At 38.1% G+C, this 121,896-nt stretch overlaps 1 pseudogene; it reads right to left on the reverse strand.

Moving 5' to 3' along the window:
- Window positions 1-21,529: 21,529 nt before the first annotated feature.
- On the reverse strand, window positions 21,530-121,626 carry LOC130034390 (ADP-ribosylation factor-like protein 1; annotated as a pseudogene).
- Between the last annotated feature and the right edge of the window lie 270 nt (window positions 121,627-121,896).

Here is a 121,896-nt window from a genome sequence, read left to right on the forward strand (position 1 = left end):
CTGGTGAAATTTATTTGATGTGATTTACGTCATGATCACAATCTGAAAAACAATTTCTGGAACTCTCATGATGAACGGGTTTAGGTAAGCTTGATTATTATAAATAAAGTCAAGATTTTTCTGAGGAGTCATCTCTGAGAAAGCATTAGCCATAAACTTGGGTATTCTTGAGCCCATATAAGTGAGTGATTTTGAATTTAAATTCACTATGCTCCCAAACCTCTTGCATTTGATATTGTAGATGGTACAAGTAAAAAAAATATATTAGAATGGAAAAATTCAGAGAAAATCTCAGTAGTTCCATGACCAACGCAAATGTTCTTCAGGTATGAATTTATGAATCTTAACCATTCTGTAGAGATACTATTATGAAACTTTTCTCCATGCAGAACACAGGTTCAGAACTTATATCAGGCCTTTTTTCTCATGTGTAAAGAATGTCTGCCTTCCGGCCGCATGGGAGCCTTGTGGACAGCAGGTATGAGCCGGGAATGTGGGGGCGACTAAAACCTCATGGGAAGGGGGGCGTTTCGGTCCGCCCTTCACGCCCTACCGAGGACACCAGTTGCCCCCCACTAGCGGCTCTCCAGCACGGCCACGACTCCAGAGCACAGAAACCAATTTCTTAACTATCTGACTTTCAGTAGAAATACTTCCAGGGTCAATAAGTAAAATAGCAGAAATCCAAAACCAACATATAATTCTTGAACCCAGCTGTAGAAAGCAAATCACTTCACAATGCTTTGTCAGCATGTCTGATTTGGGGGTGGGGGGGTAAACTCTAAATAATAGTGGTGAATCTTTTATTGAAACAATGAATCTAATCAAAGCAGATAGAGTGTTAACTAGAATTCATCTGCCCCACAGGGACTGGGAGGGGTGGGGGGTGGGGTTTTATTGGGGTTCTTCATGGTAAAAAATAAGTTTTGGTAAAGGGAAATGTGCTTGATATTTGCATGATTGAGACCTAAACCTGAAAGCTTTGTAACCTTTCCCATGGTGATTCAATAAATAAATAAATTAATTAAAAAAATTAAAAAAAATAAATAAAATTATAAAAAATGAAAAAAAATCATAGCATTCATAAAGGAAACGCTAAAGAAAACTGACTCACTACGCAATTGGCAGATATTATAATCAGCCCAAAAGGGAAACCAAAGGACAAATATTCACTATGGATTATAAATATTTATATGTGAATTAAGGCCAAATTTGTTTTATTCTAATGTGAGGGGAGACAAATGGACCTCTATTAGACAAGCCATTTAATAATGGGATCAGTGATCAACAACTTAGAACTTATAAGATCCAAAGACACCTCAAGCAAAACTAGAATCAGATAATGTGGGGCTATATCCTAAAGATAGGACAATATTTCCACTAAAACACATTTCTTTTAGTTAGACTATTAAAGTAGAGAGTTTGTATTCCTGGAAAGGTCCTTTGTCAGGGAAACAGGCATTTCCAGGCCATCTCCAGGCCTGCGTAGGCCCAGCAGAGAGCAATGGCATCACAAAGCCTGACATGTCACAAAGGCAGTGCATGGCTAATGAGGACAGGGGACATAATATCTTGAGAGCCTCAGTAGGACAGCTGAGCCCTGTTATAGGGCTTAAACCCAGGGACCATCATGTCTGGGAAAAAAGGATACCTATTTTCACATAAACCTAGGAGACGAGCCATTTCCCGTTCTGCAAGAGCCCAGCTTCAGTTTCCAGTGAGCCGTGTGGATCGTCTACTTCGAGAGAGTCAAAATGTGAATCGCCTAAGTTCATCCACACCCGTTTTTCTTGCTGGTGTCCTTGAGTACCTGACAGCCAACATTCTAGAGCTGGCGGGCCAAGAGGCCGAAAAGGATAGTCGATCACGCATCACCCCAGAACACTTGTGTGCTGCCGTGAAGAAGAGTCTGAGGGTTGACCACTGCCTGGAAGATGGTACCCAGGATCAGGCTGAGATGCCCCAACCATCAGCAGGTGCCAGGAGAATCGCACACAGCCGGCCCCACAACCGCTGCCATCAGGAACCCAGCTGTTGTCTGAGGTGCCATCACAAGAAGAACTGAATACCTGGGGTCTCAGTCCTCAAAGACTTCATTAACATCCTCATCCCATGCCTCAAATGGCCTAGTGGTGAGAGAAGCCAAGTTTTCTGCCGTACCCACATAAAAAAAAAAGTTTGGAAAAAAATAAAGTAATAAAATCAAAGGCGGAGTGTGACTAAAGTTCTACTCTGAGCTCTCCAGGCTGAAGCAAGTGTGGGGGGTGGGGGAGGGTCTACAGAGCCAAACCTCAAGCGGCCCTTCTTTTGGAAAACGACTCTCACTGCACAGCCTGAGAAGGCAGCACCTTCTTACATCCCGAGTCCATGTCCTGCTTTGGTGGAATCAAGTGACATGACTTGGTAAGGCCTCTCAATACCAATCCTTATCACCCTAAAATGCTCTCCCAGTCATACCCAATGTAAGCTTTGTCATGTTCATAGTATTAAAACCTACTATAGTAAAAAAAAAAAAAAAAGAATGTCTGCCTTCAATATTGACCATTCTTTACTTCTAGTCATGATGCTGTGAAATTCAGTTAACATATTGCCCTATATCATTCAGATAAATGTTTCTTTAGTGTTCTTAGATATCATTTCTTGGCCTCACAGAATAAATAAGAATACTGACTGCTTTTAAAAATAACACAAATATTATATGAAGAGTAAGATAACTATATTAATTTGTGAAATTTTAAGCATTTTTCTGTGCCAGAATAAATGAGAAATTAGTTTGAATAATAAATGAGAAAATAGTTTAAAAATACATTAGTTAAAATGCTTATGCCAACAAATAGTAAAATAATGATAAGAAATAGGGAATTTATCTTTTCACTTGAATTTTGAAAGCTAAGCAGCTTTAGAACTGATACCGTGATTAATCAGATTTTAAAGGCCTAAAACCTATTATCCATTTCACTGTTACAACCTCATTTCACTTTGTGAAATCTTAAAGTTTTGTTGAAACAGCACAGTGCATATTAAATGTGTATAATAATGCTTACATGAACCTCAAAAAACTAAGGTGGTTTTTCTTGATTTATCTTCTTTATGAAACATTTGCTGCAATCTCCTAAGGATTTTTGTTTCTAATTCTGTTATCCAGAATGAGTATATCATTCTCTGTTCTGAGGAATCTTTGTAGTGGGGAAAAGACCCTACTATCCTATAAGTCAGTGGTGAATTGGACTGAAATTCACATAATTATTGAAGAGCAATATATAATTACCACAAAGGAGAAGACTTCTCCTAAGTACAAAGACAGGTGAATTGTTGCTCCCAGACTTGTAACTTAGTTTATATATATGTACATATATACATATATATATTTATGCACACATACATATATATGTATGTGTATATATGTATGTATACTGATCAATTCTTGCAAGTCTCCTGAAGCATTATTTTACTTAGCTGTGATACTAACCATGTGAAATCTATATTATTGCTGTCTCCTTATGCAAATAAAGTTAAATCACCAAAATAATCCATTTAAGGTTTTCCTTGCCATTAGAGCATAGAGTTTTGGAACTCCCTGACAAGACATAGTAATGAAATAGTATTCCTATTTGTTTATTACTATTATAAACAATTACGACAGATGAGAACCACTGGAAATTAAATAAAATACCAAATTTTATGTATTTATTATTTGCCTATTTTGGATTATGGCTAAAATTTAAGTGAAACAAAACAAAACAAGTCAGGCCATGACCAATCCTTGTAGCCTTATTAAACACAGCCTTTTTTGGAATTAAAAAATGAAATTTAAAAGAGAAATAAAAATCAGAGAGAAGGTCATATCATGCTGAAGGCAGAGCCTGGAGTTATGCTGCCAACATGTCAACTACTATGTGAGCCCCAGGAGTTAGTTGTCAGAAGAAAGGAAGGATCCTTACTTCTGTTCTAGAGCCTTTATAAGGAATTTGGCTTCACCAGCACCTTAATTTTGAAACTTCATTCTCTGAATTTGTGAGAGCATGAATTCTATTTTTCATTTTCCCTTATTTATTGTTTTTGTGTTCACACAAGGCCACACAGGGGGCCCCCAGGTGTCAAACGCCGTTAGTTTTGTACACCCACATTCTGGTGGAAGTGCTTGTCAGATTTTTTGTTTTTGTTTTTGTTTTTTTTGTTTTTGGTGGAGCTCACACTTAGATGTTCCACTTCCTGACTACGGAACTCATACAGCTTTTTAGTCTTTTAGTTGTGTTACTCATTGAGGTACTAGCCCCTTCAGTTGTGGTGCTTATACTCAGTTAGCTCTTGTACAACTGTCACCCACAAGTTTAGCTCCTATAGTAGCTCTGTGACTAACAATCATGTTCCTCTGAGCTTTGTCCCATGTCTTAGTTTCTGTTGTTCTTGAGCTAAGAAAGAAGCAAGATGCTAAAGCAGCCCCAGAAATAAGAATTAGGTTCAAATGTTACCTAGTAAGAGAAGGGTAGCATAAAAGTATAGGACACATTTGAAAAAAATATACATTAAGGTGGCCAAATGTAGGATTTAGCTTTCTTGACCTTTTAAGTGTTATAAGGCTGTGGAAGTAAACGATTATTCCAGTAGTTATAGATGGACACACATGTGCTAACATAGAGTACTATTGTAAAGAATAAGTATGTTAATATCTGTCTAAAAAACAGACAATTAAATGTTAAGTTATTACCAAAGTTAAAAAGAATCATGGTTACTACTATGATTAACATTTTATCTGATGTTCAAGGTAACGTTTTTGATTTGGTATAGCAGTTTATTAATATTTCTGAGAAAACTTGCAAAAAAAAATTCAGAAGGATCAATTAAATTAAGAACAAGTTGTTCTTTATTGCTGGGAACTACAATTCTCTTTTTCCATTCCATTTTTTTTCCACCATGACTGAATAGCTCCCATTATGGCCTTGGCCAAGTAAGTTATGGAAGAATTGTTCCTTTCTACAGCAATAAACCTCTATGGAAGTTTTATATATAAACTGGTAATGTAATGACTGAGTAGCCTGATTCTTTTCTTGGTGTTAAGTCATCAAGAAATTTATTCTAAAACAGTTTTTGCCTTGTGCACAGCCAGACCGGCCGAGCTGGATTCGATTCCTCCACCCCTCTCGGAGGGCCCGGCAAGCTACCGAGAGTATCTCGCCTGTATGGCAAAACCTGGCAAGCTCCCCGTGATGTATTGAATATGCCAAACACAGTAACAACAAGTCTCATGATGGAGACGTTACTGGGCCCGCTCGAGCAAATCGATGAACAACGGGAGGACCATGTAAATATGAAAGCAAATTTCCATACTAACTTGCTGGTTGTGCTGGCTTTATATGTTTATTTATTGAAAGCATCATATTTATTGCTCGAGCTCGAGCGGGCCCAGTAACGTCTCCATTGGAGACTTTGTTGTTACTGTGTCTGGCAAATATTTATAACACTGTTCATGATGGAATTTTATGTACACAACATTCTGGTACTACAGACCCCATTACAGTGTCCACTTCCTTGTGGAAGGTCACCTCCTAAATACTCTTGACCCCCTGTTCTTGGTAAGCTTAGTTCTGTAGACCAGTTCTCAGATTCTGTTGTTTTTGTTCATTTACCATTCCTTGTTTCATTATATACCCTATGCAAGAGAGTCTGTTCTGTATCTGTCTCCTTCCCTCTGAATGATTTTCCTCAGCATGGCATCCTCCAGTTCAACCCCCACACTAGCAAAGTGCATTATTTTATTTTTTTCTTATAGCTGAGTAGTATCCCACTGTTTATACATACCACCATCCTTGGACACTCAGGTTGCTTCTAGATTGTGGTTATTGTGAATAGTGCTGCAATGAATCTAGTATCTTTTCAAAACAGTGTTTGTATCTTTTCAAAACAGTGTTTGTATCTTTTCAAAATAGTGTTTCAAAGTAATGCAAATATCTTTTCAAAATAGTGTTTTGGGTCTCTTGGGATGGATGCAAAAAAGTGAAATTTCTGGGTTATATGAAAGTTTAACTTTTAGATTTATTTACAAGTGTTCTATGTTGATTTTCAGAGATTGAGCCGGTCACTGATCGAACCAATCAAGTTTCATTACGTTACTTTCTTCTTATTTATCTATGAAAACTCTTCCATCTCCTGGTATGACAATCACCTTGATTCCTGCCTGACAATCTAACCTCTTATATCTCAATTTTTATTTTCACTTATTTGACTCATTGCTTTGATTCAACATCTTGAACTACTTTTAATTGTGTTTCATTGTGTTTTTATCTACAGCTTTTGCTGAGCATTGCTTTTTGGTTGTCTTGCAAGTTCTAATAAGTAATTATTTTTCACTCCTCAAATCATTCAATTGGGTTATACTTATCTATCAATTTTTATGTGCTTTTAAGCTTGCATCTTTTGCTGTAAGCAGCACTTTCTTTTCAAAGACTTTAATTTAAAGATACCTGAATAAGGTCTTGGTAATAGTACAACAAGTAGGGAGGAAGGTTGTCTTCCACACAGTTAACCTACATTTGATGCTGGCATCACACATGGTCTCTAGAGCCTTGCAGGAGTCATCTCTGAGCACAGAACCAGGAGTAATCCCTGAGTAAAACAAATAAAAACAAAACATTTTTTAAAAAAAAAACTCTAAATATAAAATTAAAAATGTTATTTTGTTTGAACATGTAGGCCAGATGAGTTAGTCCTCAGCTTCTTGCTTAGGGTAGTCCTGAGTGAAACAATAGTAGAGCCTATGACACAGTTTATAACTAGGATAACTCTTGTTGTAGACTTATTCCTGCACCTGGTATTATATTAGCTCCATAAAAATTTAACCTACTTATGAAATACAGTTATTCCCATCATTGTTACTGGAATTCAGGATTCTAGTCACGTCCTCTAGGATAAGAATAGATTTACATCTGATACAGGGTCAGAGCAGCACTTTATTTAAATCAATATTACTAAAATTCTGGTAACATGATTATAATAGTGTTAGTGTTAGGCTGGAGTTTAGTAGCTCTTGCCAGCCAAGTTCAATGCTTGGCACCTTAGATCCCCCAAGAAATGACAGGAGTGATTCCCTGAGTGTAGATATAGGAGTAAGCTATGAGCACAGACAGATGTGACCCTAAAATCAAAGAAAAACAATGCTATTGTTTGTGGTATTTTGTGCAAAGTTACTTCACCTATTACCACCAAAGTGCTTATGATGTTCTACCACTGTCCCTATGTCTCCTCTAATCCACCTCTTCAAGCCCTAGTTCCCCTTGGCACTAGTGGTAATCTGAGTTTTGCTATCCAAGGACAAGAATTGTCACCCTTCATTTTTTTTTTTTTTTGCTTTTTGGGTCACACCTGGCAATGCACAGGGGTTACTCTTGGCTCTGCACGCAGGAGTTACTCCTGGCGGTGCTCAGGGGACCACATGGGATACTGGGAATCGAACCCAGATCGACCGCGTGCAAGGCAAACGCCCTACCTGCTGTGCTATCTCTCCAGCCCCCACCCTTCATTATTCTTTCCTTGTTTTTCTAGAAATTATTATTGATGATTTAGGTCATATAGCCTCTGTTAGAACTGCCCATTTCTCTATTGGAGGCTACATAGATACTACCCACTTAAAAGAGTGAGAATGTATACTGGTTAAACTTGATGTAGACGAAGCAATGGATCATATTGGCAATGGCCCAGGAGTTCTAATTTGCTGACTCTTGCTTTAAAGGCACTGTTCTGCAAGTGTTTAATAATGGATGAGTGAAGCAGAAACTTCAGTCCAGACCTTCAATAAGTTAAACTGAAATAGCAGGATCTGGACTTAGAGACAATGGGACAGCATTTCTATATGTATGTGTTGTTAATTTAACTTCATGTGAGCTATGGATTTCTACCCTGCATAAATAAACATGTTTGATTAGAATTATTAGCCCATTAAAAAGATTCAGTAAACAGATAGAACTTTTAGTTTTGAATTGAAGAAACAATAAGTTCTCTCATCTTTCAGTGGCTAATTTTTGTCTCTCAATACCATCAAGGCAATTTTTGTATGACCTGATTGTTTTACTAACGCTAAAAAAACATGCTATCAAAATACATTCTCCTAATTATTTAAAATGTATATTTCTTCAAAGCATTTTCAGGATCACTTCCTCTTATGATTAAATTAATAGATAATGCAACATGTTTTAATGCATTAATCAAATCCCCAACAAAGATAGCAATTGAAGGCAGCATACTAATACCTTCTTTCAACTGAAGCCTCTGTGCTTGATTGGAAACATACATCTCAAATAATCTTTTAGAAGGTATTGATATCATAGTCACCTTATTTATTTATTTATTTATTTATTATTTTTTTGCTTTTTGGGTCATACCCGGCAATGCACAGGGGTTATTCTTGGCTCTGCACTCAGGAATTACTCCTGGCGGCACTCAGGGAACCATATGGGATGCTGGGAATTGAACTCAGGTCCACCGCGTGCAAGGCAAACACCCTACCTGCTGTGCTATTGCTCCAGCCCCAGTCACCTCTTTCAGAGACCACAAATTAATAGTTAAATTAATTTATACAGTTAGTTTGACTACTTAACAGAAAAGTAGTGCTCTGAGAATAATGATGTATAGGGGATTTGTTGAAATCCATCAGTCTTACAGTAGGTAATCTTAAAGAATATTTTCTTTTTTTCATTTTTTGGGCAAAACCAAATGGTGCTCAGGGCCTGAACCACTCTCTACTTTCAGAAAGGCTCGGGGCATAAAATAGAGTTCTGGGGACTAAACCTGGGCTGACTAAATGCAGGAACTTGCCTTACCGTCCATTCATCTCTCCAGCCCCCAATATTTTTATTTGTTTTTGTTTTGTGCCATACCTGGCAATGCTGAGGGGTTAATCCTGGCTCTGCACTCAGAAATTATTCCTGGTGGTACCCAGGGGACCATATGGGATTCCACAGATCAAACCTGGTTTGACTGCATGCAAGGAAAATACCTGACCCTCTGAACTATTACTCTGGCCCTCTCCTCAATACTTTTTAACCTTAATAATGTACAACAGTTGCAAGCGGCCAACATGGCCAACCCGGGTTTGATTCCTCCGCCCCTCTCGGAGAGCCCGGCAAGCTACTGAGAGTATCTCGCCCACACAGCAAAGCCTGGCAAGCTACGTGTGACGTATTCGATATGCCAAACACAGTAACAACAAAGTCTCATGATGGAGACGTTACTGGGCCTGCTCGAGCAAATCGATGAACAACAGGAGGACAGTGACAATGTTCAACAGAAATTGGATGACTCATTCTTATATAAAAACAAAAGTTTCCTATATCATACTTATTTCCATGTGTGAACTAAAGAAGTCAAGTGTAGTAGTGGCTATTTTACAGTTCCTTTCTAATAAAATGTAAAAAAGAAACACAAGTATAACGATGTTATTTGGAGGCCTTGATGGTGATAGAACAGGCTTGGCTTTAGTCTGTGATCCAGATCCATAATGCGAGGAACCCCTGTGTATCAGGTGCAGCCTAAAAGGGCCCAAAGACCCAGATAAAATCTTTAGTTTCTCCCCAGCAATCCACTAACTTTCTCGGTGTTAAGAGTGGTAGAAAGGAGAGGGGAGCTTTTCAGTGAACTGCCCGGTCACCCCCAAAGCAGGAGGACTCAGACAGCACATGAGAAGTGGGCCTGTACAGAGAAACTGGGGAGTGAGTTTGTGACTGGGGGGGTCCCCAGATGGAGGAGTCTTAGAATTTCTATCAGCCCTCAATTTTGAGGATTTTTTTTAAGTTTTAAATTTTATTTTTATAAGGTTGTTCACATTCATCGATAACAATGTTTCAACAGCAATCCCACCACCATTACACCTTCCCATTATCATTATTTCGAATTTTCCTACCACCATTCTAGACTGCCTGCCACAGGCAGATGCTAGATAATTTATAATTTATTTTCTATTGTTCATTATGAATATCATGAGATGTCACGCAACAGCAAAGGCCACGCTCCTTAAGTTCTAAAATTGTAAATAACTGAGGTCCAGAGACATCTCTGTAAGTAGCTAACCTATTTTGAGATTCATCTGTGAGTCTCTGGATCTCTGATGTGCATAAAAATCGCCCAGAAGCAGTTCGTGGGTGTGAGAGAATCCCTAGGGGGCAGGGAGACCGGAAAGAATGGCCTGTCCCCACCACCGCCATGTGGCCTGGAGTCTTCAGTTCCTGGTCACGCATTCCTGGGTTTTTATTCTCAAAGTTTGTGGCCACTGAGTGTTCATCTGGAGTGGGCAAAGAGAAGACACCTGATACATCTGAGATGCCCTGGTGAAATTGGCTTGGCATGGGGTTCAGAGAAATCTCCAAGCTGCTGTCTTCTGAGATTCACTGCTGAGTCTCCTAAATTTTAAGGAATTTTTGAGTTTGTTAAATACCCTCATAATAGAAAATTCAACTATGTTTAACTAAGTACTTTAGATTAAAAGTAAAATAGAATTTAATCAAAACGTACTGCTCACAATGATTTCCTACATTTTTCAATGATATGTGTTTTTGAGATTTTTATGAATATTCTATGTACTATATGAATATGGTGTTGCTTCTTATTCATTCATAAGCTGTTCAGTGAGATCTCAGGATCATTTGAAATTGGTAATAATGGAAATATTTATACCACTGACTTAAGTTGGAAAATGATACACATGAGGATTCCTTTGTATCTGAGTATTGTTTACAGAGAATCAAGTCCCATAAATCTTCCCAGGCTAAAGGTTAATTTAAAAAGCTTGAAGTGGGGTCCAGAGCTATATTACATGGGTAGGGTATTTGTTGACAAGGACTCAATCCCTGGCATCCCATATGGTCCCCAAGCAAAACAAAAAAAAATATTTTTAAAAACGTTTTGAGAGATAACAGGAGATAGAGAAAAAAGATAAAGAGAGAAGACAAAAAGAGGTATAATTTAGCCAGAACAGGAGATGCTGGATATCTCTTTTATGCCACTCACACGTTTATTTCATATTTATATTTACTTAATCTGTTAGAGAGGTTACTACTATAACTTCATGAAAAATGTAGAAGTTCTAAAGGTCGTATCTTAGGTTGCCAAATAATATGTTTTAGTTTCATATAAGACCCTTAGAGTTTAACTCTACCCAAAGTACATACAGTCTTAGTAATGTAGCTCACCCTTATAGCGTTAAAATGAATACATAAAGTATTCTGAGTTTATTAATTTATAATATATCTTTATGATATGTCTTCCATTTTCCTGCTAACAAGTAATTTTTCAAATTTTCTTTAGGTCTTCAAGCAGTAGAGTAAGTTATTAATTTAATATTTTATATTATGCATAAAATGCATTGGAAGAAAGACTCAACTGTTCTGAGGTTAACATTGTAACAATCAGAATATGTACAAGTACAAAAATAATGTGATTGGTATGAATAGAAAATAGCAACACATTGGAATAAGAACTGGTTTCAAATATTGGTTCTACTACCAATAGATAAATTAGATAAACATACTGAATCTTTTTTGGTATTTGTAAATTGGAAAAATGATACCTGGGTTCTAGTGTGGCTATGAAGATGAAATGTGAAGTTCTGGGGCAATAACACACACAATGGTAGAGCTCCTTTCCTTTGTATCTCTGGCCCATCTTATCTCTGCCTTTATCTTACCTTTTGTCCAAGACTTTGGGTTTATTTAAAAATTGTCTCCAATTGGAATTAGCATTTGCTTAAAATTACTTATTTCATGAAGTATGTTTAATAGTTACACAACCTAAGACAAGTAAAGACCATTTCCCCCAATCATTTAGAGTCTACCTGAAGATAATCTCCTTGATAAAATTTTGTAAGGTAAAATTACAGGCAGAAGCCATGATGAAATATGCTTTTATCTAGATTACTTACACTGGTTGACCTTTAAAACTATATAAAGGTTATGTCTGTGATCTGCTTTACTTACTCCAAAAAGTGCAGATCACAGGATATTTTCATTTTATATTTCAGGATACAGTTCTCCGAGAGTCATCTTTCACGTCTTATTATGTGACATCCCATTGTGAGAATTGCCTATGAATTATGGAGATTTGAATGAGCATGGAAGCTATGTGTTATCTAGGAAAATGGGGGAAGTGGAGTTTGGATGTAGCACGTATCATTTTTACTCAAATTATTACAAACACACTTGAAAAGGTAACTTAGAAATGGATTCAGGAAAAAAGGGAAGTAGATTTAGAATTTATTGAACTGACAGTAACATGAGCAGGAAAAACAAATTGTTAGAATGATATCTGTTAAAGTTGAAAGTATGTTTTCCATTTTAAAAAGGTCAGAGGTGGAAACTTGTTTATTACATGAGTTACACTAGCATACATTTCACACCACCAGTATCCCATTTCCTTTCTGCCATGCTATGCCACCCCTGCCTGCCTCTCTCTCTCTCTCTCTCTCTCTCTCTCTCTCTCTCTTTCTCTGTGTGTCCAGATAATTGAAATGTGGTCTTCGATTGTTAATTTGAGCTTTTTCTTCTTTCTTTTATTTTTCAACCTTTGTAGATAACGTGGTGTGTTTTTTATTTATTTATTCATTTATTTATTTTTATTTTTTGGTTTCAATTATACAATGTTCAAATACCCATCTCTCTACCAGTGCTCATTTCCCACCACTACGGATCCCAGTATCCCTCTCACCCCCCATCCCCCCATCCCACCCTACCTCTGTAGCAGAGCATTCCCTTTAGTTCTCTCTCTCGTACTGGATGTTGTGGTTTGCAAAAGAAGCAGTGGGTGACAATCATGTTTGGTCTATAGTCTACTTTAAGCATGCTTCACCCATCCTGGGAGGTTCCTCCCAACACCCTTTATTTGGTGTTCCCTTCTCTATTTGAGCTCCCTTTTCCCCTAGCATGTGTGGCTGGCCTCCAAGCCATGGAGTAAAATTCCTGGTACTAATCTCAGCCATTTTTGGGTGTTAGTCTCCTATTTTGTTACTTTATGTTCCCCAGATGAAAGCAATCTTTCTGTGCCTATCCCTTTCTTTCTGAGTCATTTCGCTTAACATGATACTTTCCATGTAGTACCACTTGTATGTAAATTTCATGACTTCATCTTTTCTAACAGCTACATAGTACTCCATTGTGTAAATGTACCAAAGTTTCTTTAACCAGTCATCTATTTTCGGGCACTCAGGTTTTTTCCAGATTCAGAGATAGACAAATGGGACTATCTTAAACTAAGAAGCTTCTGCATCTCAAAAGAAACAGTGACCAAAATACAAAGACAGTCTATAGAATGGGAAAGGACATTCGCCAAATACACATCCGACAAGGGGTTGATATCAAGGATATACAAAAGTACTGTTTTTTCTTCTTTCTTAATGTAGGTCTACATTGCTCTGAATTTTTCCCTTAGTACAACTTTTTCTGTATGCCATAGATATTAGTAGTATTCATTAATTTCAATATTTTTTGTTTCTCTCTGAATTTACTTCCTGATCCAATTATTTAGCATTGTTTTTTGTTCAGCTACCAAGTATTGAAGTTTTCCCCATCTTCTTTCAGTGGTTAATTTCTACTCATGACATGGTGGTCTGAGAAGGTAGTTTGTAAAATTTCTATATTTGTAAATTTATATACGTTTGAGTTGTGCCTTAATATGTGATCTATCTTGGAGAATGCTTCGTGAGCATTAGAGAAGAATGTATGTTTTTGTTTTGGAAAATGCAGAGCCCTGTATAACAATCCCAGTTCTTTCAGTTGCTTACTTAGGGCTCTTGTCTCTTTACTGATACTGTCTAGTTGATTTGTCTGGTGGGGAATTTAGCATGCTGAAATCTCCCATTCTTGTTGTGTTCCTGTCAATGTATTTCTTTAGATTTGTGAGCAGAAGTTTTATGAACCTTGATGAACCTTCATTTGATGCAAAAATGTTGACAATATTTTTTGATCTATTATTCCCTTGGCCAATAAGTTATATCCGTCATTGTCTGTAATTACTTTGTATTGAAAGGCATTTTTGGTCTGATATAAGTACAGCTGCCTAGCATTTTTGTTTTCTGAGCTTCTATGATTGTTTTTCATCCTTTCACTCTAAGTCTGCATTTATCCTCTGAGTTTAGATATGTTTCCTGCAGTCAACAAACAGATGGATTTTATTTCCTGATCCATCCAGCTACTCTATGACAGTCAGTTTTTCTTTTTTTTTTGCTTTTTTTGTGTCACACCCGGTGATGCACAGGGGTTACTCCTGGCTCTGCACTCAGGACTTACTCCTAGCATTGCTCAGGGGTCCATATGGGATGCTGGGAATCAAACCTAGGTCAGCCACATGCAAGGCAAATGCCCTACCCGCTGTGCTATCACTCCCGCTGTGCTATCACTCCAGTCCCTACTCTATGGCTTTTTATAGGGAAATTTAGTCCACTATTTGTATTCATCAAGATAATTGACATAAGGGGCTGTGTTGCTGTGTGTGCGTGTGTGTTCCAGTTTTTTTTCAAATCTCTCTCTCTCTCTCTCTCTCTCTCTCTCTCGGATGAATGCTTTAATACCTTGGCCATTTCTCTCTCTCTTTAATAAGCAACCTTTCAGTAATCTTTGCAGGATTGGTTTAGCTGTCACAAATGCTACCAGCTTTTATTTGTCTAAAACAGTTGTTATTCCTCCCTCAAGTCTAAAAGATAGCTTTGTAGGGTAGTGGACTCTAGGTTGGAAGGTTTTTTCGCAATCAGTACTTTGAACATGTGACTCCACTATTGTCTGGCTTGTAAGATGTCATATGAAAAGTTGTTGCGGTTCTTATGTTGTTTACCTTATATTTGAAGGTTTTCTTCTCTTTTGATGCTTCAAGTAGTCTGTCTTTTTCTTTCAATTTTACCATTCGATTACTATGTATCTTTCCATTCTTTTGTTTGAGACTCTTTTCTTTGGTAACCTTTAAGCTTCCTGAATCTGTGCAGGAGCCTTTCTCCAGATATCAGGAAAGTTCTAAGTTATTATTTCTTTGATTAGTATTCCTCCCCTTTACCTTTTTTTTTCTCTCCTTCTAGTATTTCTGTGGTTCAAAAGTTTATTTCTCTTGCTATTTTCTACTAAGAGTCTTACATTTTTTTATTCATCTACTTTTATTTCCTTTTAAAAACTTCATTATTGGTGATTAGCTAGTATTTTGTCTTTAGCATCAGTGATATGATCCTTTGCAAATTAAATTTTTTTGCCATGCCTTGCTATTGTATTTTTTAACTCCTTCAGTTCCATTTGTATGGACTCTTTGTTAGCCTGGATCTTTATCTTTAAGTTGGTTGAATTTTTCTTCCACTGAATGCTTTAATACTATGGCCATTATATAGAGCATTGATTTGAGTTCCTCATTGATGAGACTTGAGGGTTTGTTTGCAGGCAATGATTTGCCAAGACTTCTGTTCTTGTCTGTAATCCTTTGTGTTACCATTGTTCCTAAAGATTTTTGGGTTCTATGATTTTCATATTGCCCAATACCTGAGATCTGATGTAATTTGTTATTTTTCAGCAAGCAGTACTCTTTATAATCTATTTGTCTAACAATGTCTGTGCCCCTAGGATGTTACTTCACTGGTCATGCAGTTCAATGTCCAATATTTCCATTTGTAAACAAGGGTTAAAAAAAGACATATTTGAAGAAATAGATCCAAGGGTCCTTGGAATTGGTGGGGATAAAGGAATGGTATTGTCCTGTGTGAGCATTAGCAATCACGCTGTTTTGAGTTCGAGAGGGGTTTGAGAGGAGCTTCCCTGTTCGTGTACCCAGGAAGAGGTTGTTAACAGTGCAGGAGTCATGGAGTGATATGGGTTCTAAAACTCTTGATACACCTAGATGATAAAAGAGGCCAGTATAAGTTTTCTCGGTCCTTGGGGGCATTTCCTGGGTTCTAGAAGGAACTTCCTCTATCAGGGGGACCCAGGAAGAGGGCACAGGACCAAATATCAAACTTTCTAAAACCTCAGACCTTTCAGAATTCCACTGAAAATTAAGGATACTAGCCATATTCATATATTCATTCACAATTTTTTAAATGGCAGAGTTCTTTCTTCTCTATTCTGACAGTCTCAATTTTCCGCATATTTTGCAATAATTCCTAGTAGAATACTTAACAGATGTTGATTATAGTTCCAGACACCTAAAATTTATGTGTCACAATGTAATATAATTTCATAATTTTTTTAAAGAAAGTTAAATCTTGAACTGAAAGACTTCTCCAGATGGAATCCCAGTGACCATGAATTTCTACAAGCATGGCTCTGGCATGCAGGTACCAGGACAATTTTCCGAATGACAATGGGGCCACCCCAGTTCCCAGGCAACCTCTGATTCTGGAAGTCACACCCATAACCATCTCCCAGCGCCATCCCACAGCACACAGCAGTGAAGAAAACTGGCTGGAGGCTCCACAACTCCCAGAGAATTCTCTGGACCCCATACAGAGCTGATATCACTGGCAGGTCTGAATGTTGGGGAAAATTCCAAATAACAATGTTGGATCTTTTGCCTTAATATTGAATGTGATCAACGTAGAGAGAGAGTAAAGTGGAAATCTGCCACACAGGTGATGTGTGGGTGGGAGGGAGGTATACTGGGGTTCTTGGTGGTAGAAAATGTGCACTGGTGAAGGGACAGGTGTTTGATCATTGTCTGACTGACCGAGACTTGAACTCAAAGGCTTTGCAACTGTTCTCATGGTGATTCAAAAAGTAAATTTTAAAAAATTTAGATATTATTCTAGCCTTTTTAACTGTAAGAATTCCTGTTCATTATTATAATGTTTCTACGTTTTCTCAGAATTTTGAAAATTATTGCAGCACAGAATTGTGACTCAAAGTTATTTACAAATGTACAACATATGTATTTAATTTAAAAGTGCTTAACATATTTATATTACTTAAAAGTTAATACAACTAATACCTATATTATACCTATATTTATAAATATTGGGCTGGAATGATAACACAGTGGGTAGGGCCTTTGCCTCACACATGCGGTCGACCCGGGATGACCCAGGTTCAGTTCCTCCGCCTGTCTCGAAGCGCCCAGCAAGCTAGTGAGAGTATCCCATCTCCACGGCAAAGCCTGGCAAGCTACCCATGATGTATTCGATATGCCAAAAACAGTAACAACAATTTTCACAATGGAGACATTACTGGTGCCCGCTCAAGCAAATGGATGAACAATGGGATGACAGTGCTACAATGCATTGCTACTTATAAATATTAAAATATACATATTTGTAAACAACATACTTTTTATATAATTTTTTTATATTTTACCAACTTTTTATTAAAAGTAAATACTCAGAGGTATAAGCAATTTTTGTTATTGTATCTCAGATTTAAATTTTTTCCTTCCAATTAGTATTTGGATATTCATCACATCATATGTGGATAGTATAATAAATGCAGATGGGTTGTAGGAAGCTTATGAAATGCATATGTGTCTTTCCTATCATATGTCAAGGTCACACAACATAATTTCGTGGGTCTTACATTATCCTCAGACCAGATGTTCTCTACCCTTGCTTGATATACTGCATCATCAGTATAGAATTGTATATATGTATGTATATATGTATATACAATTTACAATAACATTTAATTTTAATGTTAATTTTAACATTATTTATTTTAATATAATTTTAATATTAATTTACAATAACATTTGTTCATTTTAGCTATAGACAAATGGTGCGTATAAAAATTCTTCCAGTTTATGTTTTTAACTCTACGACTTCTCTGGTGAGTGTTTACTAACAAGTATAACTTTAATATAGTAAATTATAGTTGGTCATCATTGGCTTTAAAAGTCTTGTGAAGATATTCCTAATATAGTGAGCACCACTCCCGCTCCCTTGGTAATTTTTTCATAGTTAACAGCAAGAACTCACTTGTCTTTTGTTTTGTGTTTTGCTTGATACTGTAGTTGCATTCCACCTTTAATGTGACTAATTTTAATAGAAAATTTGGAGTCATTTGTTATTTTCCAAATGAGAAAGGTCACCTATCTGAGGGTTAGTGAGACTGTCTTATAAGCAGTTACAAAAATTGGTATTTTTGTGTAAGCTGTAAATAAGGACAATTAAAAGGGGAAATAAATAAGTAATCCAAACAATTAGCAGTCATTCAAGAACTACAGAACTGTCATCTAACGTTGTGCTTACATGTTAAAGTACACATTAAAGCATACAGATAATGAATGACAATACTAACATAGATGCGCCTAGTTGGGGTCCTTTAGTGTCTACACTTTCAATACCAAGTTCCTCTCCAACTTCTAGCTGAAGTTTATTCTGTTAGCTTTAAAATAACAAAATCCTACATTATATGATAAATACATTGTTTACACAGCATAAATTTGCACAATTATTGTGGAAAATTTCTAGTATTAAGGTATTTTTGCTTAGCAAGCTCATTGACTTCTATGCACTATGTCAACAGAGACAGTCTTATGATTACCATGGACTGTCATAGTGAGGATCTCAGTAAATCAGTGGAATTCTGTGCTGACTTTCACATGGTTTTCTGCCCAATTTGAGGATTTTTTATTGTTTCTTTCTTGCCTGGAGATTTGTTGAGCAGAAGCAGAGTTTAAGATATCACTGACAGATGCCATTCTAAAGTGAAGTAAGCTTCCTGTGGATTTATTTAATAGGATATAGCCTTTGGCAATAGTTAAAATTTTAGCTGTTGAGTCAAAAATTAGTTCACAATGGACAGGAGTGATAGTGTAGCCGATAGGGCACTTGCCTTGCTCTTATTGGACCTGAGTAAGTCACTGGCATCCCATATGGTATACCAAGACTTTCAGGAGCCTTTCCTGAGGATAGTCAGGAATAAGCCCTGAGCAGCGCTGGGTGTGGGTCAAAATCGAAAAATAAAACCAGTTCACAGATATGAACTCTTTCATAACTACTATAGTGTATCATAAAATGATAATATCACAGAATTATGAAAAAGAATGAAAGATACTTTAGTTCTTCTCATATTTCTATAGTGAAAAAGTATGGGCCTAGATAGATAAAGTGACTTGCCAAATTAAAGCTTCATTTTATTTTTATTTTTTAGATGTTAGAATGAACAATCTCATCTGTAGAATATGCATTTAAGCTAAAAATTGTTATATGTTGGTCTTGTGAAGAGAAGTTATCCAGTGCTTTTAGCTGCAAGGATTGGGTTGTACATTAGAAAAGAAGAGATTGTAAAATGATTTGTCAGACATACATTTTTTAGTTTTTAAAAGTAGGTGTGGTAACATGAAATAATGCCTTACTTTCACTTGCTTCAATGTGAGCTTTCGAAGATAGGAAAAGGTAATGCAATAAAATTTATTCTGGAAAACTTTCTTCTAATTTTATGTGAAATGCAAATAACCCTGTCTTACTTCTATTCTCCCTTTTAATCTCTGAACATATGCCAGTTTTCTGTCACTTTAAACTTTTTGAAAGATGCAAAGGGAAAGATGAGATACATTCTAAATTATGAGCAGGGAGAGAAGAGATCTTCAGGAAGACATATGGCACTTCCATCTTGAAGTCACAGAAACTTTAAGCTCAAGTTTATTTTAAAGGGTGTGTTAAGTTGAGACTTCTGAAATACAGACACCTAGGTGAATTTAGATGTTAAAATGTATACCATAAAAGAAAAGAATGAGGAAATATAAATATTCAATATAATCTTTACACTGTGATGTATTCTGACACCTGAGAATGGGAAGAGAAAGGACAAGAAGATTTAGAACTTCAGAACAGTTTTAAATAACGTTGGTAAAACATTTGGGAAGTCCTGAGACAAAGGTGACCCTGAGGAAAGTGCTGTGTCCTGGAGTTACTTGTCTATTGTCTGAAAGCAAGAAAAGTGTGACATGGCCAGACACAAGGAGTTTAGGGAAAGACGTCAGTCTATAATGTCTGCCCAGTATGTAATGTAAAAAATAATTCTATGGTCACCATATAAGCCATATTTTATACCACACAGATCTTCGTGCACATTTCTGTAGAATTTTCTTCTTTCTCTTTGTGACTCTTAGTCCTTTGGACAAAAATTTTGAAGAAGGTTAATAAAATAGGATGAACTATAACCCTTGCCACTGTTGTTTTATAGTCATAAATGGTTTTCTACTCACCAACTGATACCTATTTTTATCACTTCAGTTGGAACTAGTGACTACCAAGTAATGATGTAATGATGAAGTATCCAAGCCATAACTTAGGGTTTCATATATTTTTCAAACATAATTAGGCAAGTACCAGTATGTACAGGTAAGTTTCTTGAGGTTACTCTTTTCTTTTAGGGCTATTTAGAACACAACACATATAGAACTTCGATACGATGTGTAGGCTAGCTTATGTAGGATGGTATTCTGTTCATTTAGAATTGTCGCTTAGCTAAGCTGTAGTGTGTCCTTAGGAACTATGAGTTTGTAGAATTTCAGTACTGTGTGAGGTCAGTTTTTTTTTTTAGCAGTGCTTTATAAAACACACCAATAATTCCTGTCTGTGAGCCCTTAGTGATTGCACTTTCGCTATCTAGTGAGTTGATCTTCTGTTTCTGTGTGTGTGTGTGTGTGTGTGTGTGTATTTAGTTGTTGTTTGTTTTACTTATATTTTAATCCTCAATTCGAGTATATTCTTTAATAGGACTGTATTTGAATAAGAATTTCATACAAATAGAATATATGCCTTAACACATGAAAGCAAGGAAGGAATATTTTATGTTACACACACTCAGTTTGTTCAATCAAGTAAGTTGCCTCCAAGCTCCTTATTCTTTTTTTATTTTAATTTATTTATTTATTGAATCACTGTGGGAAAAGTTACAAAGCTTTCAGGTTTAGGTCTCGGTCATGAAAATATCAAACACATTTCCCTTTACCAATACTTATTTTTCACCACGAAGAACCCCAATAAACCCCCACCCCAACCCCTCCCAGTGCCTGTGAGGCAGATGAATTCTAGTTAACACTCTATCTACTTTGACTAGATTCATTGTTTCGATAAAAGATGCACCATTATTATTTAGAGTTTACACCCCTAAATCAGACATGCTGAAAAGGCATTGTGAAATGATTTGCTTTCTTCAGCTGGGTTCAAGAATTAAATGACGTTGCGCGGCCGCAATAGCGGTCGTGCGGTTTTGGATTTCTGTTATTTTACTTATTAACCCTGGAAGTATTTCTGCTGAGAGTCAGATAATTAAGAGATTGGTTTCTGTACTCTGGAGACATGGCTGTGCCAGAGAGCTGCTAGTGGCCGGCAACTGGTGACCTCGGTAGGGCGTGAAGGACAAGCCAGGAATGCCCCCCTTCCCATGAGCGTTTTTTGAAAGAAAACACCCCACTACGACCAGCTCATACCTGGCTTTCCACAAAGCTTCCAAAGCTCCTTATTCTTTTATGTATTACAAACGTGGCAGTCAGTTCGGTGGAGGCCGACAGTCATACATCCTGTCCAGGTAGTAGTGCGAAGTACATGTGACTGTTGTTGCCACAGGGGTTGTGCTAATGCAGTCTTCATTGCAGAGATGTGATTGAATTTACTGTCTACTCTTCATTGTTTCCACTAACCATTGCATGGCCTCATCCACACCAGTGCCTTTGGTTGCGGAAGTTTTGAATATTTGCCATTTTCGGTCCTTCAAAGCAGGTAACCCAAGCAAATTTGCCATCTCTGAGGGAGTCATGGCCTGTTCCATGTCCTGCTTATTTGCAAACACCACTAAAATAGCTTTCCTTAGCTCTTCCTCCTCCAGCCTGGCAACGAACTCTGATTTGGAAATGCCAATGCGGTCTCGGTCACAACTGTCTACTACATATATGACAGCATCTGTGTTAGAATAGTAACATCTCCAGTAAGGCCTGATGCTTGTCTGTCCTCCTAAATCCCATACTTGGAATTTAAGATTTTTATATGTTACCGTCTCAACATTATTAAATCCAGTGGTCGGAATTGTAGTAACAACTTCTCCAACCTGCAATCTGTACAAAATTGTAGTTTTTTCTGCTCCGTCTAATCCCAAAAGTTAAGATCCTCCTTTCCCGGGTTCCAAACAGACTAGAAAAAATACTGGAGAAAAAAGCTCCCCATTTCTGTCCCCGTCGACGGTCACTCCGGCCTTCTGTGTTGCACCCCTGCGCCACCGCGGTGGGCTTGGCCTGGGCGCGGTTTCCCAGGGCACCCGGCTGCTCAGCCAGCAACCCCCACGTCGGACTTGCTGTTTGTTTTAGAATCTGTGACGGTGTATCATGAGAAATTCTTGAAAATTCTTGAAATTTCTTTTTCTTTTTCTTCTTTTTTTTGGGGGGGTGGGTGGGTAGTAATACCCAATGATTCTCAGGGCTTACTTTTGGCTCTGTGCTCAGGGATTATTCCTGCAAGCTCAGGGTATTGTTTGTGGTGTTAAGGGTCAAACTCAAGTTTGTCACATGTAAGTACCAATCTGAGCAAAAAGTAGGTTAAACTTGGGTAGTGGTGTGTTATCATGTCTTTCTTCTTCCAGGGCCACTCTGTCTTGTGCCTCTTGCATCAGTTCTGCAATGGTTTAATGGTAAGGACGAACTAATGACAACTGATCAAGTCTTTTTGATTATTTGGTTGTTCCTCTTATTATGTGCATCATATCTGATAAGTAATAAAAGAAAAAAACAAATTTCACATTTTGAGCTCATTCTCTAATTACATACTCATGCCACTCACTATACTAGATGTCCTAATAACTTATCTTTCCAGAAAGTAGCCAGAAGACCATTCATTTATTACTTCTAAGCAAGAATATATATGCGTAGGTGATGGTGTGTATTTTTGTATCCACTGATCATCTAACACTCTGTCTTTCTCCCTTAGACTACTTCTTCCGCATGAGGGAACAGTCAGGAGAACCACTTTTACCACTGAGAATATTCATTCATAAATTTATACTATCTTGCAAAACTATCCTCGAAAATGGTTATATTACAGTCACCATTCACTTTCATCTTATATCCTATGTACTGAACTAGTAAATTAAGCTTGAACTTTTCCCTGCATGTTATATTAACTGATCTTATAAGAACCTTTACTTCCAATATGACTGTAAGTACAATTCAGTAAAGGTTTGCTGATGCATTCGTGGGAGATGATTTGTGGGTATGGGATACCTGCCCTTTCATTTTTTATTGACTGGAATTTGGTGCTAATTTTTAATCTGTATCTCACAATGGGCTGTAGAAAAGGTCTGAGGAGATAGTTCAAAGGATAATGTAATTTTGCATCATGCTGACCCCAGTGTGTTCTCTGGCACCACACATGGTCAGTCTCCCAAGTACCAGCTGAGCTTATGAGTAAGGAGAAAGTCAATAATAGCCCCTGAGCAAGGCCAGGTGTGAACCAATCACTCCTACCTTTGCAATGGATTTTAAGTCCAGTCAGCTTCATGACATTCTAGACTTAATTCCTATTTCTGTAATATGCTGACCTTATAATAAAGCTACTTCTTACCCATTCTGCATACTCAACAATAATCAATGTAATTGATCAGTGTGATTTTTTTAATATCTTCTGGCAGTCTGGATATCTTATAATTATATTTTATGGAGTTTATGTCTAGTAATATATTACTGAATGCTTAACTATAAATGTTTTATTTCCTATAAATATACATTATTCTTTTTTTCTAAATGCAATGGATCCAACAAATCAATGGCCTCACACCAGAAACCTAAAGCCTTTTTAAGTGTTCTAGTAATCATACAATATCAACATGTGAACTGTTTTCAGATTTAATACTTCATTGACTATTTGTTTATTATTGTGGTGCTGCGAATCAAACACAGGGCTTTACACATTTGAGATATTTGCTTTATAACTGACCCATGGCCTTGGGCCCTTACTGATAAATTTAAAGATAATATAGTAGGCACCATCTGTACCTCATCCTTTGGTTCTTTGATGATATCACTGATTCCAGTAAATACAGGAGATGCAACACTCTTCATTAATTTTAGTCTGAGGTCAAAGGAAATTAGTTTAAGAGATTCCTTCTGTGATATTTTGCTATTCTTTTATGTTGGTAATCAAATAGAAGAACTGTTATTACTTTAACATATCTAAATTTTAACAATAAATTTCAAGATTTGTGTAATTATAACTTTGTATGTTGACACCCATTTGCTACAGTGGTAACTGGATTTTGTTTAGGACCCCTTTTAATGACTGACTCTTCATTAGGAGAGGGATAATGATACTTTGAATCTCTGAATATCACTGTCAACTCAGATTCCATATCCCATTTTCTTCAATCCCTATCTTATTTATTTGGATAGTCTTATTTCTCAATATATAGCCATCAACATAAATGACTCTAGATTTTTTTTTTTAAATGGAAAGAGTCATTCACTTAGCAAACTATTCAATTTATTATTGGACAGATTCTAATTGAGAAAATTGGCTTTGTCCAGGAAATAGGCAAATTATCAAGAATTTTTGTTGAGGCTCAGCACTCAGTCTAAAGCTCTTCTTTTCTGGTTGGAGATAGTAAGCTGGATTCTATTTGACTCTCGGTTTCTTCTTACGGATTCAGTGTGCTATTAATCATTGCCATAGCACTGTTTGGGCCAAGATGTCTTGAATGTACCTCTGGTATTCATAGTTGCTGTTTTATTTTACTTATACCTTCAATGTGACTTTTTAAACATCTAAGATTAGTTGATTAAAACTAAGATAAAAGATTAAAAATATTTGGTCTGCAGACATTATTAATAAAGAAATTATACTTGGTAGCTACACAAAACATGAGAGTAAATGACTAGTATCCTTTTATAAATCAGCAATTAATATATATGTTCCAAAGAGCACAATGTATACAAAATGATTCTTGAAATATGTGTACTTTTCCTTATAGTTTCTCTTCCTTGCTCCTTGACACAGTTTTTTGTTGTTGTTTTTGCTTTTGTTTTGTAAATCATCCCCTTACAAAATTTTGTGTCAAGAAATCAGAGGTAAAATTTGTCAGCAAGATTTTATTTTAATGAGCTAAGATAGGATAAACATCTCTCCTGCTTGTATATTTGAAAGTCATTTCTTCACAATTTCAATGTCATGATTCTGTTTTTTACCCAGCAAACAAATGATGGACATAATTTTGAAATTTGAGTTTTTCAAAAGTCATGTTATTTCTCAGAGCAACCACTAGTTTGGGATCTATCTTTATTTTGAGGTAACTTCTTATTTCAGTTACCACTCCCTTTGTAATACAGAGGCTTCTTAGTTTGACATAGCACTTTTGTTAATATTTGACATAAAAAGTAGACAAAAAAAGGGATATTAAGGATATCTATATTGGAAAACAAACTTTCACTATTTTTTTGAGAAACATGGTATTGTACTTAGAGAAACTTAAAGGTTTTACATTAAATTCTTGTATAAACTATTGACTTGTACAGTAAAGCAATAGGCTACAAAATCAGCACACAAAAATTCCTAACTTTTATAACAAAAATAATGAAATAGAAGAAAGAGAATTTTTTAAAAAAATCTAGCTTATAATTGTGCCTCAGAAAATCAAGTAGGTGGGAATCAGCTGAGCAATAGTGGCAAAAGACATACAATGAAAGCCACAAATAACTAATAAAAGAAATAAAAGAGGGGCCAGAGTGATAGTACAGTGGATAGGGTGTTTACCTTGCATGCAATCGATCAGAGTTGAATCCCCAGCATCCCATATGGTCCCCTTAGTGCTTCCAGGAGTAATCTCTGCATGCAGAGCATCGCTGGGTGTGACACAAAAAGCCAAAGGGGGAAAAAAAAAAGGGAAAAGAAAAGAAAAGAGAGCATGAGAGAATCGAAACACTTCTATTTGTAGATTGGAAAGATTAATATTGTCAAAATGACAGTCTTGCCAAAAGAATTATATAGATTAAACCCAGTCCATATAAAAACACCCATGACATTTTTTACTCTGGAGAATCTGGCAGGCTCCCAAAAGTGTCCTGCCCACACGGCAGGGTCTGGCAAACTCAAAATACCAAAAACCCGTAACAATGACGGGTCTCATTCTCCTGACCCTGAAAGAGCCTCGATGTGGCACTTTTTAAAATCTCAGGGTTAGGACGAAGGAGACGTTACTGGGGCCTGCTCGAGGCAATCGATGACCAACATGATGACAGTGATACAGTGACACAGTGACATTTTTTCAAGACACAGAACAACCACTGTTGAAATTTATGTGTAATGTTACCTGCCTCCCTCCCAAATAGCCAAATTCAAGAGAGAAAAAAAGATGGGAAGATTCTCTTTCCCCAACTTTAAACTGTACATAGTTTAAAGCCACCGACAGTATCCTGCCGGCACGGCAGAGACTGACTAGCTACCCATGACGTATTATATATGCCCCAAACAATAACAATAACAGGCCTCATTCTCCTGACCCTGAAAGAGTCTCCAATACGGCAGCATTGGGAAAGACGAGTAAGTTGAGGCTGCTAAAATCTCAGGGCTGGGACAAGTGAGAAATTACTGGTGCTCCCTTGAGTAAATTGATGAACAATGGGATGACAGTGGTACAGTGATACAGTTACCTGCCTCCCTCCCAAATAGACAAATTCTAGGGAGAAAAAATGATGGGAGGTTTCTCTTTCCCCAACTTTAAACTGTACAGAGTTTCACAGTAAGGGAATAGCAAATGGTCAAAAGTGACAGAATTGGAGAGCTGGTCCACATAACTGAGTTTGGGGTGATTTGAATGGGAGAGGCCTTTGGGACTTTGGCAGAGGGAAGTGAGTACTTTATTTTCTTGTAAACAAAGCATTATTATTAAAGATAACAAACCTAAGCAGATTAAAGAGCAGCTTAATATCCATATTGATAATTATATTTCTAATATATACCTGGGAGTTTTGAAATTTTAAATGGATTTGTATGATCTTTGGCAGCAAAGTCATATATTAAGTTCTAATATAAAACTTTATAGTGTACATCTAGTCATTGAACATATTTTAAGGGAGCAAAATATATGTTTCAATGATTGTGTGAAGTTTTACAGATGAGATCTCATCTTCCATGTATTCTTATGTATGTCTTTATTAACAGCAAAAATCTCAGGGCTAGGACAAAGGAGACGTTAAAAAGCAAAAAGCCTTTGATACCAAGTGCTTCACAAATAGAATAGCTTCACTTTGAAATAAATTATTGCATTTAGATTTCTGTGATTGATTTTCAATGTATTTGGAGCAAAATTCTACTTAAATCTGTCTGGCTCAAGTTTATTTTCTAATTAGTATAACAGAATGACAAGTCATCGTGTCATAGGACTTCAAATAGAAAAATAGCCATTGTTTGCCTCCATGGTTAGTACTAACTTCTAGGTCTCACCTTGCCTCTGTTTTTTGTGTCTCCTAAACTTGCTTAAGGTCGACAAGTGCTTATGCAACTGCCCTCTCCGAAACTTTAGTAAATATCATTGAAAGACTTTTTCTACACTGAGAAAGTATGTTGGGTGACTGCCTAGCCTGGTCTCATTATTATGCATTTGCATTGGCCTCCTGTGACAGACAGCAGACAAAATACAGAGACAGGAGATTGGGGAATTAAATTATGTGAATTTTCCTCTGGTGACAAGGTGATGAATCAAATAACCACACTGGTCTCTGAGTATCTATTTTTATTTCTCATTCCAGGAATTTCCCTAGCAGGTAGGCAAACAATCAGAATCTAAAAAATTAATTCACATTGAGGTCAGTTGACAATCTTCCACAAAGTGTATTGAAGTTAACCTTGACTTATGAATAATGATACATTTTAAAGACAACAAAGCATTTAAAGTTTTCACATTAATTTTTGTTCAACTTTGAAGCCTGATTTAAATAGATATGTAAGTAAACCTATACGTGCTTTATAGTAGGAAATAATAAAATTGTTGGAAACTAGCCCTGAAGGTTTTATTTCCCCTTACATATCTTTATTGAAAAAGATATTGATAAAAAATTTAGTCTAAGTTTGAATTTACTCTGGTGTATTTAATCCCAGTTTTGGTCTTGCCATTATTTTTTTCGAATAAATGAATATTCTATTCATGAGTTATATATTCAGGCACATTTTTTAAAATTGAATCACCATGAGATATAGTTACAGACTTATAAACTTTCATGATTATGTTTCAGTCATATAATGATCTAGCACCCATCCCTCCACCAGAATCCATTCTCTACCACCAATGTTCTCAGTATCCCTCCTGCCTAGAGTGACAGCACAGCAGTAGGGTGTTCACCTTGCGTGCAGCCGCCTGGCTGAGCTGGGTTCGATTCCTCCACCCCTCTCAGAGAATCAGGCAAGCTACTGAGAGTATTTCGCCCACACGGCAAAGCCTGGCAAGCTACCCGTGACGTATTCCATATGCCAAACACAGTATTCAATATTCCAAAATATTCAATATGCCAAACACAGTAACAACAAGTCTCACAATGGAGATGTTACTGGGCCTGCTTGAGCAAATTGATGAACAATGAGAGGACAGTGGACAGTGACAGTGATCCATCCTGCCACCCCTCACCTTCCCACCCATTGCCTCTGTGGCAGGCACATTCCCTCTTTCTCTCTCTCTGTTTGGGTGTTACGATTTGCAATACAGGTACTGAGAGGCCATCATATTTGGTCCATAGTCTACTTTCAGCACACATTTCACATCCCGAGTGATCCCTCCAACCATCATTTACGTAGTAGTCCCTTCTCTATCCCAACTGTCAGGCACATTTTCTACATATTCATTTTCCAATTATTATCTAAATTACCAGTAATATATTATTTTTTAGAGTAGAACCCATTATTCAGAAAGAAGGTAAGAATGTAACATAAAGAGAATGAAACAAAACTTCTATCTTGTCAAGACAGAGTGTCACGATCTCCATGTTCTAACTTCACTTGTAGGCCATGCTACTCTGACATCCTAATTTCACAAGAATTATTAAAAAAATGCAACGTGCTTGGCTTGAAAACTATCACCTAAAGTAGCATTTGTGGTTAAGATAATCCATTATTAACTTCTTTCATATGTATTCAGAATTAGGCATGGTCAAATTAAATATAAGATCCAGATAATTCATTTTCTTTCTGGCTATGGCTCTTCTTTATCTGCACTTTATTCTATTCTGTGTACATAGAAATTCCCTACAGCTTGTGCTTGATGAGATCTGCCCTCTTCTACTCATTATATCCAGGGTACATGTTCCCATTCTTATTCATGCCACATACTTCATTAGAATGACTGCTTTAATTTACCATATTAATTGATCTCAGTTTGCTCTATAGAGAAAAGAAATCTTATTCTATGAAATGAATTAGAACAAAATGATTACTGGTTTAATTTGTCTAGTCTTTTGGAATTTTTACCACTTTTATTTTTATTTTATTTTTATTTTTGGGTCACACCTAGTAATGCACAGTGGTTACTCCTGGCTCTGCACTCAGGAATTAGTCCTGGAAGTGCTCAGGGGACCATATGGGAAGCTGGGAATCAACCCGGGTCAGCTGTGTGCAAGGCTAACGCCCTCCCCGCTGTGCTATCACTCTAGCCCCAGTATTTACCACTTTTAAAAAAAGATGCAGTTTATGAACTTTCTCTTATTACATTTAGGTGAGAATGTTTAGATGAGACTAAGAGTTGTATTTTAGGGTACAACTCAATATATAAAATATATATCAATATATCATAAGTCTTATTACATAGGTATTTGCCAACTTGCCTTATTAACAAGTGAATCAGTGCTTCTAATTTGCCACATATTTATCATAATCCTGATACACTACATATATCCAACATTACGTTTGAATTTTATCAGTAAACATATTTCTTTGTGTTTGTTAGGAGAACCATATGATTCAGAATCCTGCAGCTAATTTATAAAACAAGAACTCCTTTGGCATTGACTGGCAAGAAAGGTCAGTAGAAATAGATAAAATACAGCTCATTATAAAGCCTATTCTTATTTAAGCACTACACAATATAATGGTGTTGAACTGAAACAGATCTGTTAATCCTACAAAATCATGGGCTCTTCTGAAAGTATTATTTCATTTTCATTTCATTTCATCATCCTGTTATTCGTCGATTGCCTCGAGCAGGCCCCAGTAACGTCTCTTTCATCCTAGCCCTGAGATTATATTCAGGGCTCTTTAGGAGAATGAGACCCATCATTGTTACTGGTATTTGGCATATTTGGTAGGCCACGGGGAGTTTGCCAGACTCTGCCCTGTGGGCAGGCTACATTCGACAGCCTGCAAGTTTGTCCAAAGTAGGAATGAGATAATAAGATGTCATAATAGGATGTCGCGGCCGCGCGGTTCCGGGATCTGGATTTTATAGTCTCTGAGTCTTGGCCGCTGATGGGATTACACGGCGCCAGGGGGCCAGGTGGTGGGTGTGACCCCCGCCTACTGGAATTTGGAGGATCTGGGTGGAAGATGCTCGACTCCAATTCGAGTAGGCTTGGAGGTCTCGGCCCCGGAACCCGCGTGGCTTTGTCCCTCTGCCAGTACCTTCAGGTGTGCGGAGAGTGGTCTCAGCATGGTGGTGGCTGGTCCTGGAGGTCTCCGGCTGCCGTAGCCCTGGCCGGGGCGGGGAGGAAAGCTCAACCCGCTCCCCTCCAAGGGACTCCAGGAAGGAACACCGAGGCGCGGGGGCAGAGACTGCACTGCTCTCGTCCGGGATCTGGATTTTATAGTCTCTGAGTCTTGGCCGCTGATGGGATTACACGGCGCCAGGGGGCCAGGTGGTGGGTGTGACCCCCGCCTACTGGAATTTGGAGGATCTGGGTGGAAGATGCTCGACTCCAATTCGAGTAGGCTTGGAGGTCTCGGCCCCGGAACCCGCGTGGCTTTGTCCCTCTGCCAGTACCTTCAGGTGTGCGGAGAGTGGTCTCAGCATGGTGGTGGCTGGTCCTGGAGGTCTCCGGCTGCCGTAGCCCTGGCCGGGGCGGGGAGGAAAGCTCAACCCGCTCCCCTCCAAGGGACTCCGGGAAGGAACACCGAGGCGCGGGGGCAGAGACTGCACTGCTCTCGTCCGGGATCTGGATTTTATAGTCTCTGAGTCTTGGCCGCTGATGGGATTACACGGCGCCAGGGGGCCAGGTGGTGGGTGTGACCCCCGCCTACTGGAATTTGGAGGATCTGGGTGGAAGATGCTCGACTCCAATTCGAGTAGGCTTGGAGGTCTCGGCCCCGGAACCCGCGTGGCTTTGTCCCTCTGCCAGTACCTTCAGGTGTGCGGAGAGTGGTCTCAGCATGGTGGTGGCTGGTCCTGGAGGTCTCCGGCTGCCGTAGCCCTGGCCGGGGCGGGGAGGAAAGCTCAACCCGCTCCCCTCCAAGGGACTCCGGGAAGGAACACCGAGGCGCGGGGGCAGAGACTGCACTGCTCTCGTCCGGGATCTGGATTTTATAGTCTCTGAGTCTTGGCCGCTGATGGGATTACACGGCGCCAGGGGGCCAGGTGGTGGGTGTGACCCCCGCCTACTGGAATTTGGAGGATCTGGGTGGAAGATGCTCGACTCCAATTCGAGTAGGCTTGGAGGTCTCGGCCCCGGAACCCGCGTGGCTTTGTCCCTCTGCCAGAAAAATCCAGATCCCGGACGAGAGCAGTGCAATCTCTGCCCCCGCGCCTCGGTGTTCCTTCCCGGAGTCCATTGGAGGGGAGCGGGTTGAGCTTTCCTCCCCGCCCCGGCCAGGGCTACGGCAGCCGGAGACCTCCAGGACCAGCCACCACCATGCTGAGACCACTCTCCGCACACCTGAAAGTATTATGAATATTAAAAATCTTTTTTTTTAGGAAATATGCAGGAAACAATGTGACAGTGTAAGAACAATTTAGATGAATCAAGGCACCTTGAAATTGAGCTTTAGATTTATAAATACTTCCTAATGTGGCATACTTTAAAATAAAATTAAGAGATATCATCACTGTGGAAAATAAAATTCTCTGTGGTCAATTTCAAAATTAGAACATGGAAACCCATTTTTTAAATTTTTATCAAAACACCAATAATTACAAAGTTGTTTATAATAGAGTTGTTTCAGGCATACATTGTTCCAACACCAATCCCACTACCAATGACCTTCACTGACACCACCACCCTCCACCCTGCCTTCCTCTTTGGCAAACAATTTTATTTCATATTACTTGTTGCAACAAAACTTAAAGGAATGGAAAATTGAATTATCATCAAATAAATCAATGAGTCAATTTGTGATGATTGCTATATGATTTAAACCTATATAAAGAAATAAATTCAATTAATACAACATAGTATGCTGCCTGTGCTGGAGCCATAGCAAAGCGGGTAGGGTGTTTGCCTTGCATGCGGCTGATCCAAGTTCGATTCCTCCACCTCTCTCAGAAAGCCCGGCAAGGTACCAAGAGTATCTCGCCCACATAGCAAACCCATGACATATTCGATATGCCAAACATAGTAACGACAAGTGTCACAATGTTAATTGGGCCCACTCAAGCAAATCTATGAACAATGGGAGAACAGTGCTACAGTGCTACAGTATACTACCTATCCTCAGTTCCATAACTAATTTTTCACATCTGGCATCTAAAATAGATTGCATTAAATTTTATTTTGCACTTGAATCTTATTGTGGTACTTATCATTTATTCTCTGTCATAAATAAAGCTTTGTTTTAGGGAACTGGAGAGATAGTACAGTAGACAGGGTGTTTTCCTTGCATGCAGCTGACCCAGTTTTCATCCCTAGCATCCCATATGCTCCCCTGAGTTCTACCAGCAGTGAGTCCCTGAGTACAAAGCCAGGAGTAACCTCTGAGCACTGTCAGATGTGGCCGCCCATAACAAAGAGCTTTGAAAAAAATGTGCTAATATATTTTAGAGTTTCCATGTAATAGAAAAAAAATCTACAAATGTAAGATTTTACTGATTGAAGATAATTCAGAAAATTTAACTGGGAAAATATGAATAGGTCTATAATAGTACATAGTACTTTATTCTAAGAAATGGAATATTGGCTGTATATCAGAAAATATTATATTAAAGATACCACTGGAATGCCTGCATAAATGCTTGCATAAATAAGTAAAAGATTGCAGTGAAAATACCTGGATGTGAAACACCTGATCAGACACTTAAATCAACATAAATGAGACATTAACTTAGTATTAATACTGTACAAAATCCTTTAGGAATCTAGGAGGAAACATATCTTTCTGAATCTGGTAGTGGGTAATCATATGACCACTAGTGAGTGCCGTACTCAATGCCACATATTGGGAAGTTTGTTCTGTCCTTTAAAAAATGTTCTTTGAGTGGTTTTACAAAGCTCTTTTCAAGGGTATGAATTCCCTAAGATGTTGCCTATCCATGAAGCTCTGTATAGTTCCTTCAATACTGAATGATAATCTAGATGGATAGAGTATTCTCGATGAGGTATTAGTTTTGTTTAGTCTCAATTCTTAAATAAATTTCAGTGGTCCTATAAGAATGTGTTATGATAAATAAATTGTAGTTTCTATAATACTTAACATCAATTAGGATTGATGATGATAATTTGCATATGTGTTGAACTGTGTCTTTGACTATGCTGCTACATTATGCTACTAAATCAGTTTTCTTTTATTTATGGAAAATGCCAATGGGTAGAGACTCACCTGAGACATAATTTGCATAATTATGACTTAAGATTTTGAATTTATATTAATAAGTATTAGTGACTCAAGCTCTGGGAACCAACAAGAAACAGCTTGATGGGTTTAGCTTATAAAGAAATAAAGTATGATTTGATGAGATAATCCTTGTTATCCTTAATTTAACTCTAAAACAAAGAAGGTATAGAGTGTTAGTGCTCTTGTTCAAGGGCAAAAAGCACATTGTGAACCAGTTTTCCTCACTCTTTAGTCACTCCTATTTGCTCTAGAAGAAGACAAATGAATTAAATTATAGCGCTCTAACCAATCATAAATTGTATATCTATATATTCACATGGGCTGGAGCGAAAGCACAGCAGGTAAGGCATTTATCTTGCAAGCAGCTGACCCAGGTTCGATTCCTCTGCCCCTCTCAGAGAGCCCGGCAAGCTATCGAGAGTATCTTGCCCACAAGGCAAAGCCTGGCAAGCTACCCATGACGTATTTGATATGCCAAAAATAATAAAAAGTCTCACAAATTATTATAAGACGTTACTGGTGCCCGCTCGAGCAAATTGATGAACAATGGGAGGACAGTGCAGTATTACATACACATATGTGTGTGTGTGTATATATATGTGTGTGTGTGTGTGTGTGTGTGTGTATCTTTATTGCTGCCAAAATTAAAATCCCTACTTGAAAAGTTTAGTTAATTCTATTTAGTTATTTGTGCAATAAGTTTGAAATTACACTGAACCAAATTTCACAAAAGGCTGATAATATATGTATCTGGTGTCTGAAACTTAAAATATTGATTTATTTGTAGAACATAGATAATTTTAGAGAAATTCCCATGATTTGGACCAAGAACCTGCGCCCTCTTCAAAAGAGGTTGCTTGAAATCTCAAAGGATAGTACCGTCAGAAAGCGCTTGCCAATCCTGGTTCAAAGCCACACTGGCCCCATGTATATATGGGCCTGTGAGCACAGCCAGGAGTGAACCTGAGCACACTGTCAGAAGCCCTGAGCACCAATTACAGGTGTGGGCTCTCTTTAAAATACAAAAATATAAAAAATAAAAGCCCCTCAAACTTATTTGAGACAATTAAAAGAGTAGATTTCAGGTACAACAGTACAGAAAGTTTCTTCTCCATATTTGTTATGCTGGAAAGTATAGCACGTCACACAACTTCACCTCTCTGACCTCACCATTACAAGTTCTAAAACAGAAAAAACAAAATAAGACATATTTGTTGATGTTATATTTTCTTAAGATTTAATCATGCAGGGATAACCAAAAAAATAGATAATTGCATACCTTGTTATTCAGTATTTTTACCCCATAAATCAATTCTGTTTTTTTGAGTGTGATATTAAATCTTTAAATTAGTCTCAATATTTTCCCTTGGAAGTTGTTCATCTCTAATTTTAGAGTACTAAAATATAAATAAATATATTTGTATATGTCCATAAAGTGTGCTGAAGCTGTCACCATTTAGAATAATATGAAAGAAATGCAATTCGTGGAACGGGAAAAAGTCACTATAGGCACAAAATGAAAAATGCATTATAAAATAATGTGTTTGCTATTTCCATCTCTATAAAATAAGAACATAAATTAAAATGCCAATACACAGCCAAATCTCTTGAAGTATATGCAACAAAAATATCAACATCAGTTTACTCTAGTTAGAAGATTAAGATTAATGTTTGAAATTTGTAACTTCTCCTGCTTGACATTGCTCAGGGCTGATGACTGACACTGTACTCAGGGGTCACTTCAGGCTTTCCTCGGGTGACCCTATGCAGTGCCAGGGATAAAACCTTGATTCGTTGCCTGGAAAATAAGCTTCACTCCACTGTACTATCTCTCCAACCACAGAATGGAGACACTCCAGCATCATGCTATGGTCTTGATTGTCACCAGAGGCTACTTTTTTTATCACAGGGGTTATGTAAGGGTCTTTCCTTACAGGAGGTGACCAGACTTCAGTCCCTTGTGACACTCATGATCCCATGAGCACTACTATGAGTGAATTCTGAGCATAAAGTAAAGAATAAGCCCTCAGTTCAGCCTAAGGACCAAAAAACACAAAATGTAAAGCATTTAGCATAATTCTGCAAGCCTTTCTGCGCAAAGTCCAGCACACTCTCCTTCCTGTTTCTGTCTGCTAAGTAAATGTTTTTATCTTATCTTTGGTGCACCTCACCATCCTAAAACTTAAAACCTATTTGTTTTCCTAGCAGCATCTAATCCCTAAGACATTCAGAATAGTATTTATGATTTTTTAGGGTTTTTATTTTTCCTGACAGTGGTAGGAGTGTTACTCTTTCTAGTTTTCTATACATTAGGAGAAACAGAATTCTGTGAAATATTTGCAGTCAAGTAGTAGTGCCTTGCATTCGATTCCTCCATCCTTCTCGGAGAGCCTGGCAAGCTACCAAGAGTATCCCACCTGCATGGCAGAGCCTGGTAAGTTCCCTGTGGCATATTCTATATGCCAAAAACAGTAACAAGTCCACAATGGAGACTTTACTGGTGCCCTGTCAAGCAAATCGATGAACAGTGGGAGGACAGTGCTACAAGTTTCACTTGAATTGTATGTTCCCCCATTCATCCATGAGCTGTGGTTTTAATTCAACATTGATGGAAATCCAAGGTGTCACTCTTATAACTAAAGATACAGATGTAAAATCCAAGGACTATTCTTTTCAAAATCTGATTAGTTTTGTTTTGTTTTTATTTTTGGTTTGCCCACATACTCCTCAGTAGGCCTAGAGGCCTCTCCTAATGATGGCCTAGTAGTTAAACATCCTCCAGGGTTGGGCCTGGTGGTATTCTGGGGTCTGGGATTGGTTTCATGCCAAGCACTTTCCTTAACCCTTGTACTTCTTTCCAGTCCCTAAAACTTACTGATTTAATTCTAACAGCTAGTCTAGTGTTAGACATATTATTCTATTTAACAAATGTTCAAATGAATAAAAGAAGGAAGGTATGAGAATGTATACATTAGAACAATCTTCAGCTTTAACATGGAAGTTATTTGGATTAAAAGATGCTAAGGAGGGGCTGGAGAGATAGCACAGTGGGTAGGGTGTTTGCCTTGCACGCGGCCGACCCGGGTTTGATTCCCAGCATCCCATATGGTCCCCTGAGCACCGCCAGGAGTAACTCCTGAGTGCAGATTCAGGAGTAACCCCTGTGCGACCCCAAAAAGCAAAAATAAATAAATAAATAGATAAATAAATAAATAAAATGAAAGAAGTTGACATTCTCCTCAAGGTCCAGTGAAATTCTTTTGTAGGTTTGTGTAAGTCAAGCCTTGGTTTCAAAAGAAGACAATCAGAAAATTTGAAACTTACTTTTTTTTTGGGGGGGGTAATCTCTAGACTACACTTATTAATTCTAGAGTGGATCTTGAGAGTTGGTAATTTATGGAATCTTCCAGATGTTTGGTTAGATTTGAAAGCAGTGAGATTGAAAATTACTGCATTTTTAAAATTTTTTTAAATTTTTTAAAATTTTTTGCTTTTTGGGTCACACCCAGTGAATGCACAAGGGTTACTCCTGGCTTTGCACTCAGGAATTATTTCTGGCAGTGCTCAGGGGACCATATGGGATGCTGGGAATCAAACCCAGGTCAGCCGTGTGCAAGGCAAATGCCCTACTTGCTGAACTATTGCTCCACCCTCTAAATCTCTACATTTCTTACAAAGTAAATAGAGCTCTAAAACCAGTGACCTTGTTATAATCAGATGTTCTTTCTTTCAACTACAGGGAGCTAATGTATTTGCCACTACACTGTATAAAACATTCATAACATAAAGCCTCCTTATTGAGTTTGTATTATAGGGGAACTTCACCCTTCACTCTGATAGACAATGCCTGACCTTTTAAGGGTCAAATTTAATTACCTCCACTATCACAGGAGAAAAAAATGTTGGCTGTTAAGTGGTGAGGATTGGTGCCATGGCTCTAAGCAAATTCTCAATTGTTCTCCTATATTCCATTTTTATAGGATAACTCTGTGCAGTACCTTGAGGAAAATGGGGACAATTTATATAGCTCACTTATCTCAGTAGAAGTGAGAAAATGACATGTGTAATTTTATATACCTAGACAGTTTTGGGGAAAAAAAAACATTGGATCCAATTTTAAGAGGAGACATGCATCCTAGTAATTTATTTCTTATAATCAGCAGAACTTGAAACAAGTCATTTATGTTGACCAGCATAGGTCCTTTCACATATACTGTCAAGGTTTGCGATTGTTTGGGATGTTTGGGATTCATTAAATTTTCTAATGGTATTAAATAACCTATAACTTTTTCTGTAGTGCAAGATGTGTCTATCTACCATTGAGAGTTAGGAAATGCTACTTCTACTATTTCCTCTAGTCTGTCTATAAGTGACAAAAAGCTAGAACCATTCAATGATGACATATTTTCTGACCATTATTTCACGACACACCGTCACTGTCACTGTCCTCCCGTTGTTCATTGATTTGCTCGAGTGGGTCCAGTAATATCTCCATTGTGACACTTGTTACTGTGTTTGATGTATCGAATACATCACAGGGAGCTTGCCAGGCTTTGAGGTCGGGGAGAGATACTCTTGGTAGCTTGCAGGGCTCTCTGAGAGGGGTGGAGGAATCGAACTTGGTTCCGCCGTGTTGGCTGCATGCAACGCAAATGCCCTACCACTGTGCTATCACTCCAACCGATTTCATGAAAATAAATGCAAAATACTATGAGCCAGCCTTTCTAGATAGATCTAAAGCAACTATGGAGGCAGATACTTTTTAATTGTCTCTTAGGAATATGTACACACTATGATGAGGGAACTCTGACACCATCCTCTGTTTGTCATAGCTCACAAAGGGCAGGAAGGGTGCTGGACCCAAAAGAATATAGCTGTAGGGTCTGCAGTCTTCACCGCTAACCGCATTGTCCTGTACCTTCTTTTTGATGGAAACAAATAAAAAGCACTGATTCGTAGCAACGTTGCCATAGTAACAGAAAATGAATCATAATAACCCTTAGGAGGATATTCCATTTAAGTTTCTCCTCTGTTTTTTAAGTATATCTGAGATGTTCTATTTTCTGATTGCTTAGATCTCTAAGCAGTATTATCTGGGCTGTGCATTATTATACATTATTAGCACCCCTCCATAGAGAGATATGGAAATTCTTTCGTTCTTGTCATACTTCAGTTCTTGGGTTATTTAAGTATTGTATTCAGCTGTCAGAATAACTTATTTACATATTCTAATGTATTGGATTTATTCACCATGTTCTGTAGCTACTTTTATCACATCACAGGAGTCCTATACCTTTCGCTTATATATGGCATACCCATAATTACATTTAATTGTTAATGTTTTCATGAGTTATTATAAATGTATCATCACTTATATGGCTTGCATTTTATTTAACATTTTTCTTAATGCTTTCAGCAGTTTTCTATATAGTAGTAAAAGAGTTTATAAGATATTAACAATTTGAATATTGAATTGTAAAATGAGATCACGCTGACCTGCATTTTAAATTTTTAATAACATATAAAATAAGGGGTTAAAAGTAATGTGTTTCTTGGACAATAAAGTAAACACAACTCTTGGACATAACCTGGAAGCTGTTGACCCTTGATATATAAAGACAAATAAGCACAGAACTGTCTCACTGTCCTCCCATTGTTCATCGATTTGCTCGAGCGGGCCCAGTAATATCTCCATTGTGAGACTTGTCGTTACTGTGTTTGGCATATTGAATATGTCACTGGTAGCTTTCCAAGCTTTGCTGTGCAGGCCAGATACTCTTGGTAGCTTACCGGCCTCTCCAAGAAGGGTAGAGGAATCAAACCCGGATCAGCTGGGCCGCGTGCAAGGCAAATGCCCCTACCTCTGTGTTATAGCTCCAACCCAAATTAGCATAATCTTACTTAAAAAACCTAAGAGACAAGTGAGAAAACTATAGAGTACATAGCACAGAGGAAAAATAGTTATTCTTTTTTCATAACTTCAAGTAACAGTCTTTTCAAATTTACAATGGCTTGAATTACTATAACAATTTATAAATTCTTGAATTACATGCTTAATGAAACCAACAAAATTTCAATAAAACAAATGATAACCCTCTTGGATAAAATCATTTTAGCAATATATTTTTAGTTACAGTCATGGAAGTAAACAATTTTGATCAGGGAAAAGTGCTAAACAATTCAAAAGATCATATTTTCAGAAAGTATTAACCTGCTAGCCATATTTTTCTCATAAAAATTTGGGTAGGGAGGTCATCATATAGTTTAACCTTTTATGACTTTTGGACAATCAAGTTAGAGATCCAAATTTCCTAAAGGTCACTTCGCCATAATAACTCCCTCTGTGTCTTATTTTAGTCACACATGAATATTTAACCTAGTGCCATAAGCCATGATAATAGGACCCTGTGAATTCTCATACAGCTCCACCAAGCTACTTATAATTTATACCAGGAAAATAAGAGAAAACACCTTCCTATTATGTTCTAGAAGTGCACAGTCAATTTAAAATGTGTTACAAGCCTAATAAAACATTGCTAAAGCTGAACTAGGATGTATTAATCAATTTTAAAAAATAAGCAAGGGAATGAAGAGATAACACAGTGGGTAGGGCACTTGCCTTGAATACAACCCACCTGAGTTTAATCCCCAGCATTCAATATGATCCCCCATGCACTCCCAAGAGTAATCCTGAATGCAGAGCCTAAAAAGTCCTGGGGGTTTTGGAACAAATGAGCAACAGAGATTATTTTAAACTCATTGGTGTGCTGCTGTTTATGAGATTTAACCAAAAAATAGCTTGTTGAATAGATACTAAGCTATTGCATAAGGGATTTATTAGATCCTAAAGTTTATGTTTAAATCTATCACAGCCATAGAAAAATTTCTATGCTCTTTTATAAAATACACAAAGAAAAGGGGAAAGTTTTGTTTTAGTGGAAGAAATTTAGAAGAATGACTCCATATATCTGGAAGATGGTTCTGTGTTGCTCAGGCCAGTGACATAGATGCTAGCATTATGAGAAAATGTAGCATGGTTTACTTTACGTTTGTGCTGCATACTTTCACTTGATCTCTGAAAATATAAAGGACTTGATAATGTATTATTGAAATTAATTCATGACTAGGGAAAGCATAGTGTTGTGTATGATTACAAAAATGTCCCACCAAGTTGTATAAGATAAATATATATTCTTTTTATATTACCTATCATGTGGAGATTATTGTGTCAGGTGGTTTGTAGAAGAACAATGAGGACAAGACTTACTTTAAATGTCTACAGTACATTTAAAAATATTATGAATACAACATGGGCTGGAGCAATAGCACAGTGGATAGGGCGTTTGCCTTGCTTACAGGTGACCAGGCCAACCCGAGTTTGATTCCTCCGCCCTCGATACCTCCGGCCCTTTTGGAGAGTCCAGCAAGATACCGAGAGTGTCTCGCTCACATGGCAAAGCCTGGCAAGCTTTCTGCGATGTATTCGATATGCCAAACACAGTAACAACAAGTCTCACAATGTTATTGGGCCCGCTAGAGCAAATTGATGAACAACAGGAGGACAGTGACAGTGATGAAGTAGAATATCACAAGTACAATGCCTATTCTCAACTCTTATTATCTTGAACAAAAGGCTCAACATGGTCACTGAGCAAGGCTGACTCTTAATTAGGCAGCGCTATTTTCAGTACCACGACCACGAATCACGACAATCCTGTTATTCGTCGATTGCCTTGAGCAGGCCCCAGTAACGTCTCCTTCATCCTAGCCCTGAAATTTTTAAGAAAGTGCTATTTTCAAGGCTCTTTAGGAGAATGAGACCCATCATTGTTACTGGTATTTGGCATATTGGGTACGCCATGGGGAGTTTGCCAGACTCTGGCATGTGGGCAGGTTACATTCAGTAGACTGCCAGTTTGTCCAAAGTAGGAATGAGATAAAAATATGTCATAATAAGCTCAACCTGCTCCCCTCCAAGAGGCCCCGGCGAGGACAGCCAGGCGCTGGGGCAGGAGACTGCAATGTTCTCTTCCGGGAGTTGGTTTTTATAGTCTCTGAGTCTTGGCCGTTGATGGGATTACTCGGCGCCAGGGGGCCAGTTGGTGGGTGTGACCTCCGCCTACTGGAATTTGGAGGATCTTGGTGGAGGATGCTCAGCCCCGATCCGAGTAGGTTTGGAGATCTCAGCCCCGGGACCCGCTTGCCTTTGTTCCTCTGCCGGTACCTTCAGGTGTGCGGAGAGTGGTCTCAGCATGGTGGTGGCTGGTCCTAGAGGTCTTCTGCTGCTGGAGCCCGGGTTGGGGCGGGGAGGAAAGCTCAACCCGCTCCCCTCCAAGAGGCCCCGGCGAGGACAGCCAGGCGCGGGGCAGGAGACTGCACTGTTCTCTTCCGGGAGTTGGTTTTTATAGTCTCTGAGTCTTGGCTGTTGAGCATCTTCCACTTTCAGTACCAGGTGCTTTCTATTAAGAATCCCATTCCATCTTTTTCCACTTGATGCCCAGCCTATACATTCATTTATCATAGCTGTATACTTCCTAACATTTTTATTTATCCTAGTCAAATACAGAAGAAATTACCTTCTTTATTTCCATCTAAAAATTTCTAAATCAAAAATTTTTCTTCATTCCTGTGTGGCATAAAAACCATGTTTGGCCTTGTTTCCAGCTCCTAATCCTGATGTCCTAAAATTCTTAAACTGATCTGGTTGATAGGAAGGAACATCTTTATATTTGGGATTTCTGGTGAATCCTAAGCTGGTTACCTGAAAATGCAAATTTTGATGAGAATCTTCCATCTTTGAGTCTCATTTGTCCACCACAAACTCAGTGGAGGGGAGAGATAACATTTGAATTAATGAATAATCATGCACATATGAGGAGATCAGCTTTAAAATATCTAAAGATAGGGTACAGAAAATGTCTTCATTGATGATATTGGTGAATACATCTACTTCTGAGGGAGGCAATAGATCCCAATTCAGTGGTTAGGAAGATCCCAATTCCATTTGGGACTTTCTGAACCTTGCTCTGTACTTCTTCATCTAGAGTATTAACAAGTATCATCAACAAACACAACACAATGTGTTTCTGAATTCTGTAGAGAATTCCAGCAAATTTTTAAGCATGTGGATGTCTGGGACCCCTAGAAGTAGGTCTGGTGAGTTAAAGGTATACATGTTCTTGAATTCGTGACTGTTATCATTAGAGGGACAATCTTGTGCTACCAAACTCTCTAACTGAACATTGACCTTAAATTTATATAGATCAGTGTTCGAACTGAATTGAATTATTCAGTACTCAAGTTGACATCCATATGATCAGAGAATTGATTCCTGGTAGTAAAAAATAAAATTTTCACAAGAATTTGCAATTTATAATGCACTGTATTCCAGAAAATTTATATTATTAAAAGGCATTTAACCTTTGAACTTTTTCTTTTACAATTTGATTTTTTTATGAAATTCTTTTAATCTTTAATTTTTTAAAAATAATTGCCTATTTTGCTGGGTAATAAATAGATAATCTATTTTAGATGTAATTTGTATGTTTTTATATCTTGCACACATATCTTTTTTTGATAAAGCAAGAACATTTTTACTGAAACTTAATTAGATATATGTGAGGGAAGGGAAAGAGAAAAAGTACACATTCAAAAGAGAGCACAAACTTCTCTAGAATTGAAAACCAGCCAAGCAAAGATACATAGAGAAAACCTAGTGGGATATGGGTTCAAGATAGAACATTGGTTGAAGACCCCACATGATATGTCTTAAATGTGCTTTTCAGTTTTGATAAGTGCATAGTAAGAACAGAACTTCCCATCAGCACAGAAAGTTTACTCATTCCTCTTTTTTTTTTTGCTTTTTGTGTCACACCTGGTGATGCACAGGGGTTACTCCTGGCTCTGCACTCAGGAATTACTCCTGGCGGTGCTCAGGGGACCATATGGGATGCTGGGAATCGAACCCGGGTCAGCCGCATGCAAGGCAAACACCCTACCCGTTGTGCGATCGCTCCAACCCCTCATTCCTCTTTTAATTAATCTACTTATCTGCTTTGAAGTCACTGCTGATTAGCTATCAGTACTGATTACTTTCGCTGAATGAATTTTTCATATTTACAATCACGTACAAAGTATCCAGCTTTTTCTACTCAAACATAATATTCTTGACATGATCTATGCCTCATGAATCAATATGTAGTTTATTCCTATTAATTACTGAGTGGCATTTCATTTTGTGAATGACATAGTTTATCTATGTTCCTGTTGATTGATATCTGTATTATTTTTAGTATTTGTCTACCATGATTAATACTTTTAACCATTTATGAAGATCTCAAACAGTTTATCAAGGGGAGTTTTTCACTTTCTCTTTACGATATCTGAAAGGTCCCATTTTTCTGTATCTTCTCAAACTTCTATTTTTAAATTTTAGCTATGCAAATGTTCTTATGGATATATCTTAAGGTTTTAATTTACATTTTTCAGATTAATCAGTGATTTTGAGCTTTCACATTCTTATTGGATCTATAAATAATTTGTCTAAGTTTTTGCTTTTAGTATATTTGATTGTTGATGGTTATAGGGTTTCTTTGTATATATATATACATATTTATGATATTTTAGATGTAAGTGTTGCTAAGATTTTTTCATCTGTCAATTGTCTGCTAATTTCATTATAGTGTTTTTGAGTGGACAAATTTCTAAAAATCTTGTTAAAACCTACTGTTAAATGAGATATATTAAGTTTCCATGATGTAAAAAAACACAGTTGAATATTTTTCTTGCACATCAATGATGAGAATTAAAAAAAAACAGAAAGAATATGCATGATCCAGTGCTTGCAAGAAATGTAGAAGTCTAGGCTAATCAAGTTCAAAAATGGACAGTATATTTGCTCCCTAGAAGTAGCACAATGTAACCTCTCATACTTCTGGGGGTTAAAGTATAAAATTGATTTTCTGATGGGGCCATGAACTATTGAAACTTACAGAGACAAATCTATTCCAATCTCTACTTTCTATTTCCTTTCCTCCGCCCCTCTCGGAGAGCCTGGCAAGCTACTGAGAGTGTCTCACCTGCACGGCAGAGCCTGGCAAGCTACCCGTGATGTATTCGATATGCCAAACACAGTAACAACAAAGTCTCACAATGGAGACGTTACTGGGCCCGCTCGAGCAAATCTATGTACAACGAGAGGATAGTGACAGTGACAGTGACTTTTTGTTTCCTTAGCTGCTGCCAATTCTTAAATTTTATTCTCTTTTGTCTGTTTTTTCATATTTACTTATAAAAACATCACCAGTCTCTCATCTGTTTCATAGTAAGTCATTTTTAACTAATTGTATCTGTAATGATTCCCTTGTAAATAAATTCACATTCTGAAGTTCTGGCAATCTTCAACAGAATTTTATTTTGGTAGGAAAGGGATACAATTCCATCTGTGACAAAAAAAAAAAAAATCCTTTCGCCCTATAAATGTTGGACTTCAAAGAAAATCTAAATCTTCTTTTTTTTTTTTAATTTATTTATTTATTGAATCACTGTGGGAAAGGTTACAAAGCTTTCAGGTTTATGTCTCAGTCATGCAAATATCAAACACATTTCCCTTTACCAATACTTATTTTTTCCCATGAAGAACCCCAATAAAATCCCACCCCCCACCCCTCCCCGTCCCTGTGAGGCAGATGAATTCTAGTTAACACTCTATCCGCTTTGATTAGATTGTTTCAATAAAAGATTCACCACTATTATTTAGAGTTTACCCCCCCCCCAAATCAGACATGCTGAAAAAGCATTGTGAAGAGATTTGCTTTCTACAGCTGGGTTCAAGAATTAAATGTTGGTTTTGGATTTCTGCTATTTTACCTATTGACCCTGGAAGTATTTCTACTGAAAGTCAGATAGTTAAGAAATTGGTTTCTGTGTTCTGGAGTCGTGGCCGTGCTGGAGAGCCGCTCGTGGGGGGCAACTGGTGGCCTCGGTAGGGCGTGAAGGGCGGAGCGAAACGCCCCCCTTCCCATGAGGTTTTAGTCGCCCCCACACCCCCGGCTCATACCTGCTGTCCACAAGACTCCCATGTGGCTGCCATCTTTCTTTCCAGAGGGAGGAGGGCGGAAGGGAGCAACACCCTTTCCCCTCTGGGCAGAAATGATTGCCTGGATTAACGCATAGTCCTTTCACTTTTCTGCTCCAAGCTGCTGGGTTCTGCATTAAGCCCTTGTGCTTCTGGGGCTGTGGCCGTGCTGGAGAGCCGCTCGTGGGGGGCAACTGGTGACCTCGGTAGGGCGTGAAGGACGGACCGGAACGCCCCCCCTTCCCATGAGGTTTTAGTTGCCCCCACACTCCCGGCTCATACCTGCTGTCCACAAGGCTCCCATGTGGCCGCCCTCTTTCTTTCCAGAGAGGAGAGGGCGAATGGGGCAACACCCTTTCCCCTCCGGCAGACTTGATGGCCTGGGTCAATGCATAGTCCGTTCACTTTTCTGCTCCAAGCTGCTGGGTTCTGCATTAAGTCCTTGTGCTTCTGGGGCCGTGGCTGTGCTGGAGAGCCGCTCGTGGGGGGCAACTGGTGACCTCGGTAGGGCGTGAAGGACGGACCGGAACGCCCCCCTTCCCATGAGGTTTTAGTCGCCCCCACACCCCCGGCTCATACCTGCTGTCCACAAGGCTCTCATGTGGCCGCCATCCTTCTTTCCAGAGAAGAGAGGGCGAATGGGGCAACACCCTTTCCCCTCCGGCAGACTTGATGGCCTGGATTAACGCATAGTCCTTTCACTTTTCTGCTCTAAGCTGCTGGGTTCTGCATTAAGTCCTTGTGTTTCTGGGGCTGTGGCCGTGCTCCAAACTTAACTCTGACTTTCAGGGAGAAAGATTGGGTGGTTTACTTCTCATTGATAACTTTGTATACAGAGAGATGTTTTGAGAAAAAGTCCTCGTTCCCGCATACTCGAGCTGTGTTTGTAGAGGCTTCTGGTCACCGGGGTTCCATCTGGGGGAGGCGGGATGCGGCACCTACTCCATCTGGAACTTGCGGGTGAACTCGGCTCTTTTTGGAACCTGTTTTTTCTTTTTTTTTCCTCCGGGATCCCGCACCCTCCATGTGTTCTTTCTCTTCAGAAAATCTAAATCTTCAAAGATTAAGATTTAAAAGATTTTTTTGTTACTGGTAGCATAGGTGAATCTGAGCAAATGTATGTTAAGAATTAACATACGTTTTTAGGTTTAAAGATTTTTAGGTTTAAAGGTTTAAAGATTGTCAAGTGTCTAGATGTCATCTTTAAAAATATGGTTAAAATATGGCTTTCCTTTCATAGACTTGAATGGGTTATATACCTAGAATGACAAAAATGCTTCCTTTAAAATTATAAGTATGTAACAATCTTGTTTCCTTCCTATGGCACCAGTGCTACCAGTTGATCTGCTAGTCTCATACTGTGGTTCCCTATTTACATAATTTTCATCCACAGTGCTCTTGGAATATCTTTGGGAGTACAGTGTGTCTTATGGCTCAAATTGAGAAAGACCGGTCTAACTGACTTTACATAGTGCATATATTGTCACTGTCACTGTCCTCCCGTTGTTCATCGATTTGCTCTAGCGGGCCCAGTAACATCTCCATTGGAGACTTTGTTGTTACTGTGTTTGGCATATTGAATACATCACGGGGAGCTTGCCAGGCTCTGCTGTGCGGGCGAGATACTCTCAGTAGCTTGCCGGGCTCTCTGAGAGGGGCGGAGGAATCGAACTCAGGTCGGCCATGTTGGCTGCATGCAAGGCCCTGCCACTGTGCTATCGCTCCAGCCCAGTGCATATATAATATTAGGAAATAACCATTAAGCCCCAGTGTCTTCAACTGCTTGTTAACTTGTTTCTATAAGTTTATTGTTTCTATAAGTTTCTATAAGTTTATTTACACAGCTTTGTTTTAGCTGTTTCATAATAGTACACACAAATTTTCTATAATCTTCCATTAGTTTACACTATTTCACAGTGGTTTTCAACTTGGCTTTATTACCTACTAGTTTGTCTCTACATGTTTCCTGTAATAGTCATTCAGGAAACATGAATGACTATTACATGAATGACTTTCTAAAAGTCATTTTCAAATAGAATTAAGACGTGTTTTTATTTATGCATAATTAATTAATATTAGATCTATATATTTGGTGACTTAGTTGGAAGTGGGAGGCCTAGAGGAATTCCTCCTCTTTCCCAAATCCTTCATTAGACTTTATACAAGAATAGATATATTTGATATCTAGATGTACTCAGTCACTTGGGTGTTTGTTTTGCTTTAAGAACTGATAAATCACCATGAGCTTGACAATCACCAATTGCCATGCATGCCTCCAAGTTTGCAAACAAACTCCTCCTCTTCCTAGTTAGGATTTAATTCTCAGGTCCCCATTTCTTTTTGTTTAATTATTCTTCAACAATTGTATCTGTATACATGCTTTCACATGCTAATGAAGGGCTAATAATCCCAAATTTATTCTCTGTAGTACAGATACTCATTAATTTCCAGACTCAAATCTCCAACTGCAAAATGGACATTTTCATCTGCATGCCCATAGTACCTCACATGTACTAATAAAGAAACTAATGAATACTGTTTTTAATATGTTTCCAAAATAGTCCTCTGTATCACATTTGGGCTAATGACTACTTTATTAGACTTTGAGATTATTATTTTTTTATGATAGAAAACAGCAAACTAATTTTTTTATTAATTTAAGCTCCAAGTGAAAGATTCCAGACAGGGAGAAGAAGGCAGTTGAGAAGAAGGGAACACTAAGTCAATGATGATTGGAGGGATTGCTTGGATGGGTGCTGAAAGTAGACTAAGGACCAAATATGATGGCCTCTCACTATCTGTATTGCAAACCATAATGCCCAGAAGTAGAGAGTAAAAGGGAAAGCACCTTTCTTAAAGGTGGGGGTGGGATGGCATGGGGATGACAGGAAGGATACTGGGGACATTGGTGGTGCGAAACGTACACTGGTGGAGGGATGGGTGCTTTGTAGGACTGAATTGTATGATGACTGAAAATCATGAAAGCTTTGTAACTATATTTCATGATGATTCAATAAAAACAAGGAATGATTCCAGATAGAACCACAAGAATTTTCTTTGGGGACAGAGGAACACCATGCTCAAACTATAAGGGTGCAGTCTATGTCAAACAGGTGGTGGAGAGGAATTGGGAGCTATTCCTATAAATTAACTCAATTAAATAAATTTGACAGATTCCAGGATTTTAACCTTGTTCCTAGTCAAGTGGAACCCTGCTCTGGGGCATTTGGGGCAGGTATATAGGGGTCCTAAATTATGAGGAAGTAATCTAAAAGAAAGTGCTTATTGGTGTAGGCTAAACCAGTTATTCAAGATGGGGAGGTATCTGCCTCTCACTGCAGAATCAATACATAAATATTTCTGAATGATATATATATATATATATATATATATTAAAGTAAAGTAAAGTAAAGGCCCTCCCATTGATCTTCGATTTGCTCGAGCGGGCCCAGTAACGTCTCCATTGGAGACTTTGTTGTTACTGTGTTTGGCATATCAAATACATCACGGGGAGCTTGCCAGGCTCTGCTGTGCGGGCGAGATACTCTCGGTAGCTTGCCGGGCTCTCCGAGAGGGGTGGAGGAATCAAACTCGGGTCGGCCATGTTGACTGCGTGCAAGGCAAATGCCCTACCGCTGTGCTATCACTCCAGCCCATATATATATATAGTAAAATGTATACATTTGTATGCTTCTCTGTACACAAAATATAGCACTGTAGCACTGTCCTTCCGTTGTTCATCTATTTGCTCGAGTGGGCCCTATAACTGTTGTTGTTAGTGTTTTTGGCATATCGAATACATCACGGGTAGTTTGCCAGGCTTTGCTGTGCGGGCGAGATACTTTCAGTAGCTTGCTGGGCTTTCCAAGAGGGGCGAAGGAATCAAACTCCGGTTGGTTGAGTTGGCCGCCTGCAAGGCAAATGCCCTACCCTCTGTGCTATCACTCCAGCCCACAAAAAAATATAAAATTTAATTATTTATATATTATTGTATGTTGAAATGGACAAAACTCAAATACAACTTTTTCCTCTATTCTTCCAATTTTTAAAAAATCTCAGATATCTATCTGGTTCAATATTTTTGATCAGATTCACTTACTTAGGGTCTAATCTGCCTGCTTAGCTTCTTCAAATACTTCTTTATATTCCTATCAAACTTTCTAGCATATAAATATGATCCTATCATTCTTCAGTTAAAAAGTACACTCTGACTCAAAAACATATTTAAAAGATAAAATCTCAGTCTCTCATGATCGTATGCAAAACCATGTCTACCACTTCAACTTTAACATAGACTCTTTTCTCACTCTACAATAAGTCTAGCACCATGTGAGGATTAGAAAAAGTGAATAGTGAGGTGGAAAAATAAACAGCATTGCATGCCGATAGCAAAATATATGGATTAATGACTTTCTAATTAGAGAACAAGCAAAGTTACACAAAAATTGTCCTTTTGGATAAGCTTTGAAGGCAGAGATAACATATAGATAGAATGAATAATAACACAATACTTTACACAACAACTATTGATGTTTCATTTCACACAGTCTATTATTTGGTCTTTCTCATGATACTTTGATGCCAGATTTTGATGTTTGGCTGCTGACAGTTTCTAAGCTTATCCCTCCCTCTTCACCTTGTTCTACAAGTTAACCTTGCAGAAGAGAAGTTCTCTCTTTTGGTGCAAAGGAGGAGTTAAACCACCAAGGCTCTGTCTGTGGGCAGGGAAATGCACTGTAGTTTCTAGTCCTTAATACAAGAACAATGCAAACCAGTCTCCCTTTGTTGTTCTCTCTAGCCATATGGAAATGCTTGATTACAACCAGCTTTGCTCAAAGATTTTAATTTTTTAAGTGAAAAAAAAAAAAAGAAAACCCTTTTGTAGATGTATGGGTACACATGGTACAAGAGTGTGTTTGCGTAGCACGAAAATTTGTAAGTCTACAACTGTACCTCATGGTGTTTCACTAATAAGTGTGTGTGTGTGTGTGTGTGTGTGTGTGTGTGTGTGTGTGTGTGTGTGTGTTGGGCATTTTGTATGGAATATGGCATGGGAACTTCTTGTTCTTGCAGAATACTGATAACTGTGTGAACTGCCAGATGTGTCAACTGTGATCAGTATGCCTAATCAGATCATTTCAGAAATGAATGATGAGTACTTGTCTGTGTCTAGAATTAGAATTTCAGGTCTCATTGTCACTTTGTGGTGAATGATGGAATTAACAAAAGTGGAAGTACAAAAAGTGTTTTTGGAATTAGAAGCCCAGCAACGCGGTCCATTAGTTGGCTATTGTGTATGACTTTGTGACAAATGATCATGGGATGCCTACGTTTCTGCTTCCATTTCTTTTAAACACCCAGAAGTAAAATTGCTGGATTGTTTGGGAGTTCTATTTTTAGGTTTTTGAGGAAATTCTATCCTAATAGCTGTACCAATTTACATTTCTAGTGAGAGCATTTGCCAGAGGCCGTTCTTTAGGGGAAAGACTGGGGTCTCAAGCAGTGGTCACTTCCTGGTACTATTTTGCTTCACTCAAGGCTCCAGTTTCTTGCACTGAAACACAATGTGTGGTGACACTGACTATCCCAGCTGCCTGAGGCCTTAGAAGAAGTAGAATGGAGTCTCAGGTGCCCGAAGCTGAAGTGATTTCTGCAGTCCCTATGTCAAACTGCATTTAGTCCAAGCTCTCAGTTCATTTCCATATGTGACCCCAGGTAATCTGCATTCTACAAACTCTTGGGTCATCTCCAGGTTACCAAACATTAAGAAGGCCCCAAGGCACAGAGATGCACTTTTATTGTTTGCTTTTGGGCCACACCCTGCAGTGTTCAGGACTTACAGCTGGCTGTGTGCTCTATCTCTAGCTCAAAGCTCTCTGACCAGGTAGAAGAAAGAGGCAATTTGGAGAGCTGGGCTTGGTTTGGTAGCTTCTGGGAACTCTTCCAGCAAGTCTGAGCTTGGTGCCTGGTGCTCCAGACTTCCCAGGTTTTTTGAACTAGGACTTCGTTGCTGATCTTTTAAACACCAAAAGTCCTTTCAGTGAGGTCAACATCTTCTGGGAGAATTCTAGCAGCAGCTTCTTAGACCTGATTGCTCTGGGTTTTTTTTTTTTGTTTTGTTTTGTTTTTGTGTTTTAAGGTTTGTTTTGAGGCCATATCTAGCACTGCTCAGTGATTCCTTTTTTTTTCAGGGGTCACTCCTGTGGAGCTTGTGGTGGCCCAGTACAGGGTGCCGGGGATTGAAGGCTGAAGGAAAGCACCTTCCTACTATACCCACTCCAGCCCTGATTCCTGCATCTTCTGAACCTTGTATGGAAACCCCCTGTTTCCAGGACATAAAACTGTTGAAAACTCTCCAGTCTTCTCTTCAGTTAATTATTTTCTTGTAATCCTGCAGTGATGTTTTTGTCTACTCACAGAACACACAGATGCTCATACTCTTTCATAGCTTAAAAAACCTTTACCGGAGAATTCTTTTTTAATCTTATCACTACAGTCTGATAGAGTTTTAAATTACAGGCTTCCATAGCCTCTGGAAATTAAAAAGTTTTTACAAGATGAAAAACACATATTACTGAACAAATTAAACTTCTTTTTATAAGAAATTGCTGTCTGGTGTGTAACTCAAATATCCATTAGAATATTTTGTTTCATATTTTATCTTCATATTAAAAAAGTCTCTGAGTGTCATGTTGAGCTTTCCTCCCCGCCCCGACCAGGACTACGGCAGCCGAAGACCTCCAGGACCAGCCACCACCATGCTGAGACCACTCTCCGCACACATGAGGGTGCTGGCGGAGGGACAGGGCCGCGCGGGTTCCGGGGCCGAGACCTCCAGGCCTGCTCGAGTTGGAGTCGAGCGTCTTCCACCCAGATCCTCCAGGTTCCAGTGGGCGGGGGTCACGCCCACCGCCTGGCCCCCTGGCGCCATGTGGTTCCATCGGCGGCCAAGACCCGGAGACTGTGAAAACCAGCTCCCGGAACCGCGCGGCCGCGACATCCTATTATGACATCTTATTATCTCATTCCTACTTTGGACAAACTTGCAGGCTATCGAATGTAGCCTGCCCACAGGGCAGAGTCTGGCAAACTCCCCGTGGCCTACCAAATATGCCAAATACCAGTAACAATGATGGGTCTCATTCTCCTAAAGAGCCGTGAATATAATCTCAGGGCTAGGATGAAAGAGACGTTACTGGGGCCTGCTCGAGGCAATCGACGATTAACAGGATGATGAAATGAAATGAAAAAATGAGTGTCATGTTAGCTGTGAATTTATTGTATATTGCCTTTGTTTTGTTGAGGTCTGTTTCATACACATTTTTAGTTTTTTTTTTTGTTGTTGTTTTGCTTTTTGGGTCACACCTGGCGATGCACAGGGGTTACTCCTGTTTCTGCACTCAGGAGTTACTCCTGGCAGTGCTCAGGGGACCATATGGGATGCTGGGAATCGAACCCGCATGCAAGGCAAACACCCCAACTGCTGTGCTTTCTCTCCAGTCCCACATTTTTAGATTTTTTAAGAAAATAAGTTATGTCATTCATCAAATGCTTAGTCTGTGTCTATTGACATAATAATCGTATGATTTTTATTTTTCACTATATTTGATCAATCTGTGCATGTCAAATTATCCTTGTATTCTCAGGATGGATTCCACTTAGTTATGACATCTTTTATACATATGCCTTCCATATGGTAATCAGTAGGTACTGGCTTTTCTTGGTACTACTCTGCCAACTAGGTGAACTCAGTGCTAAGCCCAGAGTATAGAGAGATGCTTTGGTCCAGGAGTCAGAGACTCCCAGGACCACTGCAGTGGTTCTTAAAGGACCACTAGAGTCATACCCCATGATGCTCAGGGTCTGCCAGGGCCATCCTGCAATGTGATCCCTATGTGCTGCTGTGATACTAACACCTATACTCTCTCCCCTACTAGATTTTTTTTTATTAATTCTCTTTCTCTTTACGTATCTAGTTGGTGATTTTTTATGGGACTGGAGCGATAGCACAGTGGGTAGGGCATTTGCCTTACATGCAGCCAACATAGCCAACCCAAGTTCGAATTCTCCGCCCCTCTCGGAGAGCCGGGCAAGCTACCGAGAGCATCTTGCCCTCACGGCAAAGCCTGGCAAGCTCCCCGTGATGTATTCGATATGCCAAACACAGTAACAAGTCTCACAATGTTACTGGGCCCGCTCGAGCAAATTGATGAACAACGGAGGACAGTGACAGTGACAGTGAATCTACTCAGTTGCTTTTTATAATTTTATCTTGATCTATATTTTTCTTTTGTGATTACAATAAGTTTCACAAAAGATTTCATAGATAAAAGTTGAATTTCTGCTGATAACAATTGTTTTAAAATAGTTTTTTGTTAGGGCCGGAGAGGTAGTACCGTGGGGAAGGTGTTGATTTGCCTTGAAAGTGGCCAACATAGTTTCAATCCCTGGAATCCCATATGATCCCCTGAGCAAACCAGGAATAATCCCTGAGTGCGGAGCCAGGAGTAACACCCAAACATCTCCAGATATGACCACAAAATCAAAAAAAGAAAAAAAGAAAAAAATTATTTTCTTATTGTTGGGGCTCAAAGCCGTGCTCACGAGATCTGGGGTATAGTCCTGGTGGTGGGTTAACTGTGATGGCAGTACAATGCTAGGGCACAAGTATACAGTGCTGCTCTGGTCTTTGTTATAGTGCTCGGCATTGCCAACAGTGCTCATGGGCCTCCAGGACTATCCTTTGCAGTGGTTGGGGAGTTATGAAGTGTTAGAGTTCAAACCTGATGTACAGCACACAAGTCATTCATCTTAACCCAGGTACTATCTCTCTGGCCATTTTTCTTTATTTATAATAACTTTTTTTCAATTCTTTATCTTTTGATGACACGTTTTAGATGCTATTACTTTATCCCTGAATGGAAATAGCTATTGTTATTTGAATATGCTTTTATTCATCTTAATATAAAATTAAATCTTTAATGCTCTCACAAAACTTGTTTTCTAATGGTGCTTGTTTACTTTCATATTTTTGCTTAATTCTGGAGAACTCCTTTTAACATTTCTTTAAGTCCTAACTAGTGGTGGCAAACTTCCTCAGCTTTTGTTTTTTTCCCTGGGAATATTTATTTTGGTATTATTATTATTTTGATATCTGAAGGATAAATTTGCTGCATAGATTATTATAGGCTGACAATTTTTATCTTTCAACACAAATGTCGTTCCACTAGATCCTGGTCTATAGGATTTCTGCTTAGAAATCTTAGACTAATGAAGGTTCCTTGATAGGATATGACCCATTTACCCCTTAACTGCATTTAAAATTCTATTATTGATTTTTCTTTGTTTCTGGGCCATATCCAGTGGTTCTCAGGGCTTATTCCTGACTCTGTCCTGAGGGATCAAACCTGGTGGGCTAGGGGGACCTTATGGGGTATCAGGGATCTAACCAGGTTCCACTGCATGCAAGGCAAAACTCCTACCCATTGTACTAGAACTTCAGCCGACTGTGACTTGACAGAGTCTTAATGTAATGCTTTTTTGAGAAGATCATTTTGCATTGAGATAAAAAGATTTTATATTTGCTTCATGAACTTGTCTAACTAATCATTTCCCTAGGTTTGGAAATTCTCATCTAATTTTTTTCTTTTAAAAATACCTTCTCCCTTTTTTCCCCCCTCTGGAATACCCATTAATCTTATATTGGTTCTGGCAATGGTATTTAATAGCTCTTGTAGGAAAAATATAGTTCTTGTAGGATTTATTCACTTAGAAAAATCTTCGTTCCTTTCCTTCATCTAAATTATTTCTAATTTCCTGAGAGCCGGGAGAGCTACTGAGAGTATCTCGCCCGTACGGCAAAGCCTGGCAAGCTACCCGTGACGTATTCGATATGCCAAACACAGTAACAACAAGTCTCACAATGGAGACATTACTGGGCCCGCTTGAGAAAAATCGATGAACAACAAAGGACAGAGCTACAGTGCTACAGTTTAATTATTCTCTTTTGTCTGATTTCCAATGCTTTCCCATGCATTCTTCATCTCATTCAACATGTACTTGAGCTACAAAATTTCTCTTAAGTTCTACTTATTTATTTAATATCCTTGGTAAATTACTTCTTGTCTACATTAATTTTTCCTTGAGATTATTACATTGATTAGATTTTCTTGTAGCCTATTGAATTTTTCATATTAGCTATTTATCAGATTGCAGTATTCTATGTCATTAGTTTTGGTGGTTTGAAACTGTGATACTTTCTTTATATAATACCTTATTAGTGTTGCTTTTTATTTTGTTAGGTTAAAATTTCCTCTTCCACCATGTTTGTACTAATGAACATTTTTTCTTAAATATGTCACATTTGTTTCCTTATTAGCAGTTTCATTTAGGTAATTAGGAGTTTTCTTTTCTTTCCCAGAAGGTGGTGGTAATGTGCAAGGTTTGATTGTTTTCACCAGAGGAAGGAAGGAAGGAAGGAAGGAAGGAAGGAAGGAAGGAGGGAGGGAGGGAGGGAGGGAGGGGAAGGAAAGAAGGAGGGAGGGAGGGAAGGAAGGAAGGAGGGAGGGAGGGGAGGAAGGAGGGAGGGAGGGAGGGAGGGAGGGAAGGAAGGAAGGAAGGAAGGAAGGAAGGAAGGAAGGAAGGAAGGAATTAGAGAAGGAAGAAAGAAAGAAAGAAAGAAAGGAAGGAAGGAAGAAAGGAAGGAAGGAAAGGAAGGGAAGAAGGAAGGAAGGAATTAGAGAAGGAAGAAAGGAAGGAATAAAGGAAGAAAGGAAGGAAGGAAGGAATTAGAGAAGGAAGAAAGAAAGGAAGGAAGAAAGGAAGAAAGGAAGGAAGGAAAGGAAGGAAAGAAAAGAAGGAAAGAAGGAAGGAATTAGAGAAGGAAGGAAGGAACTAGAGAAGGAATGAAGAAAGGAATTAGAGAAGGAAGGAAGGAAGGAAGGAAGGAAGGAAGGAAGGAAGGAAGGAAGGAAGGAAGGAAGGAAGGAGAGAATGAATGTATAGTACTTGAGACTTGGGATATATCTGTTGAGATTTTTCTCTTGGGCAGGGGTCCCAACACCTGGAGAGAGATATTTTGTTGGTATCCTGAAAAGATAGACATAGAGTAGGAAACTTTCTTCCCATTTTTTTCTCTTTCCAAATCTCTGTGATCAATTCTCTGCTCCTTCTCTCTGAATCTGTGCCTCGACCCCTTTTACCAACTTCACCAAAAGTTCCTGCTGCCCCATGGCTGCCTCGCACCACTTCTAGTTAGGTCCACTGTTACTTCCCTGGCTCTGAAGGCTGCTCTGAGGGCCAGTCCACCCACATATGGATGCACAGATGGTTTGATGTGCAGAGATGTGAATTTTTGGTTGTGAATTATTGATTTAAATTAAAGAAGAGAGAGAGAATAAAGAACTCATCCGATAGCAGACTGATGTTACTCCTTGTTTTATTCTTGTAAAAAAGTGACTATACTAGCAAATAAATAAACTCTTGCAAAAATTATAGTCACATGTCAATAATAAAATAAAAACCATAAGACTATTTAGAAGAAGGAGTAAAAAATAAACTACAATAGTCAAAATAAAACAAATACCAAAATACCTTTGAATTCTAGTCAAAAGATAGGTCAATGCAAATTGAATACAAATTTCAGTAGTCATTTAAAATTACATTTTTATTAACTACTTTTTCATTTGCTTTTAAACTTGGTTTTTAAGACCACAGGACTAAGGAATCTTAGTGATGCATCTGAATTTTCGTCAATGTGAGAAAGAGCAGGTGCTCTTTGATATCTGAAAACAGAGTTGCAATGTTGACTTAGGGTTCAGAATTGCATAGAAACTTGCCCAACTCTCACAGTTCAGAATCCTTAAATGTTAATTTGCTTTTCCAGGTGTTTTATCTGTGAACTCTTCATATAAATCAATGTAAATCTGGATGATTTTTCCCATCTCCATTCTTTAAAATAAACTGTAGAAATATTTCTGAAGGATTTTTTTGAAAGGAAGAATAAATTATTGCATCTGTGTACAAATGAAAATTAATTTTTTTGGATCAAGGCTATAGCTCAAAAATTGAGTTCTTGCTTGGTATGTGTGAGGCTTTGGATTCAATACATAGCACACAAAAGTAAGTAAATAAATTTGCATTTTAATTGACTACCTGTCTTTGGGCTGAAATGATAGCACAGCAGGTAGGGCGTTTGCCTTGCACATGGCCAACCTGGGTTCAATTCCCCTGTCCCTCTCGGAGAGCCCAGCAAGCTACAGAGAGTATCCCGCCTATACAGTAGAGCCTGGCAAGCTCCCAGAGGCATATTCAATATGCCAAAACAGTAAAAACAAGTCCCACAATGGAGAGGTTACTTGTGCCTGCTCAAACAAATTGATGAACAACGGGAGGACAGTGCTACAGTGCTACTTATATTCTTATTTTTATTTTACTAAGTTAGTTTTGACTTAAGTCACTTCTATGATGAACTAAAAATGACAGCTTGTCAAATCCTTTCTTTTTTTATTGAGCTTTAATGCACACTTCTGAGTACTGGCTATGACTTCTTAAGGGTCATTACTATTCCTAGTGAATATTTTTACCCCAAGTATCATGTTTTCCCAAAAAACTGAGTAAAACTTCAATAACTGAAAATATGTGGAATATTGGGAATTTCGGACAAGCCAAGTTTCCCAAATAAACATTGGTCCAGAAATTGTGTGAGGCAAAAACTGAAAAGTAACTTAATTTGGGCTGGAGTGATAGCGCAGCAGGTAGGGCCTTGCACATGGCCAAGCCAGCCGACCTGGGTTCGATTCCTCCGCCCCTCTTGAAGAGCCCTGAAAGCTACCGAGAGCATCTGTCCCGCATGGCAAAGCCTGGTAAGCTACCCATGACGTATTTGATATGCCTAACACAGTAACAGGAAGTCTCACAATAGAGATGTTACTGGGCCTGCCTGAGCAAATTGATGAACAACCACAGAACAGTGCTACAGTGCTACAGTGCTACATGATATTTCCAAAGTATGAAACTATAAAATGAGATATAAAACAAACTTCAAAGTGACTTTGTAAACGTGAGTAACATTTAACATGTAAACTTATTATAAACATTTAAAATGAAGTAAGATTAGTGCTTTCTCTCTGAAAATTATTTTATCTTATCAGACTCATTAGTTTACTTTTGCTACTTCTGAAACATACATTGTACAACAATGGAGTTATAGCAATGGAGAAAAATCTCTCTTGGCCCTTTTTATTCTCAAGCTCCATAGATGTTTAAGTCTAAAGATAGACTGTGGTGAGCTATATTATTTATGGGTCATATATTCAGGCAAAAATTTACTTTTTATACTATTAATCAATCACGTGCTATGTGTCGACCTATATGTCATTTTTTTTTTTTTTTTTGCTTTTTGGGTCATACCTGGCAATGCACAGGGGTTACTTCTGGCTCTGTTGTCAGGAGTTACTCCTGGCGGTGCTCAGGGGACCATATGGGATGCTGGGAATAGAACCCGGGTTGGCCACGTGCAAGGCAAACACCCTACCCGCAGTGCTATCTCTCCAGCCCCCTATATGTCATTTTTATGTAATGGATAATATATGTGTCTTATAACTGATGTGTTATTTCTATTTAGTACATGAAAAACACTTCTATTACATTTTTTCTGTGGAGGACGGGGAACCCACTGGTGCTCAGGGCATACTCCTTGCTCTCTGCTCAGGGATCACTCTTGACAGGGCTCAAGGGACCAGATGGGCCACTTGAAGGCAAATATTTTACCCAGCGTACAATCTCTCCAACCCCTCCAGCTATGTATTTTGTTAATGTGATATAAGTGTGTATGGTTTAATCCAAAATCCATTACTTTTCATTTTCTGAAAAATTACCATTTAGCTTTACTCAAAAATGAAGACATTTATTTCATACGGAACATATCCTTCAGCAAAGAGGAATAAAACATCTCCCCAGATGTCAATTAAGTCTATTCATTTAACTTGTCAGCAGTTCACTTGCAATTGTTGTTTCTCTTGTTGGTTCATTAGGAAGCAATTACATTTCTGGTAAGTGAAGAAAGTATGTGTCCCCACTGGTCCAGAGACTTCAGTATGTATGATCTGGGTCAATGTGTTGCCAGTGGGGACCAGTGTTTCCATGAGTTTTAGCTGCTTGGTGGAGGTTGACCATGTTGATTCTGAGAAGACACCAGAGATCTCAGAGTGGGCACTGGGGTAGCTGAAATTATTCATAGTTTGGCATCTCTGCAGAGAATATTTGTGAAGTGGTAGATCCGAGCCCTTTGCATGACTTCAGTGGTGGGGTGTGAGTGTGGCTGTTGGGACTTTGGCAGTCTGAGGTATGTGATATATTTTCTGGTTCCAAGTAAATTGGTAGGCTTATATTTTAAGTAATATTTTCAACTTCAGAATGTAATAGCTCCATAATTTAGCCTTTGTACAATTGGCAATCTGTTCAATTGTCTCTCTTTAAATTAATGAAACTGAAATATAAGTGCTTAGTGTTTTAATTCATCTTGGGACAGATGTTACAACTGGACATAGTAGTATAGCCATTTTGCTAATCACATCTTTTATAGGCATTTAATTTTTTAGATACAACTTTTCTGATGTCATCAGTCGGAAAATATCTTCATTTAAAATATTATATTATTAATAAATTCCTAAATACTTCAAAGAAATGAACATGTATATAAGCTCTTATTAAAATTCACAGGGCACATAAAAGGTTTTTTCTGAGAGTTATTTTGTTGCTGTCATTTAATGACCCAATTTGGAAGAATAAAGAAACCTACTGACAGCTTTCACAAGAAAAAAAATGAAAATAGAAAATGCTTTATATCTTTGATTTTAATAGTTTTGCTATACTTTAAAATTATCTCAACTTTCCAATGTGCCATTGTCATTTCCTGTGTGATGTTGATGTTTCGCTAACTTCCTTTAGGAAATGAGGAAAACTAATTTTCCTGACACTACATAGAGAGGAATTAATATGAGATTTAAAGATATACATTTAAATCTCAGGCCATTTCCATTTGTATTTTTATAATATATATATAATGTATTACATTTCATTGTGTATATGTATGTTTGTGTGTGTGCGTGTGTACACTTTTTCGTGGACATATGTTTTTGGGCCATACACAGTGGTGCTCACAGTTTACTCCTGGCTCTGTGCTCAGGAATCACTCCTGGTGGGGCTGGAAAACCGTAATTTGTGCTGGGAATCAACCTGAGTGAGGTCATGGAGTGTAAGCACCATGCCCACTGTACTCTCACTCCAGCCCTACATACCCACTCTTTGATAAATCACATGATTAGTATAAGCATATTTTAAAAATTTCCATAAATAGCTAAATAATTTTTATTAACCATTTAAAACTACCAAGTCAAGTTAATAGTTAGCCAATTTGACACATACTTCATTACTCCTGCATTTCTACTAGTCCTATAATTGTAGTCTATGGAAATAATCGTCGATTGCTTCGAGCAGGCCCCAGTAATGTCTCCTTCATCCTAGCCCTGAGATTTTTAAGAAGGTGCTATATTCAAGGCTCTTTAGGAGAATGAGACCCATCATTGTTACTGGTATTTGGCATATTGGGTACACCACGGGGAGTTTGCTAGACTCTGCCGTGTGGGTAGGTTACATTCAGTAGCCTGCCAGTTTGTCCAGAGTAGGAATGAAATAATAAGATATCATAATAAGATGTCATTCGCAGCCGTGTGGTTCTGGGAGCTGGTTTTTATAGTCTCTGAGTCTTGGTCATTGATGGGATTACACGGCGCCAGGGGGCCAGTTGGTAGGTGTGTCCCCGCCTACTGGAATTTGGAGGATCTGGGTGGAGGATTCTCAGCCCTGATCCGATTAGGCTTGGAGATCTCAGCCCTGGGACACACTTGCCTTTGTTCCTCTGCCGGTACCTTCAGGTGTGCAGAGAGTGGTCTCAGCATGGTGGTGGCTGGTGCTGGAGGTCTTCGGCTGCCAGAGCCCTGGTCAGGGCGGGTAGGAAAGCTCAACCTGCTCCCCTCCAAGGGAATTATTAATGGAAATAATCAAATACTCAAATTAAAAACAGAGATGAAAATCCAATGTTTTCTTACGGGCATTGTCTGTCAATATCTCAGATCTGGTTTCTATAATAAGCTTTATTAATTAGATAAAATACATAGCGTTTATTCTTCAGACACTTAAATAGTAATTGTATTTTCTCTTTGTGGCGCTTGAATTACAAACCCCTAATATTTGTTATAGTCATATGTAGTATTACTAAATCCTTCCTTTTATTTGACATAGAATATTGTGTGATAAAACATATTTAAAGCAACTTCTATACTTGATATTATATATATAAATATATATATATATATGAGTAATTAAGATACCTAAAACATTCTTGAGCCCACTAGAATTAAGACAAAAAAGGGTGCTATTTCTCCAGTAAGAATGTTGTATTATAAGAAAAGTATGTGTCTTCTACAAGAGTTGTATTTTTAACTAATGTATAACTAAAAGTAACTGTCCTTAGTTTTAGTCACTGTGAGATAGGGATAACTAAAAATGTGGTCTTTGAAAGATTAGAAAGTATGTTGGTAGATGAATATAAATGAATTAGTAGTAAACAAGCTCCCTTAAGATGGTGCCATTTAGATTGTTGGTCTTTATTTGCTGGGTGGTTGGGGAGAGGGTAAGGAGATTGGAACTACATAGTTCTTATTGCTCTGCGCTCTGGGGTATCTTCTGATACTGCTCGAGAAACCAGATTTGATAATGGGCCTGAACTCTTTTTTGGTGTTTGTAAGTCAATCACTTTCCTCTCTGAATTATCTCTCCAACTTTCATGGTGTGGATTGTTGAAGGTATATTATAATCACTATTTAATTTATTTAGTCTTGAACCACATCTGGTGAAACAAAGAACTTAGTCATGACTGTGTGCTCAGGGATCAATTTATGGCAGTGTTCCATGGAACATAAGCAGTGATGGGAATCAAATTTAGGTTATCTAAAGGGAATACCCTGCCACAGAGGCAGGGTGGGATGAGGGGGTAGGGGGTGGGAGAGATACTGGAACCCGCGGTGGTGGAAAATGGGCACTGGTGGAGGGATGGGTATTTGATCATTGTACAATTGAAACCCAAGCACAAAAATTTGTAAATCTACAACTGTACCTCATAGTGTTTCACTAACAAAAATTAAAAAAAATGTAAATGATGGAGAATGGGAACTGGTGGAGGGATGGGTACTGGATCATTGTATAACTGAAACCCAAGCACAAAAATTTGTAAATCTACAACTGTACCTCATGGTGTTTCACTAACAAAAATTTAAAAAAATGTAAATGATGGAGAATGGGAACTGGTGGAGGGATGGGTACTGGATCATTGTATAACTGAAACCCAAGGACAAAAATTTGTAAGTCTACAACTGTACCTCATGGTGTTTCACTAATAAAAATTTAAAAAAAGAAAAAAGAAGTGTAAAAAAATTTTTAAAAATTAGGTTATTCATTTCCACGGCAAGCAGATTAACTTCTATAGTACTACTGTAAAGATGTGATGGTTTTCCAATTGACTTTTCATTCTGAGACTTCTTTTTGCCTTCTACAGGATGGCAATCAGATAGCTGTTGGGAGTTCTGGCTATTTTTGGGTACTCTCTTAATGCACTAATTGAGATTTTGATCCAGATTTACAATCCATGTTTAAACTTTAATCATGGTTAACTCCTTCGTGTTATATGTGCTTTAGATTGCTTGTACTAGGTATACATTTGCCTCATGCTGGACTCTTAATCTAGTTTTTGTTCCCTCATACTCATGTCACAGCATTAAATCATAAAGGTAAAGGTAAAGGTAAAGGCCCTCCCATTGATCGTCGATTTGCTCGAGCAGGCCCAGTAACGTCTCCATTGGAGACTTTGTTGTTACTGTGTTTGGCATATCAAATACTCTCGGTAGCTTGCCGGGCTCTCCGAGAAGGGCAGAGGAATCGAACTCGGGTCGGCCATGTTGGCCACTTGTAAGGCGAACGCCCTATCGCTGTGCTATCGCTCCAGCCCATGAATATGCTTTATTCCCATCCCTGATTATGTGAAGTTTTTAATCAGTCAGGAAAACTTCCTTAAGCAATTTTACCTTCCCATGTCATGAATGAATTTCCTAACCTAGTATTCCTAACATTAATGAACTTCTGTGGCTATAGGAATCTGAATTCAAGTTATTACCTTAATCCATTTTGACTGCCCCGAGATGGTTTCAGTGTTAATAATACCACAGAAATCTCTGGACTAGATCATTATGGAAATATGTAATGGAATAGGAGATCAACCTCTGTATTGAGGTACCTATTTCTAGTTTCCCCAATACCCTCCAACCAAAGTCATGTTCACCTGAGACTAAAATACAACTTTACTTAAAATAGAATTTTTATAGATATCCTAGTTGAGGAAATCATTCTAAGTTCAGGCAGTCCCTATATCAAAGCTACAATGTACAGAAAGAAAGGTGTTTGGAAATCAAGAAGGCAGCCATGTGAAGAGAGAGGCAGTCAAAACATTAGGAAGTTTCTGGAATCTACAGCAGCTAGGAAGAGGCAAGGAAATATTCTTCCCCAGAGATCTTTGCAGGATCATGGTTCTGTTTAGGACATTGATTTCAGCTCCCAATCTCCAAAACGGTGAGGGCTAAATTCTGCTTTTGTAAGTCACCATATCTATTAAAATTTGTTGCAGTGGCCCTAACAAAGTACACAAAAAAGAGGAAGGGATTCTCTTCGGCATCCCCCCCTTGAGGTAGGAGGTTAGTACTAACCTAACTGTGAATCTAGAGAAGTGAACATGCTTTATTAAATGCCGGTTTCATACTTTAGTGTGGCTCTATTTAGTGTGGTCCATTGAATGGAAACTTCATAATGAGTGTAAACTTAGCTTGTCCTTTGGTAAACCGCTTTTAACTTCTTACACTTGTAAGTGCTGGTAGACAAGGAATCTACTGATTAGGTTCAATGTTCATTGAATCACAGGTTTTTATCTTAAAAATTCAGCCAGAGAACTAGTATAACAAACAGGTAAAGTGCTTGCTTTCCAAGCAGCTCATCTGAGCTTAATCTCCCAAACTATATATGGTCTCCTGGACACTGCAAAAAACATAAAGCCAAGAAGTAGCACTGAGCACAGTCAAGTGTACCTCTTTCTCACCCGCAATAAAAATAAGACAATACTTAAAGACCTCAGTAAAAAAACTCCAAGCTTCCCTTAAAACTGTGCTAAATAGCAGTTTAGTTCTTGAGTAGTATATATTAAGATATATGTATATATAAGGTGTGTATGTATATATATTAACACACTGTCTAATGAGATAAGCTTATTTTCTTATATGAATATCCTTAAGCATTAAAATTGGCTAATTTTATCTCAAATACCTATATATAATAACAATATAGCTCCCTTTAATTTAGCTCCCTTTAATTCTCGTATAAATTCACTTACTTGTTCGACACTCAGAAAATGAGAGCTTAATTTTTTTTTAAATTTATTTATTGAATCACTGTGGGAACAGTTACAAAGCTTTCAGTTTTAAGTCTCAGCCATACAATAATCAAACACCCATCCCTTCACCAGTGCACATTTTCCACCACCAAGAACTCCAATATACCCCCTATTCCACCCCTACCCATGCCTGTGAGGCAGATGATTTCCACTTACCTCTCTTTCTACTTTGATCACATTCATTGTTTCGACAAAAGATGCACCATTATTATTTGGAATTTTACCCCAACAATCAAACCTGCTGAAAAGGCATTGTGAAATCATTTTTTTTTCTATTGCTGGTTATGAAGACATTGTGGCCACGTGATTTAGGATTTCTGATATTTTACTAATTAAGTCTGGAGGAATTTCTGCCAAAAGCCACATAGTTCTGAGATTGGTTTGTGTGCCTCTGGAGCCATGACTGTGCCAGAGAGCTGCTCGTGGGGGGCAACTCGTGGTCTTGGCACTGCAAGAAGGAAGTGCCGGTTCTGCCCCCCATCCCGTGAGGCCGCAGTTGCCCCATCAGTACCGTCTCATACCTGGCTGTCCAATAAGCTCTGAAGCAGTGGCTACCATGCCACCAGGAGGAAAAAAAGTGGAAGAGACAGATATCCTTTCCCTCCCATGGGGGCACGGTGCCGTAGCTTAATTCATAGTCCATTCACATTTCTGCCCAAAGCTGCTGGGTTCTGAATTAGGTCCATATGCCTCTGGGGCCCTGGCCATGCCGAAGAGCTGCTCATGGGGGGCAACTCGTGGTCTCGGGTGGGGCGAGAAGGATGTGCCAGTTCACACCTCCCATCCCATTGAGAGCTTAATTTTTACACTATTAATATTTTTGTTTATTATATAAACTGGCTCCACATCTTCTAGAGCAGTGGCCTCCAGCAGCTGGTGTGTGCAACAGTGATAGTCTGCAGAAATTTCCTGCCAGTCTGTCAAAAAGCTATTATAGCTACTATATGATCCAGATGTACCATGTTAAGTAGAAACAACTTTTTTGCAGACCAACTGGCAATTTTTGCTGACTGCTGCAGGTGTGCAGACAAGCAATTAAAGCCAACATTCTAGAACAACACAGTCAAAATTTAAAGTGTTACCTCTTTTCTAACAGAGTGGAAGGCAGTGTATGATGCTTGCTCATTGCCCGACTAATACAGACTGATGCAGCATGTTCAGTTTAGGTGTAGGTGAGATAGTACACTGGGCAAGGTCCTTGCAAGCACATTGCTGATCCAGGTTCAATCCTGGGCACTCCATATGGTTTCTTGAGCACTACCAGGAAACTACTACTACTACTGTTACCTTAGCACAGAACCAGCAATAAGGCAGAACACTGCCAGATGTGGCTCAAAATCACCTAAGAAAGGAAAAGAAAAAACGTAAGTCCTAAATTAGTGGGGTTTGCTGAATCCTTGCCCTTAAAATTTTATGTAGAACTATTAAAATACAAAATATGATGCCTGGAATCCTCCATACCCATTCATTCTCCGAAACCTCTGCAGGCCCTTGTTCACACTGCAGACCTTTTGCTTGCTCCATCATTTTCCAGGTCAGCTGATACCCATAGTGCCTTTTTGGATGGAACAGGAAGTGGATTCCCTTCCCTTCAGCTGATTTTGGCAGCCCCCCAAACCCATCTGTTGTCATTTCTCCAAGGCCATATTCACATTCCAGACCCTCTGCTCATTCATTTCTCTAACTCACATCCACACTCCATATCCGTAACACTACTCACGACTGCTTGTTCCCTGAATGGCATGACAAGTTATACGGTTGCATAACAGCATTATTTAACATATCTTATCCTGTGCACACTTATACCTCCTGTCTCTTGGTAATAAAGAAACAGAGCAACACTCAGACTTGTCCCTTAGAAAGCACTCATGGGAGTAAGCTACACAGAGCACAAGCAGACATCATAGGGAAGCCCCATAGAGTCATCAAGATCAATAAGTGCAGATAGTAAATAGTACAGAAGTTTCTACCAGTCCAAAGAAACTATGTTAAAGGTAATCTCTAACTCACTGTAGGTGTGGAAAGGAGAAAACTATCATCAGAAGTGACAGAACTGAAGAGTATGGTAGGTAAAATAAAACACTCAATAGAAGACCTCAGCAACAGAGGAACAAGAGTTGAGGTAAAAATCAGTGATCTCCAATATGAGATGTAGAAGACAATATCTGGGATAAAACAGAAGATGGAGAAAACTCTGAAAAGAAACAAAAATCACATCAGAGCATTATGGGTTGAGTTCAAGAATAATCACAAAAGGATCACTGAAGTCTCAGGCAAATTTGACAAATAACCACTAATCAAAGAAAATAGACAACAGTTTCTTAGGGTTGAGAAGCGCAGACACTAATATGCAAGAGATTCTGAAAAGCCACATCAAAAAGATACCCACTGTAAACATTGTACCTCAATAAAATTTTTAAGAGACTAAGACTATTTTTATATAGCTAATAATTTTATATATAAATATTACCTCCTCCCTATTTTAGATAAATTTACTTATTTTGTCACGGTCCTCCCATTGTTCATCGATTTGTTTGAGTGGGCCCAGTAACGTCTTTATCGTGAGACTTGTTGTTACTGTGTTTGGCATATTGAATACGTCACGGGAGCTTGCCAGGCTTTGCTGTGTGGGCGAGATACTCTCCGTATCTTGCCAGGCTCTCCGAGAGGGGCGGAGGAATCAAACTCGGCTCAGCCACGCTGGCTGCGCAAGGCAAAATCCCTACCGCTGTGCTATCGCATGCAGCCAACATAGCCGACCCGAGTTTGATTCCTCCACCCCTCTCGGAGATCCTGGCAAGCTACCTGTGATGTAATCGATATGCCAAACACAGTAACAAGTCTCACGATGTTACTGGGTCTCGTGACTGTGACTGTGACTTATTTTGTAAATTAAATTATTATTTCATCTTGGTAGTAATATTAAATTTTATTTTAGAATTTTAAAATTTTAATACAAATAATACAACTATTCAGTTTTATTTTTGGTAAATTTCGAAAATCATTTGTTCTGCAGAATGAGGTAGAGCTGGATGTATTTGTGAAAATGTCTTCACCTATCCCACAGTTTACTTATTTTGATCACCTGGAAGGTACCTGGCATTTTGAATAATTAGTAAAGACTCAAAAGAATGACTATCTTTCTGAAGAAGATGTATTAGTAAATTCAAACTTCATATGCTATTTGTAGCTCCTTTTCACATTATATTTGTTCTTTGAAAAATTATTGGTGGTTTTATACTCCATAGGGAAGAAGGGTTAACCACTAAAAAAAGGTAAAGTTCTAGAATTTTAGTGAGAAAAACTGAGGTATAAAATCAGTAAGGGGTGGGGAAATGACTATTGTAAATTTAGTTTACATAAGAATGCTTAGAAATATTTAGACTTCAATATCATGGAGATCTCTGCATACATTTTCCTCTATGTACCTTATGAATTAATGTCTAATATTGAGGTCTTTAATCCACTTTAATCTGACTTTTGTGCCTGAAATTAGACAGAGGTCAGAGTTCATTTTTTTGCCGGTAGCTATACGGTTTTTCTAGCACTACTTGTTGAAGAAATTTTCCTTGTTCCATTTCACATTGCTTGCTCCTTTGTCAAAGATTAAGTGGTCATATATTTGGGGATCTGTGACAGACAATTCATCTCTGTTCCATTGGTCTGCAGGTCTGTTTCTAGCCTAATACCATGCTGTTTTAATTACTACTGCTTTGTATTATAGTTGGAAGTTGGGGAAGGTGATGCCACCAATCTTCTTTTTCCCAGAATTGCTTTAGCTATTCATGGGGGGTTTTGTTCCATATGAATTTCAGGAGTGTTTTGTCTATTTCTTTGAAAAATGCCATGGGTATCCTGAATAGGACTGCATTAAATTTGTATAGTGCTTTGGGCAGTATTGTCATTTTGATAATGTTCTTCCTCCCTATCCATGAGCAGGGAATGTGTCTCTATTTCCTGGTGTCCTCTTTTATTTCTTGAAGTAGTGTTTTGTAATTTCCCTTGTATAAGTCCTTCACCTCTTTGGTTAAGCTTATTCCAAGGTACTTGATTTTCTGAGGAACTATTGTGAACAGTATTTTTTTTAAATGTCTCTTCTCTTTCATTATTTGTATATAAGAAAGCCATGGACTTTTGGGTTTTGATTTTGTAGCCTGCCACTTTACTATATCAACGTATTGTTTCTAGGAGCTTTTCTGTAGAGTCTTTACGTTTTCTAAGTATATTATCATGTCATCTTCAAATAGTGATAGCTTGACCTCTTCCTTTCCTCTCTGTATGCCCTTAATATCTATTTCTTGCCTAACTGCTATGGCCAGGACTTCCAGTACTATGTTGAATAGGAGTGGCAAGAGTGGGCAACCTTGTCTTGTGCCCAATCTTAGAGGGAAGGCTTTTAGTTTTTCCCCATTGAGAATGATACTTGCCATGGGCTTGTGGTAGACGGCTTCGACTATATTGAGGAAAGTTCCTTCGATGCCCATTTTGCTGAGAGTTTTCATAATAAACGGGTGCTGGATCTTGTCAAATGCTTTCTCTGCATCTATTGTTATGATCATATGGTTTTTATTATTTCTTTTATTGATATGATGAACTATGTTAATTGACTTATGGATACTAAACCATCCTTGCATCCCTGGGATGAATCCTATTTGGTCATGGTGCATGATTTTTTGATGAGTCTTGTTGGATTCTATTTGCTAATATTTTGTTGAGGATCTTTGCGTCTGTGTTCATCAGGGATGAAACACCACTGGTCATGCAAGTGGAAGCAATCATAGTCAAATGGGACTACATCAAATTAAGAAGCTTCCACACTTCAAAAGAAATACAAAATACAGAAAAAGCCCACAGAATGGGAAAGAATATTTACCCAATACCCATCTGATAAGGGATTAATATCCAGGATACACAAGGCACTAGTAGAATTGTACAAGAGAAAAACCTACAGCCCCATCAAAAATGGGGAGAAGAAGAAGAAATGAACAGAGGTTTCCTCAAAAAAGAAATACAAATGGCCAAAAGGCACATGAAAAAATTCTTCTCATTGCTAGTCATCTGGGAGATGCAAATCAAAACAACAATGAGATATCATCTTGCACCATACAGACTGGCACACATTCAAAAGAATAAAAGCAATCAGTGCTGGTGTGGATGTGGGGAAAAAGGGACACTCTTTCACTGTTGGTGGGAATGCTGACTGGTCCAGCCTTTCTGGAAAACAATATGGACAGTCCTTCAAAAACTAGAAATTGAGATTTCATATGACCCTGCAATACCACTTCTGGGAATATATACCAAGGATGCAAAAAAGCACAGTAGAAATGACATCTGTACCTATATGTTCATTGCAGCACTGTTCACAATAGCCAAAATCTGGAAAAAACCCAAGTGCCTGAGAACAGATGACTGGTTAAAGAAACTTTTGTACTTCTATACAGTGGAGTACTATGCGGCTGTTAGGAGAGGTGAAGTCATGAACTTTGCTTATAAGTGAATAGAGTATCATGCTAAGTGAAATGAGTCAGAAAGAGAGGAATCGATATAGAAGAACTGCACTCATTTGTGGAGTATAAAAGAACATAACTTCAGACTGACACCGAAGGACAGTAGATACAAGTGCTGGGAGGATTGCTCCATAGCTGGAAGCCTGCCTTATGAGTGAAGGGGAGAATAAAATTAGTAATAAAAAAAAGAAAAGTTTTGACTATCTTTTTTTGGAATCCACTTTTATTCAGAAGTAGAAAACCTGCAATAGTATGTTATTGTATGTTTCGTCTCTGAAAACTGGGTATGAGTTAGAAATATTATAAAGTGTAATATAGATAATTTTTCCAAAAATATAACCTTGCTATTGTACAATAAAATGTATGTTCTTAGGAAATCTTTTCTTGGCAATCAGGGGTAATTAAAGGATTTACGAAGTAAAAATGTTTAGGAAAGAGCAACTTTAAATGGATAGGTGGAAGTGACATAGGACAATAAAATTTTACTCATATAAAATTCAAAATTCTATGAAAAGTGCATTATTTAAAAGTGCCCTTAGTAGTGTGATATACTTTGTTTCAATAATTATGTAATGATTGCTTGATCATATTGGTGGTTCTCATAAGCAAGATTGCCATGTCTCACATCTTGGTGGGTCATTTACTACATTCCAGTGAGAACTAAACATAAATATTTCTTTTTTTCATTTATCCTCCTATAGGAATCTATCATCATTGATGATCACAACGTAATTGGCAAGTATGGGAATTATATTCACTATCAATGAATACAACATAATTAGCATAGTTATCATCAAAGCAACAGTCTGAACTTAAAGGATATGATATTAGGAAATAGAGTTAATATCTGATAATACCTTAAGTCTTAAGCAAAAGAAGTCTATTTCAAATATAACAAAGTAGGGAGAGGTGAAAGTTTTCCACAGAATAGAACAACTATTCTCATTTGTGTAACTCCTTGGAATAATAATCCAAAGTCTTTTGAATTTGATAAAACTTGTTTTGAGCTTGTTCCATCAGATAGACTTTCAAGTATCAATATGCCTAAAGGAACATAACTTGTATAAGGTATAATTTGAAGAATTTAAATTAATTTTAATGATGTCTATGCAGTTTTCTGGTCTAAGATATTCTGCATAATTCAAAATTAATGCTTTAATTTTCTAAATTTTTTAAACTGTGAGGAGCTTTATTTATGTGCATATATATATTTATCTGCATAGTTTTAAGTTTGCCTATATAAAATATTCTAGTCATTTATTTTCTGTTTAAAAATTACTTGAGAAATAAAAATTGAAATTTAAGGGTGTTTTACTGCATTGAAACATTTAAATGCCTGGATTCTTTATTTTCAATCCTAGCTAAGTTTATTAATGAGGTGCAGTCAATTTTATTCATGGATGTATCTTCTCATTTGTGGATTACAAAATGATTTCATGCGGTAGCTGGATATTGGGCATTCATGACAATGACCTCAGCTTATTTATTAACTTGATTTAGTTGCAGCTGAGTTAATAAAGTTCGCTAAGCGCTTTCAGTTAATAGATGTGAAAGTCACCTCTTGAATCTATCATTAGTTAATTTCAAAAGTCAAGCAAGTCACAAGATTTATAAATATCATATGACAGAAAAGTCACTTGTTTATATGAACTTTCCTTCTATTTTAATTGGCATGCATTAATTCAGCCAATGCAAACTATTGCCATCGCTGAACTAAAAAGATACACAAGTACTTCACTTTTCTCATCTATGATACATTTTCTTTTCATACCATGCCAAAATATGTACTTTTAACTAGTCTATATTATGTAAACACCATCTTTTTCTTTTTGGGTCACACCCAGTGATGCACAGGGGTTACTCCTGGTTCTGCACTCAGGAATTAGTCCTGGCGGTGCTCAGGGGACCATATGGGATGCTGGAAATCAAACCGGGGTTGGTCACATTCAAGACAAACGCCCTACCCGCTGTGCTATTGCTCCAGCCCTGAAACACCATCTTTTCCAACAACAGGTAAGAGTTCAGATGCTTTTCTCTGAGACTGAAATATGAGTGATTCAGTTTGCTTTCAAATATAGGATACATATGAAGGTGCTTGAATTATTTATGTACCCTTTTGTGTGAGTGTGATAATTGCTTTACAATCTTATACCTGAGACTCAGCATTTATGGCTCAAGTATGGGTTTCATAGCATTAATATTTCAATGCTTTTCTTTAAGTGTTTAATCATTTTTTAGATGCAATCTTGAACTGCATGTTTTCAAACATGATATGTGCTCTAAAATTCTGCATATAAATTAAAATTTCTTTTCCTTTGCAGAAAAAAAATGAAATGGATTTTTTCACTGTTAAGTTTTTTTTTCTTTTTGGGCCACACCCGGCGATGCTCAGGGGTTACTCCTGGCGCTGCACTCCTGGCAGTGCTCAGGTGACCATATGGGATGCTGGGATTCGAACCCGGGTCAGCCGTGTGCAAGGCAAATGCCCTACCCGCTGTGCTATCGCTCCAGCCCCTCACTGTTAAGGTCTTAAGATTAGTGTTTTTAAAATAAAAGCAAATTTTTAACTCCCAGAACTTATAAGGGCTTCCTTCTCGATATCCACACCTTTGGAAGTAGTTTTTGAGCCAAAAAAGTTTTAATTCTAATTTTGTGATTTTGGTTACAGTCAACAGTGCTCAGAGATCACTCCTGGCATGCTTGAGGGACCGTATGGGGTTCTTGGGGTTGCACTCTAGTCTGTCATGTGTAATGCAGCTCCTTACTACGGAACTAACACTTTGAGTTGAATGTTATTTTTATCTTGTCTTTAGATAAAATTTCTTGTCAGAAATTTTCTATGTTTGTAGATATAATGGAATGTGCCTCACAGGACTACATCCACAAAGTTATCCCACAAATGATCACTCTGGCACCCATAAACCTGCAACCTGCTCTTTCTAAAATAGTTCTTCTCTGTTCTTTTTTTCCTGTAAAAATCTCTTCTTATGACCCTGAAGTTCAGGAGGTTCTCTAAGATGGTTCTGCATCTTGCAATATGTAGGTTTGCTATTGAGTAAAACTCTTTCTCTACCCATTTCCATGTCTCTTAATTGACCCCTTGAGACCTTTGAGATTCCACATTCAGTTTCTGAATGTGAGTTATATTCTCATGGGTATATAGATTCCCATATAATCCCCCGAGGCTGCCAGGAATGATCACTGAGTGGTGCTGAGTGTGGCCAAAACCACAAAATTGGAATTACTTTCAAGCTTTCATGATTCTAAAGCTCTATCCTTCCACCGGGCATGCATATTGAGAGCAGAACCTTCCTGAGTGTTTAGGAGTTAAAATTTTGCTTCTATTTTAGGTGAGTTATATTCTTATCCAATTTATATTCAAATTGTGTCATTGAAAAGTGTGGGGATCTGGGCTGGAGCGATAGCAGAGTGGGTAGGGCATTTGCCTTGCACGTGGCCGACCCGGGTTCGATTTCCAGCATTCCATATGGTCCCCCAAGCACCGCCAGGAGTGATTCCTGAATACAGGGCCAAAAGTAACCTCTAAGCATCATTGGGTGTGACCCAATAAGCAGTAAAAAAGAAAAGAAAAGTGTGATTTTCGGACATAGTAGTCCTTGATTCTGCTCGCCTGCTCGACCTAATTCCCTCTTCCCCAGGGAAGTTCCTGGAGGGGTTAGCACCGGTAAACGTGTATGACAGAGCACCTGCTCCTATACCACACGTGGATGTCCATCAGCCCTACCTAGGTAGCTGTCAAGCTGTGCCTGAAATCCACTTGATCTCAACAGCCTGGTAACTGATCCCTTCCACCTGAGTTCTCAGGGAGTCATCACCTCAGGCTGATGTGAGAGGTTATTCTTTTTTTTTAAATTTTATTGAATCATCGTGAGATAGTTAAAAGCTTTCATCTTTGGGTTACTATCACACAATGATCAAACACCCATCCCTCCACCAGTGCTCATTCCCCACCACCAATATCCCCAGTATACCCCCCCTTTCCCACCCTCCACCTGCCTCCATGGCAGACAATATTCCCCATACTCTCCCTCTACTTTTGGGCATTATGGTTTGCAATGCAGCTACTGAGAGGTTATCATATTTGGTCCGTTACCTACTTTCAGCTCACATCTCCCATCCTAAACGGTTCCTCAAGCCGTCATTTTCTTAGTGATTGCTTCTCTATGCCAGCTGCCTTCTCCCCTTTGCGCATGAGGCAGGCTTCCAGCTATGGAGCAATCTTCCTTCCTGTCCCATATATCTACTATCCATAACTATGTTATGTTGTTTTGTACCCCACAAATGAGTGCAGTCCTTCATAGAAAGGTTATTCTCTATAGGAAAAGGAATGTCATTCCTGACCTCCACTTGGGTTCCCCCAGATCGTTATCTACAGCATAAGATAATGGAAAAGAATTCAGAAGGAGACAAGTTGTGATGAAAATAACTTCACTGAGTAATAATGGAGATAAGGAAAGAGGAGAGAAGGAAGAGGAAAGAGACGAAAGGGAAAAGAGAGGAAAGTCACTTGCAGAAGCTACTTTCTTTGGCAAAGTTGGTTTGTAATGAGAGATGGGCCTCCCAAACAGTGCTCAGTACATTTGGGGTCCACTTCTGATGTTTCTTGGCAATCTAGGTGGTGGTTCAGATGTAGGGTCTGAGGATGCAGTGCTACACAGGATCAATTCTGATGGCGACTTCCAGATCCCACCCCAACCATTACCTCACCTTTCTATTTCCTTAAATTTTCTTTGTAACTTATCATGATAAAAATTTGAATGGAAACTGTATCATCCCAGAACACCACTTAGTCTTTTTAAATTATTTTGATTTTAATAACTTAGGTTAATAGTATACAAATAGTTTGAATGGTTCACTTAAAAATATGAATTGAGTGCTTGTTTTGAATACAGCTCTGGGTTGGTCCCTGGGATTGTTAGGGGAGACTCCCAAGTAAGAAGTCACAAGGATCGAATGAGCGCACTCTTGGGTGTAGTCCCCCAAAGACAGGAGTTAAAAATATTAAGAAAGAATATTGACAGTATATTTACTACTTACCTGTAACTATATCTCATGGTTTTTACAAAAGTACCTGCACTTGTTAAAGTAGGGTTTTTTTTGTTAAGTCTTTTTTTTTTATAGTGAGACATCATGAGGTACAGTTGCAGACTTACACATTTTCATACTTGAGTTTCAATTATACAATTATCAAATACCCATCCCTCCACCAGTGCCCATTTCCCACCACCACGAATCCCAGTATCCCTCCCACCCCTATCCCCCCATCCCACCCTGCCTCTGTGGCAGGGTATTCCCTTTTGTTCTCTCTCTCTTATTGGGTGTTGTGGTTTGCAAAAGAGGTAATGGGTGACAATCATGTTTAGTCTATAGTCTACTTTCCTCATGCTTCTCTCATCCTGGGAGGATCCTCCCAACACCTTTATTTGGTGTTCCCTTCTCTATCTGAGCTCCCTTTTCCCCTAGTATGTGTGGTTGACCTCCAAGCCATGGAGTAAAATTCCTGGTACTAATCTCGGCCATTCTTGGGTGTCAGTCTCCTATTTTGTTACTTTATATTCCCCAGATGAATGCAATCTTTCTATGTCTATCCCTCTTTTCTGACTCATTTCGCTTAGCATGATACTTTCCATGTAGTACCACTTGTATGTAAATTTCGTGACTTCGTCTTTTCTAACAGCTACATAGTACTCCATTATGTAAATGTACCAAAGTTTCTTTAACCAGTCATCTTTTCTCAGGCACTCAGATTTTTTTCAGATTCTGGCTATTGATTCTGCAATGAACAGACAATTGCAGATGTCACTTTGACTATACTTTTTTGCCTCTCTGGGATATATTCCCAGGAGTGGTATTGCTATATCAAATGGGAGCTCAATTTCTAAATTTTTGAGAATCGTCCATACCACAAGAACAAAAACTAGGGTTTTATTTTGTTTGTTTGTTTTTGTACTCAGCAGAAAGTCAGTTGAAAAAATGAATATCATCTGTTCCCAGAGACTTTGTTGTGTATTCTATGAGTTTTCTAGTTTTTCTGTAAACTTGAGATGTTTCTCTGATGTCAGGTTTACTTCATGATATTATTCTTTATTCTTAATCTCAGTTGGACTTCTCTCTACACCTAGTCATAAAACCTGACTCTTTCAAAATCCTATCTGAGCAATGTATCTGTGACAACATTATTATCAAATTTAATTATAGGGAAAAATAGCATTTTAGACACTGAACTTTTTCTTAATGCTTAGAAGCCCTTACTTTAAACACAAGCATGACAAATCAGAAATGTTAACAAAAACATTAACAAAACATTAAAGAATTCTAGAAGATACAGGGTAACATTTAATTTGTTTCTAGATAAGGAACATGAAACTGAATATTAGAATGCAGATATTTGTAGAATTGTAGAATTTGGTCTGTAAAATTATTTTTTTCCCAATAATCTGGTGAAATACTGTTGTATTTTCTATTAGGCTGTTGCCCATGGGATATCTGTCCAGGTTCTTAGTATCTGGACAGAAAATCAAGTGAGACTGTCCACTCTCCTCCTGTTGTTCATTGATTTGCTTGAGTGGGCCCAGTAACGTCTCCATTTTGAGACTTGCTGTTACTGTGTTTGGCATATTAAATACGTCACTGGTAGCTTGCCAGGCTTTGCCCTGCAGGCGAGATACTCTCGGTAGCTTGCCAGGCTCTTCGAGAGGGGTGGAGGAATCAAACCTGACTTGGCCTGGCCAGCCGCGTGCAAGGCAGACACCTTACCACTGTGCTATCACTCCAGCCCCAAGTGAGACACAGGAGGTTAAAAAGTAAAGCAAGGGAAGTTTATTTGAACATAAAAAGTGAACTCTGTAATGCATGCAAGTTGTGTGAAGGGGTGCTTAGTGGCTATTTGTTATCTCGGTTTCTTTATCTTCTTGCTGTTGACTGGATGAAGTGTCTCAGAGCATAGTGTTTGCCCCAACTACACTGGCTGATGTATTCTGGACTATTTGATGGTTTTTATTACCATTCTCCTTGTTCCTCATTTAATCTGCCTACATTAAGATCTTCTGGGGGAAGGAATGAGATAGAGAAGACATTTTATAAAAGTCAACTAGAATTTTTTCTCTGTAATGGGGATAACTAGACCAAATGAAGGGAATACAAAAAAATACTACATGCTTTTTTTGTGATCCTGTGAACACTTCATATGTCTTAACACAATTTAACTTTAACACATTAACGTCAGCAGGTACAACTGGTGACTCACACTTCGATGTGGTTTAATTAACACAAATTTCAGTGCTGGTGTCAATGTGTTAAAGAATTCTAACAGATACATGGTAACATTTAATTTGTTTCTTGATAAGGAACATGAGACTGAATATTAGTAACATATGTAAATTTATTTTATGAAAGTGTTAGGACCCTGTTTCCTGACTTGAAAGCGAATTCAAAGGAAAATATAAGTAATAGAAATAGGAAATAGGAAAGAAAATCTATCATTCATAATTTTATTCCAGTTGTGTCTGAACTGTTCAAATTGAATAATCAGTGTGATTTCAGGTGACCTATAGAAAATGCTATTGTTTTAGGCATCTTAATTAAGGCAGAAAAGATGACAGTTCTTTCTCTTTCCTTTTATTTGAATTCATTCCCTCATTCAAGTGATATATATATCACTGTCACTGTCACTGTCCTCCCATTGTTCATTGATTTGCTTGAGCAAGCCCAGTAGTGTCTCCATTGTGACAATTGTTACTGTGTCTGGCATATCAAATACATCACATGTGGATTGCCAGACTTTGCCATGTAAGTGAAATACTCTCGGTAACCTGCCGGGCTCTCTGAGAGGGGCAGAGGAATCAAACTCGGGTTGGCCATGTTGGCCGCTTGCAAGGCAAATGCCCTACCCACTGTGCTATTGCTCCTGCCCATATATATATATATATATATATATATATATATATATATATATATATACACACACACACATATATAGGCATACTTATATTTGAAAAATTGTTTGCTTTTAAATAATTTTAATTTGTTTATTCCTTTGTCGTATTCAATATGCCAAATACAGTAACAACAAGTCTCACAATGGTAGCGTTACTGGGCCCGCTCGAGCAAATTGATGAACAATGGGAGTGACAGTATTCCTTTGTAAAATGACATAAATCCTTAAAAATGTTTTTGATACTCGTTAGTATGTGTATTCTTTACATCCCAATTTTCTTTCTATTCTAATGTACTTATACCACTATAAGTACATAAGTACACTACCATGATGCTGTATGTATAAAATACTTGTGACAGAAAACAAAACCTTTTTACTTTGAGATGTGGTAGTATAGGTTTGTCTAGAACATGAACTCACATTAGATAACTGGGTTCAAAATCATGCTTCACTGCTAGATAACTCTGTGATACAATAGTATGAGTACTCTGAACAATTTTTTGTTTGTATCCTGTGCTTCAAACTGATATCTTCAGAAGTCTATCGCTGAAAACTAAATTTCATATTTTTGAATAATCAAGTTTCAGCAAAATATTGTGAACATTTTATGCATTCTAGAGTATAAATTGCATTCATTATAGTTCTGCCTTAAAGAGTAGTTGTAAGGATTAGGTAAGGTAAGGTAAAGGTAAAGGCCCTCCCGTTGATCGTCGATTTGCTCGAGCAGGCCCAGTAACGTCTCCATTGGAGACTTTGTTGTTCCTGTGTCTGGCATATCGAATATGTCACGGGGAGCTTGCCAGGCTCTGTCGTGCGGGTGAGATACTCTCGGTAGCTTGCCGGGCTAGTCAGTTTATAAAGAATATATCACAGAAAGATATGGCACCTTCATTGAATCTTTATTAAATTACATATGAAAAATATTCCATGCCTCCAAAACATTGCCTTGTATTATGTGTCACTTTTCTGGTTCTCAGAAAGCACCAAGAAAAATTTGAGCTTTGAAAATAAATATTTATTCTATTTTATTTATTGTCCTTATTTTGTTTTGGGCCACACCAGCGGTACTCAGGGCTTACTCCTGGCGCTACACTCTAGGATCACTTCTGGTTGACCATATGGGGCACTGGGGTTTGAATCCAGGGCAGTCATTTGCAAGGCAAACATGTACAATTTCTCAGGGCCTTGCACGCAGCCAACATGGCCAACCCAAGTTCGATTCCTCTGCCCCTCTCGGAGAGCCCGGCAAGCTACCGAGAGTATCTCGCCCACACGGCAGAAACTGGCAAGCTCCCCGTGACGTATTCGATATGCCAAACACAGTAACAACAAAGTCTCCAATGGAGACATTACTGGGCCCGTTTGAGTAAATTGATGAACAACGGGAGGACAGTGACAGTGATAAAATATATATTGATGGTTGTTAGATGTATTATGTTTTTAGTAATGTCTCCATTGTGAGACTTGTTGTTACTGTGTTTGGCATATCACTTCATAATGATGTATCCTGCAGCCAATCAATAAACATTATTAGTGTTCTCTTTATGTTATCAGCATTGTGTTATTATAGGGATTTAAAAGGAAAAAAATGATAATTGTTCTTTGTTTATTTATATGCGGCTGGAGTGATAGCACAGCGACAGGGTCTTTGCCTTGCATGCAGCCAACCTGGCCGACCCGAGTTCAATTCCTCTGCCCCTCTCAGAGAGCCCAGCAAGCTACCGAGAGTATCTCGCCTGCACGGCAGAGCCTGGCAAGCTCCCCATGATGTATTTGATATGCCAAACGCAGTAACAACAAGTCTCACAATGGAGACATTACCAGGCCCGCTCAAGAAAATCGATGAACAATGGGAGGACGGTGCTACAGTTTACTTATATAATTTATTTACTTATATAAGGGATAGTACCAAACAACACAAATGGAATGTGTTGAATTCTAAATTTTTTAGTACTATCCTATCAAAGGTAAGTTTGGGTTCTCAGTGTTTAAAGGCCAATTACGGGTTGGAGCAATAGCATCCCATATGGTCCCCCAAGCACCGCCAGGAGTAATTCCTGAGTGCATGAGCCAGGAGTAACCCCTGTGCATCGCCAGGTATGACCCAAAAAGCAAAAATAAATAAATAAATAAATAAATTACAAGGGACATGGTTAATAAGAAAAACAAAAACAAAATTGTTATGTAGGTGCTAGAAACCTTATAAAATGATTGCTTTCTTATCTCTAAAAATCTAACTTATTCTCAGGCTGAGAATAAGGGTTTATAGGGGAATGGTTGGGAAAGAAAGTTAGGAGAAATTTATGATTGTGGATTGAGGAAGAGAAGGGAATCCTGTCTCAAAAGTCTGCTTTATTTCAATTCCTAATGAATCCTCAGGAGTAATGGCAATTCCTTGTAAAACTTGAGATAATGTGATTAAACAGCATCCACTTCCAGGGTCTGCATGATAATATTCAAGAACCTTTCTGGAGATTTTGTATTTGCTCTTCGGGAACAACACAAATGTACAATGTATGAAGAGAAAATATACATTGCATGAGAACATCTTTGGTAATTAAAACACAGGCAAAGGCCAAAGTGGGGTAAGAGGTTATAATAAGCACCTATTCGATGAGCGAGATGAAGTTTCTAATGCTTGCTTATTTGTTCTAGATGTAAGGAACCAAGTTCAAAGAAAGAGAAACATTATGATCTAGATTACAGAGTTTTGAGAGAAAGAGATAGGGGTTCTAATTTGCTGACCTCTGAATCATTATGATGGGCTCATGCTGTCTAAACATGCATAAACTGTGTCTTATATCACAGTTCCTGATATTTTTTGTGCCTAGTAACTATTTTCTGAGTGAATCAATGAAAGGAAAAATTCCTTTTTCATGGAGAATGTAGAATTTGGTGTGACATGTATCTACTGTGACATATAATTGATTCAGAAAACCTAATTTATCAGGATAAGAGTAAAAATTAATACTAACTCACCAAATTGTATTTTTCTTTACATTTTCCCTATATATATTATCCCATATATAATATATATGTATATATATTTGGGGAAATGAAAGATTCACCTTATCTGAAGTGTTAAAGAGGAATGAATCAAAATTAAAGGTTTACAGAGTTAGAGAGAAAGAAATTTTTTGTTTCTATATTTTTTTTCTTTTTGGTTCACACCTGGCGATGCTCAGGGGTTACTCCTGGCTCTGTACTCAGGAATCTCTACTGGCGGTGCTTGGGGAACCATATGGGATGCTGGGAATCGAACCTGTGTTGGCCACGTGCAAAGCAAATGCCCTACCTGCTGTGCTATCACTCCAGCTCCTGTTTCTAAATGTTTTAAAGTACACTTTATTTTTTCTTTATAACAAGGTGAATTCTGACAACATTTTGTACAGAAAATATGATGAAAATTCATAGGAGTTTGTTCTAATTTGAAAATTATTTCATTTTCATATGTTCTTTTATATAATCTTTTCTTTAATCTGTAACAACTGGTCCATCTGCCCAAATTGCTCTATGGAATAGCAGAAAAAACTTTGTGTCTTCTGTTTGATTTCAATTCCAAATTTGACTCACAGTAGCACTGTCTGTAACACTGTCCTCCCGTTGTTCATCTATTTGCTCGAGCAGGCCCAGTAACATTGTGAGACTTGTTTCTGTGTTTGGCATATTGAATTCATCACGGATAGCTTGCCAGGCTTTGCCATGCAGGCGAGATACTCTCGGTAGCTTGACTCACAGTAGTACTTTCTAAATTATTTTTATCACTTGAATAATCAAGTTTCTGCAGAATATTGAGTTATACCTTTTAATTTGTATTATGGTTTAGTTTAACTGCTTATCATACTGTTGATGTTGAATGTTTTGATATACAATGTATTGCCTCTTCACCACCACCAAAGTGCTCATCACGCTATACCACTTATGTCACTTAATTTGCCTCTTCCCTCTCTTCATGCCTGTTGTATATTTTTTGATATGTTCACAGTAACAGTATTCGAGAAATTCTTTCCTACTCTTTATATGATGACTTCTTAAATAAGACAGGATGGGAGTAGGGAGCAGTAAATATAGTTTGGGCAGTGAGAAAAATCCTAGAATATCCTAGGATCAATATTTATTAATGTTTTCTAAAAAAATTTCTCAGTTAAAAAATTTTTGTTTCATTTTATCACTGGAGAATAGCTGTTATTCTTTACTTTTTAAAAAAAAATTTTATTGGATCACCGTGAGATAGTTACAAGCTTTCATGTTTGAGTTACAATCACACAATGATCAAACACCCATCCCTCCACCAGTGCACATTCCCCACCACCAATGTCCCTGGTACACCCCCCATCCTTTCCCACCCTCCTCTTCCCTCCATGACAGACATTATTCCCCATAATCTCACTCTACTTTTGGGCATTATGGTTTGCAATACAGACACTGAGAGGTTATCATGTTTGGTCCTTTATCTACTTTCTGCACACATCTCCCATCCCGACCGATTCCTCTAGCCATCATTTTTTTAGTGATCCCTTCTCTATTCCAGCTGCCTTCTCCCCTTTGCTCATGAGGCAGGCTTCCAGCTATGGAGCAATCTTCCTGTTCCATGTATCTACTATCCTTAGGTGTTGATAGCTGTTATTCTTGTAGAAAAATAATTGTTCTGAGGTCAATGATCCTATCATCTGTAGATTAAAATCAATGCCTCCAGAAAATCAGCCTTAGCTCTCTTTGTTTTATCTGCTTTCTTCTTCCCTTCATTAAGTTTGATTTTCCTCAAGTCTATTTTTTGTTTTTATGAGTTTTAGTTTTATTGTACAGATTTGTAAACAATGAATTATTTTCTTTACCACTGACCATGGTCAGAGCAGGAGCAATAGTATGGGTTAGGGTACTTGCACGTGACTAACCTGTTCTCAATTGCTGACATAGCATAAGGTCTTTTAAACCTGCAAGAGTGATCCCTGAGCGCAGAGCCAGGAGTAAGCCAGTTTTAGCCCAGAAAGCAAAAACCGAAACAAAACAAGATTTACCATGGCCTTACATGGAAACTGATACTTTTTTTTTAATAGTTTATTTTCTCAAAGACTGACTGAATCACAGTCCATCTCTAAACTCAAACCTCACAGCTTAATAAGTAGGACACTGAAAACTACAAAGACAGAACTAGTATTTTAGGGGTTAATGTCATCTTAACCTTCTTTTGTCAACTACAGCAAACTATTAAGTTTTAAAATTAAACTAAAAATATCCAAGGAGAGAGAGAGAGACCCCTAAAGACAGGATAGGATTTTAAGCAACAATTATCTTCTTTCCAGTTGGTCTTCTTTTACATTTTATTTTATTTATTTATTTTTCTTTTTGGGTCACCTCTAGCGATGCACAGGGGTTACTTCTGGCTTTGCACTCAGTAATTACTCCTGGGAGTGCTTGGGGAACCATATAGGATACCGGGGATTGAACTCAGGTCAGCTGCATGCAAGACAAATGCCCTACCTGCTGTACTATCGCTCTGGACCCTCCAGTTGGCCTTGTGTGTGAGTAATGTTGAACAATGATTATCTTCTGTTTTATTTATTTATTTTTTGGTGTGTGCGTGTGTGTGTGTGTGTGTGTGTGTTTGTGTGTAGCAGGGTGTAGGCCTGAGGTGCTCAGAATTTACTCCTGGCTCTATGCTCAGGGATCACTCATGGTGGCGCTAGGGGAATCAGATCATTTGCCTGGGATCAAATCCAGGTCAGAAGCACGTAATGCAAATGACATACCTGCTATATTACCTTTACAACCCCATAAAGCTAATTTTTGACTAAAGTCAATATAATTACTAAATATAACAATGTTCTTTTAAAACTTGCTGTATTAGATCATTTCCTTCTCAGATAATCATTTTCTATGACAAAATATTGGAAATATTAACAATGCCAAAGAAGTTATTAAAATAAAATATATTCTTAGATGTTTCTAGATTTTTGAATGGTAGAGGATGGATGGGATGATTGGTTCCTCCAAGCAAATTTTAATCTTCATCAAGTACATTAAATAATTTCACCTGCCAAGAAAGTGGAGCTTGTTGATTACATTAAGTCAAATGTTTCTGTCCTAGATGAGGTTTAGGACATTTTTTTCTCCATCACCAAAATTTTGAAATTAATTAAGCTTCCATATGACCCACTAATATCCCTCCTTGACATCTATCTTAAGAGTCCAAAATCATCATTCTTAAAAGACTTGTGTGCTCCTACATTTATTACATAGCACTATCCACAATTGCCAAAACATGGCAACAACCCAAGTGCCCAAGAACATATGACTAGATAAAGAAACAATAATACATTTGTGTATATACATATACATGTGTGTAAAAACAACGGAATACTAAACAGATACTAAAAATGACAAAATATGCAATTTCTCACTATGTGAATGTATCTAGAGAATGTAATGCTGATTGAACTTACTGGAAGGAGAGGGTCACATCAACTTTCTCATATATGGCACATACAAAATATAGTAAAGGAAAAATAAATAGCCAAAGAACCTGAAAACTGGTCCTCAGAACTGAGGTTACCATGGTGCGGTATGGAGGTTGGTGAGTTGATCAGGAAGGACCCCTGGGATAACGGTGAATGGAAGCAGACATCCAGCTAAGGATGTGATGCTGTAACGTTGTATGATTGACACCTTGTCATGAGCAGCATTATAAAATATGGTGTCTACTCTTTACAATAGCCAGAAACTGGAAGAAACCTGAGTGCCCAAGAACAGATGACTGGTTAAAGAAACTTTGGTACATCTACACAATGGAGTACTATGTAGCTGTTAGAAAAGATGAAGTCATGAAATTTACATACAAGTGGTACAACATGGAAAGTATCATGCTAAGCGAAATGAGTCAGAAAGAGAGGGATAGACATAGAAAGATTGCATTCATCTGGGGGATATAAAGTAACAAAATATGAGATTAATACCCAAGAGTAGCTGAGATCAGCACCAGGAGGATTACTCCATAGCTTAGAGGCCAGGCGGGCATTCTAGGGGAAAGGGCAGCTCAGATAGAGAAGGGAGCACCGAATAAAGGGTGTTTGGAAGATCCTCCCAGGACGGGAGATACATGTTGAAAGTAGACTATGGACTGAACATGCTTGCCACTCAATGCCTCTTTTGCAGCCCACAACACCCAAAAGGAGAGAGAGAACACAAGGGATTGCCCTGCCACAGAGGCAGGGTGGAATGGGGGAATGGGGGTGGGAGGGATATTATACATGGTGGTGGAAAATGGGCACTGGTGGAGGGATGGGTATTTGATCATTGCATAATCGAAACCCAAGCACAAAAAATTGTAAATCTACAACTGTACCTCATGGTGTTTCACTAATAAAAATTTTTAAAAAATGGTGTCTAATTTCTTAAAAAAAAAATTTAAGTGTAACATTTCTTTCAAACAAATATTCCAGAAGGAGAAAATAGTTACTTTTATCCCCAAGGGCTTTAGGAATAGAAAAATGTAAGGAAAATTAATAATAATATTTAAAATAGAAGATGGCTCCACCAAAGATACGTGGAGGAGGCTCAGAACAAAGCAAATATCCTCACTGGAATCTCCTTTTCCTTCTGGACAAGGGCTTCCTTGGCTGCATGTCAAATGTGGTGTTTATCAGCAGCGTTGCTCCCAGCTTTGGTCATCAATCTTGGCAAAAATGATTTCTACTTGTAAAGTGATTTCTCATTTTGAAATCCCAATGTGTTCAGCAGTCGGTGAACAAAAGGCCCCAAGGAAAAATGGACGCAAGCTTGCTGAATTTCCCTAATGGAGTCTTATTGGGTTCCAGTTCACTGTTCGTTAATCTAGTTTCCTCTCTATGTAAAAGTCAAATAACACACATTTTTCCAGACTGCCGCCTCATGGAGAAATATAAATAAGAAGATAGAGTTGGAAATGTGAGCAGTCTGGGGCTCTGATCATTACCAGAGAAAATAGGTAACATAAGCTTCCTTTTTCCACCTTTCTCTTCCAACTTCTGCCTTTAAACAGATATGAACATTCCTCACAGAGAGTCAGGGTGCCAGTCTCTACATTTCTACTTTGTGGCTTTAACTCAAGGCTGCACTGTAGCACTGTCGTCCTATTGTTCATCAGTTTGTGGAGTGGGCACCAGTAACGTCTCCATTGTGAGACTTGTTACTGTTTTTGGCATATCCAATACGCCACAGGGAGCTTGCCAGGCTCTGCCGTGTGGGAGGAATACTCTCAGTACCTTGCCAGGCTCTCCAAGAGGAACAGAGGAATAAACCCGGGTCGACCGTGTACAAGGCAAATGCCGTACCCGCTGTGCTATCGCCCCAGCCCTAACTTAAGATACCAACTATTATTATTTTTTAACTATGTTAAAAATAACTTGAGGAATTCATACCCTAGCCACTTCCTCATTATATGTGTTTTCTTTTGATATTCTCATCTCATATACACCATGACAAGAGAGATTGAAGGTTGTATGTCTGAAGTGAAAACATGCTTCTTTCCCAGATCTTACCAAAATTATTTCTAGGTCCCCAAACAACTTTGCTTATATTAAAAAATCTGCTATTTATTTTTTCAATTTATGCTCTCCATTCCCCAATCACACACGCATATTTAGACCTTCCATCTATTTTTTCTGGAATCAATGGATCAAGGAAAAAAGTCTTTTCTTCACTGATGTTGGTGTGTGGACAACGAAGATAGAAACTGCTGGCAGTGAGCCACATCTATTCAAGTGTAATCGTCAGATTTGGGTTGTTAGGCATTTGAATGAATCAATGCTTATGGCCAAGTTCTTGTTGACAAGGACACTGACACCACCGACGCCTCTCTTGCCACATATTCTGAGGAACAGTTCTTCTAAAGTGTTGAAAAGAGCGTGATGTGATTGATGCCTTCTTGTCTCAGTCAGACCAATGATGTCGTACTTGATCTTTTGCACTTGTACCATCAGGTCCTCGATGGATGCATCTGATGCCAGCATGTATGAATTGAAAGTAGAGACAGTCATTTTTGTGTTTCTTCATTTTGGTAGTCTACTTTGGCCTTGAGTTTTTATCATTTTCTCCTTTCTCATCCTTCTTAATCCTGCCATATTGGTGGCTCTTTCAGGAGAGTCATTGTAATTACTGGTTTTTGCATATCGAATACGCCATTGATAGCTTGCCAGGCTCTGCCGTGTGGGCGGGATACTTTCAGTAGCTTGCCAGGCTCTCTGAGAGGGATAGAGGCTTTTATTATAGGCCTCTACTCTCCCTTGCAGGTGTTCCCATGGATCAAACCATATTTGAACCATATCAAATATGGTGCGACAATCTGGAAGATGGATATTAAGTGAATTATGATATGTCGTGGTTCAGAAAGCATCCTGGAGTGTGGCAACGGCTGGGTAGTGGAGATAGTGGAGGTAGTGGAGGTCTGCTGGTGAGGTATTTATTGGTACCAGTAGGGTGGGTCTTCTGTGTGTAATTCCTGGGTCAAGGTTGGTGGAAGCAGACAGGGTAGGGTAAGGTGGGGCTCCTGATTTTAATCCCTTGGTCACCTGAGGTTGGTGGAAGCAGACAGAAGATCTCTGTTCCTGTGTCCATTGAGCCTGGAGTCCAAGGTTTCAGAGTTCTGCTTATCTGGTTCTGTAGGGCTTCACTCATGCGTGAATCTGTGCCCAAGAGTCCAGAAAGTGTCCTGGAGCGTGGCCGCGGCTGGGTAGTGGAGGTAGTAGAGATAGTGGAGGTCTGCTGATCATCCATGAAGAGATCATCCATGTCAAAAGAGGGGTTTGGCAGGATGATACCATTTCACTGAAACTCTTCAGTGCCACCCTCAAGAACATCATGCTATGACTGGAATGGGAAGGAATGGGAGTGAAGATAGACGGTCGGCAACTACACCACCTCTGCTTTGCTGATGACATTGTTCTAATAACACCAAACATTAGCCATGTAGCACACTGCTGGCCAACTTTGACCGTGAGTGTGCAAAGTTCGGATTATGGATGAATCTCACGAAGACAATGTTTATAAGAAACAGTCTTGTTCCTGATGCTCCATTTGCTCTCAATGGACTGAACATCTCCAAATGCAAGGGAACAAACATCTCCAAACAGTTACGTATACCTAGATCGAGAAGTCAACATGATGAATGACCTGGCACCTGAATTATGCAGGAGGAAGAGAGCGGCTTGGAATGCCTTCAAGAGTTGTCGAAGAAATAACTAAAAGGACGAAGAGACTCTGGCTCCGGGCACATGTTTTTGATTCCATTGTTCTTCCTGCATTAAAATATGCCTCATAGACCTGGGCCATAAAAAAAAAACAGGATGAGAACGCTATTTGGGTCTCCCAAAGAGGAATCAAAAGAGCTATGTTTGGTATATCATGCTTCATTCATTGAGAGAAAGAATCCGGAGTTCCAATCTCCGTTGAAGGTCAAGAATTTGGAACAGTGTCTCATTTGCCAAGGCATAGAGCTGGACATGTAATGAGATTTGGAGACAACCACTGGACTACAGCCATTACAGACTGGATTCTACCGGACATCAAAAGATTGCATGCCAAGGCATCAAAAATCAGATGGACTGGACATGTAATTCGATTTGGAGACGACTGCTGGACTAGAGCCATTGCCGACTGGATTCCATGAGACTTCAAAAGATCATGTGGCCACCCACCTATGAGATGATCAGACTTCTTCGTCAAGACCCTGAACGATCGGTTTGAGGCTGTTCGTGTTCCTAGAATGAGTAAACACCACTGGGCTACACTAGCACACAGCAGGGATGAATCGAGACGTTACTGGCATGTGCTCAAGCAAATCAATGTGTAAATGGATGTCAAGTAATCAATCATTAATGAATAAAAAAATAAATATTGGGGGTCAGAGAGATAGTACACTTTCCTTGCATGAGGCTGACCTGGGTTTGATCTCTGGGATCCCTTATGGTCTCCCAAGCACTTCCAGAGTGACTCTTTATTTTTTGTCCAAGTGGCAATATATTTACTTATTTATTTACTTATTTTTTAAATTTTTATTAGTGAAACACCATGAGGTACAGTTGTAGACTTACAAATTTTTGAGCTTGGGTTTCAGTTATACAATGATCGAGTACCCATCCCTCCACCAGTGCAGAGTGACTCATGAGTAGAGAGCCAGGAGTAACCACTGAGTATCACTGGAGATGGCCCAACACCAAAACAAACAGACAAATGTAAAAAGCATTATATTTAAATATCAAGATTTTGCCTTCTCCTTTTCTTCCTCCTCTTCCTCCTCTTCCTCTTCCCTTTTCTCCGCCTCCTCTTCATCTTCCTTTTTCTCTTCCTCCTTCTCTTCCTCCTTCTCCTCATCATCAATTATCCTCCATGGTATTTATTTATAAAGAGAAATTTGTCCTGATGAATGGAATATTCTTGCTTGGGTAGTTGTCAAATAGTTGTGTGGGTATGCATATTTGTTGAAATGTTCTGCCTAATAAAATAGAATGAAATTGCTGTTTGTGGAACCAGTGGAAAGGAGATAGAGTATGAAAAATTATTGGGAGGGCTGCTTTGTGGGTTAAAACAGAAGGAAATTAATCCTAGTGAAGTCTTCTGGCAACTAGACGATTTTTGAAACTAGGCATGCCTGTTGTATGGAGTTTGTTATGCAGTTTGTGATATGACATTTTACAAATATATTGCAATCTTTTCAGTGAAATTTGCAAAATTCACTCATGTGTTTCATTTGACTATTTTATTTCTGGGTAATGTGAAGATGCACTGCATTCTTTATAAATTGAATTAAAGTAGGAAAACGAGTACCCACACAGAGTAATATATATTTAATGTGAGGGAAAATGACAAAAATTTACAAAGCTCGTGTAATTGTTTTTTATTAAAATCACTTGTATCACTTGTCATCCCACTGATCATCGACCTGCTCGAGCGGTTTTATTAAAATAAATTTTTTTTTAAATTAGAACTATACTGGAACTACAAATTTATTCATTTAAATAAAGGCCTACTTTAGCAATATTAATAGTTATTGAGGCTCAAAGAAATTGGAGACAAAGGTTGCATAGTTCACCAGTCTCAGCCAGAATATAGAAGACAAGATAAATACTTTCTCAGGATATCTGAAGGTTGAAACTCATGGTATCTCACACCATAAACAAAAGTTAACTCCAAATTGATTAAAGATTTAGATTTTAGCTATGAAAACATGAAGTAAAGTGAAGAACATTTAGGCAAAACACTCCACGATGTTGGCTAACATATGTCTGATGTATTTGTGGATTCAAATAAAACTGTAAGGGATCACTTGACACTTGACTTCCCGTTAATCATTGATTTGCTCGAGCGGGCACCAGTAACATCTCCATTCATCCCTGTCACGTGCTAGTGTAGCACAATGGTGTCTGTTCGTTCTAGGAACACGAAGAGCCTCAAACTGATCATTCAGGGTCTTGAAGAAGAAGTCTGACCATCTGGTAGGTGGGCAGCCACGTGGTCTTTTGATGTCCCGTGGAATCCAGTCAGTAACAGCTCTAGTCCAGCGGTCGTCTCCAAATCTCATTATGTGTCCAGCCCATCTGACTTTTGACACCTTGGAAAATGAGACAGTATCCCTGATTGGGTAACATATGTCTAATGTATTTGTGGATTCAAATAAAACTGCAAGGGAAATAAATGTAAAAGTACGTAGCAAGAAAATGAGAAAGCTTTTGCACTGGGAAGAAATTAGCATTAAAACAAAAGATCTCATGCTGAATGAGATGCAGTGTTTATGCACTATACATCTGACAAAGGGCTAATTTTCAAAATATATTAGGAATTCACAAAACTGAACATCAAGAAAACAAACAGCCAACCTCTTTATAAATGGGAGATTAGCATTACTAAGTCATGCTGAGCTTTGTTGAACTAAAACTGATCTTCACTAAAGGAGCATGTGAATGTCCAACAAGCACATGCCAAAAAAGGTTCTTTATAACATATTAGGAAAGTGTGAATTTAATCAACATTGAGATAACATCCTACAATGGGACCATAGGTCACTTTAGAAATCCAGAAACAATAAGTGCTGGTTATATAGAGAAATAGGAGCCTTCAAACACTGTGGTGGGATATCAGTTGGTCCAGTTTTTATGAAAAGTGTGGAGATTTCTCAAAAATCATTATAGATCTATACAATTCAGTAATTTCACTCTTAGCTATACACCATAAGAACACAAAACACTAATTTAAAAAGATAAGTATACTTACTATAGTCATTGCAACACTAATAACATCAGCCAAGATGAAAAAGAAATTCATGATCAACAAAAATGGTTAGAGAAGATGACGCCACACACACACATGGACACACATAGATACATACACACTCACATACCTGGAGAAACAATGTAATACTTCTTAGCAATAGGAATAAATCAAATTTGTCCTTACGCAACCACATGCATGGAACTGGAGGTCTCGTGCTAAGCAAAATAAGTCAGAAGAGAAAGACGTACCCTGGGAGATCAATAGCTATACACCATAAGAACACAAAACACTAATTTGAAAAGATAAGTATACTTACTATAGTCATTGCAACACTAACATCAGCCAAGATGAAAAAGAAACTCATGATCAACAAAAATGGCTAAAGAAGATGACTTTTAAGTGACAGGAAGAAATAAAGCAAGGGAACATGAGAATAGTCAACGTCAACAAAAGTAAGTCCTTTGGCTGTGACATGTAACTGAGGTTGCCAAAGACAGAGTTGGAGGATGAAGAAGCAGTAAAAGCTAATACATTTCTAAAGAGAAGATAAAAGTGCTAAATATGTCTAATTTTCAAATCTGTGGTCAAACAGCACTTCGCTGAGAAAAATATTTGAACCAAGACTTAAAGTAGAAGTAATAAGTCACAGGTACGTCTTGGGACAAAGCATTTTTTTAACAGGAAAATACAGGTATTCAGTCCTGAGAGATTTCTGTAGTTCTGTCTATACTGGGACTTCACTTTTCAGATATTATTCCATGCATTCATATTGCTCTCCATTACTTTATATTTGGGCTGGAGCGATAGCACAGCGGGTAGGGCGTTTGCCTTGCACGCAGCCAACATGGCCATCCCGAGTTTGATTCCTCCACCCCTCTCGGAGAGCCTGGCAAGTTACCTAGTGTATCTCACCCTCATGGTAATGCCTGGCAAGCTACCCATGACATATACGATATGCCAAACACAGTAACAACAAAGTCTCACGATGGAGACGTTACTGGGCCCGCTCAAGCAAATCGATGAACAACGGGAAGACAGTGACAGTGACCTAATATTTAACTCCCCTCTCCATCCTCACTTAGAATCTCATTTCTACTTTATTGTTTCATGGCTCAAATCATGTTTTCTTGGGTAACTTCCTTGATCCTAAAGACCTATTTTATCCTATAGTCATTTACTTACTGTCCAGTTTTTAATTTTCTTCATTTTTTTCTAACCTTTTTATTTACTTCTTTTTTTTTTTATCAAGCCCAGTGATGCTCAGGGGTTACTCCTGGCTCTACACTCAGAAATTACCACTGGCAGTGCTTCATGGACCATACGGGATACCCGGGGTCAAACCTGGGTTGGTTGCCTGCAAGGAAAATGCCCTATCTGCTGCATTATTGCTATGACTCATCTCCTTTATTGCCTTACTAGACTGCTAGACGACAGTTTGTACTTATTCAACAAGTCCTCCATGTCTTCACAATTCCAAGCTCTTGGGAATTCAGTTTGGAGAAAGAGAAGAAGACTTAATGTCCTTGATAATATTCTTAAATTAGTGAATTTGATGTAAGGGAAGAAATTATGTTTGCATCTTCGGTGTTTCATTTTCAATAGGGTACAAAATGTCAATCTGTTTTGTTTTGTAGATAGAAGTAAGAAAGAGAGAGATGAACATAAGAAATGAAGAAAAAGAAAGAAGAGTAACCAAGAAAATACTTTCAAACTTTCAGAACTAACAGATATAATAGTTATTAATTTATAGTAGGGAAGAGAGTTAGCAGTTAATTTAATATTAGTAATGGTTAGGGACTCATTAACTACAGGAAACAATTTGTTCAAGATCAGCATCTGTTTACTATTTTCAGAAAGGAATTAAACATATTAATAATAAAGCTTGCTTTCTAATCAGACCAGTTCTCCAGAAGGGTGAAAGATCTACAGTTTATGATTTAGTAGCACTTCACTGTTACTGTCACTGTCCTCCCGTTGTTAATCAATTTGCTTGAGTGGGCCCAGTAACATTTCCATTGTGACACTTGTTACTGTGTTTGGCATAACGAATATGTCACGGGTAGCTTGCTAGGCTTTGCTGTGTGAGCGAGATACTCTCGGTAGCTTGCTGGGCTCTCTGAGAGGAGCGGAGGAATCGAACTTGGGTCAGCTATGTTGGACGCTTGCAAGGCAAATGCCCTACCCGCTGTGCTATCACTCCAGCCCAGTAGCACTTCATTGAATGGAAAGTGTCATAAGAATCTTCCATGAAAGAATCAATGGAAAATCAATAGCTGGTGAGGGATTCTAATCCTTTTGCATTAATTCCTAGAATTTCTATTTCTACTTTTTTAAAATATGTAAGTAAATAAATTTATGTTTTTTTTTAAAAAATAATTTGATACCAAACACTTTTTCCAGTGTGATAAAACAATTTTAATAAATTTTCTTCTAGAACTCTTTTGGAAAGTATTTTTAAATTGTTTTCAAAAACTATCACATTTTAGGAACTTGATCTGATTATGCAAAAGTGAAGTAAGTCAGAAAGTGAAAGACAGTTACTTGATGGTTTCACTCCTATGTGATATATAAATAACAAAGGCAAATGGAGTGGCAGAACACAACAAAAATAGCTTTCATTCTCTATGGAAAAACATGTTGGTTCAGAGGGAAGGGAAAAGAGTTGATAATGGGTAAGTGGTCCATTTAATAGACTGAGGGTACAAATATTTCAGTAGTGGGAGGGGTAAATATCCACATTTTAAAGTAAATGCTGCATTCCCCGAATTATGATGTATTGTAGATCAAATTAGTTAATTAAATTAGATTTAAAAGTCACAGCACCTTAGAATAAAAAGGGCAAGATAGTATTGTCCAGTGTCCTTGTTTTTGTTTGCTCTTGTGCCAAATTGACGGTCCTCAAGAACTACCCTCAAGTGTGAGTGTTGCCCAGGGAACCATGTAATGCATGCACCAGCCATGTGTCAATCTCATGCGATGCATTATGTTAGCCCTTTAAGTCATATTCCCAGCTTACCAGTACCTGAATTTCATTGGTAGAACAGCAGAGTGCAGGGAAATTGAGTGATTATCTTTAACTTCTCATTTATCTAGGTATGAGAATGGCTGGGCAATCATTGCTTATACCTCCGACTAAATCTTTTCATATATCTAAAACTAAGTATCTAAGGGAGTTGGCTATATCTTAGCCAAAATCATCGAGAAACAAGAAAGTAAAATTATTAAAAATATGGCATCATGAACATTTTAGGTAAAGGTTAGGGTAACTGGAGTAGGATCTGTGAATTTGATTGGATAAATAAGGTGTTAGGTTGGCTAGAGGACGCTTGCCTTGTTCAATCCCTGGCACCCCTTCTAGTCCCCCAAACTCTTCTATGAGTGATCCCTGAGTACGAAGCCAGAAGTGTGCCTGGAGCATCATCAGGTATGGTCCAAGAGCAAAGCAAGCCAATAAAAGATGTTCAGTACCTCTTTCCATACTCCTTGTTCTGTCACTGAGTCACTGACCTCCTGTTTTTCATGGATTTGCTCGAGCGGGCACAGTAAGGTCTTCATTGGAGACTTTGTTGTTACTGTGTTTGGCATATTGAATACATCACGGGTAGCTTGCCAGGCTCTGCCGTGTGGGCGAGATACTCTCGGTAGCTTGCCGGGCTCTCCGAGAGGGGCGGAAGAATCAAACTTGGGTTGGCCATGTTGGCTGCGTGCAAGGCAAACGCCCTACTGCTATGCTATGGCTCCAGTGAGTGGTCGCAAGGTCAACCTAAAGTCAACCTGCAGCAAACTATAAACTGCTTGTTATATTTATAAATAAACCCAAATTCTCAACTCCTCTTTTCCCTCTACTGTAACTCAAACAGGCATATTTCAAGATATGAACTAGATCACTAGTATTTGGTGGGACTGAGAAATCTCATTATCAATAAAATAATCTCATAAAAATTAAATATTTCATTTTTATTAATACAAATTAATGTTTTAAAAATATTTTCATACTACTTTATTCTATTTGAAGGAATAACATTTATTCCTAGGGTTTGAATTATGAACACATGTCAAACCACAAGGAGATAGAACTGTAAAATTTATGTTATAATGTGGATAATAATCCTTTAATGCATAGAGAGCTTTATCAATTCATTTATATCACGTTGTTAAACCAAGAAGATGAAGTAGGTATATACTGCCATTTTACCAACTTCAAGTATGAATCTTAGAATTTAGAAAATAATGGAAAGTAGCTATTACATAATAAATCTTGGATGTAAATCATGGGGGCTGGAAAGGAACTAAAGTGGGGAGAGTGATTGATTTATAGGCAGCCAACCAAACCAGGTTCAATCCCTGACATCCCATATGGTCCACCAAGCACTGCCAGTAGTAATTCCTGAGTGCATAGCCTGAAATAACCTCTAGACATTGCTCTGTATAGCTCAGACACCAAAAATAAAAAATAAAAGTTGGATGTAAATCAAATATTGTTTCATTGAACTCTGACAAACAAGGTCCCTAGTTCAGTAAAGAGTTGCCAACATTGTTTTCAGTTCTCTGTGTGCTTTCTCCTTTTACTTTCAGTCTTGCACACACACACCTATCACCATCACCAGTAGCAACAATAATAATAACAGCACTAGAGGCAAGACACAAGAAAAGAAATACCATAACACAAATATCCATGCTTTTAAGAAACTGGTGTCAGTATGTCAGTGTCAATATGGCAGTGAGTGATTGAACAATCCAGAGTTAAATTAGAAACTATTTCTCCAAAAGTGCATTAATCAGAGCATTAGTGACATAATTAACTTTGTTTATCAAAGGAAAACATGATCTACTAAATCCAGAATTCCTGGAGTTTGGGTTTGAAAGAAAAGTATCATTGAGGTGTTAAGGTTAAAGTCATAGAACATCAATTCTCCATTCTGAGTGGAAAGGTTTGGTCACAAAGTGATATTTTTCTTATTGGAGAGGGATGTGAGAGATGCTATATAGTAACAAAGAAGAAACAGGGTAAGAGACAGATTAGGATACACAGAAGTGCCCATGTGGTATATAGCATGCCCTAAAAACCAAAACATGGGCATCAGGGAGATCAGTGTTAGGGAGATATATATGCATTATATGCATGGGATCCTGATATGATCCTTGTCATTGCAGGCCTTTCTGAATACCACTGCGTGTATTTCTGCAGCTCCCTGGGCATGAATAGGTGGCCCTGGTGGTCCCCAAAATTGCAGAGTGACAAATCACAGAATCCAAAAGCTCAATCATTAAGTTATCGTGCCTGATGACCTACTCTCACCAAGAGTGGCCCCCTTAGTACTAATAGGGATTTCCTCATCAAAAGAAGAAAAAAAATACCTAAAACAAATATGAAAACTTGTTTTATAATTTGTTGATTCACATCTACCTTTTATTTTTTATTTTTGGTTTCTGAGCTATAACGAGTAATGTTCAGAGGTAATTTCAGGCTAAGCACTCAGGAATTACTCCTGGCAGTGCTTGGTGGACCATATGCCAGGGATTGAACCTGGGACGGTTGGCTGCCTATAAGTCAATCACCCTCCCCACTGTACTCTCTTTCCACCCTCATGATTTACATGAAAGATTTATTATATATAGCTAGTTTTTATTATTTTCTGGAAATTGAAATAGGAAAATTCTTTTCTTTGAGTGTCTTCACGGACTCTGCAGTTTTGGTTTATTTTTCTCTATTTTCATTCCCAGGTTGCAAAATCCTCTTTGATAAAGAGTTGGAAAAGAGGCAGAATTATTGGCTTGGTGAAGGATGTGGGAGCTGAGTTCAGGGCTTTCTCTAACCAATTAAACATTGGTTAAATAGCTACAGGATCGGGCAGTGGCAAGAAGTTCTCTCAAACTAGAAAGAAGCTAAGAATAACCACTTGATAATGTCTCTTACCCTGTTTCTTCTTTGTTACCATATAGCATCTCTCACGTTCCTCTCCAATAAGAAAAATATCACTTTTTTTCTATCCTTCATTTATTCTTTGATCAGCAGTTCAGCATACTTAACCTAGACGTGAATTTATGTCCTTATGTACATCGTCTTTCAAAGGTTCTAGTGTAGAAAATGAGATCCACTGTGAAAATTGAAAATAAAATAAAACCAGTGAATCTTCACTAGAGTTGTTGCAACACTTTTGACTGGAAAAATTAGCACATATCACTAAAGAAATTGTGTGTGTGTGTAATCTGGTTAACTAAATTTAAATTAAATTTATTGCAACTGATCTCCAGAGCTCTTAATATTGCAAATCTAAAACTACATCTATTAGGCAACAGCTTATATTCTTTTCTCCTACCAAGCCCTGTGTACTGTTATTTTACTTTGTGTATCTATGAATACAATAATGTTAGAATATTATATAAATGAAGTCATATGATTATTGTCTTTTCATTCCTTGTTTATTTTTAACATACATCCTCAGAGTTCTATTATGTTTTAGAATATCCTATCCTTAAAAAATTGAATGATATTTATTGCATATCATTTTGCTTACCAAATTAGCTGTCAGTGGTCACTTGGTTAATTTCCAGAATTGTATTATTTTGATAATACTGCATGAAAATTTTTATACATTCAAACTTTCAGTTCTTTTGAGGAGATACCAGAATGTTTTTCTCTATAAGTTCTAAAAATTTGTGTAACAAATGAAGTTATTTCAGTATCCTATGTTCATTTTAGTGTGGACTTAGTCTTGTTTGCAGCATGCATTAATATTCATATTTTATATGAAGATGATATTGTACTTAAATGAAGATTAGCAGATAATTTTTATCATCAGCAAACCTAGTCTGTTATGAATATATTAGGTTATTTCATCAGAAAAGTAGGTCACTTTTATGAGAGAGACCCTGAAGTTAAACATAGTTTACATTGCAGGGGCATTTTCTCCACCAGGTCACTTTGTTCTATTCCATTTCTCAGTAGGAAATGGCCGGACCTGAATGGGCACCCTGTTCCTTTTGAACAACAGACAATGGGGAGTAAAAGAAATAGCATAAAATGGAAATATCTTATAGAAATCAGCTTCCCCTTATGCTAGAATCCTCATGAAAAGGGATAAAAAAAAAGCTACTGTAACAGGAAAGCAGTCAATTTTGACTCAACATCTCTAGAAAAGAAAGAACTGACAGAAGGAATTAGAACTAGATCCCTGTTTTAGTATTTTGATTTTGTTTTGTATTTTTTCTTGCTTGTTATTTGTTTTCCCAGATGTGCTGAGGGGATACTCTGGGGCTGGGGATTGAACCACAGTTTCAAGCATTCAAAGCAAGCTCTTCATCCCAATAAGATATCCCTCTGACTTTCCTCTGTTTAGGTTTGTAAATAAGACTGAGTGTTCCTTAAAGAACCAGACCATGAGAGAATTTAATAAAAAATTAATATTGAGCATTAAACCTGGTGACAAAGATAAATAATCTGGGCTAAGGAAAGAGTTTAGTGGGCCAGTCTCTGTGGTGTGAGATGATATCTCATTGTTGTTTTGATCTGCATCTCCCTGATGATTAGTGATGTAGAGCATTTTCTCATGTGTCTTTTAGCCATTCAGATTTCTTCTTTGGAAAAGTTTTTGTTCATTTCATCATCGCACTTTTTCATGGGTTTGGATGTTTCTTCTTGTAGCATTCAACCAGTGCTTTGTATATCTGTGATAGCAACACTTTATCAGATGGGTATTAGATAAATATCCTTTCCCACTCTGTAGATTGTCTTTGTGTTCTGGTTATCGTAGCTTTTGAGTTGCAGAAGCTTCTTTTTTTCAAATTTATTTATTTATTATTATTTTATTTATTGAATCACCGTGAGAGCAGTTACAAAGCTTTTGGGCCAATAAAACACCCATACCTTCACCAGTGCCCATTCTACACCCCCAACAACCCCAGTATTCCCCCATACCACACCCTCCCCCTACCTGTGGGGCAGATGATTTCTATATTACTCTCTCTCTACTTTAATCACATTCAATATTTTGACAACAGACCCACCATTATTATTTGAGATTTTACCCCAACACTCAGATCTGCTGAAAAGGCAAATGTAGGCAATTTGTTTTCTATTGCTGGTTATGAATAACATATGATGATGTGTGGCTGCAGTAGTGGCAGTGTGATTTTGAAATTCCAAAATTTTAATACTTAAATCTGGAGAGATGGTGCAGAAGCTTCTTAATTTAAGAGAGTCCCATTTGTTTATCTCTGTTTCCACTTGGTTGGTCAGTGGAGTGTCGTCTTTGAAGATACCATTAGCCTCAATATTGTGGAGGGGTTTGTAGACCTTGTCTTCAATGTGTCCTATGGATACGTTGAAGATAGAAGCGAATCACACAAAGATATTGAAAAACAAATCAAACACCTGGAAATTAAACAACTCAATGTTGAACAATGAGTGGATCTGGAAAGAAGTCAAAGACAAAATCAAAAGATACCTGGAAACAAACAAGAATGAAGACATGAGCTACCAGAACCTATGGAACCAAAATCCGTGCTAAGAGGAAAATTTATAGCATTGCAAGCATTCCTAAGAAAAGAAGAAAGGCCTACATAGGTAACCTAACCACACAGCTCAAGATCTTAGAAAAATACTAACAAAAGGAACCCAAAATTGGCTGAAGGAAAGAAATAATAAAACTTAAAGCAGAAATTAATGACATGAAGCTAAAAAAAAAATCCAAAAGGTCAATAAAACCAAGAGCTGGTTCTCTGAGAAAATAAATAAGATTGATGAACCACTAACAAGACTCACAAAGGAAGAAAGAGAGAAAACCCTAATAAACTGAATCAGAAATGAAAAAGAGGACATCACATCAGAAACCAATAAAATCCAAAAGATCATCAGAAACTACTTTGAGAGTCTGTATGCCACAAAACAAGAGAACCTAGAAGAAATGGATAAATTCCTGGATTCCTATTATCTCCCAATATTGAACCAGGAAGACTTGGGATACCTGAATATACCCATTCATATCAAAGAAATTGAAGCAGTAATTAAAAGTGCTCCCAAAACAAAAGCCCAGGCCCAGACAGGTTCACTAGTGAATTCTTCCAAACATTTAAAGAAGACCTTTTGCAAGTTCTCCTCAAGGTTTTCCAGGAAATCAAAAAAAAAAAAAAGCCAAGAACTCTCCCAAATAGCTTCTATGAGGCACATATCTCCCTAAGACCCAAAGCAAACTAAGACACCACCAAAAAGAAAACTATACTCAAATATCCCTGATGAACACAGATGCAAAGATCCCCAACAAAATATTAGCAAATAGAGTCCAACAACTCATCAAAAAGATCATACATCACGACCAAGTAGGATTCATCCCGGGGATGCAAGGATAGTTCAACATTTGCAAATCAATCAACATAATCCATCATATCAACAAAAGTAAAGATAAAAACCATAGGATCATATCAATGGACACAGAGAAAGCTTTTGACAAGATACAGCACCTGTTTATGATAAAAATTCTCAGCAAAGTGGGTTTTGAAGGAACTTTCCTCAAGATAGTCAAAGCTATCTACGACAAACTCATGGCAAGCATTATCCTCAATGGCAAAAACTAACCTCTAAGATCAGGTACAAGACAAGGTTGCCCACTATCACCACTTCTGTTTAACATAGTACTGGAAGTACTTACAATAGCGATTAGGCAAGAAAAAGACATTGAAAGTATCCAGATAGGAAAGGAAGAAATCAAACTCTCACTATTCACAGATGATATGATACTATATCTCGAGAATCCTAAATCCTCTACCAAGAAACAAACTCCTAGGAACAATAGTCTTGTACAGTAAAGTCACAGGCTATAAAATCAAAGCCCAAAAATGCATGGTCTTCCTATATGCAAGTAATGAGAGAGACGAAAGTGACATGAAAAAAATAATCTCGTTCACAATTGTGCCCCAGAAAATCAAATACCTCGGAATCAGCCTAACTAAAGAGGTAAAGGCTCTCTACAGTGAAAACTACAAAAGGCTACTCCATAAAAAAAAAAGACGAGAAATGGAAACATATCACCTTCTCATGAATGGGAAGAATCAACATCGTCAAAATGGCAATACTCCCGAAAGCATTATACAGATTCAACAAGATCCCTATAAGGATACCCATGAAATTCTTCAAAGAAATATATCAAGCCCTCCTGAAATTCATATGGAACAACAAATGCCCACGAATAGCTAAAGCAATTTGGGGGAAAAAGACATGGGGAGGCATTACCCTTCCCAACCTCAAACTCTACTAAAAAGCGATAATAATTAAAACAGCATGGCACTGGAACAAAGCCAGGGCCACAGACCAATGGAACAGGGTGGAATACCTGTACACACAACCCCAAACGTATGAATATCTAATCTTTGATAAGGGAGCAAGAAATGTGAAGTGGAACAAGGAAAGTCTCTTCAACAAATGGTGCTGGCATAACCAAATGCAAAAAAAAAAAAACGGGCTTAAACCTCGACCTAATTCCATGCACAAAAGTCAAATCAAAATGGATTAAAGATCTCGTCAGTGAAAATTTAACTGTTATAGTTATTTTAAGAAATATGTGCAACTGTTTACAAAAAGCAAAATAACTCCCTTAATATTGACAAAAATAGTCTTCTTAAAGAAGGCTGAGAAAAATATGGTATGTAAGTACTTGATGATAGAAACTATAAACAGTATTATTAAATTATATTATAGAAAAGTTGCTCAAGAATAAAATTATGGCTGAGAGTGAATATATATGTATATGTATATATACACATATTACAGGTTTAAAATAGCAAACCTGAAAAGATATATATGTATATAAGTATCTTTTATATATGTACATATATATCTTTGTATATATATATCTTATGTATCATACATATATGTATCTTTTCAGGTTTGCTATTGTAAAACTGTTAGATATTCAACAAAACAGTTTTCACTGGGGGGAATAGAGAGACAATAGAGTGGGTAGGATGCTTGCCTTGCATCTAGTCAACATGGGCTCAATTCTCTGCACCTTATTTGGTCTTCCCAAGAAGTAACCCCTGAGCCCAGAGACAGGAGTAAGCTCTTCGCTCTGCTGAATGTGACCCGACAGGCCTCCCTCACCCCAGCCATCAAAAAAACAGGCTTTGATTTGGTAATGAGGAGAGAAAATGATGACTCAGAAAAGTGTCAAGTACTTTTATATCACGAGACAACCAAAAAGAGATAAAAGTCAAACCAAACAGTATTAGGATTTTTGATTACAAACACAGGAAAGTAAATAATAATTCAATTGCTTCAAATTTTTTTCAGTGAAGTAGAAGGAGGCAAAATAATACCATAGAAAATTATTAAGTAAAAATATTTGGAAGGATAGGGATCATGATCAGAAAACAGAATGCTTGACATTGTGATTGGTCAGGTTTTGAGAAATGACTAAGCCACAAGAATATCTTAGCCAAGAGTGACTGACATAAGAAGAAGAGAAAAACATTTCATTGAAGGTGGTGAAGTCAAAGCAAATTTGTGATATGTATCATGCAGAATTTATTCCCCTCTCACATTCAAAAGGATGAAAGCAAAGATTGAAGAGATAAAATTCTAGAAGCAAAATGCTCTTTCCCTGCCCTGTCTTCTTCCACTTGAGCTTCAGAGCTGCATCGCCAAATCCAGATATACCCTATCCTACCCACTATTTTCTGTTTCTCAGTATAACTTTTGTTTGTTTTTGGATCACTCCTGACTATGCTCAGGACATGCTTATTCTGCACTCTGCCAGGGACCCAAACCGGTCAGCCATGTGTAAAGCAAGACCCAACCCACTGTACTATCTCCAGAGATCCTAAGCATAACTTTTTTTTTAATCTATATAAGAAATTAAGGAGCCAGAGCGATAGCACAGCGGGTATGGCATTTGCCTTGCAAGCTGCGACCCAGATTCAACTCCCAGCATCCAATATGGTCTCCTGAGCACCATGAGGAGTTATTCCTGAGTGCTTGAGTCAGGAGTAATCCCTGTGCATTTCCGAGTGTGACCCAAAAAGATAAGAAAAGAAGAAATTGCATTACAATTTACTTTCCTCCTTTCTTGGGGTAAGAAATATTTGATAGGGGTTCTTTCTCAGTTACTGAAACTGTATAAATAGAAAAGAAGACAAATCCAGGATAAATCTAGTAAGTTTATTTGGAATTAAAAAAAATTTCTTATCCAGATTTCACTGTGTCTGCAGTGAAGGACTGGGTACATGTTTACAGTGAGTATTGGTAGGCAAGTATAAGAAAGCACAGTGTGAAATGAGTTGGCACCGAAGCACATGGGAAATAGTTCTGCAAGATGAGACAATGGATGACAAAGGCAAATCTCAGCAGCTTCTGCATTTCTCGTTCATCTTACTTTGCCTAGGAGTCCCTGAAACATCAGCACTTCTACAAAATTGGAATTTCAACAAGTGGCCAGTTTATCTTTATTGATTATACTTTTTTCTGAAATGGTTAAGAACATCTTTAAATCTAGTGAACTTCATTTTTATTGTGTCACAGATGACGACTCTTGGCTGCAAAATAATAAATGTGTGCAACCTGCAAGAGTAATTGTGGAATTGGCAAGATATTCTTCATTTGGAGGCCTTGGTTAATTTATATTTTCTATGAAGTCCTATCTTCTCTCAGTTTTATATTAGTTTTTGATGAAATACTCTAAAAAAAATAGAGCTATTGAAGTTATCGATTTACCACGAGGAGATGCTTTTTAGCAGCAAAACCTACAATTTTCTTGGCTCTCATCAAATATGTCCCAAGTAACAGTGTGACAACTAATGACAAGATGATTAGCTCTTTTATTTGGAGTGCATTTTCAACTCTGTAAACTGAAAGTTGTTCTTGGTTTTCTGGTGCTTCAAAACACGACTCAATTAATATTGTTCAAACTCCTATTTCATTGAAATTATCCCCAGATGTTCTTAATTTTTCCCCATTAACCCAGAAAGTACAAACTGTACTGTGAGGTAATTTAAAATAAGCAAGCCAAATGGATATGGAAATTGTAACATTTTCCAACTCTTTCTCTTTGATTTTTATCAAAACAGCACCTTCAGTCGACTTTTGTACCCAAGTGATTATTTTGTTTTTAGTGAAGCCAGGTAGTTTGTTTTTATTGAAACATATTGAGAAAAATTTGAGAGAAGAGAAAAAGGGGAAATGTTTTGAAGAGAGAACACAAGCAAACCAAAAGATAAGCAGGATGCATGTTCAAGGGAGAACGCGGGCTTAAAGAACAAACCTGCACATGTGTAATTTATGTTCAGATGTTTATCATACTTGTAGCATTTTTCATTAATTTATTTATAAATATTTTTAGTGAAACACTATGAGGTACATTTGTAGACTTACAAATTTTTGTGCTTGAGTTTCAGTTATACAATGATTGAGTACCCATCCCTCCACCAGTGCCCATTCTCCACCACCAATAATTCCAATAGCCCTCCCACCCCATCACCATTTCCTCCCCCCCCACCATCCCACCTTGCCTCTGTGGCAGGGCATTCCCTTTTGTTCTCTCTCTCCTTTTGGGTGTTGTGGTTTGCAAAAGAGGCATTGAGTGGCATCATGTTTGGTCTATAGTCTACTTTCAGCATGTATCTCCCATCCCGGGAGGATCCTCCCAACACCCTTAACTTGTTCCCTTCTCTATCTGAGCTGTCTTTTTCCCCAGCATGTGCAGCTGGCATCCAAGCCATGAAGTGAACCTTCTGGTACTTATGTCAACTATTCTTGGGTGCTAGTCTCCTATTCTGTTATTTTATATTCCACAGATGAATGCAATCTTTCTATGTCTGTTCCTCTCTTTCTGACTCATTTTGCTTAGCATGATACTTTCAGATAGAACCACTTATATGTAAATTTCAGGACTCCATCTTTACTAACAGCTGCATAGTATGCCATCTTGTAGATGCACCACAGTTTCTTCAACCAGCCATCTATTCTAGGGAACTCAGGTTTTTTCCAGATTCTGGCTATTGTAAAGAGTGCTGCAATGAACAAACAAGTGCAGATGTCACTTCGACTATACCTTTTTGCATCTCTGTGATATATTCCCAGGAGTGGTATTGCTGGGTCAAATGGGAGCTCAATTTCTAATTTTTTTGAGAATCGTCCATACTGTTTTCCAGAAGGGCTGAACCAGTCTGCAATCCACCAGCAGTGTAGGAGGGTCCCTTTCTCCTCGCATCCATGCCAACACCTGTTGCTTTTGTTCTTTTGGTTGTGTACCAGTCTCTGTGGTATCAGGTAGTGTCTCATAGTTTTTTTGATCTGCATCTCCCTGATGATTAGTGATGAAGAGCTTTTTTTAAATGTGCCTTTCTGCCATTCGTATTTCTTCCTTGAGAAAGTTTTTGTTCATTTCATCATCTGATTTTCTGATCGGGTTGGATGTTTTATTCCTGCAGAGTTCATCCAGTGCCTTATACATCCTAATATCAACCCCTTGTCTGATAGGTATTGGTAAATATAATTTCCCATTCTGTAGATTGTCTTTGTAGTTTGGTCACTGTATTTTTTGCCATGCAGATGCTTCTTAGTTTAAGATTGTTCCATGTGTTTATCTCTGTTTCCACTTGATTGGTCAGTGGCAGGTCATTTTTGAAGTTACCGTTAGACTCAATATTGTGGATGGTTTTGCTGACCTTGTCTTCAATGTACCTTATGGATTTTGGCCTGATGTTGAGATCTTTAATCCATTTTGATATGACTTTTGTGCATGGTGTTAAGTCAAGGTCTAAGCCCATTTTTTTGCATGTGGTTGTCCAGTTATGCCAGCACCATTTGTTAAAGAGGTTTTCCTTGCTCCACTTCACATTTCTTACTCCCTTATCAAAGATTAGATGTTCACACATTCAGTGTTGTGTGTAAGGATATTCGACCCTGTTTCATTGGTCTGTAGCTCTGCCTTTGTTCCAGTACCATGCTGTTATAATTGTTACCACTATGTAGTAGAGTTTGAGGTTGGGCAGGGTAATGCCTACAAACATCTTTTTCCCAAGAATTGCTTTAACTATTCGTGGACTTTTGTTGTTTCATATGAATTTCAGGAGTGCTTGATCTATTTCTTTGAAGAATTTCATGGGTATCTTTATAGGGATTGAATTGAATTTGTATAATGCTTTAGAGAGTATTGCCATTTTGACAATGTGAATTCTTCCTGCCCATGAGCTGGGGGGTATGTTTCCATTTCCTCATGTCCTCTTTTATTTCATGGAGTAGTGTTTTGTTGTTTTCATTGTAGAGTTCTTTTACCTGTTTAGTTATGCTGATTCTGATGTACTTGACTTTCTGGGCACGATTGTGAACGGAATTGTTTTTTTCATATCACTTTCCTCTATCTCATATTTTATGGATAGGAAGGCATTTTTGGTATTAATTTTATAGCCTGACACTTTACTGTACAAGACTATTGAATCTAGGAGTTTCTTGGTAGAGGATTTAGGATTTTCTAGATACAGTATCATACCATCTGTGAATAGTGAGAGCTTGCTTTCTTCCTTTTCTATCTGCATGCCCTTAATGATTTTTTCTTGCCTAACCACTATTGCAAATACTTCCATACTATGTTAAACAGAAGTGGTGATAGTGGGCATCCTTGTCTTGTCCCTGATCTTAGATGAAAAGCCCTTAGTTTTTCCCCATTGAGGATAATGTTTGCTGTACTTTTGTTGTAAATGGCTTTGACTATCTTGGTGAAGGTTTCTTCTAAATTTTGGTGAGAGTTTCCATCATAAATGGATATTAGATCTTGTCAAATGCTTTCTCTGCCTCTATTGATACGATCGTATGGTTTTTATCTTTGCTTTTGTTGATATAATGGATTATGTTGATTGATTTCCGAATGTTAAACCATCCGTGTATCCCTGATATGAATCTCACTTGGTCTTGGCGTATGATCTTTTTTGATGAGTTGTTGGATTCTATTTGCTAGTATTTTGTTGAGCATCTCCGCATCCATGTTCATCAGGGATATTTGCCTATAATTTTTATTGTCAGTGGTGTCTTTTTTTTTTTTTGCTTTTGGTATCAGGGAGATATGTGCTTCATAGAAATTGTTTGGAAGAGTTCCTGTTTTTTCGATTTCCTGCAAAAGCTTGAGGAGAACTGGCAACAGGTCTTCTTAAAATGTTTGGAAAAATTAGCTAATGAATTCATCTGGGACTGGGCTTTTGTTTTCGGGAAGACCTTTGATTACAGTTTCAATTTCCTTGATATGAATGGGTCTACTCAGGTATTCCAAGTCTTACAAGAGCCCCTTTAATCCTTCTTTTAGATTTGGTTTTGAGTCTATGAAGTTTCTGAGCTACTGTTTATCTATAAAATGGTGTATTGTTCCATCGAGTTTGAGTGAGACTTTAGCTGGATAAATTATTCTTGATGAGGCTTTCGTTTCATTGAGTTTTTTTCACTATATTCCACCATTGTCTTTGAGCTTGGAGGGTTTCCTCTGATAGGTCTGCTGTAAATCTAAGGGGTGCTCCATTGTATGTGATTTCCTTCTTTGACCTTGCTGCTTGCAGTAGTGTGTCTCTATCCATGGTATCCATCATTCTGACTATGATATGCCTTGTAGTGTTTTTGTTAGGGTCTTTTTTAGCTGGCACCCTTCTGGTTCCTTGGATCTGGATGTCTGCATTCTTTAACTCTGGGAACTTTTCAGCAATGATTTCTTTCACTGTGACTTTTTCATTGAGGTTGCCTCCCTGTCCTTCAGTTACTCAGTTGATTCTAATGTTGTTCCTCTTGGCATCAACCCCTAGGTCTCTGAGCTACTTTGAGGTCTTTCCCCATTGTTTATATGATTTCTGCTGCTCATCTTCAAGCTCACTGATCCTGTCTTCAAATGTAGTCATTCTACTGTTGAGGGCACCCACTAAGTTTTTTTTATTTCATCTACTGAATCCTTTATTTGTGACACTTCTTTTTGTGTTTTTTTTTTTTATTTCTGCTCTCATTTTATCCTGTATTTTCTCGACTATCCGCTCCACTGTTACTTTCATTTCTTCCTTTAATTTTCTGGATGTCTTCTCCATTGATTCTTTGAGTTCCTTGAACATCCTCAATATTTCATCTCAGTATCATTTCACACCACAGAGACTGTCCCACATCCAAAAGAACAAAAGCAACCTGTGTTGGCGCAGATGTGGCAAGAAAGGGACCCTCCTTCACTGCTGGTGGGAATGCCGACTGGTTCAACCCTTTTGGAAAACAGTATGAACGAATCTCAAAAAATTAGAAATTGAGCTCTCATTTGACCCAGCAATACCACTCCTGGGACATAGAAAGATTGCATTCATCTAGGTAACATAAAGTAACAAAATAAGAGACTAACACCCAAGAACAGCTGTGATAAATACCAGGAGGTTCACTCCATGGCTTTGAGGCCAGCCACACACTCTAGGGGTAAAGCAGCTCAGATAGAGAAGGGAGCACCAAATAAAGGGTGCTGGGAAGATCCACCCAGGATGGGAGATGCATGCTGATAGTAGACTATAGACCGAACATTATTGCCACCCAATGCCTCTTCTGCAAACCACAGCACCCAAAAGAGAGAACAGAAGGGAGTGCCCTACCATAGAGTCAGGGTGGGATGGGACGTGGTGGGGTGGGAGGGATACTGGGATACTGAGGGATACTGGGATTGGTGGGGGTGAAGAACGGGCACTGGTGGTGGGATGGGTACTTGATCATTGTATAACTGAAACCCAAGGACAAAAACTTGTAAGTCTACAACTATACCTCATGGTGTTTCACTAATTAAAAAAAAATTTCATTTTGGAATTCTTTATTGGAGAGATCGTATTTGTGGGTAACCCCTGTTGAGGATTAGGGATGTTTTTTTTCATGCTCTCATCATTGTGGGGATATGCACTGTTTTTTCATGTTTTTGTGGCTGTATGAAGGTAAAACCTTCAAGTTTATTAGTACTGTTCCCTCTTATTGAGGGAAAGGGTTCTGAATGATTGTCACTCTTCTCCCCTTCTAGAATACATCCCTCCTCTCAAACATTATTCTGTGACTTATGATAGGCATCTAGTGAAGCATTGGATAATGGGCTTTTTTATATAGGGCTTATAAAGCTTTTTGCATACACTGGTCTTTTGATGGAGTTGGTGTAGGCCAGTGGATTGTAGTCTTATTGTGTTTGAGGTGGTCGGCACGTTTTGAACAGAATTAGGTGGTAATGATTGGGATATGAGTTGGAAGTGCTGGAAATTGGGAAAAGAACTGCAGCAGCCTGCCACACAGAAGGCTACGCCCACTTTTGAGGAGGCCACGCCCCCACAGAGGATGCCACACTCCTAGCCTGTCTGGATGCTGGTAACTGGGCCCAAGGCCTTGCGCAGAAGAAAGGCAGGGGGCTAGGTGGGTGGGCATGCGTGGTGGTACTTCAGTGGGTGCTCTCTGTGTGGTAGGCAATCGGGCTGCAGTGGGGGTGGTAGTTTTTTAAGTGTAAACATTTAAAGAAAGATGCCAAACTATAAATTTAATGACTTCTTGCTAGTAAAATTATGTTCAGATTCAACTTTAGGAGTATGATTTTTGCAATTGAAATATATCCATTGTAAGTGTCAAATCTGATACATGTTGACAAACAAAATTTTGCTTATTAATTTTATAGATTAAAATGTTTTTCCCTGACCCCAGCTATCACAATTCCCAACCCCCACACCACCATTTTTCATCCAATTCATTCCAATAACAACTACAGGTAATATCTAATCTTCTGAGATTACAGATTCTTCTATAATTTCGATAAATGGAATTATATACTAAATTTTCTTTTGTATTTGGATTATTCCATTTAACACACATTCAAGTTCATCCTTCTTGTGAAATATATCTGAGGATTGCATCATTTTATTTCTAGTAACATTACTTTATAATTTATCATAATTTTCTATTTTGAGTTATCATGAATGAGATTGCAATAAATATTCAGATACGTAAGCTTCAATTTTCTTTGCTAAAATCTAGAAATAAAATTGCTGGGTCATATGATAAATGGGTCTTTAATAGATTAATAATTTTTATAAATGACTGTTCTATTTTTACATTCAGTAGCAGGTAACCTTTATGTTGCACATTCTTACTAAAATTTGTCTATTTTTTTAGCTTCAGTAAGTGAATTTTGGAAACTCATTGCGAATTTTATTTACTTTTCTCCCCAAACAATATTGAGCATATTTTTTGTATTTAAACGTCCATTGTTATATCTTCCTTTTAGTGTCTATGACACTAAATATGAAAATATTTTACACATTATATTACATTTGAAAAAATTTCCTATTCAATTTTATTGTTCTATCAAAAATATTTATTGAATTTTGTGATTATGTAAGAATAAAAATGTATAAAACCCAGAAGCTAACAAGTACAATATCGTATAGGCTAAGAGCATGTTTTGTTTAAAATTTAACAAAAACTCTTCCAAGAAATTTGAAAGTAATAAATACAAAATATGTTGAGAAAAAAGTAAAATGGCCAGAGGCAGAGGAGAAATTGAGGCTCTTCCCTTACACACAGCTGATCCTGGTTAGTGCTTAGCACCACATATGGTCCCATGAGTACTGTCACATGTGACTCCTAAAGTCAGAGTCAGGAATACGTCCTGAGAATAGTCAGTCATGGCCCCAAACAACAACCCCAACAACCCCCCCACCCCCACACACTCTCTAATACCTAAAGCCCAAGCATTTAGCTTTTGTAATAAAATAGAAGAGGATCTTACTGTGAAGTAAAATCATTTTTTTCTTTGTGGGTCACACCCAGCAATGTTCAGAGGTTACTCATGGCTCTGCACTCAAAAATTACTCCTGCGGGTGCTTGGGGGATTAATGGGATGCTGAGAATCTAACCCGGTTGGCCGCATGCAAGGCAAATGCCCTACCCATTATACTATCGCTCCAGCCCCTAAAATCAGTTTTAAGGAAGATAAATGGTGCTCTCATGACCTCCAACACTTCTCCTTTTCAGTGATTCTAGATTCTGACTTTGTGGTATGAATGGATTGTTAATGTACTAACTTTTAGGTTAGAAACTGAAGGTTGAATGAAATGACAGAACAAGGACAAAAATTTTGCTGAAAGTAGACTGTAGACTGAACACAATGGCCATTCAATACCTCTATTGCAAACCACAACCCCCTAAAGGAAAGAGAGAGTGAAAAAGAATGCCCTGCCACATAGGTGGGGTGGGATGGGGGGGGGGGCGTGCTGGCGTGGGGAATGGGAGGGCTATTGGGATCACTGGTGGTAGAGAATGGGCACTGGTGGAGGGATGGGTACTTGATCATTGTATAACTGAAACTCAAGCACGAAAGTTTTTAAGTCTACAATGATGTTACACTAATAAAACTAAATAAATACAAACACATATGGCTAAAAAAAACAAACATTTTTGAATAGGACAATTTTGCGTGGTTCTACTTGTAAATTCAATTACTCAACTGGCTGGGGGAGATAGCTTCAAGAACTGGAGCACTTAATGCTTACAAGCACCTCTGGGCCCCAGGAGCACTTCATTGGTAAACCTAAGCCTGGAACTATCAGGCCTGACAGCTGATTATCACTGGAAATGACTCCTGGATTCTGTGAGCACTGCTTGAGAGTTCCTCCATTCAACCACCACCTTCAAAAGAGAAAAAAATACCCTCTTTCAAAAGGCTATGTTGAGTCACCTTTTATTTTTCCCTTCACAAGGCTTCTACTTTTGTTGATGTTGTTATCCAGGGGGAAGGAACACTTAGTGCAATGCTTGGGACTATTCCCAGTTTTGCAATTAGGAATCACTCCTGGAGGTACTCTAGGGACCAGATGGTCTGGTGGGGATAGAACCTGGGTCTATCACTCATGAAAGGCAAGGACTCTATCCGCTGTACTCTCCGTTGTACTATTTCTCAGGACTTTTATTTTATTTCATTATTAGTTTTTTTAAAGTTTTTAAATCACTGTGAGATAGAGCATTACAAAATTGTTCATGATTGCGTTTCAGTCATACAATGTTCCAACACCCATCCCTCCACCAGTGTAATTTCCCAGCAACGGTATCTCCAGTTTCCTTCCCGCCCCTTCAAGCCACCCTGCTACCCCACCCTGTCTCTATGGCAGGCACCTCTATCTCTCTTTCTTTCTTTTTCTCTCATTTTAGGTTTTACAGAGATGCTGAAAGATTATCATGTCTAACACTTTACCTGCTTTCAAGACTTAGTTCTTGTCCAGAATGATCATTTCCAATGAGTATTATCATAATGTATCCTCTTCTATCTTAACTGCTCTCCATCGCCCACACCATTTACCAACCATTGACCAGTCCTCCTGGCCCTTCTTTCCTGGCATTGAATATTAATATCATACTGGCTTTTACCCCCAGGGCTCATATTTTAAAGTATGGCGTTGTAATCATTTCAAAACCAATTTATAATTTCAACTGATACCTTTTAATATCATGTACCACTATTGCTGTAGATAAAGCTACTGAAAAAATAGAACTTTATTGAAATATATTTTGGTTTTAAAGTACTTACAGTAAAAGACAGCTCTTACTAAATAAACAAGAATATTCATTTTACACTGCTTTGTGTTTTACAATGATAACCAGTCATATACTTCTCACTCGAATTTAACTTTGTGTACTAACTGAGTCTTTTATTTTACTTATCCTCATTTCAGTAAAATTTATCATTTGTTTCATTGTAATAATATTCCCTTTCTCTTGGTATATTTACTAATTCCTAAGCCAATGAAGAAATAGACGGTATATGAATGATACCATAATGAGAGATTCTAAATAAATTGTGCAGTTCTGAAAAAGCAACATTAATGATCATAGTAGGAAATAAATTAGGTTTAAAATCATCTGGGGACGCATATCTGGAATTAAACATAAAGAGGAAAAAATCAGAGTAAATGGCAGAGATAAACCTGAAAAGAAGCTGATGAGGGGGAAAAAAAACAAGTAAAAATGTCCATCTAATAGTACTGGAGAGATTCTTACTCAAGTCAAAGTTCATTATGTTAGTTTTTAAAATTCTATTATATTTTAGCAGAACTAGTTTTGTCTTTAATATTAGATTTTGGGGTCAGAAAACTGAGAGAGACCTTATTTTAGACTAAATATATGTCTTCCCAGTTCGCAGTTTTTGCTTTGCACTTGGGCTTGAAATTTTGCAGTACTATAAAGGTACATCATTTACAGGTAAGAAAATTAAGTAGCTAATTTAAAGTCTTAGACTTGCAGTGTCAGGAATGTGTTGGAGGAAAAAAAAATTACATTTTCAGGATAATAGAGTACAGTGATAAACATACAAAGGCATACCTTGGAGATATAACCGGTTCAAACCATTCAGCTTGCCATAATAAAGAAAGTGACGATTTCTTTGTGATGTTTTATTTGAAACTACAGTTTATCAAGTACACAATAACATTATATCTAAGATACTATGTATATGATTTCTATATGTGGAAACTATGTATTTATATTCCTTAGTTAAAAATATTTTATTGGGGCTTTTATTATTTCTTATACTCTACCCAGCCCAGGTTTGATACCCTGCACCCCATGGGTATCCCGCACTCATGGCCAAAAGTATTTCCTGAGTGCAGCAGTCAGGAGTAAGTCCTGACAATCTCTGTCTGCGGGTCTCCCAAAACAAAAACCTTTATTTACAGACGAAATTTATTTACCATTATCTCAAACTTCAAGTGAGTTGTGATATATATACTATATATATATAATATATATTTTACCTCAGTATTGAATGTTGTTCACAGTAACAACAAGTCTCATGATGGAGACGTTACTGGGCACGCTCGAGCAAATCGATGAACAATGGGAGGACTGTGACCGTGACCTTGATTGAATGTTGTTGAATGTTCAGATTGGTAATGCTGAAGATTTGGGTGATTGCAATTCTTGAAAAATACATCAAAAGCAAAATTTTCTCTGTTGAGTTACTATTCCTTTCACAAAAGTTTCTCTAGCATATGAAGCTGTTTAAGAGCATTTTTCTGAAAATGGAATTTATTTAAAACTTGACATGAGTTCTCTCAAACTTTGTTGCTGCTTTATCAACTACATTTATGAATTATTCCAAATCCTTTGTTGCATTTTCAACCCTGTTCATTGCATTGATGATAGGAGTAGATTCTATATCAGAAAACATTCAAATTTTGCTCATATATTAAGCAACATCCTCTCACTCATTAAAGTTTCATGAGATTCAGCTATTCAGGTGTGTGTATGTTTGTGTGTGTTTGTGTTTTCCATAGTAAAGAAAGTCACACTGATTTACTTGGCTTTTATAAACATAAAATTATGTTTTATGCTAAATTATAGTTTGTGTGTGTGTTTGTGTGCATGTGTGTTTGCATGTATGTGTGTATTAAGCCTCTGCTCCTAATTATTTTAGTCTTGTTATTTCTATTTCCTATCTTCATTTACTTTTTCTAACCCTTTAAGATCACCCTTGAGCATTGAAGTAAACCTCTTCTAAAGATCTATTAATGTTGATATTGTGATCTTCTATAATGAACCATAGATATCCTTAATGGCCTCTGCAATGATTAATCATTTCCAGGCGGCATCTGATTGGCTTTATAAAGACCCATAGTAGCAATCACCTAGTTATGGCTTTACATATATGTTTTTTAAATAATAAGACTTGAATGTTGAAAAGACTCATTGATCATGGCTGCAGAATGGATGTTAAATTTGCAGGCATGAAAAGAGCATTGATCTTCTGAACATCTCTATTAGAACTTTTGAGTCACTGGTGCATTGTCAATAAGCAGTAATATTTTTAAATCAATCATATTTTTTTGTTATTCTGAGAAGTAGAACCCAACAGAGAGCTTAAAAATTTAGCAAAGCATGTTATAATGCCATCCATAATTTGAAAGGTCTAGAAAAACTGAACAGTACATACATAGAATTCTCAGCATATGACGTTGAGTAGGAAAATAATATAAATGTTGAGTAGGAAACAAAAGCAGTCAGCCACCTAACTGGAGGGGATTTGAACATTTTGAAATATGTAAGACATATGGAACAAACATTATCAATGTGATCTAATTAAAAGGCATCCCCCAAAGAAAAATGGACCAAACCTAACTTTGTCCAATAAAAAGGTCACAATATATTACAATGTTTGTCTCATCAATAATCTATTTTGTCACTTTTACAGTTTCACATATATTAAATTTAAAAATAGTGAACAATTAGTGTAGATATACAGAGCTCTGGGATTTTCAGAATGATAAATGAGCCGGACTCATCTCCTGCTACCTTAGCCTGTGTACCAGTCCTTAGAAGCAGTGAAGCCAGGCATAACTGCTCTAGCTAAGAGAATCCTAGATAGCATCTGATGATTAACAACAGTTTCATCTACATTGAAACATGTTTATTGTATCCACCTTCCTGAGTGATCTTAGATACATCAGGATAACTCTCTGCAGCTTTCTGGTCATCCCTTTTGTCTTACCTAAGGCTTTGATGTTAAGGAAATGACTTCTTCCCATAAAACTCATAAACTAATCACTGCAAGCTTTGATCTTTTCTCCTGTAACTTCTTTTCTCCTTTCAGCCTTCATAGAATTTAATAGAGTTAGCTCCTTTCTTTGAATAGGTTTCAGCTTAAAGAGAATATTGTGCTTGGTTTCATTTCCCCTTTAGGCCTCTGGAACTTTTTCTGTGTCAGCATATTTCACTTTATCATTCATGGGTTTTCTAAAAAAGTAGTACTTTTAATTTGTTTTCAAGAACTTTTCTTTTGAATTTACAGTTTGCCTAGCTATTTGGCTAGCTAATTCTCAATTACCCTAATTCTTTGCTCTTCAATTAGTCTTCTTGCTAAGCTAAAGCATTTTAAATTGGTGGTTTAATTTTAAATTTCTATTAATTTTGTGGGTACTTTTGGGCCATACCAGCAGTATTCAGGCTTTAATCCCAACTCCTTACTCAGCCATTACTGCTGGTGGTGCTCAGGGATTGAACCAGGGTTGATCATATGCAAAGCAAGCACACTAACCCCTGTGCTATACCCAAGGGGCTCTCTGGCTCCTTGTATTTTGACTTAAAGCAAATAAGCCAAAATGGAATTTACTTCATTTTACCTGAATGCTTAGAATCCTTTGTGGATATACTATCTGACCTAATTTCAACAGGAAATTTGTATGTTCTGTCTCAGGAAATAGAGGAATCTGAAAAGAGGAAAGAATTAGGAATAAATAAATGGTTAAAGGGTCAGAAGACAAAACTGATCAATAAAGTTTTTCTTCATATATAGGCATTTCGATATTTGTGTTCTGATACTACTGGGAGAAGAGTATCAAAGATCAGCGAACACAGGTGACCATAAAGTATAATAATAACTAAAGAGTGTGAAATATTATGAGAATTATCAAAATGGCACATAGAGACACAAAGTGAGCATATGCTATTGGAAAAATAGTGCCATTAATTTGCTACTGAGAGTATCTCGCTCGCACGGCAGAGCCTGGCAAGCCGCCCGTGATGTATTCGATATGCCAAACACAGTAACAACAAAGTCTCCAATGGAGACGTTACTGGGCCCGCTTGAGCAAACCTCTCACTATATAAAAATATTCTGTATTTTATAGTGCATAAAATATGCTGTACTGGTTCCATTTGGATTTAAACTATATTCTACTTAGCTTCTAATCATTCTAATGTGTTCTCAACTATATTTAAACATTTAGATCACGTTAACCTTATGGTTAAATCACCTCTCTATTAAGGGTATCATCTCTATCATTTATTTAAATTTTTTTCTGTTAACTGACTTTCCTTCAAATCATAGTTCATCTCTTTCTGCTTGTTTGCATGCCTGGTACTTTAAAAAATGTGTGTTGCTAAGCAACTGTAAATTTTACTTTGTGGGCTTTAGATGTTGTTCTGTTCTTTCACAAACTGTTGGGCTTTGTAAGTCTCTTTGAATGTTTTGTTTTTCAAGGCTTGCTTTATCATTGTTCCAGGCTGGGTTGCTGAGGGGCTTTGAGTACAGTTATTCCACTTCACTACAAAGAAATACCACTGTGAAGGCACTGTTCAATACCTCACGTAGTAATAGGCCTGTCTAGTCTTTTTGTGTACACACAAACTGTTCCTATTCCTGTGGAAACTGAGATGCTTCTTTTATTGCTCACAAGTGGCGTTCGTGTTTACATGGGTATTTAGCTTGAGTCGGAATGAAGATCCTCTATGGAGATCTGGAGATCTCACGCTTTGCAATTCCCTTCCCTTCCCTCAAATTCTGCTCCACAAATTTTAGTCAATTTGGCCTCCTAAATTAAGGGAGACTCTGATGCCATTGAATTTCTTTTTCTCGGTGTCCTCTGGGAAGTGCCTCTAGAAAAAAATGTAGATGCAGTGACAGATCTCAACTCTTCTATCTTCTTTCAAAGGCCAGTTATCTTACAGTCTCTAGTATTTGAAGAAATTCTTCATTAGCATTGTTTTATCTGATGTTTCTAATTTGTAGTTAAGTGTGAAAAAGCAAGTATTTCCTATCTCTTTATTCCAAAATGAGAAGTCCTATACACCTTTGAAAGTCATAAATTATAAACATTTCAATGATTACTGGTATGAGTAAAATCAGATGAGTAAATAAATAGTTGTTATTACTGAGCCAATATAATTAACTGCATTTTCAGTAGGTACTCTATTCATTTTTTTATGGGGGGGTCAGACTCAGCAATAATCGGGGCTTACTCTTGGCTCTACGCTCAGTGATCATTTCTGGCAGGGTAGTGATCCTGGCAGGGCAGTGATCCTGGCAGGGCAGTGATCCTGGCAGGGCTTGGGGGGCCATATGTGGTAATGAGTGTCGAACCCAGGTCAGACATGTGCTAGGCAAGAATGTAGTTGCTATACTATTTCTCCAGCCCCATGCTATGCAATTTCATAGCATGTAAGTGTTCCAGGGCCTTGATGGAACTGTTCCTATTCCTGAACAGAACAACATCTAAAGCCCACAAAGTAAAATTTACAGTTGCTTAGCAACACACTTTTTTTTTTAATTTTTATTAGTGAAACACCATGAGGCACAGTGGTCGACTTACAAATTTTTGTGCTTGGACCTCAGTCATACCATGATCAAATACCCATCCCTCCACCAGTGCCCACCTTCCACCACCAAGGATAACATCCCTCCCCCCCCATTCCCCCCAACCCCCCCTGCCACTGTGGCAGGGCATTTCCGTTTGTTTTCTCTCTCCTTTTGGGTGTTGTGATCAGCAAAAGAGGCATTGAGTGGCAAACATGTTCAGTCCAGTCTACTTTCAACCTGCATCTCCCCTCCTGGGAGGATCCTCCAAACACCCTCCATTTGGTGCTCCCTTCTCTATCTGAACTGTCCTTTCCCCTAGAATACCCGGCTGGCCTCTTAGCTATGGAGTAATCCTCCTAGTGTTGATCTCAGCTATTCTTGGGTATTAATCTCCTATTTTGTTATTTTATATCCCCCAGATGAATGCAATCTTTCTATGTCTATCCCTCTCTTTCTGACTCATTTCGCTTAGCATGATACTTTCCATATTGTACCACTTGTATGTAAAGTTCATGACTTCATCTTTTCTAAGAGCTACATAGTACTCCATTGTGTAGATGTACCAAAGTTTCTTTAACCAGTCATCTGTTCTTGGGCACTCAGGTTTCTTCCAGTTTCTGGCTACTGTAAAGAGTGCTGCAATGAACAAACAAGTGCAGATGTCACTTCGACTACACATTTTTGCCTCTCTGGGATATATTCCCAGGAGTGGTATCGCTGGGTCAAATGGGAGCTCAATTTCTAATTTTTTGAGGAACGTCCACACTGTTTTCCAAAAGGGCTGAACCAGTCAGCATTCCCACCAACAGTGAAGGAGTGTCCCTTTCTCTCCACATCCGCGCCAGCATCGGTTGCTTTTGTTCTTTTGAATGTGGGCCAGTCTCTGAGGTGTGAGATGGTATCTCATTGTGGTTTTGATCTGCATCTCCCTGATGATTAATGATGTAGAGCATTTTCTCATGGCAACACACATTTTTTTAAAGTACCAGGCATGCAAACAAGCAGAAATTACTCAGGAATTACTCCTGGCAGTGTTCAGGGACCATATGGAATGCTGGGAGTCAAACCCGGGTTGACTGCATGCAAGGCAAACACCTTACCTGCTGAGCTATCACTCCAGCCCCCATAACATACAATAAAACATAAGGGATTAAACAGAAAACCAGGGCTCTAAAACACTGTTATTCTTGAAGTATTACCATAGAGAAGTTAGGTTTTTTTTTTTAACTTCTAAGACATATTTTTGTATTTTGTTCTTTTTTTTTACACCTAACAGGACTTTTTTATTTTAAGTGGGAAATATTCAGTGATCACCTTCTTGATTGTAATCATAACCACTTTTATTTTTATTTTTATTTTTTGCTTTTGGGGTCACACCTGGTGATGCTGAGGGGTTATTCCTGGCTCTGCACTCAGGAATTACTCCTGGCAGTGTTCAGGGGATCATATGGAATGCTGGGAGTCAAACCCGGGTTGACTGCATGCAAGGCAAATGCCTTACCTGCTGTGCTATCACTCCAGCCCCCATAACTACTTTTAAAGGTCATTTAATATTTATTCCTTGTAATACTGTCTATTTGAAACCAGAATAAAATATGACTATAAACTCATCTGTGCCTACATTTATTTTTTTACATTCATGACACTGGTATTACTCACTTACATCTCAGACATAAAGGATAAGATATATGTTTAAGATGCTGTTGATCTACTTTAAGTTTTAATAAAATTTTGTGTATTTTATATAACAGTAGTTTGATAGACATATATAGCACTCTATAGCCTTGTCCTCCCATTGTTCATCAATTTGCTCGAGTGGGCCCAGTCATATATACACTTTTATTTTATTATTTATTTATTTTTTTATCTCAGATATATTTTATTTCTTCAAATTTGTCATTTTTCAGGAGTGACTGAAATAAAAAATATAACTGAGTCCCATCATCATTGTGGAAATGGCTTTGCGAGAGAACTGGTCAGAGGAATGCTAAAGTAAAGTAAAGTAAAGGCCCTCCCGTTGATCATCGATTTGCTTGAGCGGGCCCAGTAACGTCTCCATTGGAGACTTTGTTGTTACTGTGTCTGGCATATCGAATACGTCACGGGGAGCTTGCCAGGCTCTGCTGTGCGGGCGAGATACTCTCGGTAGCTTGCTGGGCTCTCCGAGAGGGGCAGAGGAATCGAACTCGGGTCGGCCAAGTTGGCTGCGTGCAAGGCAAACGCCCTACCGCTGTGCTATCGCTCCAGAGGAATACTATTGCTTCCCATTTTCAACCAGCCTTAAGTTGCCACAGATAGATAGCAGCTGAGAATGCTTAAGTTATGTTATATAATTCAACATGCCTGTTCTGAGGAGAAATCCAGGAAATGATTTTTGTGTACTTCTTGATTTTATCATACAAAAAAAGCACAAAAATACCCTCCAGGCTCTTAGTACATTGGACCAGGCATCCTCGAAAAAAGCTTTGGTTCCTTCATCAGGAGCAGTCTTCTTCCAGCAGTCAATTGTGCCAGTATACATGATATGAATTCCTTTGCGCTCTGACTGCATCATCATGGGCAGACATATATACATGTTTAAATGATTGCTGCAGTTAAATTATTATTATTTTTTTGTGTGGCTACCATTTAAAATCTTTTTAATGAGGACACATGAAATCTTTATTGGGAAATTTCCATGAGTCAGTACAATATTACTAACGATATACATCGAATCTCCAGACCTATTAGTTCTACATAACCAGAACTTAGTACCTTTCACAGTTCTTTTCTTCATTTTATAACAACCATTCTTTCTATTTCTAAATATTCATGATATTATTAT

This window comes from Sorex fumeus, unplaced genomic scaffold (genome assembly GCF_029834395.1).
Source record: "Sorex fumeus unplaced genomic scaffold, SorFum_2.1 ptg000061l, whole genome shotgun sequence".
Lineage (NCBI taxonomy): Eukaryota > Metazoa > Chordata > Mammalia > Eulipotyphla > Soricidae > Sorex > Sorex fumeus.